A 138,760-nucleotide genomic window follows, 5' to 3' on the forward strand; every position below is an offset into this window, starting at 1 on the left:
CTTCTCCCCAAAGGAGAGCACGTTTGGGGTTGGTTTCCAGCTCTAGCGATGACCTGCAATGCACTGGTGCACAGGGAGGAAGTGGCAGCACAGACCCTCTTTGTCCCTAGGGGAAGCAGAGACGTAGGGGAGAAACCGGAAAGCGCTGCTTTCCTGAGCAAACACGTATTGGGGCTGAGCTTGGATTCCCCAGGAGAGTTTCGCTTTCGCAAATGCAGCTGCCAGAAGCGAGTTTTGTGCCTTTTCTGAGATGGGCCCTAGCTGGCTCCCTCCCTACCTGTAGAAAGGTGAGGTGGTGGGGCCATCGCACACAAGGCCTTTTCAGGCACCATCCGCCTTCTTCCTGAAGTAGAGCACGTTTGGAGTTGGTTTCCACCTCTAGCAATGACCTTCAAAGCACCAGTGCACACGGAGCAGGAGGAAGCACAGACCCTCCTTGACCTATGGTGAGGAATGGGCCAGGGGAGAAAACACAAAGCGCTGCTTTCCTGAGCAAACACGCATTGGGGCTGAGCTTGGTTTCCCGAGGAGAGTTTCCTTTCGCAAATGCAGCTGCCAGAAGCTAGTTTTGTGCCTTTTCTGAGATGAGCCCTTGGTGGGTCCCCCCCCTACCTGGCGGAATGTGGGGTTCTGGGAACAGTGCACACAAGGCCCTTTCAGGCCCAAACCGCTATTTCCCCAAAGGAGAGAACGTTTGAAGTTGGTTTCCAGCTACAGCGCCCACCAGCACAGCACCAGTGCTCGGGGAGCAAAAGGCAGCCCAGTCCCTCCTTGGCCCTAGGGCAATCACAGACCTAGGGAACAAAACTGAAAGCGCTGCTTTCCTTAGCAAAGACGCATTGGGGCTGAACTTGGTTTTCCGAGGAGAGTTTCACTTTCGCGAATGCAGCTAACAGAAGCTAGTTTTCTCCCTTGTTGAGATAGGTCTTAGTTGGGTCCCTCCCTAGCTGGCAAAAGGTGGGGTGATGGGGCCAGTGCACACAGGCCTTTTCAGGCCCCATCCGCCTTCTCCCCTAAGGAGAGCACGTTTGGAGTTGGTTTCCAGCTCCAGCGACCACCAGGAAAGCACCAGTGCACAGGGAGCAGGAGGCAGCCCAGACCCTCCTTGTTCCTATGGCAAGCAATGGGCTAGGGGAGAAACCAGAAAGCTCTGCTTTCCTGAGCAAACACGCATTGGGGCTGAGCTTGGTTTCCCGAGGAGAGTTTCACTTTCATGAAAGCAGCTGCCAGAAGCTAGATTTGTGCCTTTTCTGAGATGTGCCCTAGCTGGGTCCCTCCCTAGCTGGCAAAGGGTGGGGTGGAAGGGCCAGTGCACACAAGACCTTTTCAGGCCCCATCCGCCTTCTCCCTGAAGTAGAGCATCTTTGGAGTTGGTTTCCAGCTCTAGCAATGACCTGCAAAGCAGTAGTGCACAGGGAGCAAGAGGAAGCCCAGACCCTCCTTGTTCCTATGGCAAGCACAGACCTAGGGGAGAAACCAGAAGCGATACTTTCCTGAGCAAACAAGCATTGGGGCTGAGCTTGGTTTCCCGAGGAGAGTTCCACTCTCGGGAATGCATCTGCCAGAAGCTAGTTTTGTGCCTTTTCTGAGATGGGCCCTAGCTGGGTCCCCCCATAGCTGGCAAATGGTTGGGTGTAGGGGCCAGTGCACACAAAGCCTTTTCAGGCCCCATCCGCCTTCTCCCCGACGTAGAGCACGTTTGGAGTTGGTTTCCACCTCCAACGACCACCAGGACAGCACCAGTGCACAGGGAGCATGAAGAAGCCCAGACCCTCCTTGTTCCTATGGCGAGCATTGGGCTAGGGGAGAAACCAGAAAGCGCTGCTTTCCTGAGCAAACACGCATTGTGCCTGAGCTTGGTTTCCCGAGGAGAGTTTCACTTTCATGAATGCAGCTCCCAGAAGGTAGTTTTGTGCCTTTTCTGAGATGGGCCGTAGCTGGGTCCCCCCAGAGCTGGCAAATGGTTGGGTGTTGGGGCCAGTGCACACAAGGAGTTTTCAGGCCCCATCCGCCTTCTCCCCGAAGTAGAGCACGTTTGGATTTGGTTTCCAGCTCCAGCGACCACCAGGACAGCACCACTGCACAGGGAGCAATAGGCAGCCCAGACCCTCCTTGTTGCTATGTCGACCAATGGGATAGGGAAGAAACCAGAAAGCGCTGCTGTTCTGAGCAAACACGCATTGGAGCTGAGCTTGGTTTCCCGAGGAGAGTTTCACTTTCGCGAATGCAGCTGCCAGAATCTAGTTTTGTGTCTTTTCTGAGTTGAGCCCTAGGTGGGTCCCCCCGTACCTGGCGGAATGTGGGGTTCTGGGTCCAGTGCACACAAGGCCTTTTCAGGCCCCATCCGCCTTCTCCACAAAGGAGAGCACGTTTGGAGTTGGTTTCCAGCTCCAGCAACCACCAGCACAGCATCAGTGCCCAGGGAGCAGGAGGCAGCCCAAACCCTCCTTGGCCCTAGGGCAAGCACAGACCTAGGGGAGAAACCGGAAAGCGCTGCTTTCCTGAGCAAACAAGCATTGGGGCTGAGCTTGGTTACCGGAGGCGTGTTTCGCTTTCACGAATGCAGCTGCTAGAAGCAAGTTTTGTGCCTTTTCTGAAATGGGCCCTACCTGGGTCCCTCCCTAACTTGCAAAGGGTTGGGTGCTGGGGCCAGTGCACACAAGGCCTTTTCAGGCCCCATCCGCCATCTCCCCAAAGGAGAGCACTTTTGGGGTTGGTTTCCAGCTCTAGCGATGACCTGCAATGCACTGGTGCACAGGGAGCAAGAGGCAGCACAGACCCTCTTTGGCCCTAGGGGAAGCAGAGACCTAGGGGAGAAACCAGAATGCGCTGCTTTCCCGAGCAAACACGTATTGGGGCTGAGCTTGGTTTCCCCAGGAGAGTTTCACTTTCGCAAATGCAGCTGCCAGAAGCGAGTTTTGTGCCTTTTCTGAGATGGGCCCTATCTGGCTCCCTCCCTACCTGTAGAAAGGTGAGGTGGTGGGGCCATCGCACACAAGGCCTTTTCAGGCCCCATCCGCCTTCTCCCTGAAGTAGAGCACGTTTGGAGTTGGTTTCCAGCTCCAGCTACCACCAGCAAAGCACCAGTGCACAGGGAGCTGTAGGCAGCCCAGACACTCCTTGTTCCTATGTAGAGCAAAGGCATAGGGGAGAAACAAGAAAGCGCTGCTTTCCTGAGAAAACACGCATTGGGGCTGAGCTTGGATTCCCGAGGAGAGTTTCACTCTCGTGAAAGCAGCTACCAGAACCTAGTTTTCTGCCTTTTTTGAAATGGGCCCTTGGTGTGTCCCTCCCAAGCTGGCAAAAGGTGGGGAGGAGGGGCCACTGCACAGAAGGCCTTTTCAGGCCCCATCCGCCTTCTCCCCGAAGTAGAGCACGGTTGGAGTTCGTTTCCAACTCCAGCGACCACCAGCAAAGCACCAGTGCACAGGGAGCAGGAGGCAGCCCATACCCTCCTTGTTCCTATGGCGAGCAATGGGCTAGTGGAGAAACCAGAAAGCGCTGCTTTCCTGCACAAACAAGCATTGGGGCTGAGCTTGGTTTCCCGAGGAGAGTTTCACTCTCGTGAATGCAGCTCCCAGGAGCTAGTTGATTGCCGTTTCTGAGATGGGCCCTAGCTGGGTCCCTCCCTAGCTGGCGAAAGGTGGGGTGGTGGGGCCAGTGCACACAAGGCCTTTTCAGGCACCATCCGCCTTCTCCCTGAAGTAGAGCACGTTTGGAGTTGTTTTCCAGCTCCAGCTACCACCAGCAAAGCACCACTGCACAGGGAGCAGGAGGCAGCCCAGACCCTCCTTGTTCCTACTGCAAGCAATGTCCTGGGGAGAAACCAGAAAGCGCTGTTTTCCTGAGAAAACACGCATTGGGACTGAGCTTGCTTTCCCAAGGAGAGTTTCACTCTCGCGAATGCAGCTGCCAGAAGCTAGATTTGTGCCTTTTCTGAGATGTGCCCTAGCTGGGTCCCTCCATATCTGGCAAAGGGTGGGGTGGTGGGGTAGTGCACACAAGGCCTTTTCAGGCCCCATCCGCCTTCTCCCTGATATAGAGCACGTTTGGAATTGGTTTCCAGCTCCAGCGACCACCAGAAAAGCACCAGTGCACAGGGAGCAGGAGGCAGCCCAGACCCTCCTTGTTCCTATGGCGAGCAGTGGGCTAGGGGAGAAACCACAAAGCGCTGCTTTCCTGAGCAAACACGCATTGGGGCTGAACTTGGTTTCCAGAGGAGAGTTTCACTTTCACGAATGCAGCTGCCAGAATCTAGTTTTGTGCCATTTCTGAGATGAGGCCTGGCTGGGACCCTCCATAGCTGGAGAAAATTGGGGTGGTGGTGCCAGTGCACACAATGACTTTTCAGGCCCCATCCGCATTCTCCCCAAAGGAGAGCACGTTTGGAGTAGGTTTCCAGATCCAGCGACCACCAGCAAAGCACCAGTGCACAGGGAGCAGGAGGCAGCCCAGACCCTCCTTGTTCCTGTGGCAAACAGAGACATAGGGTAGAAACCGGAAAACGCTGCTTTCCTGAGCAAACACGCATTGGGGCTGAGCTTAGTTTCCCAAGGAGAGTTTCACTTTTTCGAATGCAGCTCCCAGAAACTAGTTTTTTGCCTTTGCTGAGATGGGCCCTAGCTGGGTCCCTCCCTAGCTGGCGGAATGTCTTGTGCTGGGACCAGTGCACACAAGGCCTTTTCAGGCCCCATCTGCCTTCTCCGTGAAGTGGAGCACATTTGGAGTTGGTTTCCAGGTCTAGGAATGACCTGCAAAGCACTGGTACACAGGGAGCAGGAGGAAGCCGAGACCCTCCTTGTTCCTATGGCAAGCAGAGACCTAGGGGAGAAAGCAGAAAGTGCTCCTTTCCTGAGCAAACACGCATTGGGTCTGAGCTTGGTTTCCCGAAGGGGTGTTTCACTTTCGTGAATGCAGCTGCCAGATCCTAGTTTTGTGCCTTTTCTGAGATGGGCCCTAGGTGGGTCCCTCCCTAGCTGTCAAAGTGTGGAGTCGTGGGGCCATTGCACACATGACTTTTAAGGCTCCATCTGCCTTCTCCCTGAAGAAGAGCACGTTTGTAGCTGGTTTCCAGCTCTAGCGTTGACCTGCAAAGCACCAGGGCACAAGAAGCAGGAGGCAGCCCAGACCCTCCTTGTTCCTATGGCGAGCAATGGGCTAAGGGAGAAATCAGAAAGCGCTGCATTCCTCAGCAAGCACGCATTGGGGATGAGCTTGGTTTCCCTAGGAGAGTTTCCCTTTCACAAATACAGCTTCCAGAAGCTAGTTTTGTGCCTTTTCTGAGATGGGCCCTAGCTGGGTCCCTCCCTAGATATCAAAGAGTGGGGTGCTGAGGCCAGTGCACTCATGGCCTTTTAAGGCTCCATCCACCTTCTCCCTGAAGTAGAGCATGTTTGGAGTTGGTTTCCAGCTTTAGCGATGACCTGCAAAGCACCAGTGCACACGGACAGGAGGCAGCCCAGACCCTCCTTTGCCCAATGCAAGCAGAGACCTAGGGGAGTAACAGGAATGCGCTGCTTTACTGAGCAAACCCGCATTGGGGCTGAGCTTGGTTTCTGGAGGAGAGTTTCGCTTTCACGAAGGCAAATGCTTGAAGCTAGTTTATTGCCTTTTCTGAGATCGGCACTGACTGGGTCCCTCCCTAGCTGGCAAAGTGTGGGGTGCTTGGGCCACTGCACACAAGGCCTTTTCAGGCCCCATCGGGCTTCTTCTTGAAGTAGAGCACGTTTGGATTTGGTTTCCAGCTCTAGCGATGACCTGCAAACCACCAGTGTACACGGAGCAGGAGGCAGCCAGACCCTCCTTGGCCCAAGGGCAAGCAGAGACCTAAGGGAGAAACACGAAAGCGTTGCTTTCCTGAGCAAACACGCATTGGGGCTGAGTTGGTTTCCCGAGGAGAGTTTCACTCTCGTGAATGCAGGTCCCAGAATTTAGATTTCGTCCTTTTCTGAGATGGGCCCTAGCTGGTTCCCTCCATAGCTGGCAAAGGTTGGGGTTATGGGGCCAGTACACACAAGGCCTTTTCAGGCCCCATCCGCATTCTCCCTGATGTAGAGCACGTTTGGAGTTGGTTCCAGCTCCAGCGACCACCAGAAAAGCACCAGTGCACAGGGAGCAGGAGGCAGCCCAGACCCTCCTTATTCCTATGGCAAGCAATGGGCTATGGGAGTACCAGAAAGAGCTGCTTTCCTGAGCAAACACGCATTGGAGCTAAGCTTGGTTTCCCGAGGAGAGTTTCACTTTCATGAATGCAGCTGCCAGAAACTAGATTTGTGCCTTTTCAGAGATGGGCCCTAGGTGGGTTCCCCTAGCTAGCGAAAAGTGGGCTGGTGGGGCCAGTGCACACAAGGCCTTTTCAGGCCCATCAGCCTTCTTCCCAAAGGACAGCACGTTTGGAGTTGGTATCCAGCTCTAGCGATGACCTGCAAAGCACTAGTGCACAGGGAGCAGGAGGCAACTCAGACCTTCCTTGTTCCTATGGCAAGCAATGGGCTAGTGGAGAAACCAGAAAGCGCTGCTTTCCTGAGCAAACACGCATTGGGGCTGAGCTTGGTTTGCCGAGGAGGGTTTCACATTTGCAAATGCAGCTCCCAGAAGCTAGTTTTGTGCCTTTTCTGAGATGGGCCCTAGGTGGTTCCCTCCCTAGCTGGCGGAATGTGGGGTTCTTTGGCAAGTGCACACAAGGCCTTTTCAGGCCCCATCCGCCTTCTCCCCAAAGCAGAGCACGTTTGAAGTTGGTTTCCATGTCCAGCGACCTCCAGCAAAGCACCAGTGCCCAGGGAGCAGGAGGCAGCCCAGACACTCTTGTTCCAATGGCAAGCACAGACCTAGGGGAGAAACCAGAAAGCGCTGCTTTCCTGAGCAGACACGCATTGGGGCTGAGCTTGGTTTCCCAAGGAGAGTTTCACTTTTGCGAATGCAGCTCCCAGAAGCTAGCTTTCTGCCTTTTCTGAGATGGGCCCTAGCTGCGTCCCTCATAGCTGGCAAAGGGTGGGGTGCTGGTGCCAGTGCACACAAGGCTTTTCAGACCCCATCCACCTTCTCCCTGAAGTAGAGCACATTTGGAGTTGGTTTCCAGCTCTAGCGATGACCTGAACGCACCAGTGCACACGGAGCAGGAGGAAGCCCAGACCATCCTTGGCCCTTGGGCAAGCAGAGACCAGGGGAGAAACCGGAAAGCGCTGCTTTCCTGAGCAAACACGCATTGGGGCTGAGATTGGCTTCCCAAGGAGAGTTTACTCTCGCGAATGCATCTCCCAGAAGCTAGTTTTGTGCCTTTTCTGACATGGGCCCTAGCTGGGTCCCTCCCTAGCTGGCAAAGTGTGGGGTGCTGGGGCCACTGCACACAAGGCCTTTTCAGGCACCATCGGCCTTCTCCTTGATGTAGAGTACCTTTGGATTTGGTTTCCAGCTCTAGCGATGACCTGCAAAGCACCAGTGCACACCGAGCAGGAGGCAGCCCAGACCCTCTTTGTTCCTATGGCAAGCAATGTGCTAGGCCACCAACCTGAAAGCGCTGGTGTCCTGAGCAAACACCCATTGGGGCTGAGCTTGGTTTCCCGAGGAGAGTTTCACTTTCACGAATGCAGCTGACAGAAACTAGTTTTGTGCCTTTTCTGAGATGGTCCCTAGGTGGGTCCCTCCCAGTCTGGCAAAAGGAGGGCTGGTGGGGCCAGTGCACACAAGGCTTTTTGAGGCCCCATCCGCCTTCTCCCCAAAGGAGAGCATGTTTGGAGTTGGTTTCCAGCTTGAGCGATGACCTGCAAAGCACCAGTGCCCAGGGAGCAAGAGGCAGCCAAGACCCTCCTTGGCCCAAGGGCAAGCAGAGACCTAAGGGAGAAACACGAAAGCGTTGCTTTCCTGAGCAAACACGCATGGGGCTGAGATTGGTTTCCCGAGGAGAGTTTCACTCTCACGAATGCAGCTGCCAGAATTTAGATTTGTGCATTTTCTGTGATGGGCCCTAGCTGGGTCCTTCCCCAGCTGGCAAAGGGTGGGTTGGTCGGGACAGTGCACACAAGGCCTCTTCAGGCCCCATCCGCCTTCTTCCTGAAGTAGAGCACTTTTGGAGTTGGTTTTCAGCTCTAGCGACCACCAGCAATGCACCAGTGCACAGGGAGCAGGAGGCAGCCCAGACCCTCCTTGTTCCTATGGCGAGCAATGGGCTAGGGGAGAAACCAGAAAGCGCTGCTTTCCTGAGCAAACACGCATTGGGGCTGAGCTTGGTTTCCCGAGGCGAGTTTCACTTTCACGAATGCAGCTGCCAGAATCTAGTTTTGTGCTTTTTTTGAGATGGGCCCAAGGTTGTTTCTTCCCTAGCTGGCGAATATTGGGGTGGTGGGGCCAGTGCACACAAGCCTTTTCAGGCCCCATCCGCCTTCTCCCCAAAGGAGAGCTCGTTTGGTTGTGGTTTCCAGCTCCAGAGACCACCAGCACAGCACCATTGCCCAGGGAGCAGTAGGCAGCCCAGTACATCTTTGGCCCGATGGCAAGCATAGACCTGGGGAGAAACCAGGAAGCGCTGCTTTACTGAGCAAACACGCATTGGGGCTGAGCTTGGGTTCCCGAGGAGAGTTTCACTTTCGCGAATGCAGCTCCCAGAAGCTAGTTTTATGCCTTTTCTGAGATGGGCCCTAGGTGGGATCCTCCCTAGCTGGCGAAAGAGGGGTTGTAGGGCCAGTGCACAGAAGGCCTTTTCAGTCCCCATCCGACTTCTCCCTGAAGTAGAGCATGTTTGGAGTTGGTTTCCAGCTCTAGCGATGACCTGCAGAGCACCAATGCACACTGAGCAGGAGGCAGCCCAGACCTTCCTTGTTCCTATGGCGAGCAATTGGCTAGGGGAGAAACCAGAATGGGCTGCTTTCCTGAGCAAACAAGAATTGGGGCTGAGCTTGGTTTCCCGAGGAGTTTTTCACTTTCATGAATGCAGGTGACAGAATCTAGTTTTGTGCCTTTTCTGAGATGGGCCCTAGGTGGGTACCTAACTACCTGGCTGAAGATGGGCTGGTGGGGTCAATGCACACAAGGCCTTTTCAGGGTCCCTCCGCATCCTCCCTAAACGAGAGCATGTTTGGAGTTGGTTTCCAGCTCCAGCTACCACCAGCAATGCACCAGTTCACAGGGAGCAGGAGGCAACCCAGACCCTCCTTGTTCCTATGGCAAGCAATGGGCTAGGGGAGAAACCAGAAAGCGCTGCTTTCCTGAGCAAACACGCATTGGGGCTGAGCTTGGTTTCCCGAGGAGAGTTTCACTTTCGCGAATGAAGCTCCCAGAAACTAGTTTTGTGTCTTTTCTGAGTTGGGCCATATCTGGGTCCCTCCCTAGCTGGCGGAATGTAGGGTGAAGGCGCCAGTGCACACCAGGCCTTTTCAGGCCCCATCCGCCTTCTCCACAAAACAGAGGAATGTTGGAGTTGGTCTCCAGCTCCAGCGACCACCAGCAAACACCAGGTCCCAGGGAGCAGGAGGCTACCCAGACCTTCCTTGTTCCTATGGCAAGCAATGGGCTAGGGGAGAAACCAGAAAGCGCTGCTTTCCTGAGCAAACACGCATTGGGGCTGAGCTTGGTTTCCAGAGGAGAGTTTCACTTTCGCGAATGCAGCTGCCAGAAGCTAGTTTTGTGCCTTTTCTGAGATGGGCCCTGGCTGGGTCCCTTCCTAGCTGGAGAAAGTTGGGTTGGTGGGGCCAGTGCACACAAGGCTTTTTCAGGCCCCATCCGCCTTCTTCCCAAAGGAGAGCCCGTTTGGAGTTGGTTTCCAGCTCTAGCAATGACCCGCAAAGCACCAGTGCACAGGGAGCAGGTGGCAGCCCAGACCCTCCTTGTTCCTATGGCAAGCAGAGACCTAGGTGAGAAACCAGAAATCGCTACTTTCCTGAACAAACACGCGTTAGTGCTGAGCTTGGTTTCCTCAGGAGAGTTTCACTTTCGCAAATGCAGCTGCCAGAAGGTACTTCTGTGCCTTTTTTGAGATGGGCCCTAGGTGGGTCTCTCCCTAGCTGGCGACAGGTGGGTTCCTGGGGCCAGTGCACACAAGGCCTTTTCAGGCCCCATCCGCCTTCTCCACAATGGGGAGAACGTTTGGAGTTGGTTTCCACCTCCAGCAACCACCAGCACAGCACCAGTGCCCAGGGAGAAGTAGGCAGCCCAGACCCTCCTTGGCCCTAGGGCAAGCAGAGACCTAGGGGAGAAACCGGAAAGCGATGCTTTCCTGAGCAAACAGGCATTGGGGCTTAGCTTGGTTTCTGGAGGAGAGTTTCACTTTCACAAAGGCAGCTGCTAGAAGCTGGTTTTGTGCCTTTTCTGAGATGGGCCCTAACTGGGTCCCTCCCCAACTTGCAAAGTGTTGCGTGGTGGGGCCAGTGCACACAAGGCCTTTTCAGGCCCCATCCGCCTTCTCCCCAAAGGAGAGCACGTTTGGAGTTGGTTTCCAGCTCTAGCGATGACCTGCAAACAACCAGTGCACACAGAGCAGGAGGAGGCCCAGGCCCTCCTTGCTCTTATGGCAATCAATGGGCTAGGGGGGAAACCAGAAAGCGCTGCTTTCCTGAGCAAACAAGCATTGGGGCTGAGCTTGGTTTCCCGAGGAGAGTTTCACTTTCGCAAATGCAGCTTCCAGAAGCTAGTTTTGTGCCTTTTCTGAGATGAGCCCTAGCTGGGTCCCTCCCTACTTGTAGAAAGGTGAGGTGGTGGGGCCATTGCAAACAAGGCCTTTTCAGGCCCCATCCGCCTCCTCCCTGACGTAGAGCACGTTTGGAGTAGGTTTACAGCTCCAACGACCACCAGCAAAGCACCAGTGCCCAGGGAGCAGGAGGAAGCCCAGAACCTCCTTGGCCCAAGGCATGCAGAGATCTAGGGTAGAAACCGGAAAGCGCTGCTTTCCTGAGCAAACACGCATTGGGCCTGAGCTTGGTTTCCCGAGGAGAGTTTCACTTCGTGAATGCAGCTGCCAGAAGCTAGTTTTGTGCATTTTCTGAGATGGCCTTAAGTGGGTCCCTCCCTAGCTGGCGAAAGGTGGGGTGGTGGGGCCACTGCACACAAGGCCTTTTCAGGCCCCATCAGCCTTCTTCCTGAAGTAGAGCACTTTTGGAGTTGGTTTTCAGCTCCAGCGACCACCAGCAATGCACCAGTGCACAGGGAGCGGGAGGAAGCCCAGACCCTCCTTGTTCCTATGGCAAGCAATGGGCTAGGGTAGGAACCAGAATGCGCTGCTTTCCTGAGCAAACACGCATTGGGGCTGAGCTTGGTTTCCCGAGGAGAGTTTCACTTTCACGAATGCAGCTCCCAGAAACTAGTTTTATGACTTTTCTGAGATGGGCCCTAGGTGGGATCCTCCCTAGCTGGCGAAAGAGGGGTTGTAGGGCCAGTGCACAGAAAGCCTTTTCAGTCCCCATCCGACTTCTCCCTGAAGTAGAGCATGTTTGGAGTTGGTTTCCAGCTCTAGCGATGACCTGCAGAGCACCAATGCACACTGAGCAGGAGGCAGCCCAGACCTTCCTTGTTCCTATGGCGAGCAATTGGCTAGGGGAGAAACCAGAATGGGCTGCTTTCCTGAGCAAACAAGAATTGGGGCTGAGCTTGGTTTCCCGAGGAGTTTTTCACTTTCATGAATGCAGGTGACAGAATCTAGTTTTGTGCCTTTTCTGAGATGGGCCCTAGGTGGGTACCTAACTACCTGGCTGAAGATGGGCTGGTGGGGTCAATGCACACAAGGCCTTTTCAGGGTCCCTCTGCATCCTCCCTAAACGAGAGCATGTTTGGAGTTGGTTTCCAGCTCCAGCTACCACCAGCAATGCACCAGTTCACAGGGAGCAGGAGGCAACCCAGACCCTCCTTGTTCCTATGGCAAGCAATGGGCTAGGGGAGAAACCAGAAAGCGCTGCTTTCCTGAGCAAACACGCATTGGGGCTGAGCTTGGTTTCCCGAGGAGAGTTTCACTTTCGCGAATGAAGCTCCCAGAAACTAGTTTTGTGTATTTTCTGAGTTGGGCCCTATCTGGGTCCCTCCCTAGCTGGCGGAATGTAGGGTGTAGGCGCCAGTGCACACCAGGCCTTTTCAGGCCCCATCCGCCTTCTCCACAAAACAGAGGAATGTTGGAGTTGGTTTTCAGCTCCAGCGACCACCAGCAATGCACCAGTGCACAGGGAGCAGGAGGAAGCCCAGACCCTCCTTGTTCCTATGGCAAGCAATGGGCTAGGGTAGGAACCAGAATGCGCTGCTTTCCTGAGCAAACACGCATTGGGGCTGTGCTTAGTTTCCCGAGGACAGTTTCACTTTCATGAATGCAGCTCCCAGAAGCTAGTTTTGTGCCTTTTCTGAGATGGGCCCTAGGTGGGTCTCTCCTTAGCTGGTGAAAGTTGGGGTGGTGGGGCCAGTGCACACAAGGCCTGTTCAGGCCCCATCAGCTTTCTCCCGAAAGGAGAGCACGTTTGGAGTAAGTTTCCAGCTCTAGCAATGACCTGCAAAGCACTAGTGCACAGGGAGCAAGAGGCAGCCCAGACCCTCCTTGTTCCTATGGCGAGCAATGGGCTAGGGGAGAAACCAGAATGCGCTGCTTTCCTGAGCAAACACGCATTGGGGCTGAGCTTGGTTTCCCGAGGAGAGTTTCACTTTCATGAATGCAGCTGCCAGAAGCTAGTTTTGTGCCTTTTCTGAGATGGGACCTAGCTGGGGCCCTCCCTAGATGGCAAAGGGTGGGGTGATGGGGCTAGTGCACACAAGGCCTTTTCAGGCCCCATTCGCCTTCTCCCTCAAGTAGAGCACGTTTGAAGTTGGTATACAGCTCTAGCGATGACCTGCAAACCACTAGTGCACACGGAGCAGGAGGAGGCCCAGACCTTCCTTGTCTTATGGCAAGCAATGGGATAGAGGGGAAACCAGAAAGCGCTGCTTTCCTGAGCAAACACGCATTGGGGCTGAGCTTGGTTTCCCGAGGTGAGTTTCACTCTCACGAATGCAGCTCCCGGAAGCTAGTTTTGTGCCTTTTCTGAGATGGGCCCTAGCTGGGTCCCTCCCTACTTTAGAAAGGTGAGGTGGTGGGGCCATTGCACACAAGGCCTTTTCAGGCCCCATCCACCTGCTCCCTGAAGTATCGCACGTTTGCTGTAGGTTTACAGCTCCATTGACCACCAGCAAAGCACCAGTGCCAGGGAGCAGGAAGCAGCCAAGACCCTCCTTGTTCCTTTGGCGAGCAATGGGCTAGGGGAGAAACCGGAAAGCGCTGCTTTCCTGAGCAAACACGCATTGGGGCTGAGTTGGTTTTCCCGAGGAGAGTTTCACTTTCGCGAATGCAGCTCCAAGAACTAGATTTGTGCCTTTTCTGAGATGGGCCCTTGCTGGGTTGCTCCCTAGCTGGCAAAGGGTGGGTTGGAGGGGCCAGTGCACACAAGGCCTTTTCAGGCGCCATTCGCCTTCTCCGCAAAGGAGAGCACGTTTGGAGTTGGTTTCCAGCTCTAGCGATGCCCTGCAAAGCACCAGTGCACAGGGAGCAGGAGTCAGCCCAGACCCTCCTTGTTCCTATGGGCAGCAATGGACTAGGGGAGAAACCAGAAAGCGCTGCTTTCCTGAGCAAACACGCATTGGGGCTGAGCTTGGTTTCCCGAGGAGAGTTTCACTTTCGCCAATACAGCTGCCAGAACCTAGATCTGTACCTTTTCTGAGATGGGCCCTAGGTGGGTCCCTCCCTAGCTGGCGGAATGTGGGGTGATGGGGTCAGTGCACACAAGGCCTTTTCTGTGCCCATACACCTTCTCCGCAAAGGAGAGCACGTTTGGAGTAGGTTTGCCGCTCCAGGGACCAACAGTAAAGCACCAGTGCACAGGTAGGAGGAGGCAGCCTAGACCATCCTTCTTCCAATGGCAACCAATGGGCTAGGGGATAAACCAGAAAGCGCTGCTTTCCTGAGCAAACACGCATTGGGGCTGAGCTTGGTTTCCCGCGAGAGGTCCACTTTCATGAATGCAGCTGCTATAAACTAATTTTGTGCCTTTTCTGAGATGGGCCCTAGCTGGGTCCCTCCTTAGCTGACGTTAGGTCGGGTGGTGGGGCCAGTGCACACAAGGCCTTTTCAGGCCCCATCCACCTTCTTACTGAAGTAGAGCACGTTTGGAGTTGGTTTCCACCTCCAGCGACCACCAGCAAAGCACCAGTGCACAGGGAGCAGGAGGCAGCCCAGACCCACCTTGTAACTATGGCAAGCAATGGCCTGGGGAGAAACGAGAAAGCGCTGCTTTCCTGAGCAAACACGCATTGGGGTTGAGCTTGGTTTCCGGAGGAGAGTTTCACTTTCGGGAATGCAGCTGCCAGAGCTAGTTTTGTCCCTTTTCTGAGATGGGACTTAGGTGGGTCCCTCCCTAGCTGGCGAAAGTTGGGGTGGTGGGGCCAGTGCACACAAGGCCTTTTCAGGCCCCATCCGCCTTCTTCCTGAAGTAGAGCACTTTTGGAGTTTTTTTTCAGCTCCATCGACCACCAGCATGCACCAGTGCACAGGGAGCAAGAGGCAGCCCAGACCCTCCTTGTTCCTATGGCAAGCACAGACCTAGGGGAGAAACCAGAAAGCGCTGCTTTCCTGAGCATCCGCCTTCTCCGCAAAAGAGAGCACGTTTGGAGTTGTTTTCCAGCTCTAGCGATGCCCTGCAAAGCACCAGTGCACAGGGAGCAGGAGGCAGCCCAGACCCTCCTTGTTCCTATGGCAAGAAATGGCCTGGGGTGAAACCAGAAAGCGCTGCTTTCCTGAGCAAACACGCATTGGGGCTGAGCTTGGTTTCACGAGGAGAGTTTCACTTTCCTGAACGCAGCTGCCAGAAGCTAGTTTTGTGCCTTTTCTGAGATGGGCCCTAGCTGGGGCCCTCCCTAGCTGGCAAAGGGTGGGGTGATAGGGCCAGTGCACACAAGGCCTTTTCAGGCGCCATCGGCCTTCTCCCTCAAGTAGAGCACGTTTGAATTTGGTTTCTAGCTCTAGCGATACCTGCAAACCACCAGTGCACACGGAGCAGGAGGAGGCCCAGACCCTCCTTACTCTTATGGCAAGCAATGGGCTAGGGGGGAAACGAGAAAGCGCTGCTTTCCTGATCAAACACGCATTGGGGCTGAGCTTGGTTTCGCGAGGATAGTTTCACTCTCGCGAATGCAGCACCCAGAATCTAGTTTTGTGCCTTTTCTGAGATGGGCGCTAGCTGCGTCCCTCCCTACTTGTAGAAAGGTGAGGTGGTGGGCCCATTGCACACAAGGCCTTTTCGGGCCCCATCCGCCTCCTCCCTGAAGTATCGCACGTTTGGAGTAGGTTTACAGCTCCATCGACCACCAGAAAAGCACCAGTGCCAGGGAGCAGGAGGCAGCCCAGATCCTCCTTGTTCCTTTGGCAAGCACAGACCTAGGGGAGAAACCGGAAAGCGCTGCTTTCCTGAGCAAACACGCATTGGGGCTGAGTTGGTTTTCCCGAGGAGAGTTTCACGTTCGCGAATGCAGCTCCAAGAACTAGATTTGTGCCTTTTCTGAGATGGGCCCTAGCTGGGTTGCTCCCTAGCTGGCAAAGGGTGGGTTGGAGGGGCCAGTGCACACAAGGCCTTTTCAGACCCCATCCGCCTTCTTCGCAAAAGAGAGCACCTTTGGAGTTGGTTTCCAGCTCTAGCGATGCCCTGCAAAGCACCAGTGCACAGGGAGCAGGAGTCAGCCCAGACCCTCCTTGTTCCTATGGGCAGCAATGGGCTAGGGGAGAAACTAGAAAGCGCTGCTTTCCTGAGCAAAGACGCATTGGGGCTGAGCTTGGTTTCCCGAGGAGAGTTTCACTTTCGCCAATACAGCTGCCAGAACCTAGCTTTGTACCTTTTCTGAGATGGGCCCTAGGTGGGTCACTCCCTAGCTGGCGGAATGTGGGGTGATGGGGTCAGTGCACACAAGGTATTTTCTGTCCCCATAGGCCTTCTCCGCAAAGGAAAGCACGTTTGGAATAGGTTTACAGCTCCATCGACCACCAGCAAAGCACCAGTGCACAGGGAGCAGGAGGCAGCCCAGACCCTCCTTGTTCCTTCGGCGAGCAATGGGCTAGGGGAGAAACCGGAAAGCGCTGCTTTCCTGAGCAAACACGCATTGGGGCTGAGTTGGTTTTCCCGAGGAGAGTTTCACTTTCGCGAATGCAGCTCCAAGAACTAGATTTGTGCCTTTTCTGAGATGGGCCCTAGCTGGGTCCCTCCTTAGCTGACGTTAGGTGGGGTGGTGGGGCCAGTGCACACAAGGCCTTTTCAGGCCCCATCCGCCTTCTTACTGAAGTAGAGCACGTTTGGAGTTGGTTTCCACCTCCAGCGACCACCAGCAAAGCACCAGTGCACAGGGAGCAGGAGGCAGCCCAGACCCACCTTGTACCTATGGCAAGCAATGGCCTGGGGAGAAACGAGAAAGCGCTGCTTTCCTGAGCAAACACGCATTGGGGTTGAGCTTGGTTTCCGGAAGAGAGTTTCACTTTCACGAATGCAGCTGCCAGAGCTAGTTTTGTCCCTTTTCTGAGATGGGACTTAAGTGGGTCCCACCCTAGCTGGCGAAAGTTGGGGTGGTGGGGCCAGTGCACACAAGGCCTTTTCAGGCCCCATCCGCCTTCTTCCTGAAGTAGAGCACTTTTGGAGTTTTTTTTCAGCTCCATCGACCACCAGCATGCACCAGTGCACAGGGAGCAGGAGGCAGCCCAGACCCTCCTTGTTCCTATGGCAAGCAATGGGCTAGGGAAGAACCAGAAAGCGCTGCTTTCCTGAGCAAACACGCATTGGGGCTGAGCTTAGTTTCCCGAGGAGAGTTTCACTTTCATGAATGCAGCTGCCAGAAGCTAGTTTTGTGCCTTTTCTGAGATGGGCCCTAGGTGGCTCCCTCCCTAGCTGGTGAAAGGTGGGGTGGTGGGGTCAGTGCACACAAGGCCTTTTCAGGCCCCATCACCTTTCTCCCGAAAGGAGAGCACGTTTGGAGTTGGTTTCCAGCTCCAGCGACCACCAACAAAGCACCAGTGCACAGGCAGCAGGAGGCAGCCCATACCCTACTTGTCCTATGGCAAGCACAGACCTAGGGGAGAAACCAGAAAGCGCTGCTTTCCTGAGCAAACACGCATTGGGGCTGAGCTTGGTTTCCCGAAGAGAGTTTCACTTTCGCGAATGCAGCTGCCAGAAGCTAGTTTTTTGCATTTTCTGAGATGGGCCCTAGCTGGATCCCTCCCTAACTGGCAGAATGTGGGGTGCAGGGCCCCCTGCACACAAGGCCTTTTCAGGCCCCATCCACCTTCTCCCTGAAGTAGAGCACGTTTGGAGTTGGTTTCCAGCTGTACCGATGACCTGCAAACCACCAGTGCACACAGAGCAGGAGGAGGCCCAGACCCTCCTTGCTCTTATGGGAAGCAATGGGCTAGGGGGGAAACCAGAAAGCGCTGCTTTCCTGAGCAAACACGCATTGGGGCTGAGCTTGGTTTCCCCAGGATAGATTCACTTTCCTGAATGCAGCTCCCAGAAGCTAGTTTTGTGCCTTTTCTGAGATGGGCCCTAGCTGGGTCCCTCCCTAACAGGCAAAGGTTGGGGTGCTTGGGCCAGTTCACACAAGGCGTTTTCAGGCCCCATCCGACTTCTCCCCGAAATAGAGCATGTTTGGAGTTGGTTTACGGCTCCAGCGACAACCAGCAAAGCACCAGTGCACAGGGAGCAGGAGGCAGCCCAGACCCTCCTTGTTCCTATTGCAAGCAATGGGCTAGGGGAGAAACCAGAAAGCGCTGCTTTCCTGAACAAACACGCATTAGTGCTGAGCTTGGTTTCCCGAGGAGAGTATCACTTTTGCGAATGCAGCTCCCAGAAGCTAGTTTTGTGCCTTTTCTGAGATGGGCCTTGGTGGGTCCCTCCATTGCTTGCGGAATGTGGTTTGCTGGGGCCAGTGCACACAAGGCCTTTTCAGGCCCCATCCACCTCCTCCCTGAAGTATAGCACGTTTGGAATAGGTTTACAGCTCCATCGACCACCAGCAAAGCACCAGTGCCAGGGAGCAGGAGGCAGCCCAGATCCTCCTTGTTCCTTTGGCGAGCAATGGGCTAGGGGAGAAACCAGAAAGCGCTGCTTTCCTGAGCAAACACGCATTGGGGCTGAGTTGATTTTCCCGAGGAGAGTTTCACTTTCGCGCATGCAGCTCCAAGAACTAGATTTGTGCCTTTTCTGAGATGGGCCCTAGCTGGGTTGCTCCCTAGCTGGCAAAGGGTGGGTTGGAGGGGCCAGTGCACACAAGGCCTTTTCATGCCCCATCCACCTTCTCCGCAAAGGAGAGCACGTTTGGAGTTGTTTTCCAGCTCTAGCGATGCCCTGCAAAGCACCAGTGTACAGGGAGCAGGAGGCAGCCCAGACCCTCCTTGTTCCTATGGCAAGAAATCGCCTGGGGTGAAACCAGAAAGCGCTGCTTTCCTGAGCAAACACGCATTGGGGCTGAGCTTGGTTTCACGAGGAGAGTTTCACTTTCCCGAACGCAGCTGCCAGAAGCTAGTTTTGTGCCTTTTCTGAGATGGGCCCTAGCTGGGTCCCTCCCTACCTGGATTAGGTTGGGGTGGTGGGGCCAGTGCACACAAGGCCTTTCCAGGCCCCATCCGCCTTCTCCCTGAAGTAGAGCACGTTTGAATTTGGTTTCTAGCTCTAGCGATGACCTGCAAACCACCAGTGCACACGGAGCAGGAGGAGGCCCAGACCCTCCTTGCTCTTATGGCAAGCAATGGGCTAGGGGGGAAACCAGAAAGCGCTGCTTTCCTGATCAAACACGCATTAGTGCTGAGCTTGGTTTCCCGAGGATAGTTTCACTCTCGCGAATGCAGCTCCCAGAATCTAGTTTTGTGCCTTTTCTGAGATGGGCCCTAGCTGCGTCCCTCCCTACTTGTAGAAATTGAGGTGGTGGGCCCATTGCACACAAGGCCTTTTCGGGCAACATCCGCCTCCTCCCTGAAGTATCGCACGTTTGGAGTAGGTTTACAGCTCCATCGACCACCAGAAAAGCACCAGTGCCAGGGAGCAGGAGGCAGCCCAGATCCTCCTTGTTCCTTTGGCGAGCAATGGGCTAGGGGAGAAACGGGAAAGCGCTGCTTTCCTGAGCAAACACGCATTGGGGCTGAGTTGGTTTTCCCGAGGAGAGTTTCACTTTCGCGAATGCAGCTCCAAGAACTAGATTTGTGCCTTTTCTGAGATGGGCCCTAGCTGGGTTGCTCCCTAGCTGGCAAAGGGTGGGTTGGAGGGGCCAGTGCACACAAGGCCTTTTCAGACCCCATCCGCCTTCTCCGCAAAAGAGAGCACGTTTGGAGTTGGTTTCCAGCTCTAGCGATGCCCTTCAAAGCACCAGTGCACAGGGAGCAGGAGTCAGCCCAGACCCTCATTGTTCCAATGGGCAGCAATGGGCTAGGGGAGAAACTAGAAAGCGCTGCTTTCCTGAGCAAACACGCATTGGGGCTGAGCTTGGTTTCCAGAGGAGAGTTTCACTTTCGCCAATACAGCTGCCAGAACCTAGATTTGTACCTTTTCTGAGATGGGCCCTAGGTGGGTCCCTCCCTAGCTGGCGGAATGTGGGGTTCTGGGGCCAGTGCACACAAGGCCTTTTCTGTCCCCATATGCCTTCTCCGCAAAGGAGAGCACGTTTGGAATAGGTTTACAGCTCCATCGACCACCAGCAAAGCACCAGTGCACAGGGAGCAGGAGGCAGCCCAGACCCTCCTTGTTCTTATGGCAAGCACAGACCTAGGGGAGAAACCAGAAAGTGCTGCTGTCATTAGCAAACACGCATTGGGGCTGAGCTTGGTTTCCCGAGGAGAGTTTCACTTTTGCGAATGCAGCTCCCAGAAGCTAGTTTTGTGCCTTTTCTGAGATGGGCCTTGGTGGGTCCCTCCATTGCTGGCGGAATGTGGTATGCTGGGGCCAGTGCACACAAGGCCTTTCATGCCCCATCCGCCTTCTTCCCAAAAGAGAGCACGTTTAGAGTTGGTTTCTAGCTCCAGCGACCACCAGCAGAGCACCAGTGCCCAGGGAGCAGGAGGAAGCCCAGAACATCCTTGGCCCAAGGCAAGCAGAGACCTAGGGGAGAAACCGGAAAGCGCTGCTTTCCTGAGCAAACACGCATTGGGGTTGAGCTTGGTTTCCCGAGGAGAGTTTCACTTTCGCGAATGCAGCTCCCAGAGCTAGTTTTGTGCCTTTTCTGAGATGGGCCCTAGGTGGGTCCCTCCCTAGCTGGCGAAAGGTGGGGTGGTGGGGCCAGTCCACACAAGTCCTTTTCAGGCCCCATCAGCTTTCTCCCGAAAGGAGAGCACGTTTGGAGTTGGTTTCCAGCTCTAGCAATGACCTGCAAAGAACTAGTACACAGGGAGCAGGAGGCAGCTAGACCTTCCTTGTTCCTATGGCAAGCACAGACCTAGGGGGGAAACCAGAAAGCGCTGCTTTCCTGATCAAACACGCATTGGGGCTGAGCTTGGTTTCGCGAGGATAGATTCACTCTCGCGAATGCAGCTCCCAGAATCTAGTTTTGTGCCTTTTCTGAGATGGGCCCTAGCTGCGTCCCTCCCTACTTGTAGAAAGGTGAGGTGGTGGGGCCATTGCACACAAGGCCTTTTCAGGCCCCATCCGCCTCCTCCCTGAAGTATCGCACGTTTGGAGTAGGTTTACAGCTCCATCGACCACCAGCAAAGCACCAGTGCCAGGGAGCATGAGGCAGCCCAGATCCTCCTTGTTCCTTTGGCGAGCAATGGGCTAGGGGAGAAACCGGAAAGCGCTGCTTTCCTGAGCAAAGACGCATTGGGGCTGAGTTGGTTTTCCCGAGGAGAGTTTCACTTTCGCGAATGCAGCTCCAAGAACTAGATTTGTGCCTTTTCTGAGATGGGCCCTAGCTGGGTTGCTCCCTAGCTGGCAAAGGGTGGGTTGGAGGGGCCAGTGCACACAAGGCCTTTTCAGACCCCATCCGCCTTCTCCGCAAAAGAGAGCACGTTTGGAGTTGGTTTCCAGCTCTAGTGATGCCCTTCAAAGCACCAGTGCACAGGGAGCAGGAGACAGCCCAGACCCTCCTTGTTCCTATGGGCAGCAATGGGCTAGGGGAGAAACTAGAAAGCGCTGCTTTCCTGAGCAAACACGCATTGGGGCTGAGCTTGGTTTCCCGAGGAGAGTTTCACTTTCGCCAATACAGCTGCCAGAACCTAGATTTGTACCTTTTCTGAGATGGGCCCTAGGTGGGTCCCTCCCTAGCTGGCGGAATGTGGGGTTCTGGGGCCAGTGCACAAAAGGCTTTTTCAGTCCCCATACGCCTTCTCCGCAAAGGAGAGCACGTTTGGAGTAGGTTTACAGCTCCATCCACCACCAGCACAGCCCCAGTGCACAGGGAGCAGGAGGAAGCCCAGACCCTCCTTGTCCTTATGGCAAGCACAGACCTAGGGGAGAAACCAGAAAGCGCTGCTTTCCTGAGCAAACTCGCATTGGGGCTGAGCTTGGTTTCCCGAGGAGAGTTTCACTTTCGCGAATGCAGCTCCCAGAAGCTAGTTTTGTGCCTTTTCTGAGATGGGGCTTGGTGGGTCCCTCCATTGCTGGCGGAATGTGGTATGCTGGGGCCAGTGCACACAAGGCCTTTCATGCCCATCCGCATTCTTCCCAAAAGAGAGCACGTTTAGAGTTGGTTTCTAGCTCCAGCGACCACCAGCACAGCACCAGTGCACAGGGAGCAGGAGGAAGCCCAGAACATCCTTGGCCTTAAGGCAAGCAGATACCAAGGGGCGTTTCACTTTCCTGAACGCAGCTGCCAGAAACTAGTTTTGTGCCTTTTCTGAGATGGGCCTTGGTGGGGCCCTCCCAAGCTGGCAAAGGGTGGGGTGTTGGGGCTAGCGCACCAAAGGCCTTTTCAGGCCCCATCAGCTTTCTCCCGAAAGGAGAGCACGTTTGGAGTTGGTTTCCAGCTCTAGCAATGACCTGCAAAGCACTAGTGCACAGGGAGCATGAGGCAGCCAGACCCTTCTTGTTACTATGGCAAGCAGAGACCTAGGGGAGAAACCAGAAAGCGATGTTTTCCTGAGCAAACAAGATTTGGGGCTGAGCTTGGTTTCCCGAGGAGAGTTTCACTTTCGCGAATGCAGCTCCCAGAGCTAGTTTTGTGCCTTTTCTGAGATGGGCCCTAGGTGGGTCCCTCCCTAGCTGGCGAAAGGTGGGGTGGTGGGGCCAGTGCACACTAGTCCTTTTCAGGCCTCATCAGCTTTCTCCCGAAAGGAGAGCACGTTTGGAGTTGGTTTCCAGCTCTAGCAATGACCTGCAAAGAACTAGTGCACAGGGAGCAGGAGGAAGCTAGACCCTCCTTGTTCCTATGGCAAGCACAGACCTAGGGGAGAAAACAGAAAGCGCTGCTTTCCTGAGCAAACAAGCATTGGGGCTGAGCTTGGTTTCCCGAGGAGAGTTCCACTTTCATGAATTCAGCTGCCAGAAGCTAGTTTTGTGCCTTTTCTGAGATGGGCCCTAGCTGGGTCCCTCCCTAACTGGCAAAGGTTGGGGTGCTTGGGGCAGTGCACATAAGGCCTTTTCAGGCCCCATCCGACTTCTCCCTGAAATAGAGCATATTTGGAGTTGCTTTCCAGCTCCAGCCACCACCAGGAAAGCACCAGTGCACAGGGAGCAGGAGGCAGCCCAGACCCTCCTTGTTCGTATGGCAAAAAATGGGCTAGGGGAGAAACCAGAAAGCACTGCTTTCCTGAGCAAACACGCATTGGGGCTGAGCTTGGTTTCCCGAGGAGTGTTTCACTTTCGCAAATGCAGCTGCCAGAAAGTAGTTTTGTGCCTTTTCTGAGATGGACACTAGGTGGGTCCCCCCCTAGCGGGTGAAAGGTGGGGTGGTGTAGCCAGTGCTCACAGGGCTTTTCAGGCCCCATCCGCATTCTTCCTGAAGTAGAGCATTTTTGGAGTTGGTTTTCAGCTCTAGCGACCACCAGCAATGCACCAGTGCACAGGGAGCAGGAGGCAGCCCAGACCCTCCTTGTTCCTATGGCAAGCAATGGGATAGGGGATAAACCAGAAAGAGCTGCTTTCCTGAGCAAACACGCATTGGGGCTGAGCTTGGTTTCCCAAGGAGAGTTTCACTTTCGCGAATGCAGCTGCCAGAAACTAGTTTTGTGCCTTTTCTTAGATGGGCCCTAGGTGGGACACTCCCTAGCTGGCGTTAGGTGGGGTGCTGGGGCCAGTGCACACAAGGCCATTTCAGGCCCCATCAGCTTTCTCCCGAAAGGAGAGAACGTTTGGAGTTGGTTTAGAGCTCTAGCAATGACCTGCAAAGCACTAGTGCACAGGGAGCAGGAGGCAGCAAGACCCTCCTTGTTCCTATGGCAAGCACAGACCTAGGGGAGAAACCAGAAAGCGATGCTTTCCTGAGCAAACAAGCATTGGGGCTGAGCTTGGTTTCCCGAGGAGAGTTTCACTTTCATGAATGCAGCTGCCAGAAGCTAGTTTTGTGCCTTTTCTGAGATGGATCCTAGCTGGATCCCTCCCTAGCTGGCGAAAGGTTGGGGTGCTTGGGGCAGTGCACACAAGGCCTTTTCAGGCCCCATCCGACTTCTCCCTGAAATAGAGGATGTTTGGAGTTAGTTTCCAGCTCCAGCGACCACCAGCAAAGCACCAGTGCACAGGCAGCAGGAAGCAGCCCAGACCCTCCTTGTTCCTATGGCAAGCAATGGTGTAGGGGAGAAACCAGAAAGCGCTGCTTTCCTGAGCAAACACGCATTGGGGCTGAGCTTGGTTTCCCGAAGAGAGTTTCACTTTCGCGAATGCAGCTCCCAGAAGCTAGTTTTGTGCCTTTTCTGAGATGGGCCCTAGCTGGGGCCCTCCCTAGCTGGCAAAGGTTGGGGTGCTGTGGCTAGTGCACACAAGGCATTTTCAGGCGCCATCCGCCTTCTCCATGTAGTAAAGCACGTTTTGAGTTGGTTTCCAGCTCTAGCGATGACCTGCAAACCACCAGTGCACACGGAGCAGGAGGAGGCCCAGACCCTCCTTGCTCTTATGGCAAGCAATGGGCTAGGGGAGAAAGCAGAAAGCGCTGCTTTCCTGAGCAAACACGCATTGGGGCTGAGCTTGGTTTCCCGAGGAGAGTTTCACTTTCGCCAATACAGCTGCCAGAACCTAGATTTGTACCTTTTCTGAGATGGGCCCTAGGTGGGTCCCTCCCTAGCTGGCGGAATGTGGGGTGATGGGGTCAGTGCACACAAGGCCTTTTCTGTCCCCATCCGCCTTCTCCGCAAAGGAGAGCACGTTTGGAGTAGGTTTGCCGCTCCAGCGACCAACAGCAAAGCACCAGTGCACAGGTAGGAGGAGGCAGCCTAGACCATCCTTCTTCCAATGGCAACAAATGGGCTAGGGGATAAACCAGAAAGCGCTGCTTTCCTGAGCAAACACGCATTGGGGCTGAGCTTGGTTTCCCGAAGAGAGGTCCACTTTCATGAATGCAGCTGCTAGAAACTAGTTCTGTGCCTTTTCTGAGATGGGCCCTAGATGGGTCCCTCCCTAGCTGACGTTAGGTGGGGTGGTGGGGCGAGTGCACACAAGGCCTTTTCAGGCCCCATCCGCCTTCTTACTGAAGTAGAGCACGTTTGGAGTTGGTTTCCACCTCCAGCGACCACCAGCAAAGCACCAGTGCACAGGGAGCAGGAGGCAGCCCAGACCCACCTTGTACCTATGGCAAGCAATGGCCTGGGGAGAAACGAGAAAGCGCTGCTTTCCTGAGCAAACACGCATTGGGGATGAGCTTGGTTTCCCGAGGAGAGTTTCACTTTCGCCAATACACCTGCCCAGAACCTAGATTTGTACCTTTTCTGAGATGGGCCCTAGGTGGGTCCCTCCCTAGCTGGCGGAATGTGGGGTTCTGGGGCCAGTGCACACAAGGCCTTTTCTGTCCCCATCCGCCTTCTCCGCAAAGGAGAGCACGTTTGGAGTAGGTTTGCATCTCCAGCGACCAACAGCAAAGCACCAGTGCACAGGTAGCAGGAGGCAGCCGAGACACTCCTTCTTCCAATGGCAAGCAATGGGCTAGTGGAGAAACCAGAAAGCGCTGCTTTCCTGAGCAAACACACATTGGGGCTGAGCTTGGATTCCCGAGGAGAGTTTCACTTTCGCAAATGCAGCTGCCAGAACTAGTTTTGTGCCTTTTCTGAGATGGGCCCTAGGTGGGTCCCTCCCTAGCTGGCGAAAGGTGGGGTGGTGTGGCCAGTGCTCACAAGGCCTTTTCAGGCCCCATCCGCCTTCTTCCTGTAGTAGAGCACTTTTGGAGTTGGTTTCCAGCTCTAGCGACCACCAGCAATGCACCAGTGCACAGGGAGCAGGAGGCAGCCGAGACCCTCCTTCTTCCAATGGCAAGCAATGGGATAGGGGATAATCCAGAAAGCGCTGCTTTCCTGAGCAAACACGCATTGGGGCTGAGCTTGGTTTCCCGAGGAGAGTTTCACTTTCATGAATGCAGCTGCCAGAAGCTAGTTTTGTGCCTTTTCTGAGATGGGCCCTAGGTGGGACCCTCCCTAGCTGGTGAAAGGTGGGGTGCTGGGGCCATTGCACACAAGGCCATTTCAGGCCCCATCAGCTTTCTCCCGAAAGGAGAGCACGTTTGGAGTTGGTTTCCAGCTCTAGCAATGACCTGCAAAGAACTAGTGCACAGGGAGCAGGAGGCAGCTTGACCCTCCTCGTTCCTATGGCAAGCACAGACCTAGGGGAGAAACCAGAAAGCGATGCTTTCCTGAGCAAACAAGCATTGGGGCTGAGCTTGGTTTCCCGAGGAGAGTTTCACTTTCATGAATGCAGCTGCCAGAAGCTAGTTTTGTGCCATTTCTGAGATGGGCCCTAGCTGGGTCCCTCCCTAGCTGGCAAAGGTTGGGGTGCTTGGGGCAGTGCACACAAGGCCTTTTCACGCCGCATCCGACTTCTCCCTGAAATAGAGCATGTTTGGAGTTAGTTTCCAGCTCCAGCGACCACCAGCAAAGCACCAGTGCACAGGGAGCAGGAGTCAGCCCAGACCCTCCTTGTTCCTATGGGCAGCAATGGGCTAGTGGAGAAACCAGAAAGCGCTGCTTTCCTGAGCAAACACGCATTGGGGCTGAGCTTGGTTTCCCGAAGAGAGTTTCACTTTCGCGAATGCAGCTCCCAGAAGCTAGTTTTGTGCCTTTTCTGAGATGGGCCCTAGCTGGGGCCCTCCCAAGCTGGCAAAGATTGGGGTGCTGGGGCTAGTGCACACAAGGCCTTTTCAGGCGCCATCCACCTTCTCCATGTAGTAAAGCACGTTTGGGGTTGGTTTCCAGCTCTAGCGATGACCTGCAAACCACCAGTGCACACGGAGCGGGAGGAGGCCCAGACCCTCCTTGCTCTTATGGCAAGCAATGGGCTATGGGGGAAACCAGAAACCGCTGCTTTTCTGATCAAACACGCATTGGGGCTGAGCTTGGTTTCCCGAGGAGAGTTTCACTTTCGCGAATGCAGCTCCCAGAAGCTAGATTTGTGCCTTTTCTGAGATGGGCCCTAGCTGGGTCCCTCCCTACTTGTAGAAAGGTGAGGTGGTGGGGCCATTGCACACAAGGCCTTTACTGGCCCCATCCGCCTCCTCCCTGAAGTATCGCACGTTTGGTGTAGGTTTACAGCTCCATCGACCACCAGCAAAGCACCAGTGCACAGGGAGCAGGAGGCAGCCCAGATCCTCCTTGTTCTTATGGCAAGCACAGACCTACGGGAGAAACCGGAAAGCGCTGCTTTCCTGAGCAAACACGCATTGGGGTTGAGCTTGGTTTCCCGAGGAGAGTTTCACTTTCACGAATGCAGCTCCCAGAGCTAGTTTTGTGCCTTTTCTGAGATGGGCCCTAGGTGGGTCCCTCCCTAGCTGGCGAAAGGTGGGTTGTGGGGCCAGTGCACACAAGGCCTTTTCAGGCCCCATCCGCCTTCTTCCTGAAGTAGAGCACTTTTGGACTTGGTTTTAAGCTCTAGCGACCACCAGCAATGCACCAGTGCACAGGCAGCAGGAGGCAGCCCAGACCCTCCTTGTTCCTATGGCAAGCAATGGGCTAGGGAAAAACCAGAAAGCGCTGCTTTCCTGAGCAAACGCGCATTGGGGCTGAGCTTAGTTTCCCGAGGAGAGTTTCACTTTCATGAACGCAGCTGCCAGAAGCTATTTTTGTGCCTTTTCTGAGATGGGCCCTAGGTGGATCCTTCCCTAGCTGGAGAAAGGTGGGGTGGTGGGGCCAGTGCACACAAGGCCTTTTCAGGCCCCATCAGCTTTCTCCCGAAAGGAGAGCACGTTTGGGGTTGGTTTCGAGCTCTAGCAATGACTTGCAAAGCACTAGTGCACAGGGAGCAGGAGGTAGCCCAGACCCTCCTTGTTCCTATGGCAAGCACAGACCTAGGGGAGAAACCAGAGAGCGATGCTTTCCTGAGCAAACACGCATTGGGGCTGAGCTTGGTATCCCGAAGATAGTTTCACTCTCGTGAATGCAGCTGCCAGAAGCTAGTTTTGTGACTTTTCTGAGATGGGCCCTAGCTGGGTCCCTCCCTAGCTGGCAAAGTTTGGGGTGCTTCGGGCAGTGCACACAAGGCCTTTTCAGGCCCCATCCGACTTCTCCCCGAAATAGAGCATGTTTGGAGTTGGTTTCCAGCTCCAGCAACCACCAGCAAAGCACCAGTGCAAAGGGAGCAGGAGGCAGCCCAGACCCACCTTGTACCTATGGCAAGCAATGGGCTAGGGGAGAAACCAGATAGCGCTGTTTTCCTGAGCAAACACGCATTGGGGCTGAGCTTGGTTTCCCGAAGAGAGTTTCACTTTCGCGAATTCAGCTCCCAGAAGCTAGTTTTGTGCCTTTTCTGAGATGGGCCCTAGCTGGGTCCCTCCCTAGCTGGCGGTATGTGGGTTGTTGTGGCCAGTGCACACAAGGCCTTTTCAGGCCCCATCTGCCTTCTTCCTGAAGTAGAGCACGTTTGGGGTTGGTTTCCAGCTCCAGCAACCACCAGCAATGCACCAGTGCATAGGGAGCAGGAGGCAGCCCAGACCCACCTTGTACCTATGGCAAGCAATGGCCTGGGGAGAAACGAGAAAGCGCGGCTTTCCTGAGCAAACACGCATTGGGGCTGAGCTTGGTTTCCCGAGGAGAGTTTCATTTTCACCAACGCAGCTGCCAGAGCTAGTTTTGTGCCTTTTCTGATGGGCCTTGGTGGGTCCCTCCATTGCTGGCGGAATGTGGTGTGCTGGGGCCAGTGCACACAAGGCCTTTTCAGGCGCCATCCGCCTTCTCCATGTAGTAGAGCACGTTGGGAGTTTCTTTCCAGCTCTAGCGATGACCTGCAAAGCACCAGTGCACAGGGAGCAGTAGGAAGCCCAGACCCATCTTCTTCATATGGCGAGCAATGGGCTAGTGGAGAAACCAGAAAGCGCTGCTTTCCTGAGCAAACACGCATGGGGCTGAGCTTGGTTTCCCGAGGAGAGTTTCACTTTTGCGAATGCAGCTCCCAAAATCTAGTTTTGTGCCTTTTCTGAGATGGGCCTTGGTGGGTCACTCCATTGCTGGCGGAATGTGCTCTCTTGGGTCTAGTGTACACAAGGCCTTTTTAGGCCCCATCAGCTTTCTCCCGAAAGGAGAGCACGTTTGGAGTTGGTTTCCAGCTCTAGCGATGACCTGCAAACCACCAGTGCACACGGAGCAGGAGGAGGCCCAGACCCTCCTTGCTCTTATGGCAAGCAATGGGCTAGGGGGGAAACCAGAAACCGCTGCTTTCCTGATCAAACACGCATTGGGGCTGAGCTTGGTTTCCCGAGGATAGTTTCACTCTCGCGAATGCAGCTCCCAGAAGCTAGATTTGTGCCTTTTCTGGGATGGGCCCTAGCTGGGTCCCTCCCTACTTGTAGAAGATGAGGTGGTGGGGCTATTGCACACAAGGCCTTTTCAGGCCCCATCCGCCTCCTCCCTGAAGTATCGCACGTTTGGAGTTGGTTTTCAGCTCTAGCGTCCACCAGCAATGCACCAGTGCACAGGCAGCAGGAGGCAGCCCAGACCCTCCTTGTTCCTATGGCAAGCAATGGGCTAGGGAAAAACCAGAAAGCGCTGCTTTCCTGAGCAAACACGCATTGGGGCTGAGCTTGGTTTCCCGAAGAGAGTTTCACTTTCGCGAATGCAGCTGCCAGAAGCTAGTTTTGTGCCTTTTCTGAGATTGGCCCTAGCTGGGTCCCTCCCTAGCTGGCGGAATGTGAGGTGTTGGGGCCAGTGCACACAAGGCCTTTTCAGGCCCCTTCTGCCTTCTTCCTGAAGTAGAGCACGTTTGGAGTTGGTTTACAGCTCCAGCGACCACCATGAAAGCACCAGTGCATAGGGAGCAGGAGGCAGCCCAGACCCAACTTGTACCTATGGCAAGCAATGGCCTGGGGAGAAACGAGAAAGCGCTGCTTTCCTGAGCAAACACGCATTGGGGCTGAGCTTGGATTCCCGAGGAGAGTTTCACTTTCATGAATGCAGCTGCCAGAAGCTTGTTTTGTGCCTTTTATGAGATGGGCCCTAGCTGGGTCCCTCCCTAACTGGCAAAGGTTGGGGTGCTTCGGGCAGTGCACACAAGGCCTTTTCAGGCCCCATCCGACTTCTCCCTGAAATAGAGCATGTTTTGAGTTAGTTTCCAGCTCCAGCGACCACCAGCAAAGCACCAGTGCACAGGGAGCAGGAGTCAGCCCAGACCCTCATTGTTCCTATGGGCAACAATGGGCTAGGGGAGAAACCAGAAAGCGCTGCTTTCCTGAGCAAACACGCATTGGGGCTGAGCTTGGTTTCCCGAAGAGAGTTTCACTTTCGTGAATGCAGCTCCCAGAAGCTAGTTTTGTGCCTTTTCTGAGATGGGCCCTAGGTGGGACCCTCCCTAGCTGGTGAAAGGTGGGGTGCTGTGGCCAGTGCACACAAGGCCTTTTCAGGCCCCGTCTGCCTTCTTCCTGAAGTAGAGCACGTTTGGAGTTGGTTTCCAGCTCCAGCGACCACCAGCAAAGTACCAGTGCATAGGGAGCAGGAGGCAGCCCAGACCCAACTTGTAGCTATGGCAAGCAATGGCCTGGGGAGAAACGAGAAAGCACTGCTTTCCTGAGCAAACACGCATTGGGGCTGAGCTTGGTTTCCCGAGGAGAGTTTCTTTTTCACCTACGCAGCTGCCAGAAGGTAGTTTTGTGCCTTTTCTGAGATGGGTCTTGGTGTGCTGGGGCCAGTGCACACAAGGCCTTTTCAGGCGCCATCCGCCTTCTCCATGTAGTAGATCACGTTTGGAGTTGGTTTCCAGCTCTAGCGATGACCTGCAAACCACCAGTGCACACGGAGCAGGAGGAGCCCCAGACCCTCCTTGCTCTTATGGCAAGCAATGGGCTAGGGGGGAAACCAGAAAGCGCTGCTTTCCTGATCAAACACGCATTGGGGCTGAGCTTGGTTTCCCGAGGAGAGTTTCACTTTCGCGAATGCAGCTCCCAGAAGCTAGATTTGTGCCTTTTCTGAGATGGGCCCTAGCTGGGTCCCTCCCTACTTGTAGAAAGGTGAGGTGGTGGGGCCTTTGCACACAAGGCCTTTTCAGGCCCCATCCGCCTTCTTCCTGAAGTATCGCACGTTTGGAGTAGGTTTACAGCTCCATCGACCACCAGCAAAGCACCAGTGCACAGGGAGCAGGAGGCAGCCCAGACCCTCCTTGTTCCTATGGCAAGCAATGGGCTAGGGAAGAACCAGAAAGCGCTGCTTTCCTAAGCAAACACGCATGGGGCTGATCTTGGTTTCCCGAGGAGAGTTTCACTTTCATGAATGCAGCTGCCAGAAGCTAGTTTTGTGCCTTTTCTGAGATGTGCCCTAGGTGGGTCCTTCCCTAGCTGGAGAAAGGTGGGGTGGTGGGGCCAGTGCACCAAAGGCATTTTCAGGCCCCATCAGCTTTCTCCCGTAAGGAGAGCACGTTTGGGGTTGGTTTCCAGCTCTAGCAATGACTTGCAAAGCACTAGTGCACAGGGAGCAGGAGGCAGCCAGACCCTCCTTGTTCCTATGGCAAGCACAGACCTAGGGGAGAAACCAGAAAGCGCTGCTTTCCTGAGCAAACACGCATTGGGGCTGAGCTTGGTTTCCCGAGGAGAGTTTCACTTTCATGAATGCAGCTGCCAGAAGCTAGTTTTGTGCCTTTTCTGAGATGGGCCCTAGCTGGGTCCCTCCCTAGCTGGCAAAGGTTGGGGTGCTTGGGGCAGTGCACACAAGGCCTTTTCAGGCCCCATCCAACTTCTCCCCGAAATAGAGCATGTTTGGAGTTGGTTTCCACCTCCAGTGACCACCAGCAAAGCACCAGTGCACAGGCAGCAGGAGGCAGCCCAGACCCTCCTTGTTCCTATGGCAAGCAATGGGCTAGGGGAGAAACCAGAAAGCGCTGCTTTCCTGAGCAAACACGCATTGGGGCTGAGCTTGGTTTCCCGAGGAGACTTTCACTTTCAAGAACGCAGCTCCCAGAAGCTAGTTTTGTGCCTTTTCTGAGATGGGCCCTAGCTGGGGCCCTCCCTAGCTGGCGTTAGGTGGGGTGGTGGGGCCAGTGCACCAAAGGCCTTTTCAGGCCCCATCAGCTTTCTCCCGAAAGGAGAGCATGTTTGGGGTTGGTTTCCAGCTCTAGCAATGACCTGCAAAGCACTAGTGCACAGGGAGCAGGAGGCAGCCCAGACCCTCCTTGTTCCTATGGCAAGCACAGACCTAGGGGAGAAACCAGAAAGCGATGCTTTCCTGAGCAAACACGCATTGGGGCTGAGCTTGGTTTCCCGAGGAGAGTTTCATTTTCACCAACGCAGCTGCCAGAAGCTAGTTTTGTGCCTTTTCTGAGATGGGCGTGGGTGGGTCCCTCCATTGCTGGCGGATTGTTGTGTGCTGGGGCCTGTGCATCAACGCCTTGTCAGGCGCCATCCGCCTTCTCCATGTAATAGAGCACGTTTGGAGTTGCTTTCCAGCTCTAGCGATGACCTGCAAAGCACCAGTGCACAGGGAGCAGTAGGAAGCCCAGACCCATCTTCTTCATATGGCGAGCAATGGGCTAGTGGAGAAACCAGAAAGCGCTGCTTTCCTGAGCAAACACGCATGGGGCTGAGCTTGGTTTCCCGAGGAGAGTTTCACTTTTGCGAATGCAGCTCCCAAAAGCTAGTTTTGTGCCTTTTCTGAGATGGGCCTTGGTGGGTCCCTCCATTGCTGGCGGAATGTGGTGTCTTGGGTCTAGTGCACACAAGGCCTTTTCAGGCCCCATCAGCTTTCTCCCGAAAGGAGAACACGTTTGGAGTTGGTTTCCAGCTCTAGCAATGACCTGCAAAGCACTAGTGCACAGGGAGCAGGAGGCAGCCAGACCCTTCTTGTTCCTATGGCAAGCAGAGACCTAGGGGAGAAACCAGAAAGCAATGCTTTCCTGAGCAAACAAGCATTGGGGCAGAGCTTGGTTTCCCGAGGAGAGTTTCACTTTCATGAATGCAGCTGCCAGAAGCTAGTTTTGTGCCTTTTCTGAGATGGGTCCTAGCTGGGTCCCTCCCTACCTCTAGAAAAGTGACGTGGTGGGGCCAGTGCACACAAGGCCTTTTCAGGCCTCATCCGCCTTCCTCCTGAAGTAGAGCACGTTTGGATTTGGTTTCCAGCTCCAGCGATCACCAGCAAAGCACCAGTGCACAGCGAGCAGGAGGCAGCCCAGACCCTCCTTGTTCCTATGGCAAGAAATCGCCTGGGGTGAAACCAGAAATCGCTGCTTTCCTGAGCAAGCACGCATTGGGGCTGAGCTTGGATTCCCGAGGAGAGTTTCACTTTCCCGAACGCAGCTGCCAGAAGCTAGTTTTCTGCCTTTTCTGAGATGGGCCCTAGCTGAGGCCCTCCCTAGCTGGCAAAGGGTGGGGTGCTGGGGCTCGTGCACCAAAGGCCTTTTCAGGCCCCATCAGCTTTCTCCCGAAAGGAGAGCACGTTTGGAGTTGGTTTCCAGCTCTAGCGATGGCCTGCAAACCACCAGTGCACTCGGAGCAGGAGGAGCCCCAGACCCTCCTTGCTCTTATGGCAAGCAATGGGCTAGGGGGGAAACCAGAAAGCGCTGCTTTCCTGATCAAACACGCATTGGGGCTGAGCTTGGTTTCCCGAGGAGAGTTTCACTTTCGCGAATGCAGCTCCCAGAAGCTAGATTTGTGCCTTTACTGAGATGGGCCGATGCTGGTACCCTCCCTACTTGTAGAAAGGTGAGGTGGTGGGGCCATTGCACACAAGGCCTTTTCAGGCCCCATCCACCTCCTCCCTGAATTATCGCACGTTTGGAGTAGGTTTACAGCTCCATCGACCACCAGCACAGCACCAGTGCACAGGGAGCAGGAGGCAGCCCAGACCCTCCTTGTTCTTATGGCAAGTACAGACCTAGGGGAGAAACCAGAAAGCGCTGCTTTCCTGAGCAAACACGGATTGGGGCTGAGCTTGGTTGCCCGAGGAGAGTTTCACTTTTGCGAATGCAGCTCCCAGAAGCTAGTTTTGTGCCTTTTCTGAGATGGGCCTTGGTGGGTCCCTCCATTGCTGGCGGAATGTGGTTTGCTGGGGCCAGTGCACACAAGGCCTTTCCTACCCCATCCGCCTTCTTCCCAAAAGAGAGCATGTTTATAGTTGGTTTCTTGCTCCAGCGACCACCAGCACAGCACCAGTGCCCAGGGAGCAGGAGGAAGCCCAGAACATCCTTGGCCCAAGGTAAGCAGAGACCTAGGGGAGAAACCGGAAAGCGCTGCTTTCCTGAGCAAACACGCATTGCGGTTGAGCTTGGTTTCCCGAGGAGAGTTTCACTTTCGCGAATGCAGCTCCCAGAGCTAGTTTTGTGCCTTTTCTGAGATGGGCCGTAGGTGGGTCCCTCCCTAGCTGGCGAAAGGTGGGGTGGTGGGGCCAGTGCACACAAGGCCTTTTCAGGCCCAATCCGCCTTCTTCCTGAAGTACAGCACTTTCGGAGTTGGTTTTCAGCTCTAGCGACCACCAGCAATGCACCAGTGCACAGGGAGCAGGAGGCACCCCAGACCCTCCTTGTTCCTATGGCAAGCAATGGGCTAGGGGAAGAACAAGAAAGCGCTGCTTACCTGAGCAAACACGCATTGGGGCTGAGCTTAGGTCCCGAGGAGAGTTTCACTTTCATGAATGCAGCTGCCAGAAGCTAGTTTTGTGCCTTTTCTGAGATGGGCCCTAGGTGGGTCCCTCCCTAGCTGGAGAAAGGTGGGGTGGTCGGGCCAGTGCACACAAGGCCTTTTCAGGCCCCATCAGCTTTGTCCCGAAAGGAGAGCACGTTTGGGGTTGGTTTCGAGCTCTAGCAATGACTTGCAAAGCACTAGTGCACAGGGAGCAGGAGGTAGCTCAGACCCTCCTTGTTCCTATGGCAAGCACAGACCTAGGGGAGAAACCAGAAAGCGCTGCTTTCCTGAGCAAACACGCATTGGGGCTGAGCTTGGTATCCCGAAGATAGTTTCACTCTCGTGAATGCAGCTGCCAGAAGCTAGTTTTGTGCCTTTTCTGAGATGGGCCCTAGCTGGGTCCCTCCCTAGCTGGCAAAGTTTGGGGTGCTTGGGGCAGTGCACACAAGGCCTTTTCAGGCCCCATCCGACTTCTCCCCGAAATAGAGCATGTTTGGAGTTGGTTTCCAGCTCCAGCGACCACCAGCAAGGCAGCAGTGCACAGGCAGCAGGAGGCAGCCCAGGCCCTACTTGTTCCTAAGGGCAGCAATGGGCTAGGGGAGAATCCAGAAAGCGCTGCTTTCCTGAGCAAACACGCATTGGGGCTGAGCTTGGTTTCCCGAAGAGAGTTTCGCTTTCGCGAATGCAGCTCCCAGAAGCTAGTTTTGTGCCTTTTCTGAGATGGGCCCTAGCTGGGTCCCTCCCTAGCTGGCGTTAGGTGGGGTGATGGGGCCAGTGCACACAAGCCCTTTTCAGGCCCCATCCGCCTTCTTCCTGAAGTAGAGCACGTTTGGAGTTGGTTTCCAGCTCCAGCGACCACCGGCAAAGCACCTGTGCACAGGGAGCAGGAGGCAGCCCAGACCCACCTTGTACCTATGGCAAGAAATGGCCTGGAGAGAAACGAGAAAGCACTGCTTTCCTGAGCAAACACGCATTGGGGTTGAGCTTGGTTTCCCGAGGAGAGTTTCATTTTCACCAACGCAGCTGCCAGAAGCTAGTTTTGTGCCTTTTCTGAGATGGGCCTTGGTGGGTCCCTCCATTGCTGGCAGAATGTGGTGTGCTTGGGCCAGTGCACACAAGGACTTTTCAGGCGCCATCCACCTTCTCCGTGTAGTAGAGCACGTTTGGAGTTGCTTTCCAGCTCTAGCGATGCCTTGCAAAGCACCAGTGCACAGGGAGCAGTAGGAAGCCCAGACCCATCTTCTTCATATGGCGAGCAATGGGCTAGTGGAGAAACCAGAAAGCGCTGCTTTCCTGAGCAAACACGCATTGGGGCTGAGCTTGGTTTCCCGAGGAGTGTTTCACTTTTGCGAATGCAGCTGCCAGAAGCTAGTTTTGTGCCTTTTCTGAGATGGGCCCTAGCTGAGGCCCTCCCTAGCTGGCAAAGGGTGGGGTGCAGGGGCTAGTGCACACAAGGCCTTCTCAGGCCCCATCAGCTTTCTCCCGAAAGGAGAGCACGTTTGGAGTTGGTTTCCAGCTCTAGCGATGACCTGCAAACCACCAGTGCACACGGAGCAGGAGGAGGCCCAGACACTCCTTGCTCTTATGGCAAGCAATGCGCTAGGGGGAAAACCAGAAAGCGCTGCTTTCCTGATCAAACACGCATTGGGGCTGAGCTTGGTTTCCGGAGGAGTGTTTCACTTTCGTGAATGCAGCTCCCAGAAGCTAGTTTTGTGCCTTTTCTGAGATGGGCCCTATCTGGGTCCCTCTCTACTTGTAGAAAGATGAGGTGGTGGGGCCATTGCACACAAGGCCTTTTCAGGCCCCATCCGCCTCCTCCCTGAAGTATCGCACGTTTGGAGTAGGTTTAGAGCTCCATCGACCACCAGAAAAGCACCAGTGCACAGGGAGCAGGAGGCAGCCCAGACCCTCCTTGTTCTTATGGCAAGTACAGACCTAGGGGAGAAACCAGAAAGCGCTGCTTTCCTGAGCAAAGACGCATTGGGGCTGAGCTTGGTTTCCCGAGGAGAGTTTCACTTTTGCGAATGCAGCTCCCAGAATCTAGTTTTGTGCCTTTTCTGAGATGGGCCTTGGTGGGTCCCTCCATTGCTGGCGGAATGTGGTTTGCTGGGGCCAGTGCACACAAAGCCTTTCATGCCCCATCCGCCTTCTTCCCAAAAGAGAGCATGTTTAGAGTTGGTTTCTAGCTCCAGCGACCACCATCACAGCACCAGTGCCCAGGGAGCAGGAGGAAGCCCAGAACATCCTTGGCCCAAGGCAAGCAGAGACCTAGGGGAGAAACCGGAAAGCGCTGCTTTCCTGAGTAAACACGCATTGGGGTTGAGCTTGGTTTCCCGAGGAGAGTTTCACTTTCGCGAATGCAGCTCCCAGAGCTAGTTTTGTGCCTTTTCTGAGATGGGCCGTAGGTGGGTCCCTCCCTAGCTGGCGAAAGGTGGGGTGGTGGGGCCAGTGCACACAAGGCCTTTTCAGGCCCCATCCGCCTTCTTCCTGAAGTAGAGCACGTTTGGAGTTGGTTGTCAGCTATAGCGACCACCAGCAATGCACCAGTGCACGGGGAGCAGGAGGCAGCCCAGACCCTCCTTCTTCCTGTGGCAAGCAAAGGGCTAGGGAAGAACCAGAAAGAGCTGCTTTCCTGAGCTAACACGCATTGGGGCTGAGCTTAGGTCCCGAGGAGAGTTTCACTTTCATGAATGCAGCTGCCAGAAGCTAGATTTGTGCCTTTTCTGAGATGGGCCCTAGGTGGGTCCCTCCCTAGCTGGAGAAAGGTGGGGTGGTGGGGCCAATGCACACAAGGCCTTTTCAGGCCCCATCAGCTTTCTCCCGAAAGGAGAGCACGTTTGGGATTGGTTTCCAGCTCTAGCAATTACCTGCATTGCACTAGTGCACAGGGAGCAGGAGGTAGCCCAGACCCTCCTTGTTCCTATGGTAAGCAGAGACCTAGGGGAGAAACCAGAAAGTGCTGCTTTCCTGAGCAAACACGCATTGGGGCTGAGCTTGGTTTCCCGAGGAGAGTTTCACTCTCGTGAATGCAGCTGCCAGAAGCTAGTTTTGTGCCTTTTCTGAGATGGGCCCTAGCTGGGTCCCTCCCTAGCTGGCAAAGGTTGGGGTGCTTGGGGCAGTGCACACAAGGCCTTTTCAGGCCCCATCCGACTTCTCCCCGAAATAGAGCATGTTTGGAGTTAGTTTCCAGCTCCAGCGACCACCAGCAAAGCACCAGTGCACAGGGAGCAGGAGGCAGCCCAGGCCCTCCTTGTTCCTATGGCAAGCAATGGGCTAGGGGAGAAACCAGAAAGCGCTGCTTTCCTGAGAAAACACGCATTGGGGCTGAGCTTGGTTTCCTGAAGAGAGTTTCACTTTCGCGAATGCAGCTCCCAGAAGCTAGTTTTGTGCCTTTTCTGAGATGGGCCTTGGTGGGTCCCTCCATTGCTGGCGGAATGTGGTGTGCTGGGGCCAGTGCACACAAGGACTTTTCAGGCGCCATCCACCTTCTCCATGTAGTAGAGCACGTTTAGAGTTGCTTTCCAGCTCTAGCGATGACCTGCAAAGCACCAGTGCACAGGGAGCAGTAGGAAGCCCAGACCCATCTTCTTCATATGGCGAGCAATGGGCTAGTGGAGAAACAAGAAAGCGCTGCTTTCCTGAGCAAACACGCATTGGGGCTGAGCTTGGTTTCCCGAAGAGAGTTTCACTTTCGCGAATGCAGCTCCCAGAAGCTAGTTTTGTGCCTTTTCTGAGATGGGCCCTAGCTGGGTCCCTCCCTTGCTGGCGTTAGTTGGGGTGGTGGGGCCAGTGCACACAAGGCCTTTTCAGGCCCCATCCGCCTTCTTCCTGAAGCAGAGCACGTTTGGAGTTGGTTTCCAGCTCCAGCGACCACCGGCAAAGCACCAGTGCACAGGGAGCAGAAGGCAGCATAGACCCTACTTGTTCCTATGGCAAGCAATGGGCTAGGGGAGAAACGAGAAAGCGCTGCTTTCCTGAGCAAACACGCATTGGGGATGAGCTTGGTTTCCCGAGGAGAGTTTCATTTTCACCAACGCAGCTGCCAGAAGCTAGTTTTGTGCCGTTTCTGAGATGGGCCTTTTTGGGTCCCTCCATTGCTGGCAGAATGTGGTGTGCTGGGGCCAGTACACACAAGGACTTTTCAGGCGCCATCTACCTTCTCCATGTAATAGAGCACGTTTGGAGTTGCTTTCCAGCTCTAGCGATGACCTGCAAAGCACCAGTGCACAGGGAGCAGTAGGAAGCCCAGACCCTTCTTGTTCATATGGCGAGCAATGGGCTAGTGGAGAAACCAGAAAGCGCTGCTTTCCTGAGCAAACACGAATTGGGGCTGAGCTTGGTTTCCCGAGGAGAGTTTCACTTTTGCGAATGCAGCTGCCAGAAGCTAGTTTTGTGCCTTTTCTGAGATGGGCCCTAGCTGAGGCCCTCCCTAGCTGGCCAAGTGTGGGGTGCTGGGGCTAGTGCACACAAGGCCTTTTCAGGCCCCATCAGCTTTCTCCCGAAAGGAGAGCACGTTTGGAGTTGGTTTCCAGCTCTAGCGATGACCTGCAAACCACCAGTGCACAAGGAGCAGGAGGAGGCCCAGACCCTCCTTGATCTTATGGCAAGCAATGGGCTAGGGGGGAAACCAGAAAGCGCTGCTTTCCTGATCAAACACGCATTGGGGCTGAGCTTGGTTTCCCGAGGAGAGTTTCACTTTCGCGAATGCAGCTCCCAGAAGCTAGATTTGTGCCTTTTCTGAGATGGGCCCTAGCTGGGTCCCTCCCTACTTGTAGAAAGGTGAGGTGGTGGGGCCATTGCACACAAGGCCTTTTCAGGCCCCATCCGCCTCCTCCCTGAAGTATCGCACGTTTGGAGTAGGTTTACAGCTCCATCGACCACCAGCACAGCACTAGTGCACAGGGAGCAGGAGGCAGCCCAGACCCTCCTGTTCTTATGGCAAGCACAGACCTAGTGGAGAAACCAGAAAGCGCAGCTTATCTGAGCAAACACGCATGGGGCTGAGCTTGGTTTCCCGAGGAGAGTTTCACTTTCGCGAATGCAGCTCCCAGAAGCTAGTTTTGTGCCTTTTCTGAGTTGGGCCTTGGTGGGTCCCTCCATTGCTGGCGGAATGTGGTTTGCTGGGGCCAGTGCACACAAGGCCTTTCATGCCCCATCCGCCTTCTTCCCAAAAGAGAGCATGTTTAGAGTTGGATTCTAGCTCCATCGACCACCAGCAAAGCACCAGTGCCGAGGGAGCAGGAGGAAGCCCAGAACATCCTTGGCCCAAGGCAAGCAGATACCTAGGGGAGAAACCGGAAAGCGCTGCTTTCCTGAGCAAACACGCATTGGGGTTGAGCTTGGTTTCCCGAGGAGAGTTTCACTTTCGCGAATGCAGCTCCCAGAGCTAGTTTTGTGCCTTTTCTGAGATGGGCCGTAGGTGGGTCCCTCCCTAGCTGGCGAAAGGTGGGGTGGTTGGGCCAGTGCACACAAGGCCTTTTCAGGCCCCATCCGCCTTCTTCCTGAAGTACAGCACTTTTGGAGTTGGTTTTCAGCTCTAGCGACCACCAGCAATGCACCAGTGCACGGGGAGCAGGAGGCAGCCCAGACCCTCCTTGTTCCTATGGCAAGCAATGGGCTAGGGAAGAACCAGAAAGCGCTGCTTTCCTGAGCAAACACGCACTGGGGCTGAGCTTAGGTCCCGAGGAGAGTTTCACTTTCATGAATGCAGCTGCCAGAAGCTAGTTTTGTGCCTTTTCTGAGATGGGCCCTAGGTGGGTCCCTCCCTAGCTGGAGAAAGGTTGGGTGGTGGGGCCAATGCACACAAGGCCTTTCAGGCCCCATCAACTTTCTCCCGAAATTAGAGCACGTTTGGGGTTGGTTTCCAGCTCTAGCAATGACCTGCAAAGCACTAGTGCACAGGGAGCAGGGGGTAGCCCAGACCCTCCTTGTTCCTATGGCAAGCACAGACCTAGGGGAGAAACCAGAAAGCCCTGCTTTCCTGAGCAAACACGCATTGGGGCTGAGCTTGGTTTCCCGAGGAGAGTTTCACTCTCTTGAATGCAGCTGCCAGAAGCTAGTTTTTTGACTTTTCTCAGATGGGCCCTAGCTGGGTCCATCCCTAGCTGGCAAAGGTTGGGGTCCTTGGGGCAGTGCACACAAGGCCTTTTCAGGCCCCATCCGACTTCACCCCGAAATAGAGCATGTTTGGAGTTGGTTTCAGCTCCAGCGACCACCAGCAAGGCACCAGTGTACAGGCAGCAGGAGGCAGCCCAGACCCTACTTGTTCTTATTGCAAGCAATGGGCTAGGGGAGAAACCAGAAAGCGCTGCTTTCCTCAGCAAAGACGCATTGGGGTTGAGCTTAGTTTCCCGAGGAGAGTTTCACTTTCATGAATGCAGCTGCCAGAAGCTAGTTTTGTGCCTTTTCTGAGATGGGCCCTAGGTGTTTCCCTCCCTAGCTGGTGAAAGGTGGGGTGGTGGGGCCAGTGCACACAAGGCCTTTTCAAGCCCCATCAGATTTCTCCCGAAAAGAGAGCACGTTTGGTGTTGGTTTCCAGCTCTAGCAATGACCTGCAAAGCACTAGTGCACAGGGAGCAGGAGGCAGCCAGACCCTCCTTGTTCCTATGGCAAGCAGAGACCTAGGGGAGAAACCAGAAAGTGATGCTTTCCTGAGCAAACAAGCATTGGGGCTGAGCTTGGTTTCCCAAGCAGAGTTTCACTTTCATGAATGCAGCTGCCAGAAGCTTGTTTTGTGCCTTTTCTGAGATGGGCCCTAACTGGGTCCCTCCCTACCTCTAGAAAAGTGAGGTTGTGGGGCCAGTGCACACAAGGCCTTTTCAGGCCGCATCCGCTTTCCTCCTGAAGTAGAGCACGTTTGGAATTGGTTTCCAGCTCCAGCGACCACCAGCAAAGCAGCATTACACAGGGAGCAGGAGGCAGCCCAGACCCTCCTTGTTCCTATGGCAAAAAATGGCCTGGGGTGAAACCAGAAAGCGATGCTTTCCTGAGCAAACAGGCATTGGGGCTGAGCTTGGTTTCCCGAGGAGAGTTTCACTTTCCCGAACGCAGCTGCCAGAAGCTAGTTTTGTGCCTTTTCTGAGATGGGCCCTAGTTGGGTCCCTCCCTACTTGTAGAAAGGTGAGGTGGTGGGGCCAGTGCACACAAGGCCTTTTCAGGACCCATCTGCCTCCTCCCTGAAGTATCGCACGTTTGGAGTAGGTTTACAGCTCCATCGACCGCCAGCAAAGCACCAGTGCACAGGGAGCAGGAGGGAGCCCAGACCCCCCTTGTTCTAATGGCAAGCAATGGGCTAGGGAGGAACCAGAAAGCGCTGCTTTCCTGAGCAAACACGAATTGGGGCTGAGCTTGGTTTCCCGAGGAAAGTTTCACTCTCGTGAATGCAGCTCCCAAAACTAGATTAGTGCCTTTTCTGAGATGGGCCCTAGGTGGGTCCCTCCCTAGCTGGCGAAAGGTGGGGTGGTGGGGCCATTGCACACAAGGCCTTTTCCGGCCCCATCCGTCTTCTTCCTGAAGTAGAGCACTTTTGGAGTTGGTTTTCAGCTCTAGCGACCACCAGCAATGCACCAGTGCACAGGGAGCAGGAGGCAGCCCAGACCCTCCTTGTTCCTATGGCAAGCAGAGACCTAGGGGAGAAACCGGAAAGCGCTGCTTTCCTGAGCAAACACGCATTGGGGTTGAGCTTAGTTTCCCGAGGAGAGTTTCACTTTCATGAATGCAGCTGCCAGAAGCTAGTTTTGTGCCTTTTCTGAGATGGGCCCTAGGTGTTTCCCTCCCTAGCTGGTGAAAGGTGGGGTGGTGGGGCCAGTGCACAAAAGGCCTTTTCAAGGCCCATCAGATTTCTCCCGAAAAGAGAGCACGTTTGGGGTTGGTTTCCAGCTCTAGCAATGACCTGCAAAGCACTAGTGGACAGGGAGCAGGACGCAGCCAGACCCTCCTTGTTCCTATGGCAAGCACAGACTTGGGGAGAAACTGAACGTGATGTTTTCCTGAGCAAACACGCATTGGGGCTGAGCTTGGTTTCCCGAGGAGAGTTTCACTTTCATGAATGCAGCTGCCAGAACCTAGTTTTGTGCCTTTTCTGAGATGGGCCCTAGCTGGGTCCCTCCCTAGCTGGCAAAGGTTGGGGTGCTTGGGGCAGTGCACACAAGGCCTTTTCAGGCCCCATCCGACTTCTCCCCGAAATAGAGCATGTTTGGAGTTGGTTTCCAGCTCCAGCGACCACCTGAAAAGCACCAGTGCACAGGCAGCAGGAGGCAGCCCAGACCCTACTTGTTCCTATGGCAAGCAATGGGCTAGGGGAGAAACCAGAAAGCGCTGCTTTCCTGATCAAACACGCATTGGGGCTGAGCTTGGTTTCCCGAAGAGAGCTTCACTTTCGCGAATGCACCTCCCAGAAGCTAGTTTTGTGCCTTTTCTGAGATGGGCCCTAGCTGGATCCCTCCCTAGCTGTCGTTAGGTGGGGTGGTCGGGCCAGTGCACACAAGGCCTTTTCAGGCCCCATCCGCCTTCTCCAAAAAGGAGAGCACGTTTGGAGTTGGTTTCCAGCTCCTGCGACCATCACCATAGCACCAGTGCAAAGGGAGCAGGAGGCAGCCCAGACCCAACTTGTAACTATGGCAAGCAATGGCCTGGGGAGAAACGAGAAAGCGCTGTTTTCCTGAGCAAACACGCATTGGGGCTCAGCTTGGTTTCCCGAGAAGAGTTTCATTTTCACCAACGCAGCTGCCACAAGCTAGTTTTGTGCCCTTTCTGATATGAGCCTTGGAGGGTGCCTCCATTGCTGGCGGAATGTGGGGTTTTGGGACTAGTGCACACAAGGCCTTTTCAGGCACCATCAGCTTTCTCCCGAAAGTAGAGCACGTTTGGATTTGGTTTCCAGCTCTAGCAATGACCTGCAAAGCACTAGTGCACAGGGAGCAGGAGGCAGCCAGACCCTCCTTGTTCATACGGCAAGCACATACCTAGGGGTGAAAAGAGAAAGCGCTGCTTTCCTGAGCAAACAAGCATTGGGGCTGAGCTTGGTTTCCCGAGGAGTGTTTGACTTTTGCGAATGCAGCTCCAAGAAGCTAGTTTTGTGCCTTTTCTGAGATGGGCCTTGGTGGGTCCCTCCATTGCTGGCGGAATGTGGTGTGCTGGGGCCAGTGCACACAAGTCCTTTTCAGGCCCTATCCGCCTTCTTCCCAAAAGAGAGCACGTTTAGAGTTGGTTTCTAGCTCCAGCGACCACCAGCACAGCACCAGTGCCCAGGGAGCAGGAGGAAGCCCAGAACATCCTTGGCCCAAGGCAAGCAGAGACCTAGGGGAGAAACCGGAAAGCGCTGCTTTCCTGAGCAAACACGCATTGGGGTTGAGCTTGGTTTCCCGAGGAGAGTTTCACTTTCGCGAATGCAGCTCCCAGAGCTAGTTTTGTGCCTTTTCTGAGATGGGCCCTAGCTGGGTCGCTCCCTAGCTGGCGAAAGGTGGGGTGGTGGGGCCAGTGCACACAAGGCCTTTTCAGGCCCCATCCGCCTTCTTCCTGAAGTAGAGCCCTTTTGGAGTTGGTTTCAGCTCTAGCGACCACCAGCAATGCACCAGTGCACAGGGAGCAGGAGGCAGCCCAGACCCTCCTTGATCCTATGGCAAGCAATGGGCTAGGGAAGAACCAGAAAGCGCTGCTTTCCTGAGCAAACAAGCATTGGGGCTGAGCTTAGTTTCCCGAGGAGAGTTTCACTTTCATGAATGGAGCTGCCAGAAGCTAGTTTTGTGCCATTTCTGAGATCGGCCCTAGGTGTTTCCCTCCCTAGCTGGTGAAAGGTGGGGTGGTGGGACCAGAGCACACAAGGCCTTTTCAAGCTCCATCAGATTTCTCCCGAAAAGAGAGCACGTTTGTGGATGGTTTCCAGCTCTAGCAATGACCTGCAAAGCACTATTGCACAGGGAGCAGGAGGCAGCCAGACCATCCTTGTTCCTATGACAAGCACAGACTTGGGGAGAAACTGAACGCGATGTTTTCCTGAGCAAACACGCATTGGGGCTGAGCTTGGTTTCCCGAGGAGAGTTTCACTTTCATGAATGCAGCTGCCAGAAGCTAGTTTTGTGCCTTTTCTGAGATGGGCCCTAGCTGGGTCCCTCCCTAGCTGGCAAAGGGTGGGGTGCTTGGGGCAGTGCACACAAGGCCTTTTCAGGCCCCATCCGACTTCTCCTCGAAATAGAGCATGTTTGGAGTTGGTTTCCAGCTCCAGCGACCACCAGCAAAGCACCAGTGCACAGGCAGCAGGAGGCAGCCCAGACCCTACTTGTTCCTATGGCAAGCAATGGGATAGGGGAGAAACCAGAAACCTCTGCTTTCCTGAGCAAACACGCATTGGGGCTGAGCTTGGTTTCCCGAAAAGAGCTTCACTTTCGCGAATGCAGCTCCCAGAAGCTAGTTTTGTGCCTTTTCTGATATGGGCCCTAGGTGTGTCCCTCCCTAGCTGGCGGAATGTGGGGTGTTGGGTCAGTGCACACAAGGCCTTTTCAGGCCCCATCCGCCTTCTCCACAAAGGAGAGCTCGTTTGGAGTTGGTTTCCAGCTCCAGCGACCACCACCAAAGCACCAGTGCACAGGGAGCAGGAGGCAGCCCAAACCCAACTTGTACCTATGGCAAGCAATGGCCTTGGGAGAAACGAGAAAGCGCTGCTTTCCTGAGCAAACACGCATTGGGGCTGAGCTTGGTTTCCCGAGGAGTGTTTGACTTTTGCGAATGCAGCACCCAGAAGCTAGTTTTGTGCCTTTTCTGAGATGGGCCTTGGTGGGTCCCTCCATTGCTGGCGGAATGTGGTTTGCTGGGGCCAGTGCACACAAGGCCTTTCATGCCCCATCCGCCTTCTTCCCAAAAGAGAGCACGTTTAGAGTTGGTTTCTAGCTCCAGCGACCACCAGCACAGCACCAGGGCCCAGGGAGCAGGAGGAAGCCCAGAACATCCTTGGCCCAAGGCAAGCAGAGACCTAGGGGAGAAACCGGAAAGCGATGCTTTCCTGAGCAAACACGCATTGCGGTTGAGCTTGGTTTCCCGAGGAGAGTTTCACTTTCGCAAATGCAGCACCCAGAAGCTAGTTTTGTGCCTTTTCTGAGATGGGCCCTAGCTGGGTCCCTCCCTAGCTGGCGTTAGGTGGGGTGGTGGGGCCAGTGCACACAAGGCCTTTTCAGGCCCCATCCGCCTCCTCCCTGAAGTATCGCACGTTTGAAGTAGGTTTACAGCTCCATCCACCACCAGCAAAGCACCAGTGCACAGCGAGCAGGAGGCAGCCCAAACCCTCCTTGTTCTATGGCAAGCAGACACCTAGGGGATAAACCAGAAAGCGCTGCTTTCCTGAGCAAAGACGCATTGGGTCTGAGCTTGGTTTCCCGAGGAAAGTTTCACTCTCGTGAATGCAGCTCCCAAAACTAGATTAGTGCCTTTTCTGAGATGGGCCCTAGGTGGGTCCCTCCCTAGCTGGCGAAAGGTGGGGTGGTGGGGCCATTGCACACAAGGCCTTTTCCGGCCCCATCCGTCTTCTTCCTGAAGTAGAGCACTTTTGGAGTTGGTTTTCAGCTCTAGCGACCACCAGCAATGCACCAGTGCACAGGGAGCAGGAGGCAGCCCAGACCCTCCTTGTTCCTATGGCAAGCAGAGACCTAGGGGAGAAACCGGAAAGCGCTGCTTTCCTGAGCAAACACGCATTGGGGTTGAGCTTAGTTTCCCGAGGAGAGTTTCACTTTCATGAATGCAGCTGCCAGAAGCTAGTTTTGTGCCTTTTCTGAGATGGGCCCTAGGTGTTTCCCTCCCTAGCTGGTGAAAGGTGGGGTGGTGGGGCCAATGCACAAAAGGCCTTTTCAAGGCCCATCAGATTTCTCCCGAAAAGAGAGCACGTTTGGGGTTGGTTTCCAGCTCTAGCAATGACCTGCAAAGCACTAGTGGACAGGGAGCAGGACGCAGCCAGACCCTCCTTGTTCCTATGGCAAGCACAGACTTGGGGAGAAACTGAACGTGATGTTTTCCTGAGCAAACACGCATTGGGGCTGAGCTTGGTTTCCCGAGGAGAGTTTCACTTTCATGAATGCAGCTGCCAGAAGCTAGTTTTGTGCCTTTTCTGAGATGGGCCCTAGCTGGGTCCCTCCCTAGCTGGCAAAGGTTGGGGTGCTTGGGGCAGTGCACACAAGGCCTTTTCAGGCCCCATCCGACTTCTCCCCGAAATAGAGCATGTTTGGAGTTGGTTTCCAGCTCCAGCGACCACCTGAAAAGCACCAGTGCACAGGCAGCAGGAGGCAGCCCAGACCCTACTTGTTCCTATGGCAAGCAATGGGCTAGGGGAGAAACCAGAAAGCGCTGCTTTCCTGATCAAACACGCATTGGGGCTGAGCTTGGTTTCCCGAAGAGAGCTTCACTTTCGCGAATGCACCTCCCAGAAGCTAGTTTTGTGCCTTTTCTGAGATGGGCCCTAGCTGGATCCCTCCCTAGCTGTCGTTAGGTGGGGTGGTCGGGCCAGTGCACACAAGGCCTTTTCAGGCCCCATCCGCCTTCTCCAAAAAGGAGAGCACGTTTGGAGTTGGTTTCCAGCTCCAGCGACCATCACCATAGCACCAGTGCAAAGGGAGCAGGAGGCAGCCCAGACCCAACTTGTAACTATGGCAAGCAATGGCCTGGGGAGAAACGAGAAAGCGCTGTTTTCCTGAGCAAACACGCATTGGGGCTCAGCTTGGTTTCCCGAGAAGAGTTTCATTTTCACCAACGCAGCTGCCAGAAGCTAGTTTTGTGCCCTTTCTGATATGAGCCTTGGAGGGTGCCTCCATTGCTGGCGGAATGTGGGGTTTTGGGGCTAGTGCACACAAGGCCTTTTCAGGCCCCATCAGCTTTCTCCCGAAAGGAGAGCACGTTTGGATTTGGTTTCCAGCTCTAGCAATGACCTGCAAAGCACTAGTGCACAGGGAGCAGGAGGCAGCCAGACCCTCCTTGTTCATACGGCAAGCACATACCTAGGGGTGAAAAGAGAAAGCGCTGCTTTCCTGAGCAAACAAGCATTGGGGCTGAGCTTGGTTTCCCGAGGAGTGTTTGACTTTTGCGAATGCAGCTCCAAGAAGCTAGTTTTGTGCCTTTTCTGAGATGGGCCTTGGTGGGTCCCTCCATTGCTGGCGGAATGTGGTTTGCTGGGGCCAGTGCACACAAGTCCTTTTCAGGCCCTATCCGCCTTCTTCCCAAAAGAGAGCACGTTTAGAGTTGGTTTCTAGCTCCAGCGACCACCAGCACAGCACCAGTGCCCAGGGAGCAGGAGGAAGCCCAGAACATCCTTGGCCCAAGGCAAGCAGAGACCTAGGGGAGAAACCGGAAAGCGCTGCTTTCCTGAGCAAACACGCATTGGGGTTGAGCTTGGTTTCCCGAGGAGAGTTTCACTTTCGCGAATGCAGCTCCCAGAGCTAGTTTTGTGCCTTTTCTGAGATGGGCCCTAGCTGGGTCGCTCCCTAGCTGGCGAAAGGTGGGGTGGTGGGGCCAGTGCACACAAGGCCTTTTCAGGCCCCATCCGCCTTCTTCCTGAAGTAGAGCCCTTTTGGAGTTGGTTTCAGCTCTAGCGACCACCAGCAATGCACCAGTGCACAGGGAGCAGGAGGCAGCCCAGACCCTCCTTGATCCTATGGCAAGCAATGGGCTAGGGAAGAACCAGAAAGCGCTGCTTTCCTGAGCAAACAAGCATTGGGGCTGAGCTTAGTTTCCCGAGGAGAGTTTCACTTTCATGAATGGAGCTGCCAGAAGCTAGTTTTGTGCCATTTCTGAGATCGGCCCTAGGTGTTTCCCTCCCTAGCTGGTGAAAGGTGGGGTGGTGGGACCAGAGCACACAAGGCCTTTTCAAGCTCCATCAGATTTCTCCCGAAAAGAGAGCACGTTTGTGGATGGTTTCCAGCTCTAGCAATGACCTGCAAAGCACTATTGCACAGGGAGCAGGAGGCAGCCAGACCATCCTTGTTCCTATGACAAGCACAGACTTGGGGAGAAACTGAACGTGATGTTTTCCTGAGCAAACACGCATTGGGGCTGAGCTTGGTTTCCCGAGGAGAGTTTCACTTTCATGAATGCAGCTGCCAGAAGCTAGTTTTGTGCCTTTTCTGAGATGGGCCCTAGCTGGGTCCCTCCCTAGCTGGCAAAGGGTGGGGTGCTTGGGGCAGTGCACACAAGGCCTTTTCAGGCCCCATCCGACTTCTCCTCGAAATAGAGCATGTTTGGAGTTGGTTTCCAGCTCCAGCGACCACCAGCAAAGCACCAGTGCACAGGCAGCAGGAGGCAGCCCAGACCCTACTTGTTCCTATGGCAAGCAATGGGATAGGGGAGAAACCAGAAACCTCTGCTTTCCTGAGCAAACACGCATTGGGGCTGAGCTTGGTTTCCCGAAAAGAGCTTCACTTTCGCGAATGCAGCTCCCAGAAGCTAGTTTTGTGCCTTTTCTGATATGGGCCCTAGGTGTGTCCCTCCCTAGCTGGCGGAATGTGGGGTGTTGGGTCAGTGCACACAAGGCCTTTTCAGGCCCCATCCGCCTTCTCCACAAAGGAGAGCTCGTTTGGAGTTGGTTTCCAGCTCCAGCGACCACCACCAAAGCACCAGTGCACAGGGAGCAGGAGGCAGCCCAAACCCAACTTGTACCTATGGCAAGCAATGGCCTTGGGAGAAACGAGAAAGCGCTGCTTTCCTGAGCAAACACGCATTGGGGCTGAGCTTGGTTTCCCGAGGAGAGTTTCATTTTCAACAACGCAGCTGCCAGAAGCTAGTTTTGTGCCTTTTCTGAGATGGGTCTTGGTGGGTCCCTCCATTGCTGGCGGAATGTGGTGTGCTGGGGCCAGTGCACACAAGGCCTTTCATGCCCCATCCGCCTTCTTCCCAAAAGAGAGCACGTTTAGAGTTGGTTTCTAGCTCCAGCGACCACCAGCACAGCACCAGGGCCCAGGGAGCAGGAGGAAGCCCAGAACATCCTTGGCCCAAGGCCAGCAGAGACCTAGGGGAGAAACCGGAAAGCGCTGCTTTCCTGAGCAAACACGCATTGCGGTTGAGCTTGGTTTCCCGAGGAGAGTTTCACTTTCGCAAATGCAGCACCCAGAAGCTAGTTTTGTGCCTTTTCTGAGATGGGCCCTAGCTGGGTCCCTCCCTAGCTGGCGTTAGGTGGGGTGGTGGGGCCAGTGCACACAAGGCCTTTTCAGGCCCCATCCGCCTCCTCCCTGAAGTATCGCACGTTTGAAGTAGGTTTACAGCTCCATCCACCACCAGCAAAGCACCAGTGCACAGCGAGCAGGAGGCAGCCCAAACCCTCCTTGTTCTATGGCAAGCAGACACCTAGGGGAGAAACCAGAAAGCGCTGCTTTCCTGAGCAAAGACGCATTGGGTCTGAGCTTGGTTTCCCGAGGAGTGTTTCACTTTTGCGAATGCAGCACCCAGAAGCTAGTTTTGTGCCTTTTCTGAGAGGGGCCTTAGCTGGGTCCCTCCCTAGCTGGCGTTAGGTGGGGTGGTGGGGCCAGTGCACACAAGGCCTTTTCAGGCCCCATCCGCCTTCTCCACAAAGGAGAGCATGTTTGGAGTTGGTTTCCAGCTCCAGCGAAGACCAGCAAAGCACCAGTGCACAGGGAGCAGGAGGCAGCCCAGACCCACCTTGTACCTATGGCAAGCAATGGCCTGGGGAAAACGAGAAAGTACTGCTTTCCTGAGCAAACACGCATTGGGGTGAGCTTGGTTTCCCGAGGAGAGTTTCATTTTCACCAACGCAGCTGCCAGAAGCTAGTTTTGTGCCTTTTCTGAGATGGGCCCTGATGGGTGCCTCCATTGCTGGCGGAAAGTGGTGTCTTGGGGCTAGTGCACACAAGGCCTTTTCAGGCCCCATCAGCTTTCTCCCGAAAGGAGAGCATGTTTGGAGTTGGTGTCCAGCTCTAGCAATGGCCTGCAAAGCACTAGTGCACAGGGAGCAGGAGGCAGCCAGACCCTCCTTGTTCCTATGGCAAGCACAGACCTAGGGGAGAAAACAGAAAGCGCTGCTTTCCTGAGCAAACACGCATTGGGGCTGAGCTTGGTTTCCCGAGGAGTGTTTCACTTTTGCGAATGCAGCACCCAGAAGCTAGTTTTGTGCCTTTTCTGAGATGGGCCTTGGTGGGTCCCTCCATTGCTGGCGGAATGTGGTTTGCTGGGACCAGTGCACACAAGGCCTTTCATGCCCCATCCGCCTTCTCCCCAAAAGAGAGTACGTTTAGAGTTGGTTTCTAGCTCCAGCGACAACCAGCACACCACCTGTGCCCAGGGAGCAGGAGGTAGCCCAGAACATCCTTGGCCCAAGGCAAGCAGAGACCTAGGGGAGAAACCGGAAAGCGCTGCTTTCCTGAGCAAACACGCATTGGGGCTGAGCTTGGTTTCCCGAGGAGAGTTTCACTTTCGCGAATGCAGCTCCCAGAGCTAGTTTTGTGCCTTTTCTGAGATGGGTCCTAGCTGGGTCCCTCCCTAGCTGGCGTTAGGTGGGGTGGTGTGGCCAGTGCACACAAGGCCTTTTCAGGCTCCATCCGCCTCATCCCTGAAGTATCGCACGATTGGAGTAGGATTACAGCTCCATCCACCACAAGCAAAGCACAAGTGCACAGGGAGCAGGAGGCAGCCCAAACCCTCCTTGTTCTTATGGCAAGCAGACACCTAAGGGAGAAACCAGAAAGCGCTGCTTTCCTGAGCTAACACCCATTGGGTTGAGCTTGGTTTCCCGAGGAGTGTTTCTCTTTTGCGAATGCAGCACCCAGAAGGTAGTTTTGTGCCTTTTCTGAGATGGGCCTTGGTGGGTCCCTCCATTGCTGGCGGAATGTGGTTTGCTGGGACCAGTGCACACAAGGCCTTTTATGCCCCATCCGCCTTCTCCCCAAAAGAGAGCACGTTTAGAGTTGGTTTCTAGCTCCAGCGACCACCAGCACAGCACCAGTGCCCAGGGAGCAGGAGGAAGCCCAGAACATCCTTGGCCCAAGGCAAGCAGAGACCTAGGGGAGAAACCGGAAAGCGCTGCTTTCCTGAGCAAACACGCATTGGGGCTGAGCTTGGTTTCCCGAGGAGAGTTTCACTTTCGCGAATGCAGCTCCCAGAGCTAGTTTTGTGCCTTTTCTGAGATGGGTCCTAGCTGGGTCCCTCCCTAGCTGGCGTTAGGTGGGGTGGTGTGGCCAGTGCACACAAGGCCTTTTCAGGCTCCATCCGCCTCATCCCTGAAGTATCGCACGATTGGAGTAGGATTACAGCTCCATCCACCACAAGCAAAGCACAAATGCACAGGGAGCAGGAGGCAGCCCAAACCCTCCTTGTTCTTATGGCAAGCAGACACCTAAGGGAGAAACCAGAAAGCGCTGCTTTCCTGAGCTAACACCCATTGGGGCTGAGCTTGGTTTCCCGAGGAGTGTTTCACTTTTGCGAATGCAGCACCCAGAAGGTCGTTTTGTGCCTTTTCTGAGATGGGCCTTGGTGGGTCCCTCCATTGCTGGCGGAATGTGGTTTGCTGGGACCAGTGCACACAAGGCCTTTTATGCCCCATCCGCCTTCTCCCCAAAAGAGAGCACGTTTAGAGTTGGTTTCTAGCTCCAGCGACCACCAGCACAGCACCAGTGCCCAGGGAGCAGGAGGAAGCCCAGAACATCCTTGGCCCAAGGCAAGCAGAGACCTAGGGGAGAAACCGGAAAGCGCGGCTTTCCTGAGCTAACACGCATTGCGGTTGAGCTTGGTTTCCCGAGGAGAGTTTCACTTTCGCGAATGCAGCTCCCAGAGCTAATTTTGTGCCTTTTCTGAGAGGGGCCTTAGCTGGGTCCCTCCCTAGCTGGCGTTAGGTGGGGTGGTTGGGCCAGTGCACACAAGGCCTTTTCAGGCCCCATCCGCCTTCTCCACAAAGGAGAGCACGTTTGGCGTTGGTTTCCAGCTCCAGCGAAGACCAGCAAAGCACCAGTGCACAGGGAGCAGGAGGCAGCCCAGACCCACCTTGTACCTATGGCAAGCAATGGCCTGGGGAAAACGAGAAAGCACTGCTTTCCTGAGCAAACACGCATTGGGGCTGAGCTTGGTTTCCCGAGGAGAGTTTCATTTTCACCAACGCAGCTGCCAGAAGCTAGTTTTGTTCCTTTTCTGAGATGGGCCCTGGTGGGTGCCTCCATTGCTGACGGAAAGTGGTATCTTGGGGCTAGTGCACACAAGGCCTTTTCAGGCCCCATCAGCTTTCTCCCGAAAGGAGAGCACGTTTGGAGTTGGTTTCCAGCTCTAGCAATGGCCTGCAAAGCACTAGTGCACAGGGAGCAGGGGGCAGCCAGACCCTCCTTGTTCCTATGGCAAGCACAGACCTAGGGGAGAAAACAGAAAGCGCTGCTTTCCTGAGCAAACAAGCATTGGGGCTGAGCTTGGTTTCCCGAGGAGTGTTTCACTTTTGCGAATGCAGCACCCAGAAGCTAGTTTTGTGCCTTTTCTGAGATGGGCCTTGGTGGGTCCCTCCATTGCTGGCGGAATGTGGTTTGCTTGGGCCAGTGCACACAAGGCCTTTCATGCCCCAGCCGCCTTCTTCCCAAAAGAGAGTACGTTTAGAGTTGGTTTCTAGCTCCAGCGACAACCAGCACAGCACCAGTGCCCAGGGAGCATGAGGAAGCCCAGACCCATCTTGTTCATATGGCGAGATATGGGCAAGTGGAGAAGCCAGAAAGCACTGCTTTCCTGAGCAAACACGCATTGGGGCTGAGGTTGGTTTCCCGAGGAGAGTTTCACTTTTGCGAATGCAGCTCCCAGAAGCTCATTTTGTGCCTTTTCTGAGATGGGCCGTAGCAGGGTCCCTCCCTGGCTGGCAAAAAAGTGGGGTGTTGGGCCAGTGCACACACGGCCTTTTCAGGCCCCATCCGCCTTATTCCCGAAATACAGCATGTTTGGAGTTCGTTTCCAGCTCCAGCGACCACCAGCAAAGCACCAGTGCCCAGGCAGCAGGAGGCAGCCAAGACCCTACTTGTTCCTATGGCAAGAAATGGGCTATGGGAGAAAACAGAATGCGCTGCTTTCCTGAGCAAACACGCATTGCGGCTGAGCTAGGTTATCCGAACAGAGTTACACTTTCAAGAATGCAGCTCCCAGAAGCTAGTTTTGTGCCTTTTCTGAGATGGGCCCTAGATGGGTTGCTCCCTAGCTGGCGAAAGGTGGGGTGGTGGGGCCAGTGCACACAAGGCCTTTTCAGGCCGCATCCGCCTTCTTCCTGAAGTAGAGCACGTTTGGAGATGGTATCCAGCTCCAGTGACCACCAGCAAAGCACCAGTACACAGGGAGCAGGAGGCAGCCCAGATCCTCCTTGTACCTCTGGCAACCAATGGCCTGTGGAGAAACGAGAAACGCTGCTTTCCTGAGCAAACACGCATTGGGGATGAGCTTGGATTCCCGAGGAGAGTTTCATTTTCATGAATGCTGCTGCCAGAAGCTAGTTTTGTGCCTTTTCTGAGATGGGCCCTAGCTGTATCCCTCCCTAGCTGGCAAAGGGTGGGGTGCTTGGGGAAGTGCACACAAGGCCTTTTCAGGCCCCATCCGCCTTCTCCACAAAGGAGAGCACGTTTTGAGTTGGTTTCCAGCTCCAGCGACCACCAGCAAAGCACCAGTGCACAGGGAGAAGGAGGCAGCCCAGACCCTCCTTGTTCCTATGGCGAGCAATGGGCTAGGGGAGAAACCGGAAAGCGCTGCTTTCCTGAGCAAACACGCATTGGGGCTTAGCTTGGTTTCCAGAGGAGAGTTTCGCTTTCGCGAATGCAGCTGCTAGAAGCTAGTTTTGTGCCTTTTGTGACATGGGCCCTAACTGGGCCTGTAACTAGATGTCAAAGGGTAGGGTGTTGGGGGCACTGTACACAGGGCCTTTTCAGGCCCCATTCGCCTTGTCCCCAACGGAGAGCACGTTTGGGGTTGGTTTCCAGCTCTAGCGATGACCTGCAAAGCACTAGTGCACAGGGAGCAAGAGGCAGCCCAGACCCTCCATGACTTTAGGGAAAGCAGAGAACTAGGGGAGAAAACGGAAATCACTGTTTTCCTGAGCAAACACGCATTGGGGCTGAGCTTGGTTGCCCTAGGAGAGTTTCACTGTCGTGAATGCAGCTCCCAGAAGCTAGTTTTGTGCCTTTTCTGAGATAGGCCCTAGCTGTGTCCCTCCCTAGCTGGCAAAATGTGGGGTGGTTTGGGCAGTGCACACAAGGCCTTTTCAGGCCCCATCCGCCTTCTCCCCAAAGAAGAGCACGTTTGGAGTAGGTTTCCAGCTCCAGCGACCACCACCAAAGCACCAGTGCACAGGGAGCAGGAGGCAGCCCAAACCCTCCTTCTTCCTGTGGCAAGCAGAGACATAGGGGAGAAACCAGAAAGCGCTGCTTTCCTGAGCAAACACGCATTGGGGCTGAGCTTTGTTTCCCGAGGAGAGTTTCACTTTCGCGAATGCAGCTCCCAGAAGCTAGTTTTGTGCCTTTTCTGAGATGGGCCCTAGCTGGTTCCCTCCGTAGCTGGCAAAGTGCGGCGTGCTGGGGCCATTGCACACAAGGCTTTTCAGGCCCCATCTGCCTTCTCCCTGAAGTAGAGCACTTTTGGAGTTGGTTTCCACCTCTAGAGAAAACCTGCAAAGAACCAGTGCACAGGTTGCAGGAGGAATCCCAGACCCTCCTTGTTCCTATGGCGACCAAATGGCTAGGGGAGAAACCGGAAAGTGCTGCTTTCCTGAGCAAACACGCATTAGGGCTTAGCTTGGTTCCGGAGGAGAGTTTCACTTTCACGAATGCAGCTGCGAGAATCTAGTTTTGTGCCTTTTCTGAGATGGTCCCTTGCTGGCTCCCTTCCTACTTGGCAAATGTTTGAGTGCTGGGGCCAGTGCACACAAGGCCTTTTCAGGCCCCATCCGCCTTCTCCCCAAAGGAGAGCACGTTTGGAGTTGGTTTCCAGCTCCAGCGCACACTAGCACAGCACGAGTGCCCAGGGAGCAGGAGGCAGCCCAGAACATCCTTGGACCTACGGCAAGCACAGACCTAGGGGACAAAGCTGAAAGCGCTGCTTTCCTGAGCAAAAACCCATTGGGGCTGAGCTTGGTTTCCCGTGGAGAGTATCACTTTCGTGAATGCAGCTCCCAGAAGCTAGTTTTGTGCCTTTTCTGAGATGGGCCCTAGTTGGGTTCCTCCCTAGCTGGGCAAGAGTGGGGTGGTGGGGCCAGTGCACACAAGGCCTTTTCAGGCGCCATCCGCCTTCTCCCTGAAGTAGAGCACGTTTCGAGTTGGTTTCCAGCTCTAGCGATGACCTGCAAAGCACCAGTGCACACGGAGCAGGAGGAAGCCCAGACCCTCCTTGTTCATATGGCGAGCAATGGGCTAGGTGAGAAACCAGAAAGCGCTGCTTTCCTGAGCAAACACGCATTGGGGCTTAGCTTGGTTTCCCGAGGAGTGTTTCACTTTTGCGAATGCAGCTCCCAGAAGCTAGTTTTGTGCCTTTTCTGAGATGGGCTTTAGCTGGGTCCCTCCCTAGCTGGCCGAATGTGGGGTGCTGGGGCCAGTGCACACAAGGCCTTTTCAGGCCCCATCCGCTATCTCCCCAAAGGAGAGCACGTTTGGAGTTGTTTTCCAGCTCCAGAGACCACCAGCACAGCACCGGTGCCCAGGGAACAGTAGGCAGCCCAGAACCTCCTTGGCCCTAAGGCATGCATATACCTAGGGGAGAAACCGGAAAGCGCTGCTTTCCTGAGCAAACATGCATTGGGGCTGAGTTTGGTTTCCCGAGGAGAGTTGCACTTTCGCGAATGCAGCTGCCAGAACCCAGTTTTCTGCCTTTTCTGAGATGGGCCCTAAGTGTTTCCCTCCCTGTCTGGCGAAAGTTGGGGTTGTGGGGCCAGTGCACACAAGGCCTGTTCAAGCCCCATCCGCCTTCTCCCCAAAGGAGAGAACGTTTGGAGTTGGTTTCCAGGTCTAGCAATGACCTGCAAAGCACTATTGCACAGGGAGCAGGAGGAAGCCCAGACCCTCCTTGTTCTTATGGCAAGCACAGACCTAGGGGAGAAACCAGAAAGCGCTGCTTTCCTGAGCAAAGACGCATTGGGGCTGAGCTTGGTTTCCCGAGGAGAGTTTCACTTTCATGAATGCAGCTGCCAGAACCCAGTTTTGTGCCTTTTCTGAGATGGGCCCTAGCTGGGTCCCTCCCTAGCTCGAAAAGGGTGGGGTTCTGGGGCCAGTGCACACAAGGCTTTTCAGGCCCCATCTGCCTTCTCCCTGAAGTAGAGCACGTTTGGAGTTGGTTTCCACCTCTAGAGATGACCTGCAAAGCACCAGTTCACACGGAGCAGGAGGAAGCCCAGATCATCCTTATTCCTATGGCGAGCAATATTCTAGGGGAGAAACCAGAATGCGCTGCTTTCCTGAGCAAACACGCATTGGGGCTGAGCTTGGTTTCCTGAGGAGAGTTTCACTTTCGCGAATGCAGCTCCCAGAAGTTAGTTTTGTGCCTTTTCTGAGATGGGCCTTAGCTGTGTCCCTCCCTACCTGGCGGAATGTGGGGTGCTTGGGCCAGTGCACACAAGGTCTTTTCAGGCCACATCCCCCTTCTCCACAAAGGAGAGCATGTTTGGAGTTGGTTTCCAGCTCCAGCGATCACCAGCACAGCACCAGTGCACAGGGAGCAGGAAGCAGGCCAGATCCTCCTTGGCCCTAGAGCAAGCAAAGACCTAGGGGAGAAACTGGAAAGCGCAGCTTTCCTGAGCAAACACGCACTGGGGCTTAGCTTGGTTTCCGGAGGAGAGTTTTGCTTTCACGAATGGAGCTGCTAGAAGCTGGTTTTGTGCCTTTTCTGAGATGGGCCATAGCTGGGTCCCTCCCTATATGTCAAAGGGTGGGGTTTTGGGGCCAGTGCACACAAGGCCTTTTCAGGCCCCATCCGCCTTTTCCCCAAAGGAGAGCACGTTTGGGGTTGGTTACCACCTCTAGCGATGACCTGCAAAGCACTAGTGCACAGGGAGCAAGAGGCAGCCCAGACCCTCCTTGGCCTTAGGGCAAGCAGAGACCTAGGGGAGAAACCGGAAAGCCCTGCTTTCCTGAGCAAACACGCATTGGGGCTGAGCTTGGTTGCCCTAGGAGAGTTTCAGTCTCACGAATGCAGCTCCCAGAAGCTAGATTTGTGCCTTTTCTGAGATGGGCCCTCGTTGGGTCCCTCCGTAGCTGTCAAAGGGTGGGGTGGTTTGGGCAGTGCACACAAGGCCTTTTCAGGCCCCATCCGCCTTCATCATGTAGTAGAGCACGTTTGGAGTTGATTTCCAGCTCTAGCGATGACCTGCAATGCACCAGTGCACAGGGAGCAGGAGAAAGCCCAGACCCATCTTGTTCATATGGCGAGCAGTGGGCTAGTGGAGAAACCCGAAAGGGCTGCTTTTCTGAGCAAACACACATTGGGGCTGAGCTTGGTTTCACGAGGAGAGTTTCACTTTTGCGAATGCAGCTCCCAGAAGCTAGTTTTGTGCCTTTTCTGAGATGGGCCTTGGAGGGTCCCTCCATTGCTGGCGGAATGTGGTGTGCTGGGGCCAGTGCACACAAGGTCTTTTCAGGCTCCATCCGCCTTCTCCCTGAAGTAGAGCACGTTTGGAGTTGGTTTCCAGCTTTAGCGATGACCTGCAAAGCACCAGTGCACACGGAACAGGATGAAGCCCAGACCCTCCTTATTCCTATGGCGAGCAATAGGCTAGGGGAGAAATCAGAAAGTGCTGCTTTCTTGAGCAGACACGCATTGGGGCTGAGCTTGGTTTCCCGAGGAGAGTTTCACTTCCACGAATGCAGCTGCTAGAAACTAGTTTTGTGCTTGTTCTGAGATGGGCCCTAGGTGGGTTCCTCCCTAGCTGTCAAAGGGTGGGGTGCTGGGGCCAGTGCACACAAGGACTTTTAAGGCTCCATCCCTCTTCTTCCCAAACGAGAGCACGTTTGGAGTTGGTTTCCAGCTCCAGCGACCACCAGCAAAGCACCAGTGCACAGGGAGCAGGAGGCAGCCCAGACCCTCCTTCTTCCTGTGGCAAGCAGAGACCTAGGGGAGAAACCAGAAAGCGCTGCTTTCCTGAGCAAACACGCATTGGGGTTGAGCTTGGTTTCCCGAGGAGTGTTTCACTCTCACGAATGCAGCCCCCAGAACCTAGTTCTGTGCCTATTCTGAGATGGGCCCTAGCTGGGTCCCTCCCTAGCTGTCAAAGGGTGGGGTGCTGTGGCCAGTGCACACAAGGCCTTTTCAGGCTCCATTCGCCTTCTCCCTGAAGTAGAGCACGATTGGAGTTGGTTTCCAGCTTTAGCGACGACCTGCAAAGCACCAGTGCACACGGAGCAGGAGGAAGCCCAGACCCTCCTTATTCCTATGGCGAGCAATAGGCTAGGGGAGAAACCAGAAAGCGCTGCTTTCCTGAGCAAACACGCATTGGGGCTGAGCTTGGTTTCCCGAGGAGAGTGTCACTTTCGTGAATGCAGCCGCTAGAAGCTAGTTTTGTGCCATTTCTGAGATGGGCCCTAGGTGGGTCCCTCCCCAGCTGGCGAAAGTTGGGCTGGTGGGCCCACTGTACACAAGGCCTTTTCAGGCCCCATCCGCCTTCTCCCCAAAGAAGAGCACGTTTGGAGTAGGTTTCCAGCTCCAGCGACCACCACCAAAGCACCAGCGCACAGGGAGCAGGAGGGAGCCCAGACCGTTCTTCTTCCTGTGGCAAGCAGAGACATAGGGGAGAAACCAGAAAGCGATGTTTTACTGAGCAAACACGCACTGGGACTGAGCCTGGTTTCCCGAGGAGAGTTTTACTCTGGCGAATGCAGTTTTCAGAAGCTTGTTTTGTGCCTATTCTGAGATGGGCCCCAGCAGTGTCCCTCCCTAGCTGTCAAAGGGTGGGGTGCTGTGGCCAGTGCACACAAGGTCTTTTCAGGCTCCATCCACCTTCTCCCTGAAGTAGAGCACGATTGGAGTTGGTTTCCAGCTTTAGCGATGACCTGCAAAGCACCAGTGCACACGGATCAGGAGGAAGCCCAGACCCTCCTTATTCCTATGGCGAGCAATAGGCTAGGGGAGAAACCAGAAAGCGCTGCTTTCCTGAGCAGACACGCATTGGGGCTGAGCTTGGTTTCCCGAGGAGAGTTTTACTTTCACGAATACAGCTGCTAGAAACTAGTTTTGTGCTTGTTCTGAGATGGGCCCTAGGTGGGTCCCTCCCTAGCTGTGAAAGGGTAGGGTGCTGGGGCCAGTGCACACAAGGCCTCTTCAGGCCCCATCCGCCTTCTTCCCAAACGAGAGCACGTTTGGAGTTGGTTTCCAGCTCCAGCGACCACCAGCAAAGCACCAGTGCACAGGGAGCAGGAGGCAGCCCAGACCCTCCTTGTTCTTCTGGCAAGCAATGGGCTAGGGCAGAAACCAGAAAGCGCTGCTTTCCTGAGCAGACACGCATTGGAGCTGAGCTTGGTTTCCCGAGGAGAGTTTCACTTCCACGAATGCAGCTGCTAGAAACTAGTTTTGTGCCTTTTCTTAGATGGGCCCTAGCTGGGACACTCCCTAGCAGTCAAAGGGTGGGGTGCTGGGGTCAGTGCACACAAGGACTTATAGGCTCCATCTGTCTTCTTCCCAAAGGAGAGCACCTTTGGAGTTGGTTTCCAACTCCAGCGACCACCAGCAAAGCACCAGTGCACAGGGAGCAGGAGGCAGCCCAGACCCTCCTTGTTCCTACGGCAAGCAATTGGCTAGGGGAGAAACCAGAAAGCGATGCTTTCCTGAGCAAACACGCACTGGGGCTTAGATTGGTTTCCGGAGGAGAGTTTCGCTTTCGCGAATGCAGCTGCTAGAACCTAGTTTTGTGCCTTTTGTGACATGGGCCCTAACTGGGTCCGTCCCTAGATGTCAAAGGGTAGGGTGTTGGGGCCACTGCACACAAGGCCTTCTCAGGCCCCATCCGCCTTGTCCCCAAAGGAGAGCACGTTTGGGGTTGGTTTCCATCTCTAGCGATGACCTGCAAAGCACTAGTGTACAGGGAGCAAGAGGCAGCCCAGACCCTCCATGACCTTAGGGCAAGCAGAGAACTAGGGGAGAAAATGGAAAGCGCTGCTTTCCTGGCCAAACACGCATTGGGGATGAGCTTGGTTCCCCGAGGAGAGTTTCACTCTCGCGAATGCAGCTCCCAGAAGCTAGTTTTGTGCCTTTTCTGAGATGGGCCCTAGGTGTTTCCCTCCCTAGCTGGTGAAAGGTGGGGTGGTGGGGCCAGTGCACACAAGGCCTTTTCAAGCCCCATCAGATTTCTCCAGAAAAGAGAGCACGTTTGGGTTTGGTTTCCAGCACTAGCAATGAACTGCAAAGCACTAGTGCATAGGGAGCAGGAGGCAGCCAGACCCTCCTTGTTCCTATGGCGAGCACAGACTTGGGGAGAAACTCAACGCGATGTTTTCCTGAGCAAACACGCATTGGGGCTGAGCTTGGTTTCCCGAGGAGAGTTTCACTTTCATGAATGCAGCTGCCAGAAGCTAGTTTTGTGCCTTTTCTGAGATGGGCCCTAGCTGGGTCCCTCCCTAGCTGGCAAAGGTTGGGGTGCTTGGGGCAGTGCACACAAGGCCTTTTCAGGCCCCATCCGACTTCTCCCCGAAATAGAGCATGTTTGGAGTTGGTTTCCAGCTCCAGCGACCACCAGCAAAGCACCAGTGCACAGGCAGCAGGAGGCAGCCCAGACCCTACTTGTTCCTATGGCAAGCAATGGGCTAGGGGAGAAACCAGAAACCGCTGCTTTCCTGAGCAAACACGCATTGGGGCTGAGCTTGGTTTCACGAAAAGAGCTTCACTTTCGCGAATGCAGCTCCCAGAAGCTAGTTTTGTGCCTTTTCTGAATGGGCCCTAGGTGTGTCCCTCCCTAGCTGGCGGAATGTGGGGTGTTGGGGCCAGTGCACACAAGGCCTTTTCAGGCCCCATCCGCCTTCTCCATAAATGAGAGCACGTTTGCAGTTGGTTTCCAGCTCCAGACAACCACCACCAAAGCACCAGTGCACAGGGAGCAGGAGGCAGCCCAGACCCAACTTGTACCTATGGCAAGCAATGGCCTGGGGAGAAACGAGAAAGCGCTGCTTTCCTGAGCAAACCCGCATTGGGGCTGAGCTTGGTTTCCCGAGGAGTGTTTCACTTTTGCGAATGCAGCTCCCAGAAGCTAGTTTTGTGCCTTTTCTGAGATGGGCCTTGGTGGGTCCCTCAATTGCTGGCGGAATGTGGTGTGCTGGGGCCAGTGCACACAAGGCCTTTCATGCCCCATCCGCCTTCTTCCCAAAAGAGAGCATGTTTAGAGTTGGTTTCTAGCTCCAGCGACCACCAGCACAGCACCAGTGCCCAGGGAGCAGGAGGAAGCCCAGAACATCCTTGGCCCAAGGCAAGCAGAGACCTAGGGGAGAAACCGGAAAGCGCTGCTTTCCTGAGCAAACACGCATTGCGGTTGAGCTTGGTTTCCCGAGGAGAGTTTCACTTTGGCGAATGCAGCTCCCAGAGCTAATTTTGTGCCTTTTCTGAGATGGGCCCTAGCTGGGTCCCTCCCTAGCTGGCGTTAGGTGGGGTGGTGGGGCCAGTGCACACAAGGCCTTTTCAGGCCCCTTCCACCTTCTCCACAAAGGAGAGCACTTTTGGAGTTGGTTTCCAGCTCCAGCGAAGACCAGCAAAGCACCAGTGCACAGGGAGCAGGAGGCAGCCCAGACCCACCTTGTACCTATGGCAAGCAATGGCCTGGGGGAAACGAGAAATCACTGCTTTCCTGAGCAAACACGCATTGGGGCTGAGCTTGGTTTCCCGACGAGAGTTTCATTTTCACCAACGCAGCTGCCAGAAGCTAGTTTTGTGCCTTTTCTGAGATGGGCCCTGGTGGGTGCCTCCATTGCTGACGGAAAGTGGTGTCTTGGGGCTAGTGCACACAAGGCCTTTTCAGGCCCCATCAGCTTTCTCCCGAAAGGAGAGCATGTTTGGAGTTGGTTTCCAGCTCTAGCAATGGCCTGCAAAGCACTAGTGCACAGGGAGCAGGAGGCAGCCAGACCCTCCTTGTTCCTATGGCAAGCACAGCCCTAGGGGAGAAAACAGAAAGCGCTGCTTTCCTGAGCAAACAAGCATTGGGGCTGAGCTTGGTTTCCCGAGGAGTGTTTCACTTTTGCGAATGCAGCACCCAGAAGCTAGTTTTGTGCCTTTTCTGAGATGGGCCTTGGTGGGTCCCTCCATTGCTGGCGGAATGTGGTTTGCTTGGGCCAGTGCACACAAGGCCTTTCATGCCCCAGCCGCCTTCTTCCCAAAAGAGAGTACGTTTAGAGTTGGTTTCTAGCTCCAGCGACAACCAGCACAGCACCAGTGCCCAGGGAGCATGAGGAAGCCCAGACCCATCTTGTTCATATGGCGAGAAATGGGCAAGTGGAGATGCCAGAAAGCACTGCTTTCCTGAGCAGACACGCATGGGGCTGAGGTTGGTTTCCCGAGGAGAGTTTCACTTTTGCGAATGCAGCTCCCAGAAGCTCATTTTGTGCCTTTTCTGAGATGGGCCGTAGCAGGGTCCCTCCCTGGCTGGCAAAAAAGTGGGGTGTTGGGCCAGTGCACACACGGCCTTTTCAGGCCCCATCCGCCTTATTCCCGAAATACAGCATGTTTGGAGTTCGTTTCCAGCTCCAGCGACCACCAGCAAAGCACCAGTGCCCAGGCAGCAGGAGGCAGCCAAGACCCTACTTGTTCCTATGGCAAGAAATGGGCTATGGGAGAAAACAGAATGCGCTGCTTTCCTGAGCAAACACGCATTGCGGCTGAGCTAGGTTATCCGAACAGAGTTACACTTTCAAGAATGCAGCTCGCAGAAGCTAGTTTTGTGCCTTTTCTGAGATGGGCCCTAGATGGGTTGCTCCCTAGCTGGCGAAAGGTGGGGTGGTGGGGCCAGTGCACACAAGGCCTTTTCAGGCCGCATCCGCCTTCTTCCTGAAGTAGAGCACGTTTGGAGATGGTATCCAGCTCCAGTGACCACCAGCAAAGCACCAGTACACAGGGAGCAGGAGGCAGCCCAGATCCTCCTTGTACCTCTGGCAACCAATGGCCTGTGGAGAAACGAGAAACGCTGCTTTCCTGAGCAAACACGCATTGGGGATGAGCTTGGATTCCCGAGGAGAGTTTCATTTTCATGAATGCTGCTGCCAGAAGCTAGTTTTGTGCCTTTTCTGAGATGGGCCCTAGCTGTATCCCTCCCTAGCTGGCAAAGGGTGGGGTGCTTGGGGCAGTGCACACAAGGCCTTTTCAGGCCCCATCCGCCTTCTCCACAAAGGAGAGCACGTTTTGAGTTGGTTTCCAGCTCCAGCGACCACCAGCAAAGCACCAGTGCACAGGGAGCAGGAGGCAGCCCAGACCCTCCTTGTTCCTATGGCGAGCAATGGACTAGGGGAGAAACCAGAAAGAACTGCTTTCCTGAACAAACACCCATTGGGGCTGAGCTTGGTTTCCCGAGGAGAGTTTCACTCTCGCAAATGAAGCTGCCAGAACCTAGTTTTGTGCCTTTTCTGAGATGGACCCTAGCTGCGACCCTCCCTAGCTGTCAAAGTGTGGGATGTTGGGGCCAGTGCACAAAAGGACTTTTAAGGCTCCATCGGTCTTCTTCCCAAACGAGAGCACGTTTGGATTTGGTTTCCAGCTCCAGCGACCACCAGCAAAGCAACAGTGCAGAGGGAGCAGGAGGCAGCCCAGACCCTCCTTGTTCCTATGGCAAGCAATAGGCTAGGGAGAAACCAGAAACCGGTGCTTTCCTGAGCAAACACGCATTGGGGCTGAGCTTGGTTTCCCGAAGAGAGTTTCACTTTCACGAATGCAGCTCCCAGAAGCTAGTTTTCTGCTTTTTCTGAGATGGGCCCTAGCTGGGTCCCTCCCTATCAGGCAAAGGTTGGGGTGCTGGGGCCAGTGCACACAAGGCCTTTTCAGGCGCCATTCGCCTTCTCCCTGAAGTAGAGCACGTTTGGAGTTGCTTTCCAGCTCTAGGGATGACCTGCAAAGCACCAGTGCACAGGAAGCAGTAGGAATCCCAGACCCATCTTGTTCATATGGCGAGCAATGGGCTAGTGGAGAAACCAGAAAGCGCTGCTTTCCGGAGCAAACACGCATGGGGCTGAGCTTGGGTTCCCGAGGAGAGTTTCACTTTCGTGAATGCAGCTGACAGAAGCTAGTTTTGTGCCTTTTCTGAGATGGGCCTTGGTGGGTCCCTCCATTGCTGGCGGAATGTGGTGTCTTGGGGACAGAACACACAAGGCCTTTTCAGGCCCCATCCGCCATCTCCCCAAAGGAGAGCAGGTTTTCGGTTGGTTTCCAGCTCTAGCGATGACCTGCAAAGCACTGGTGCACAAGGAGCAAGAGGCACCCTGGCCTTCCTTGGCCCTAGGGCAAAGAGACCTAGGGGAGAAACCGGAAAGCGCTGCTTTCCTGAGCAAACACGCATTGGGGCTGATCTTGGTTTCCCGAGGAGAGTATCACTTTCGCAAATGCAGGTGCCAGAAGCTAGTTTTGTGCCATTTCTGAGATGGGCCCTCGGTGGGTCCCTCCCTAGCTGGCAAAGGGTGGGGTGCTGGGGACAGTGCACACAAGGCCTTTTAAGGCTCCATCCGCCTTCTCCCTGAAGTAGAGCACGATTGGAGATGATGTCCAGCTTTAGAGATGACCTGCAAAGCACCAGTGCACACGGATCAGGAGGAAGCCCAGACCCTTCTTATTCCTATGGCGATCAAAGGGTAGGGGAGAAACCAGAATGTGCTGCTTTCCTGAGCAAACACGCATTGCGGCTGAGCTTGGTTTCCTGAGGAGAGTTTCACTTTCGTGAATGCAGCTCCCAGAAGCTAGTTTTGTGCCTTTTCTGAGATGGGCCCTAGCTGTGTCCCTCCCTAGCTGGCGGAATGTGGGGTGCTGGGGCCCTTGCACACAAGGCCTTTTCAGGCCCCATCCGCCTTCTCCCTGAAGTAGAGCACGTTTGGAGTTGGTTTCCAGCTCCAGCGACCACCAGCACAGCACCAGTGCAAAGGGAGCAGGAAGCAAGCCAGATCCTCCTTGGCCCTAGGGCAAGCATAGACTTAGGGGAGATTCAGGAAAGCGCAGCTTTCCTGAGTAAACACGCACTGGGGCTTAGCTTGGTTTCCGGAGGAGAGTTTTGCTTTCGCGAATGGAGCTGATAGAAGCTGGTTTTGTGCCTTTTCTGAGATGGGCCCTAGCTGGGTCCCTCCCTAGATGTCAAAGGTTGGGGTGTTGGGTCCAGTGCACACAAGGCCATTTCAGGCCCCATCCGCCTTTTCCCCAAAGGAGAGCACGTTTGGGGTTGGTTTCCACCTCTAGCGATGACCTGCAAATCACTAGTACACAGGGAGCAAGAGGCAGCCCAGACCCTCCTTGGCCTTAGGGCAAGCAGAGACCTAGGGGAGAAACCAGAAAGCGCTGCTTTCCTGAGCAAACACGCATTGGGGCTGAGCTTGGTTGCCCGAGGAGAGTTTCACTCTCGCGAATGCAGCTCCCAGAAGCTAGTTTTGTGCCTTTTGTGAGATGGGCCCTAGCTGGGTCCCTGCCTAGCTGGCAAAGGGTGGGGTGCATTGGGCAGTGCCCACAAGGCCTTTTCAGGCCCCATCCGCCTTCTCCCTGAAGTAGGGCACGTTTGGAGTTGGTTTCCAGCTCCAGCGACCACCAGCAAAGCACCAGTGCACAGGGAGCAGGAGGCAGCCCAGACTGTTCTTGTTCCTGTGGCAAGCAGAGATTTAGGGGAGAAACCAGAAATCGATGCTTTCCTGAGCAAACACGCATTGGGGCTGAGCTTGGTTTCCCGAGGAGAGTTTTACTCTGGCGAATGCAGTTTTCAGAAGCTTGTTTTGTGCCTATTCTGAGATGGGCCCCAGCTGGGTCCCTCCCTAGCTGTCAAAGGGTGGGTTGCTGTGGCCAGTGCACACAAGGCTTTTTCATGCTCCATCCGCCTTCTCCCTGAAGTAGAGCACGGTTGGAGTTGGTTTCCAGCTTTAGCGATGACCTGCAAAGCACCAGTGCACACGGATCAGGAGGAAGCCCAGACCCTCCTTATTCCTATGGCGAGCAATAGGCTAGGGGAGAAACCAGAAACCGCTGCTTTCCTGAGCAGACACGCATTGGGGCTGAGCTTTGTTTCCCGAGGAGAGTTTCACTTTCACGAATGCAGCTGCTAGAAACTAGTTTTGTGCTTGTTCTGAGATGGGCCCTAGGTGCGTTCCTCCCTAGCTGTCAAAGGGTGGGGTGCTGGGGCCAGTGGACACAAGGACTTTTAAGGCTCCATCCGTCTTCTTCCCAAACGAGAGCACGTTTGGAGTTGGTTTCCAGCTCCAGCGACCACCAGCAAAGCACCAGTGCACAGGGAGCAGGAGGCAGCCCAGACCCTCCTTGTTCCTATGGCAAGCAATGGGCTAGGGGTGGAACCAGAAAGCGCTGCTTTCCTGAGCATACACGCATTGGGCTGAGCTTGGTTTCCCGAGGAGAGTTTCACTTTCACGAATGCAGCTGCTAGAAACTGGTTCTGTGCCTTTACTGAGATGGGCCCTAGCTGGGACCCTCCCTAGCTGTCAAAGGGTGGGCTGCTGGGGTCAGTGCACACAAGGACTTTTAAGGCTCCATCCGTCTTCTTCCCAAACGAGAGCACGTTTGGAGTTGGTTTCCAGCTCCAGCAACCACCAGCACAGCGCCAGTGCCCAGGGAGCAGGAGGCAGCCCAGACACTACTAGGCCCTACTGTAAGCACAGACCTAGGGGACAAAGCTGAAAGCGCTGCTTTCCTGATCAAAGACGCATTGGGGCTGAGCTTGGTTTCCCGAGGAGAGTTTCACTTTCGTGAATGCAGCTGACAGAAGCTAGTTTTGTGCCTTTTCTGTGATGGGCCCTAGCTGGGTCCCTCCCTAGCTGGCGGGATGTGGGGTGCTGGGGCCAGTGCACACAAGGCCTTTTCAGGCCCCATCCGCCTTCTCCACAAAGGAGAGCACGTTTGGAGTTGGTTTCCAGCTCCAGCGACCACCAGCACAGCACCAGTGCACAGGGAGCAGGAGGCAGCACAGACCCTCCTTGGCCCAAGGGCAAGCATAGACCTAGGGGAGAAACCGGAAAGCGCAGCTTTCCTGAGCAAACACGCATTGGGGCTTAGCTTGGTTTCCAGAGGAGAGTTTCGCTTTCGCGAATGCAGCTGCTAGAAGCTAGTTTTGTGCCTTTTGTGACATGGGCCCTAACTGGGCCTGTAACTAGATGTCAAAGGGTAGGGTGTTGGGGGCACTGTACACAGGGCCTTTTCAGGCCCCATTCGCCTTGTCCCCAACGGAGAGCACGTTTGGGGTTGGTTTCCAGCTCTAGCGATGACCTGCAAAGCACTAGTGCACAGGGAGCAAGAGGCAGCCCAGACCCTCCATGACTTTAGGGAAAGCAGAGAACTAGGGGAGAAAACGGAAATCACTGTTTTCCTGAGCAAACACGCATTGGGGCTGAGCTTGGTTGCCCTAGGAGAGTTTCACTGTCATGAATGCAGCTCCCAGAAGCTAGTTTTGTGCCTTTTGTGAGATGGGCCCTAGCTGGGTCCCTCCCTAGCTGGCAAAGGTTGGGGTGCTTGGGGCAGTGCACACACGGCCTTTTCAGGCCCCATCCGCCTTCTCCCCAAAGAAGAGCACGTTTGGAGTAGGTTTCCAGCTCCAGCGACCACCACAAAAGCACCAGTGCACAGGGAGCAGGAGGCAGCCCAAACCCTCCTTCTTCCTATGGCAAGCAGAGACATAGGGGAGAAACCAGAAAGCGCTGCTTTCCTGAGCAAACACGCATTGGGGCTGAGCTTTGTTTCCCGAGGAGAGTTTCACTTTCGTGAATGCAGCTCCCAGAAGCTAGTTTTGTGCCTTTTCTGAGATGGGCCCTAGTTGGGTTCCTCCCTAGCTGGGCAAGAGTGGGGTGGTGGGGCCAGTGCACACAAGGCCTTTTCAGGCCCCATCCGCCTTCTCCCTGAAGTAGAGCACGTTTCCAGTTGGTTTCCAGCTCTAGCGATGACCTGCAATGCACCAGTGCACACGGAGCAGGAGGAAGCCCAACCCTCCTTGTTCCTATGGCGAGCAATGGGCTAGGTGAGAAACCAGAAAGCGCTGCTTTCCTGAGCAAACACGCATTGGGGCTGAGCTTGGTTTCCCGAGGAGTGTTTCACTTTTGCGAATGCAGCTCCCAGAAGCTAGTTTTGTGCCTTTTCTGAGATGGGCTTTAGCTGGGTCCCTCCCTAGCTGGCCGAATGTGGGGTGCTGGGGCCAGTGCACACAAGGCCTTTTCAGGCCCCATCCGCTATCTCCCCAAAGGAGAGCACGTTTGGAGTTGTTTTCCAGCTCCAGAGACCACCAGCACAGCATCAGTGCCCAGGGAACAGTAGGCAGCCCAGAACCTCCTTGGCCCTAAGGCATGCATATACCTAGGGGAGAAACCGGAAAGCGCTGCTTTCCTGAGCAAACATGCATTGGGGCTGAGTTTGGTTTCCCGAGGAGAGTTGCACTTTCGCGAATGCAGCTGCCAGAAACTAGTTTTCTGCCTTTTCTGAGATGGGCCCTAAGTGTTTCCCTCCCTGTCTGGCGAAAGTTGGGGTTGTGGGGCCAGTGCACACAAGGCCTGTTCAAGCCCCATCCGCCTTCTCCCCAAAGGAGAGAACGTTTGGAGTTGGTTTCCAGGTCTAGCAATGACCTGCAAAGCACTATTGCACAGGGAGCTGAGGAAGCCCAGACCCTCCTTGTTCTTATGGCAAGCACAGACCTAGGGGAGAAACCAGAAAGCGCTGCTTTCCTGAGCAAAGACGCATTGGGGCTGAGCTTGGTTTCCCGAGGAGAGTTTCACTTTCATGAATGCAGCTGCCAGAACCCAGTTTTGTGCCTTTTCTGAGATGGGCCCTAGCTGGGTCCCTCCCTAGCTGGAAAAGGGTGGGGTTCTGGGGCCAGTGCACACAAGGCTTTTCAGGCCCCATCTGCCTTCCCCCTGAAGTAGAGCACGTTTGGAGTTGGTTTCCACCTCTAGAGATGACCTGCAAAGCACCAGTTCACACGGAGCAGGAGGAAGCCCAGATCATCCTTATTCCTATGGCGAGCAATATTCTAGGGGAGAAACCAGAATGCGCTGCTTTCCTGAGCAAACACGCATTGGGGCTGAGCTTGGTTTCCTGAGGAGAGTTTCACTTTCGCGAATGCAGCTCCCAGAAGTTAGTTTTGTGCCTTTTCTGAGATGGGCCTTAGCTGTGTCCCTCCCTACCTGGCGGAATGTGGGGTGCTTGGGCCAGTGCACACAAGGTCTTTTCAGGCCACATCCCCCTTCTCCACAAAGGAGAGCATGTTTGGAGTTGGTTTCCAGCTCCAGCGATCACCAGCACAGCACCAGTGCACAGGGAGCAGGAAGCAGGCCAGATCCTCCTTGGCCCTAGAGCAAGCAAAGACCTAGGGGAGAAACTGGAAAGCGCAGCTTTCCTGAGCAAACACGCACTGGGGCTTAGCTTGGTTTCCGGAGGAGAGTTTTGCTTTCACGAATGGAGCTGCTAGAAGCTGGTTTTGTGCCTTTTCTGAGATGGGCCATAGCTGGGTCCCTCCCTATATGTCAAAGGGTGGGGTTTTGGGGCCAGTGCACACAAGGCCTTTTCAGGCCCCATCCGCCTTTTCCCCAAAGGAGAGCACGTTTGGGGTTGGTTACCACCTCTAGCGATGACCTGCAAAGCACTAGTGCACAGGGAGCAAGAGGCAGCCCAGACCCTCCTTGGCCTTAGGGCAAGCAGAGACCTAGGGGAGAAACCGGAAAGCCCTGCTTTCCTGAGCAAACACGCATTGGGGCTGAGCTTGGTTGCCCTAGGAGAGTTTCAGTCTCGCGAATGCAGCTCCCAGAAGCTAGTTTTGTGCCTTTTGTGAGATGGGCCCTCGTTGGGTCCCTCCCTAGCTGTCAAAGGGTTGGGTGGTTTGGGCAGTGCACACAAGGCCTTTTCAGGCCCCATCCGCCTTCTCCCTGAAGTAGGGCACGTTTGGAGTTGGTTTCCAGCTCTAGCGATGACCTGCAAAGCACCAGTGCACACGGAGCAGGAGGAAGCCCAGACCCTCCTTATTCCTATGGCGAGCAAAGGGTAGGGGAGAAACCAGAATACGCTGCTTTCCTGGGCAAATACGCATTGGGGCTGAGCTTGGTTTCCCGAGGAGAGTTTCACTTTCATGAATGCAGCTGCCAGAAGCTAGTTTTGTGCCATTTCTGAGATGGGACCTAGGTGGGTCCCTCCCTAGCTGGCGAAAGTTGGGCTGGTGGGCCCACTGTACACAAGGCCTTTTCAGGCCCCATGCGCCTTCTCCTCAACGAAGAGTACGTTTGGAGTAGGTTTCCAGCTCCAGCCATCACCACCATAGCACCAGTGCACAGGGAGCAGGAGGCAGCCCAGACCGTTCTAGTTCCTGTGGCAAGCAGAGACATAGAGGAGAAACCAGAAAGCGATGCTTTCCTGAGCAAACACGCACTGGGACTGAGCTTGGTTTCCCGAGGAGAGTTTTACTCTGGCGAATGCAGTTTTCAGAAGCTTGTTTTGTGCCTATTCTGAGATGGGCCCCAGCAGGGTCCCTCCCTAGCTGTCAAAGTGTGGGGTTCTGGAGCCAGTGGGCAAGCAATGGGCTAGGGGAGAAACCAGAAAGCGATGCTTTCCTGAGCAAACACGCACTGGGGCTTAGATTGGTTTCCGAAGGAGAGTTTCGCTTTCGCGAATGCAGCTGCTAGAACCTAGTTTTCTGCCTTTTGTGACTTGGGCCCTAACTGGGTCCGTCCCTAGATGTCAAAGGGTAGGGTGTTGGGGCCACTGCACACAAGGCCTTTTCAGGCCCCATCCGCCTTGTCCCCAAAGGAGAGCACGTTTGGGGTTGGTTTCCATCTCTAGCGATGACCTGCAAAGCACTAGTGTACAGGGAGCAAGAGGCAGCCCAGACCCTCCATGACCTTAGGGCAAGCAGAGAACTAGGGGAGAAAACGGAAAGCGCTGCTTTCCTGAGCAAACACGCATTGGGGCTGAGCTTGGTTCCCCGAGGAGAGTTTCACTCTCGCGAATGCAGCTCCCAGAAGCTAGTTTTGTGCCTTTTCTGAGATGGGCCCTAGCTCTGTCCCTCCCTAGCTGGCAAAATGTGGGGTGCTTGGGGCAGTGCACACAAGGCCTTTTCAGGCCCCATCCGCCTTCTCCACAAAGGAGAACAAGTTTTGAGTTGGTTTCCAGCTCCAGCGACCACCAGCAAAGCACCAGTGCACAGGGAGCAGGAGGCAGCCCAGACCCTTCTTGTTCCTATGGCAAGCAATGGGCTAGGGGCGAAACCAGAAAGCGCTGCTTTCCTGAGCAAACACGCATTGGGGCTGAGCTTGGTTTCCCGAGGAGAGCTTCACTTTCGCAAATGCAGCTGCCAGAAGCTAGTTTTGTGCCATTTCTGAGATGGGCCCTAGGTGGGTCCCTCCCTATCTGGCGAAAGTTGGGCTGGTCTGGCCACTGCAAATAAGGCCTTTTCAGGCCCCATCCGCCTTCTCCCCAAAGAGGAGCACGTTTGGAGTAGGTTTCCAGCTCCAGCGGCCACCAGCAAAGCACCAGTGCACCGGGAGCAGGAGGCAGCCCAGACCCTCCTTATTCCTATGGCGAGCAATAGGCTAGGGGAGAAACCAGAAAGCGCTGCTTTCCTGAGCAAACACGCATTGGGGCTGAGCTAGGTTTCCCGAGGAGAGAGTCACTTTCGTGAATGCAGCCGCTAGAAACTAGTTTCGTGCTTTTTCTGAGATGGGCCCTAGTTGGGTCCCTCCCTAGCTGTGAAAGGGTGGGGTGCTGGGGCCAGTGCACACAAGGCCTTTTCAGGCCCCATCCGCCTTCATCATGTAGTAGAGCACGTTTGGAGTTGATTACCAGCTCTAGCGATGACCTGCAATGCACCAGTGCACAGGGAGCAGGAGAAAGCCCAGACCCATCTTGTTCATATGGCGAGCAGTGGGCTAGTGGAGAAACCCGAAAGGGCTGCTTTTCTGAGCAAACACACATTGGGGCTGAGCTTGGTTTCACGAGGAGAGTTTCACTTTTGCGAATGCAGCTCCCAGAAGCTAGTTTTGTGCCTTTTCTGAGATGGGCCTTGGAGGGTCCCTCCATTGCTGGCGGAATGTGGTGTGCTGGGGCCAGTGCACACAAGGTCTTTTCAGGCTCCATCCGCCTTCTCCCTGAAGTAGAGCACGTTTGGAGTTGGTTTCCAGCTTTAGCGATGACCTGCAAAGCACCAGTGCACACGGATCAGGATGAAGCCCAGACCCTCCTTATTCCTATGGCGAGCAATAGGCTAGGGGAGAAATCAGAAAGTGCTGCTTTCTTGAGCAGACACGCATTGGGGCTGAGCTTGGTTTCCCGAGGAGAGTTTCACTTCCACGAATGCAGCTGCTAGAAACTAGTTTTGTGCTTGTTCTGAGATGGGCCCTAGGTGGGTTCCTCCCTAGCTGTCAAAGGGTGGGGTGCTGGGGCCAGTGCACACAAGGACTTTTAAGGCTCCATCCCTCTTCTTCCCAAACGAGAGCACGTTTGGAGTTGGTTTCCAGCTCCAGCGACCACCAGCAAAGCACCAGTGCACAGGGAGCAGGAGGCAGCCCAGACCCTCCTTCTTCCTGTGGCAAGCAGAGACCTAGGGGAGAAACCAGAAAGCGCTGCTTTCCTGAGCAAACACGCATTGGGGTTGAGCTTGGTTTCCCGAGGAGTGTTTCACTCTCACGAATGCAGCCCCCAGAACCTAGTTCTGTGCCTATTCTGAGATGGGCCCTAGCTGGGTCCCTCCCTAGCTGTCAAAGGGTGGGGTGCTGGGGCCAGTGCACACAAGGCCTTTTCAGGCTCCATCCGCCTTCTCCCTGAAGTAGAGCACGATTGGAGTTGGTTTCCAGCTTTAGCGACGACCTGCAAAGCACCAGTGCACACGGAGCAGGAGGAAGCCCAGACCCTCCTTATTCCTATGGCGAGCAATAGGCTAGGGGAGAAACCAGAAAGCGCTGCTTTCCTGAGCAGACACGCATTGGGGCTGAGCTTGGTTTCCCGAGGAGAGTGTCACTTTCGTGAATGCAGCCGCTAGAAGCTAGTTTTGTGCCATTTCTGAGATGGGCGCTAGGTGGGTCCCTCCCCAGCTGGCGAAAGTTGGGCTGGTGGGCCCACTGTACACAAGGCCTTTTCAGGCCCCATCCGCCTTCTCCCCAAAGAAGAGCACGTTTGGAGTAGGTTTCCAGCTCCAGCGACCACCACCAAAGCACCAGCGCACAGGGAGCAGGAGGGAGCCCAGACCGTTCTTCTTCCTGTGGCAAGCAGAGACATAGGGGAGAAACCAGAAAGCGATGTTTTACTGAGCAAACACGCACTGGGACTGAGCTTGGTTTCCCGAGGAGAGTTTTACTCTGGCGAATGCAGTTTTCAGAAGCTTGTTTTGTGCCTATTCTGAGATGGGCCCCAGCAGTGTCCCTCCCTAGCTGTCAAAGGGTGGGGTGCTGTGGCCAGTGCACACAAGGTCTTTTCAGGCTCCATCCGCCTTCTCCCTGAAGTAGAGCACGATTGGAGTTGGTTTCCAGCTTTAGCGATGACCTGCAAAGCACCAGTGCACACGGATCAGGAGGAAGCCCAGACCCTCCTTATTCCTATGGCGAGCAATAGGCTAGGGGAGAAACCAGAAAGCGCTGCTTTCCTGAGCAGACACGCATTGGGGCTGAGCTTGGTTTCCCGAGGAGAGTTTTACTTTCACGAATACAGCTGCTAGAAACTAGTTTTGTGCTTGTTCTGAGATGGGCCCTAGGTGGGTCCCTCCCTAGCTGTGAAAGGGTAGGGTGCTGGGGCCAGTGCACACAAGGCCTCTTCAGGCCCCATCCGCCTTCTTCCCAAACGAGAGCACGTTTGGAGTTGGTTTCCAGCTCCAGCGACCACCAGCAAAGCACCAGTGCACAGGGAGCAGGAGGCAGCCCAGACCCTCCTTGTTCCTACGGCAAGCAATGGGCTAGGGCAGAAACCAGAAAGCGCTGCTTTCCTGAGCAGACACGCATTGGGGCTGAGCTTGGTTTCCCGAGGAGAGTTTCACTTCCACGAATGCAGCTGCTAGAAACTAGTTTTCTGCCTTTTCTTAGATGGGCCCTAGCTGGGACACTCCCTAGCAGTCAAAGGGTGGGGTGCTGGGGTCAGTGCACACAAGGACTTATAGGCTCCATCTGTCTTCTTCCCAAAGGAGAGCACCTTTGGAGTTGGTTTCCAACTCCAGCGACCACCAGCAAAGCACCAGTGCACAGGGAGCAGGAGGCAGCCCAGACCCTCCTTGTTCCTACGGCAAGCAATTGGCTAGGGGAGAAACCAGAAAGCGATGCTTTCCTGAGCAAACACGCACTGGGGCTTAGATTGGTTTCCGGAGGAGAGTTTCGCTTTCGCGAATGCAGCTGCTAGAACCTAGTTTTGTGCCTTTTGTGACATGGGCCCTAACTGGGTCCGTCCCTAGATGTCAAAGGGTAGGGTGTTGGGGCCACTGCACACAAGGCCTTTTCAGGCCCCATCCGCCTTGTCCCCAAAGGAGAGCACGTTTGGGGTTGGTTTCCATCTCTAGCGATGACCTGCAAAGCACTAGTGTACAGGGAGCAAGAGGCAGCCCAGACCCTCCATGACCTTAGGGCAAGCAGAGAACTAGGGGAGAAAATGGAAAGCGCTGCTTTCCTGGCAAAACACGCATTGGGGCTGAGCTTGGTTCCCCGAGGAGAGTTTCACTCTCGCGAATGCAGCTCCCAGAAGCTAGTTTTGAGCCTTTTCTGAGATGGGCCCTAGGTGTTTCCCTCCCTAGCTGGTGAAAGGTGGGGTGGTGGGGCCAGTGCACACAAGGCCTTTTCAAGCCCCATCAGATTTCTCCAGAAAAGAGAGCACGTTTGGGTTTGGTTTCCAGCTCTAGCAATGACCTGCAAAGCACTAGTGCATAGGGAGCAGGAGGCAGCCAGACCCTCCTTGTTCCTATGGCGAGCACAGACTTGGGGAGAAACTCAACGCGATGTTTTCCTGAGCAAACACGCATTGGGGCTGAGCTTGGTTTCCCGAGGAGAGTTTCACTTTCATGAATGCAGCTGCCAGAAGCTAGTTTTGTGCCTTTTCTGAGATGGGCCCTAGCTGGGTCCCTCCCTAGCTGGCAAAGGTTGGGGCGCTTGGGGCAGTGCACACAAGGCCTTTTCAGGCCCCATCCGACTTCTCCCCGAAATAGAGCATGTTTGGAGTTGGTTTCCAGCTCCAGCGACCACCAGCAAAGCACCAGTGCACAGGCAGCAGGAGGCAGCCCAGACCCTACTTGTTCCTATGGCAAGCAATGGGCTAGGGGAGAAACCAGAAACCGCTGCTTTCCTGAGCAAACACGCATTGGGGCTGAGCTTGGTTTCACGAAAAGAGCTTCACTTTCGCGAATGCAGCTCCCAGAAGCTAGTTTTGTGCCTTTTCTGAATGGGCCCTAGGTGTGTCCCTCCCTAGCTGGCGGAATGTGGGGTGTTGGGGCCAGTGCACACAAGGCCTTTTCAGGCCCCATCCGCCTTCTCCATAAATGAGAGCACGTTTGCAGTTGGTTTCCAGCTCCAGCGACCACCACCAAAGCACCAGTGCACAGGGAGCAGGAGGCAGCCCAGACCCAACTTGTACCTATGGCAAGCAATGGCCTGGGGAGAAACGAGAAAGCGCTGCTTTCCTGAGCAAACCCGCATTGGGGCTGAGCTTGGTTTCCCGAGGAGTGTTTCACTTTTGCGAATGCAGCTCCCAGAAGCTAGTTTTGTGCCTTTTCTGAGATGGGCCTTGGTGGGTCCCTCAATTGCTGGCGGAATGTGGTGTGCTGGGGCCAGTGCACACAAGGCCTTTCATGCCCCATCCGCCTTCTTCCCAAAAGAGAGCATGTTTAGAGTTGGTTTCTAGCTCCAGCGACCACCAGCACAGCACCAGTGCCCAGGGAGCAGGAGGAAGCCCAGAACATCCTTGGCCCAAGGCAAGCAGAGACCTAGGGGAGAAACCGGAAAGCGCTGCTTTCCTGAGCAAACACGCATTGCGGTTGAGCTTGGTTTCCCGAGGAGAGTTTCACTTTGGCGAATGCAGCTCCCAGAGCTAATTTTGTGCCTTTTCTGAGATGGGCCCTAGCTGGGTCCCTCCCTAGCTGGCGTTAGGTGGGGTGGTGGGTCCAGTGCACACAAGGCCTTTTCAGGCCCCTTCCACCTTCTCCACAAAGGAGAGCACTTTTGGAGTTGGTTTCCAGCTCCAGCGAAGACCAGCAAAGCACCAGTGCACAGGGAGCAGGAGGCAGCCCAGACCCACCTTGTACCTATGGCAAGCAATGGCCTGGGGGAAACGAGAAATCACTGCTTTCCTGAGCAAACACGCATTGGGGCTGAGCTTGGTTTCCCGAGGAGAGTTTCATTTTCACCAACGCAGCTGCCAGAAGCTAGTTTTGTGCCTTTTCTGAGATGGGCCCTGGTGGGTGCCTCCATTGCTGACGGAAAGTGGTGTCTTGGGGCTAGTGCACACAAGGCCTTTTCAGGCCCCATCAGCTTTCTCCCGAAAGGAGAGCATGTTTGGAGTTGGTTTCCAGCTCTAGCAATGGCCTGCAAAGCACTAGTGCACAGGGAGCAGGAGGCAGCCAGACCCTCCTTGTTCCTATGGCAAGCACAGCCCTAGGGGAGAAAACAGAAAGCGCTGCTTTCCTGAGCAAACAAGCATTGGGGCTGAGCTTGGTTTCCCGAGGAGTGTTTCACTTTTGCGAATGCAGCACCCAGAAGCTAGTTTTGTGCCTTTTCTGAGATGGGCCTTGGTGGGTCCCTCCATTGCTGGCGGAATGTGGTTTGCTTGGGCCAGTGCACACAAGGCCTTTCATGCCCCAGCCGCCTTCTTCCCAAAAGAGAGTACGTTTAGAGTTGGTTTCTAGCTCCAGCGACAACCAGCACAGCACCAGTGCCCAGGGAGCATGAGGAAGCCCAGACCCATCTTGTTCATATGGCGAGAAATGGGCAAGTGGAGAAGCCAGAAAGCACTGCTTTCCTGAGCAGACACGCATGGGGCTGAGGTTGGTTTCCCGAGGAGAGTTTCACTTTTGCGAATGCAGCTCCCAGAAGCTCATTTTGTGCCTTTTCTGAGATGGGCCGTAGCAGGGTCCCTCCCTGGCTGGCAAAAAAGTGGGGTGTTGGGCCAGTGCACACAAGGCCTTTTCAGGCCCCATCCGCCTTATTCCCGAAATACAGCATGTTTGGAGTTCGTTTCCAGCTCCAGCGACCACCAGCAAAGCACCAGTGCCCAGGCAGCAGGAGGCAGCCAACACCCTACTTGTTCCTATGGCAAGAAATGGGCTATGGGAGAAAACAGAATGCGCTGCTTTCCTGAGCAAACACGCATTGCGGCTGAGCTAGGTTATCCGAAGAGAGTTACACTTTCAAGAATGCAGCTCGCAGAAGCTAGTTTTGTGCCTTTTCTGAGATGGGCCCTAGATGGGTTGCTCCCTAGCTGGCGAAAGGTGGGGTGGTGGGGCCAGTGCACACAAGGCCTTTTCAGGCCGCATCCGCCTTCTTCCTGAAGTAGAGCACGTTTGGAGATGGTATCCAGCTCCAGTGACCACCAGCAAAGCACCAGTACACAGGGAGCAGGAGGCAGCCCAGATCCTCCTTGTACCTCTGGCAACCAATGGCCTGTGGAGAAACGAGAAACGCTGCTTTCCTGAGCAAACACGCATTGGGGATGAGCTTGGATTCCCGAGGAGAGTTTCATTTTCATGAATGCTGCTGCCAGAAGCTAGTTTTGTGCCTTTTCTGAGATGGGCCCTAGCTGTATCCCTCCCTAGCTGGCAAAGGGTGGGGTGCTTGGGGCAGTGCACACAAGGCCTTTTCAGGCCCCATCCGCCTTCTCCACAAAGGAGAGCACGTTTTGAGTTGGTTTCCAGCTCCAGCGACCACCAGCAAAGCACCAGTGCACAGGGAGCAGGAGGCAGCCCAGACCCTCCTTGTTCCTATGGCGAGCAATGGACTAGGGGAGAAACCAGAAAGAACTGCTTTCCTGAACAAACACCCATTGGGGCTGAGCTTGGTTTCCCGAGGAGAGTTTCACTCTCGCAAATGAAGCTGCCAGAACCTAGTTTTGTGCCTTTTCTGAGATGGACCCTAGCTGCGACCCTCCCTAGCTGTCAAAGTGTGGGATGTTGGGGCCAGTGCACAAAAGGACTTTTAAGGCTCCATCGGTCTTCTTCCCAAACGAGAGCACGTTTGGATTTGGTTTCCAGCTCCAGCGACCACCAGCAAAGCAACAGTGCAGAGGGAGCAGGAGGCAGCCCAGACCCTCCTTGTTCCTATGGCAAGCAATAGGCTAGGGAGAAACCAGAAACCGGTGCTTTCCTGAGCAAACACGCATTGGGGCTGAGATTGGTTTCCCGAAGAGAGTTTCACTTTCACGAATGCAGCTCCCAGAAGCTAGTTTTCTGCTTTTTCTGAGATGGGCCCTAGCTGGGTCCCTCCCTATCAGGCAAAGGTTGGGGTGCTGGGGCCAGTGCACACAAGGCCTTTTCAGGTGCCATTCGCCTTCTCCCTGAAGTAGAGCACGTTTGGAGTTGCTTTCCAGCTCTAGGGATGACCTGCAAAGCACCAGTGCACAGGAAGCAGTAGGAATCCCAGACCCATCTTGTTCATATGGCGAGCAATGGGCTAGTGGAGAAACCAGAAAGCGCTGCTTTCCGGAGCAAACACGCATGGGGCTGAGCTTGGGTTCCCGAGGAGAGTTTCACTTTCGTGAATGCAGCTGACAGAAGCTAGTTTTGTGCCTTTTCTGAGATGGGCCTTGGTGGGACCCTCCATTGCTGGCGGAATGTGGTGTCTTGGGGACAGAACACACAAGGCCTTTTCAGGCCCCATCCGCCATCTCCCCAAAGGAGAGCAGGTTTTCGGTTGGTTTCCAGCTCTAGCGATGACCTGCAAAGCACTGGTGCACAAGGAGCAAGAGGCACCCTGGCCTTCCTTGGCCCTAGGGCAAAGAGACCTAGGGGAGAAACCGGAAAGCGCTGCTTTCCTGAGCAAACACGCATTGGGGCTGATCTTGGTTTCCCGAGGAGAGTATCACTTTCGCAAATGCAGGTGCCAGAAGCTAGTTTTGTGCCATTTCTGAGATGGGCCCTCGGTGGGTCCCTCCCTAGCTGGCAAAGGGTGGGGTGCTGGGGACAGTGCACACAAGGCCTTTTAAGGCTCCATCCGCCTTCTCCCTGAAGTAGAGCACGATTGGAGATGATGTCCAGCTTTAGAGATGACCTGCAAAGCACCAGTGCACACGGATCAGGAGGAAGCCCAGACCCTTCTTATTCCTATGGCGATCAAAGGGTAGGGGAGAAACCAGAATGTGCTGCTTTCCTGAGCAAACACGCATTGCGGCTGAGCTTGGTTTCCTGAGGAGAGTTTCACTTTCGTGAATGCAGCTCCCAGAAGCTAGTTTTGTGCCTTTTCTGAGATGGGCCCTAGCTGCGTCCCTCCCTAGCTGGCGGAATGTGGGGTGCTGGGGCCCTTGCACACAAGGCCTTTTCAGGCCCCATCCGCCTTTTCCCCAAAGGAGAGCACGTTTGGGGTTGGTTTCCACCTCTAGCGATGACCTGCAAATCACTAGTACACAGGGAGCAAGAGGCAGCCCAGACCCTCCTTGGCCTTAGGGCAAGCAGAGACCTAGGGGAGAAACCAGAAAGCGCTGCTTTCCTGAGCAAACACGCATTGGGGCTGAGCTTGGTTTCCCGAGGAGAGTTTCACTCTCGCTAATGCAGCTCCCAGAAGCTAGTTTTGTGCCTTTTGTGAGATGGGCCCTAGCTGGGTCCCTGCCTAGCTGGCAAAGGGTGGGGTGCTTTGGGCAGTGCCCACAAGGCCTTTTCAGGCCCCATCCGCCTCCTCCCTGAAGTAGGGCACGTTTGGAGTTGGTTTCCAGCTCTAGCGATGACCTGCAAAGCACCAGTGCACACGGAGCAGGAGGAAGCCCAGATCCTCCTTATTCTTATGGCGAGCAAAGGGTAGGGGAGAAACGAGAACACGCTGCTTTCCTGGGCAAACACGCATTGGGGCTGAGCTTGGTTTCCCGAGGGGAGTTTCACTTTCATGAATGCAGCTGCCAGAAGCTAGTTTTGTGCCATTTCTGAGATGGGACCTAGGTGGGTCCCTCCCTAGCTGGCGAAATTTGGGCTGGTGGGCCCACTGCACACAAGGCCTTTTCAGGCCCCATCCGCCTTCTTCCTGAAGTAGAGCACGTTTGGAGTAGGTTTCCAGCTCCAGCGACCACCACCAAAGCACCAGTGCACAGGGAGCAGGAGGCAGCCCAGACTGTTCTTGTTCCTGTGGCAAGCAGAGATTTAGGGGAGAAACCAGAAATCGATGCTTTCCTGAGCAAACACGCATTGGGGCTGAGCTTGGTTTCCCGAGGAGAGTTTTACTCTGGCGAATGCAGTTTTCAGAAGCTTGTTTTGTGCCTATTCTGAGATGGGCCCCAGCTGGGTCCCTCCCTAGCTGTCAAAGGGTGGGTTGCTGTGGCCAGTGCACACAAGGCTTTTTCATGCTCCATCCGCCTTCTCCCTGAAGTAGAGCACGGTTGGAGTTGGTTTCCAGCTTTAGCGATGACCTGCAAAGCACCAGTGCACAGGGAGCAGGAGGCAGCCCAGACCCTCCTTGTTCCTATGGCAAGCAATGGGCTAGGGGTGGAACCAGAAAGCGCTGCTTTCCTGAGCATACACGCATTGGGCTGAGCTTGGTTTCCCGAGGAGAGTTTCACTTTCACGAATGCAGCTGCTAGAAACTGGTTCTGTGCCTTTTCTGAGATGGGCCCTAGCTGGGACCCTCCCTAGCTGTCAAAGGGTGGGCTGCTGGGGTCAGTGCACACAAGGACTTTTAAGGCTCCATCCGTCTTCTTCCCAAACGAGAGCACGTTTGGAGTTGGTTTCCAGCTCCAGCAACCACCAGCACAGCGCCAGTGCCCAGGGAGCAGGAGGCAGCCCAGACACTACTAGGCCCTACTGTAAGCACAGACCTAGGGGACAAAGCTGAAAGTGCTGCTTTCCTGATCAAAGACGCATTGGGGCTGAGCTTGGTTTCCCGAGGAGAGTTTCACTTTCGTGAATGCAGCTGACAGAAGCTAGTTTTGTGCCTTTTCTGTGATGGGCCCTAGCTGGGTCCCTCCCTAGCTGGCGGGATGTGGGGTGCTGGGGCCAGTGCACACAAGGCCTTTTCAGGCCCCATCCGCCTTCTCCACAAAGGAGAGCACGTTTGGAGTTGGTTTCCAGCTCCAGCGACCACCAGCACAGCACCAGTGCACAGGGAGCAGGAGGCAGCACAGACCCTCCTTGGCCCAAGGGCAAGCATAGACCTAGGGGAGAAACCGGAAAGCGCAGCTTTCCTGAGCAAACACGCATTGGGGCTTAGCTTGGTTTCCAGAGGAGAGTTTCGCTTTCGCGAATGCAGCTGCTAGAAGCTAGTTTTGTGCCTTTTGTGACATGGGCACTAACTGGGCCTGTAACTAGATGTCAAAGGGTAGGGTGTTGGGGGCACTGTACACAGGGCCTTTTCAGGCCCCATTCGCCTTGTCCCCAACGGAGAGCACGTTTGGGGTTGGTTTCCAGCTCTAGCGATGACCTGCAAAGCACTAGTGCACAGGGAGCAAGAGGCAGCCCAGACCCTCCATGACTTTAGGGAAAGCAGAGAACTAGGGGAGAAAACGGAAATCACTGTTTTCCTGAGCAAACACGCATTGGGGCTGAGCTTGGTTGCCCTAGGAGAGTTTCACTGTCATGAATGCAGCTCCCAGAAGCTAGTTTTGTGCCTTTTCTGAGATAGGCCCTAGCTGTGTCCCTCCCTAGCTGGCAAAATGTGGGGTGGTTTGGGCAGTGCACACAAGGCCTTTTCAGGCCCCATCCGCCTTCTCCCCAAAGAAGAGCACGTTTGGAGTAGGTTTCCAGCTCCAGCGACCACCACCAAAGCACCAGTGCACAGGGAGCAGGAGACAGCCCAAACCCTCCTTCTTCCTGTGGCAAGCAGAGACATAGGGGAGAAACCAGAAAGCGCTGCTTTCCTGAGCAAACACGCATTGGGGCTGAGCTTTGTTTCCCGAGGAGAGTTTCACTTTCGCGAATGCAGCTCCCAGAAGCTAGTTTTGTGCCTTTTCTGAGATGGGCCCTAGCTGGTTCCCTCCGTAGCTGGCAAAGTGCGGCGTGCTGGGGCAATTGCACACAAGGCTTTTCAGGCCCCATCTGCCTTCTCCCTGAAGTAGAGCACTTTTGGAGTTGGTTTCCACCTCTAGAGAAAACCTGCAAAGAACCAGTGCACAGGTTGCAGAAGGAATCCCAGACCCTCCTTGTTCCTATGGCGACCAAATGGCTAGGGGAGAAACCGTAAAGTGCTGCTTTCCTGAGCAAACACGCATTGGGGCTTAGCTTGGTTTCTGGAGGAGAGTTTCACTTTCACGAATGCAGCTGCGAGAATCTAGTTTTGTGCCTTTTCTGAGATGGTCCCTTGCTGGCTCCCTTCCTACTTGGCAAATGTTTGAGTGCTGGGGCCAGTGCACACAAGGCCTTTTCAGGCCCCATCCGCCTTCTCCCCAAAGGAGAGCACGTTTGGAGTTGGTTTCCAGCTCCAGCGCCCACTAGCACAGCACGAGTGCCCAGGGAGCAGGAGGCAGCCCAGACCATCCTTGGACCTACGGCAAGCACAGACCTAGGGGACAAAGCTGAAAGCGCTGCTTTCCTGAGCAAAAACCCATTGGGGCTGAGCTTGGTTTCCCGTGGAGAGTTTCACTTTCGTGAATGCAGCTCCCAGAAGCTAGTTTTGTGCCTTTTCTGAGATGGGCCCTAGTTGGGTTCCTCCCTAGCTGGGCAAGAGTGGGGTGGTGGGGCCAGTGCACACAAGGCCTTTTCAGGCCCCATCCGCCTTCTCCCTGAAGTAGAGCACGTTTCGAGTTGGTTTCCAGCTCTAGCGATGACCTGCAAAGCACCAGTGCACACGGAGCAGGAGGAAGCCCAGACCCTCCTTGTTCATATGGCGAGCAATGGGCTAGGTGAGAAACCAGAAAGCGCTGCTTTCCTGAGCAAACACGCATTGGGGCTGAGCTTGGTTTCCCGAGGAGTGTTTCACTTTTGCGAATGCAGCTCCCAGAAGCTAGTTTTGTGCCTTTTCTGAGATGGGCTTTAGCTGGGTCCCTCCCTAGCTGGCCGAATGTGGGGTGCTGGGGCCAGTGCACACAAGGCCTTTTCAGGCCCCATCCGCTATCTCCCCAAAGGAGAGCACGTTTGGAGTTGTTTTCCAGCTCCAGAGACCACCAGCACAGCATCAGTGCCCAGGGAACAGTAGGCAGCCCAGAACCTCCTTGGCCCTAAGGCATGCATATACCTAGGGGAGAAACCGGAAAGCGCTGCTTTCCTGAGCAAACATGCATTGGGGCTGAGTTTGGTTTCCCAGGAGAGTTGCACTTTCGCGAATGCAGCTGCCAGAAACTAGTTTTCTGCCTTTTCTGAGATGGGCCCTAAGTGTTTCCCTCCCTGTGTGGCGAAAGTTGGGGTTGTGGGGCCAGTGCACACAAGGCCTGTTCAAGCCCCATCCGCCTTCTCCCCAAAGGAGAGAACGTTTGGAGTTGGTTTCCAGGTCTAGCAATGACCTGCAAAGCACTATTGCACAGGGAGCAGGAGGAAGCCCAGACCCTCCTTGTTCTTATGGCAAGCACAGACCTAGGGGAGAAACCAGAAAGCGCTGCTTTCCTGAGCAAAGACGCATTGGGGCTGAGCTTGGTTTCCCGAGGAGAGTTTCACTTTCATGAATGCAGCTGCCAGAACCCAGTTTTGTGCCTTTTCTGAGATGGGCCCTAGCTGGGTTCCCCCTAGCTGGGCAAGAGTGGGGTGGTGGGGCCAGTGCACACAAGGCCTTTTCAGGCCCCATCCGCCTTCTCCCTGAAGTAGAGCACGTTTCGAGTTGGTTTCCAGCTCTAGCGATGACCTGCAAAGCACCAGTGCACACGGAGCAGGAGGAAGCCCAGACCCTCCTTGTTCATATGGCGAGCAATGGGCTAGGTGAGAAACCAGAAAGCGCTGCTTTCCTGAGCAAACACGCATTGGGGCTGAGCTTGGTTTCCCGAGGAGTGTTTCACTTTTGCGAATGCAGCTCCCAGAAGCTAGTTTTGTGCCTTTTCTGAGATGGGCTTTAGCTGGGTCCCTCCCTAGCTGGCCGAATGTGGGGTGCTGGGGCCAGTGCACACAAGGCCTTTTCAGGCCCCATCCGCTATCTCCCCAAAGGAGAGCACGTTTGGAGTTGTTTTCCAGCTCCAGAGACCACCAGCACAGCATCAGTGCCCAGGGAACAGTAGGCAGCCCAGAACCTCCTTGGCCCTAAGGCATGCATATACCTAGGGGAGAAACCGGAAAGCGCTGCTTTCCTGAGCAAACATGCATTGGGGCTGAGTTTGGTTTCCCAGGAGAGTTGCACTTTCGCGAATGCAGCTGCCAGAAACTAGTTTTCTGCCTTTTCTGAGATGGGCCCTAAGTGTTTCCCTCCCTGTGTGGCGAAAGTTGGGGTTGTGGGGCCAGTGCACACAAGGCCTGTTCAAGCCCCATCCGCCTTCTCCCCAAAGGAGAGAACGTTTGGAGTTGGTTTCCAGGTCTAGCAATGACCTGCAAAGCACTATTGCACAGGGAGCAGGAGGAAGCCCAGACCCTCCTTGTTCTTATGGCAAGCACAGACCTAGGGGAGAAACCAGAAAGCGCTGCTTTCCTGAGCAAAGACGCATTGGGGCTGAGCTTGGTTTCCCGAGGAGAGTTTCACTTTCATGAATGCAGCTGCCAGAACCCAGTTTTGTGCCTTTTCTGAGATGGGCCCTAGCTGGGTCCCTCCCTAGCTGGAAAAGGGTGGGGTTCTGGGGCCAGTGCACACAAGGCTTTTCAGGCCCCATCTGCCTTCCCCCTGAAGTAGAGCACGTTTGGAGTTGGTTTCCACCTCTAGAGATGACCTGCAAAGCACCAGTTCACACGGAGCAGGAGGAAGCCCAGATCATCCTTATTCCTATGGCGAGCAATATTCTAGGGGAGAAACCAGAATGCGCTGCTTTCCTGAGCAAACACGCATTGGGGCTGAGCTTGGTTTCCTGAGGAGAGTTTCACTTTCGCGAATGCAGCTGCCAGAAGCTAGTTTTGTGCCTTTTCTGAGATGGGCCTTAGCTGCGTCCCTCCCTACCTGGCGGAATGTGGGGTGCTTGGGCCAGTGCACACAAGGTCTTTTCAGGCCACATCCCCCTTCTCCACAAAGGAGAGCATGTTTGGAGTTGGTTTCCAGCTCCAGCGATCACCAGCACAGCACCAGTCCACAGGGAGCATGAAGCAGGCCAGATCCTCCTTGGCCCTAGAGCAAGCAAAGCCCTAGGGGAGAAACCGGAAAGCGCAGCTTTCCTGAGCAAACACGCACTGGGGCTTAGCTTGGTTTCCGGAGGAGAGTTTTGCTTTCACGAATGGAGCTGCTAGAAGCTGGTTTTGTGCCTTTTCTGAGATGGGCCATAGCTGGGTCCCTCCCTATATGTCAAAGGGTGGGGTTTTGGGGCCAGTGCACACAAGGCATATTCTGGCCCCATCCGCCTTTTCCCCAAAGGAGAGCACGTTTGGGGTTGGTTACCACCTCTAGCGATGACCTGCAAAGCGCTAGTGCACAGGGAGCAAGAGACAGCCCAGACCCTCCTTGGCCTTAGGGCAAGCAGAGACCTAGAGGAGAAACCGGAAAGCCCTGCTTTCCTGAGCAAACACGCATTGGGGCTGAGCTTGGTTGCCCTAGGAGAGTTTCAGTCTCGCGAATGCAGCTCCCAGAAGCTAGATTTGTGCCTTTTCTGAGATGGGCCCTCGTTGGGTCCCTCCCTAGCTGGCAAAGGGTGGGGTGGTTTGGGCAGTGCACACAAGGCCTTTTCAGGCCCCATCCGCCTTCTCCCTGAAGTAGGGCACGTTTGGAGTTGGTTTCCAGCTCTAGCGATGACCTGCAAAGCACCAGTGCACACGGAGCAGGAGGAAGCCCAGACCCTCCTTATTCCTATGGCGAGCAAAGGGTAGGGGAGAAACCAGAATACGCTGCTTTCCTGGGCAAACACGCATTGGGGCTGAGCTTGGTTTCCCGAGGAGAATTTCACTTTCATGAATGCAGCTGCCAGAAGCTAGTTTTGTGCCATTTCTGAGATGGGACCTAGGTGGGTCCCTCCCTAGCTGGCGAAAGTTGGGCTGGTGGGCCCACTGTACACAAGGCCTTTTCAGGCCCCATCCGCCTTCTCCCCAACGAAGAGTACGTTTGGAGTAGGTTTCCAGCTCCAGCCATCACCACCATAGCACCAGTGCCCAGGGAGCAGGAGGCAGCCCAGACCGTTCTTGTTCCTGTGGCAAGCAGAGACATAGAGGAGAAACCAGAAAGCGATGCTTTCCTGAGCAAACACGCACTGGGACTGAGCTTGGTTTCCCGAGGAGAGTTTTACTCTGGTGAATGCAGTTTTCAGAAGCTTGTTTTGTGACTATTCTGAGATGGGCCCCAGCAGGGTCCCTCCCTAGCTGTCAAAGGGTGGGGTTCTGGAGCCAGTGGGAGAGCAATGGGCTAGGGGAGAAACCAGAAAGCGATGCTTTCCTGAGCAAACACGCACTGGGGCTTAGATTGGTTTCCGAAGGAGAGTTTCGCTTTCGCGAATGCAGCTGCTAGAACCTAGTTTTCTGCCTTTTGTGACTTGGGCCCTAACTGGGTCCGTCCCTAGATGTCAAAGGGTAGGGTGTTGGGGCCACTGCACACAAGGCCTTCTCAGGCCCCATCCACCTTGTCCCCAAAGGAGAGCACGTTTGGGGTTGGTTTCCATCTCTAGCGATGACCTGCAAAGCACTAGTGTACAGGGAGCAAGAGGCAGCCCAGACCCTCCATGACCTTAGGGCAAGCAGAGAACTAGGGGAGAAAACGGAAAGCGCTGCTTTCCTGAGCAAACACGCATTGGGGCTGAGCTTGGTTCCCCGAGGAGAGTTTCACTCTCGCGAATGCAGCTCCCAGAAGCTAGTTTTGTGCCTTTTCTGAGATGGGACCTAGCTCTGTCCCTCCCTAGCTGGCAAAATGTGGGGTGCTTGGGGCAGTGCACACAAGGCCTTTTCAGGCCCCATCCGCCTTCTCCACAAAGGAGAACAAGTTTTGAGTTGGTTTCCAGCTCCAGCGACCACCAGAAAAGCACCAGTGCACAGGGAGCAGGAGGCAGCCCAGACCCTTCTTGTTCCTATGGCAAGCAATGGGCTAGGGGAGAAACCAGAAAGCGCTGCTTTCCTGAGCAAACACGCATTGGGGCTGAGCTTGGTTTCCCGAGGAGAGTTTCACTTTCGCAAATGCAGCTGCCAGAAGCTAGTTTTGTGCCATTTCTGAGATGGGCCCTAGGTGGGTCCCTCCCTATCTGGCGAAAGTTGGGCTGGTCTGGCCACTGCAAATAAGGCCTTTTCAGGCCCCATCCGCCTTCTCCCCAAAGAGGAGCACGTTTGGAGTAGGTTTCCAGCTCCAGCGGCCACCAGCAAAGCACCAGTGCACCGGGAGCAGGAGGAAGCCCAGACCCTCCTTATTCCTATGGCGAGCAATAGGCTAGGGGAGAAACCAGAAAGCGCTGCTTTCCTGAGCAAACACGCATTGGGGCTGAGCTAGGTTTCCCGAGGAGAGAGTCACTTTCGTGAATGCAGCCGCTAGAAACTAGTTTCGTGCTTTTTCTGAGATGGGCCCAGGTTGGGTCCCACCCTAGCTGTGAAAGGGTGGGGTGCTGGGGCCAGTGCACACAAGGCCTTTTCAGGCCCCATCCGCCTTCATCATGTAGTAGAGCACGTTTGGAGTTGATTTCCAGCTCTAGCGATGACCTGCAATGCACCAGTGCACAGGGAGCAGGAAAAGCCCAGACCCATCTTGTTCATATGGCGAGCAGTGGGCTAGTGGAGAAACCCGAAAGGGCTGCTTTTCTGAGCAAACACACATTGGGGCTGAGCTTGGTTTCACGAGGAGAGTTTCACTTTTGCGAATGCAGCTCCCAGAAGCTAGTTTTGTGCCTTTTCTGAGATGGGCCTTGGAGGGTCCCTCCATTGCTGGCGGAATGTGGTGTGCTGGGGCCAGTGCACACAAGGTCTTTTCAGGCTCCATCCGCCTTCTCCCTGAAGTAGAGCACGTTTGGAGTTGGTTTCCAGCTTTAGCGATGACCTGCAAAGCACCAGTGCACACGGATCAGGATGAAGCCCAGACCCTCCTTATTCCTATGGCGAGCAATAGGCTAGGGGAGAAATCAGAAAGTGCTGCTTTCCTGAGCAGGCACGCATTGGGGCTGAGCTTGGTTTCCCGAGGAGAGTTTCACTTCCACGAATGCAGCTGCTAGAAACTAGTTTTGTGCTTGTTCTGAGATGGGCCCTAGGTGGGTTCCTCCCTAGCTGTCAAAGGGTGGGGTGCTGGGGCCAGTGCACACAAGGACTTTTAAGGCTCCATCCCTCTTCTTCCCAAACGAGAGCACGTTTGGAGTTGTTTTCCAGCTCCAGCGACCACCAGCAAAGCACCAGTGCACAGGGAGCAGGAGGCAGCCCAGACCCACCTTGTACCTATGGCAAGCAATGGCCTCGGGGAAACGAGAAATCACTGCTTTCCTGAGCAAACACGCATTGGGGCTGAGCTTGGTTTCCCGAGGAGAGTTTCATTTTCACCAACGCAGCTGCCAGAAGCTAGTTTTGTGCCTTTTCTGAGATGGGCCCTGGTGGGTGCCTCCATTGCTGACGGAAAGTGGTGTCTTGGGGCTAGTGCACACAAGGCCTTTTCAGGCCCCATCAGCTTTCTCCCGAAAGGAGAGCATGTTTGGAGTTGGTTTCCAGCTCTAGCAATGGCCTGCAAAGCACTAGTGCACAGGGAGCAGGAGGCAGCCAGACCCTCCTTGTTCCTATGGCAAGCACAGCCCTAGGGGAGAAAACAGAAAGCGCTGCTTTCCTGAGCAAACAAGCATTGGGGCTGAGCTTGGTTTCCCGAGGAGTGTTTCACTTTTGCGAATGCAGCACCCAGAAGCTAGTTTTGTGCCTTTTCTGAGATGGGCCTTGGTGGGTCCCTCCATTGCTGGCGGAATGTGGTTTGCTTGGGCCAGTGCACACAAGGCCTTTCATGCCCCAGCCGCCTTCTTCCCAAAAGAGAGTACGTTTAGAGTTGGTTTCCAGCTCTAGCGACAACCAGCACAGCACCAGTGCCCAGGGAGCATGAGGAAGCCCAGACCCATCTTGTTCATATGGCGAGAAATGGGCAAGTGGAGAAGCCAGAAAGCACTGCTTTCCTGAGCAGACACGCATGGGGCTGAGGTTGGTTTCCCGAGGAGAGTTTCACTTTTGCGAATGCAGCTCCCAGAAGCTCATTTTGTGCCTTTTCTGAGATGGGCCGTAGCAGGGTCCCTCCCTGGCTGGCAAAAAAGTGGGGTGTTGGGCCAGTGCACACAAGGCCTTTTCAGGCCCCATCCGCCTTATTCCCGAAATACAGCATGTTTGGAGTTCGTTTCCAGCTCCAGCGACCACCAGCAAAGCACCAGTGCCCAGGCAGCAGGAGGCAGCCAACACCCTACTTGTTCCTATGGCAAGAAATGGGCTATGGGAGAAAACAGAATGCGCTGCTTTCCTGAGCAAACACGCATTGCGGCTGAGCTAGGTTATCCGAAGAGAGTTACACTTTCAAGAATGCAGCTCGCAGAAGCTAGTTTTGTGCCTTTTCTGAGATGGGCCCTAGATGGGTTGCTCCCTAGCTGGCGAAAGGTGGGGTGGTGGGGCCAGTGCACACAAGGCCTTTTCAGGCCGCATCCGCCTTCTTCCTGAAGTAGAGCACGTTTGGAGATGGTATCCAGCTCCAGTGACCACCAGCAAAGCACCAGTACACAGGGAGCAGGAGGCAGCCCAGATCCTCCTTGTACCTCTGGCAACCAATGGCCTGTGGAGAAACGAGAAACGCTGCTTTCCTGAGCAAACACGCATTGGGGATGAGCTTGGATTCCCGAGGAGAGTTTCATTTTCATGAATGCTGCTGCCAGAAGCTAGTTTTGTGCCTTTTCTGAGATGGGCCCTAGCTGTATCCCTCCCTAGCTGGCAAAGGGTGGGGTGCTTGGGGCAGTGCACACAAGGCCTTTTCAGGCCCCCTCCGCCTTCTCCACAAAGGAGAGCACGTTTTGAGTTGGTTTCCAGCTCCAGCGACCACCAGCAAAGCACCAGTGCACAGGGAGCAGGAGGCAGCCCAGACCCTCCTTGTTCCTATGGCGAGCAATGGGCTAGGGGAGAAACCAGAAAGAACTGCTTTCCTGAACAAACACACATTGGGGCTGAGCTTGGTTTCCCGAGGAGAGTTTCACTCTCGCAAATGAAGCTGCCAGAACCTAGTTTTGTGCCTTTTCTGAGATGGACCCTAGCTGCGACCCTCCCTAGCTGTCAAAGTGTGGGATGTTGGGGCCAGTGCACAAAAGGACTTTTAAGGCTCCATCGGTCTTCTTCCCAAACGAGAGCACGTTTGGATTTGGTTTCCAGCTCCAGCGACCACCAGCAAAGCAACAGTGCAGAGGGAGCAGGAGGCAGCCCAGACCCTCCTTGTTCCTATGGCAAGCAATAGGCTAGGGAGAAACCAGAAACCGGTGCTTTCCTGAGCAAACACGCATTGGGGCTGAGCTTGGTTTCCCGAAGAGAGTTTCACTTTCACGAATGCAGCTCCCAGAAGCTAGTTTTCTGCTTTTTCTGAGATGGGCCCTAGCTGGGTCCCTCCCTATCAGGCAAAGGTTGGGGTGCTGGGGCCAGTGCACACAAGGCCTTTTCAGGCGCCATTCGCCTTCTCCCTGAAGTAGAGCACGTTTGGAGTTGCTTTCCAGCTCTAGGGATGACCTGCAAAGCACCAGTGCACAGGAAGCAGTAGGAATCCCAGACCCATCTTGTTCATATGGCGAGCAATGGGCTAGTGGAGAAACCAGAAAGCGCTGCTTTCCGGAGCAAACACGCATGGGGCTGAGCTTGGGTTCCCGAGGAGAGTTTCACTTTCGTGAATGCAGCTGACAGAAGCTAGTTTTGTGCTTTTTCTGAGATGGGCCTTGGTGTGTCCCTCCATTGCTGGCGGAATGTGGTGTCTTGGGGACAGAACACACAAGGCCTTTTCAGGCCCCATCCGCCATCTCCCCAAAGGAGAGGAGGTTTTCGGTTGGTTTCCAGCTCTAGCGATGACCTGCAAAGCACTGGTGCACAAGGAGCAAGAGGCACCCTGGCCTTCCTTGGCCCTAGGGCAAAGAGACCTAGGGGAGAAACCGGAAAGCGCTGCTTTCCTGAGCAAACACGCATTGGGGCTGATCTTGGTTTCCCGAGGAGAGTATCACTTTCGCAAATGCAGGTGCCAGAAGCTAGTTTTGTGCCATTTCTGAGATGGGCCCTCGGTGGGTCCCTCCCTAGCTGGCAAAGGGTGGGGTGCTGGGGACAGTGCACACAAGGCCTTTTAAGGCTCCATCCGCCTTCTCCCTGAAGTAGAGCACGATTGGAGATGATGTCCAGCTTTAGAGATGACCTGCAAAGCACCAGTGCACACGGATCAGGAGGAAGCCCAGACCCTTCTTATTCCTATGGCGATCAAAGGGTAGGGGAGAAACCAGAATGTGCTGCTTTCCTGAGCAAACACGCATTGCGGCTGAGCTTGGTTTCCTGAGGAGAGTTTCACTTTCGTAAATGCAGCTCCCAGAATCTAGTTTTGTGCCTTTTCTGAGATGGGCCCTAGCTGCGTCCCTCCCTAGCTGGCGGAATGTGGGGTGCTGGGGCCCTTGCACACAAGGCCTTTTCAGGCCCCATCCGCCTTCTCCCTGAAGTAGAGCACGTTTGGAGTTGGTTTCCAGCTCCAGCGACCACCAGCACAGCATCAGTGCACAGGGAGCAGGAGGCAGCCCAAACCCTCCTTCTTCCTGTGGCAAGCAGAGACATAGGGGAGAAACCAGAAAGCGCTGCTTTCCTGAGCAAACACGCATTGGGGCTGAGCTTTGTTTCCCGAGGAGAGTTTCACTTTCGCGAATGCAGCTCCCAGAAGCTAGTTTTGTGCCTTTTCTGAGATGGGCCCTAAGTGTTTCCCTCCCTGTCTGGCGAAAGTTGGGGTTGTGGGGCCAGTGCACACAAGGCCTGTTCAAGCCCCATCCGCCTTCTCCCCAAAGGAGAGAACGTTTGGAGTTGGTTTCCAGGTCTAGCAATGACCTGCAAAGCACTATTGCACAGGGAGCAGGAGGAAGCCCAGACCCTCCTTGTTCTTATGGCAAGCACAGACCTAGGGGAGAAACCAGAAAGCGCTGCTTTCCTGAGCAAACACGCATTGGGGCTGAGCTTGGTTTCCCGAGGAGAGTTTCACTTTCATGAATGCAGGTGCCAGAACCCAGTTTTGTGCCTTTTCTGAGATGGGCCCTAGCTGGGTTCTTCCCTAGCTGGGCAAGAGTGGGGTGGTGGGGCCAGTGCACACAAGGCCTTTTCAGGCCCCATCCGCCTTCTCCCTGAAGTAGAGCACGTTTCGAGTTGGTTTCCAGCTCTAGCGATGACCTGCAAAGCACCAGTGCACACGGAGCAGGAGGAAGCCCAGACCCTCCTTGTTCATATGGCGAGCAATGGGCTAGGTGAGAAACCAGAAAGCGCTGCTTTCCTGAGCAAACACGCATTGGGGCTGAGCTTGGTTTCCCGAGGAGTGTTTCACTTTTGCGAATGCAGCTCCCAGAAGCTAGTTTTGTGCCTTTTCTGAGATGGGCTTTAGCTGGGTCCCTCCCTAGCTGGCCGAATGTGGGGTGCTGGGGCCAGTGCACACAAGGCCTTTTCAGGCCCCATCCGCTATCTCCCCAAAGGAGAGCACGTTTGGAGTTGTTTTCCAGCTCCAGAGACCACCAGCACAGCATCAGTGCCCAGGGAACAGTAGGCAGCCCAGAACCTCCTTGGCCCTAAGGCATGCATATACCTAGGGGAGAAACCAGAAAGCGCTGCTTTCCTGAGCAAACATGCATTGGGGCTGAGTTTGGTTTCCCAGGAGAGTTGCACTTTCGCGAATGCAGCTGCCAGAAACTAGTTTTCTGCCTTTTCTGAGATGGGCCCTAAGTGTTTCCCTCCCTGTGTGGCGAAAGTTGGGGTTGTGGGGCCAGTGCACACAAGGCCTGTTCAAGCCCCATCCGCCTTCTCCCCAAAGGAGAGAACGTTTGGAGTTGGTTTCCAGGTCTAGCAATGACCTGCAAAGCACTATTGCACAGGGAGCAGGAGGAAGCCCAGACCCTCCTTGTTCTTATGGCAAGCACAGACCTAGGGGAGAAACCAGAAAGCGCTGCTTTCCTGAGCAAAGACGCATTGGGGCTGAGCTTGGTTTCCCGAGGAGAGTTTCACTTTCATGAATGCAGCTGCCAGAACCCAGTTTTGTGCCTTTTCTGAGATGGGCCCTAGCTGGGTCCCTCCCTAGCTGGAAAAGGGTGGGGTTCTGGGGCCAGTGCACACAAGGCTTTTCAGGCCCCATCTGCCTTCTCCCTGAAGTAGAGCACGTTTGGAGTTGGTTTCCACCTCTAGAGATGACCTGCAAAGCACCAGTTCACACGGAGCAGGAGGAAGCCCAGATCATCCTTATTCCTATGGCGAGCAATATTCTAGGGGAGAAACCAGAATGCGCTGCTTTCCTGAGCAAACACGCATTGGGGCTGAGCTTGGTTTCCTGAGGAGAGTTTCACTTTCGCGAATGCAGCTGCCAGAAGCTAGTTTTGTGCCTTTTCTGAGATGGGCCTTAGCTGCGTCCCTCCCTACCTGGCGGAATGTGGGGTGCTTGGGCCAGTGCACACAAGGTCTTTTCAGGCCACATCCCCCTTCTCCACAAAGGAGAGCATGTTTGGAGTTGGTTTCCAGCTCCAGCGATCACCAGCACAGCACCAGTCCACAGGGAGCATGAAGCAGGCCAGATCCTCCTTGGCCCTAGAGCAAGCAAAGCCCTAGGGGAGAAACCGGAAAGCGCAGCTTTCCTGAGCAAACACGCACTGGGGCTTAGCTTGGTTTCCGGAGGAGAGTTTTGCTTTCACGAATGGAGCTGCTAGAAGCTGGTTTTGTGCCTTTTCTGAGATGGGCCATAGCTGGGTCCCTCCCTATATGTCAAAGGGTGGGGTTTTGGGGCCAGTGCACACAAGGCATATTCTGGCCCCATCCGCCTTTTCCCCAAAGGAGAGCACGTTTGGGGTTGGTTACCACCTCTAGCGATGACCTGCAAAGCGCTAGTGCACAGGGAGCAAGAGACAGCCCAGACCCTCCTTGGCCTTAGGGCAAGCAGAGACCTAGAGGAGAAACCGGAAAGCCCTGCTTTCCTGAGCAAACACGCATTGGGGCTGAGCTTGGTTGCCCTAGGAGAGTTTCAGTCTCGCGAATGCAGCTCCCAGAAGCTAGATTTGTGCCTTTTCTGAGATGGGCCCTCGTTGGGTCCCTCCCTAGCTGGCAAAGGGTGGGGTGGTTTGGGCAGTGCACACAAGGCCTTTTCAGGCCCCATCCGCCTTCTCCCTGAAGTAGGGCACGTTTGGAGTTGGTTTCCAGCTCTAGCGATGACCTGCAAAGCACCAGTGCACACGGAGCAGGAGGAAGCCCAGACCCTCCTTATTCCTATGGCGAGCAAAGGGTAGGGGAGAAACCAGAATACGCTGCTTTCCTGGGCAAACACGCATTGGGGCTGAGCTTGGTTTCCCGAGGAGAGTTTCACTTTCATGAATGCAGCTGCCAGAAGCTAGTTTTGTGCCATTTCTGAGATGGGACCTAGGTGGGTCCCTCCCTAGCTGGCGAAAGTTGGGCTGGTGGGCCCACTGTACACAAGGCCTTTTCAGGCCCCATCCGCCTTCTCCCCAACGAAGAGTACGTTTGGAGTAGGTTTCCAGCTCCAGCCATCACCACCATAGCACCAGTGCCCAGGGAGCAGGAGGCAGCCCAGACCGTTCTTGTTCCTGTGGCAAGCAGAGACATAGAGGAGAAACCAGAAAGCGATGCTTTCCTGAGCAAACACGCACTGGGACTGAGCTTGGTTTCCCGAGGAGAGTTTTACTCTGGTGAATGCAGTTTTCAGAAGCTTGTTTTGTGCCTATTCTGAGATGGGCCCCAGCAGGGTCCCTCCCTAGCTGTCAAAGGGTGGGGTTCTGGAGCCAGTGGGCAAGCAATGGGCTAGGGGAGAAACCAGAAAGCGATGCTTTCCTGAGCAAACACGCACTGGGGCTTAGATTGGTTTCCGAAGGAGAGTTTCGCTTTCGCGAATGCAGCTGCTAGAACCTAGTTTTCTGCCTTTTGTGACTTGGGCCCTAACTGGGTCCGTCCCTAGATGTCAAAGGGTAGGGTGTTGGGGCCACTGCACACAAGGCCTTCTCAGGCCCCATCCACCTTGTCCCCAAAGGAGAGCACGTTTGGGGTTGGTTTCCATCTCTAGCGATGACCTGCAAAGCACTAGTGTACAGGGAGCAAGAGGCAGCCCAGACCCTCCATGACCTTAGGGCAAGCAGAGAACTAGGGGAGAAAACGGAAAGCGCTGCTTTCCTGAGCAAACACGCATTGGGGCTGAGCTTGGTTCCCCGAGGAGAGTTTCACTCTCGCGAATGCAGCTCCCAGAAGCTAGTTTTGTGCCTTTTCTGAGATGGGCCCTAGCTCTGTCCCTCCCTAGCTGGCAAAATGTGGGGTGCTTGGGGCAGTGCACACAAGGCCTTTTCAGGCCCCATCCGCCTTCTCCACAAAGGAGAACAAGTTTTGAGTTGGTTTCCAGCTCCAGCGACCACCAGAAAAGCACCAGTGCACAGGGAGCAGGAGGCAGCCCAGACCCTTCTTGTTCCTATGGCAAGCAATGGGCTAGGGGAGAAACCAGAAAGCGCTGCTTTCCTCAGCAAACACGCATTGGGGCTGAGCTTGGTTTCCCGAGGAGAGTTTCACTTTCGCAAATGCAGCTGCCAGAAGCTAGTTTTGTGCCATTTCTGAGATGGGCCCTAGGTGGGTCCCTCCCTATCTGGCGAAAGTTGGGCTGGTCTGGCCACTGCAAATAAGGCCTTTTCAGGCCCCATCCGCTTTCTCCCCAAAGAGGAGCACGTTTGGAGTAGGTTTCCAGCTCCAGCGGCCACCAGCAAAGCACCAGTGCACCGGGAGCAGGAGGCAGCCCAGACCCTCCTTATTCCTATGGCGAGCAATAGGCTAGGGGAGAAACCAGAAAGCGCTGCTTTCCTGAGCAAACACGCATTGGGGCTGAGCTAGGTTTCCCGAGGAGAGAGTCACTTTCGTGAATGCAGCCGCTAGAAACTAGTTTCGTGCTTTTTCTGAGATGGGCCCAGGTTGGGTCCCACCCTAGCTGTGAAAGGGTGGGGTGCTGGGGCCAGTGCACACAAGGCCTTTTCAGGCCCCATCCGCCTTCATCATGTAGTAGAGCACGTTTGGAGTTGATTTCCAGCTCTAGCAATGACCTGCAATGCACCAGTGCACAGGGAGCAGGAGAAAGCCCAGACCCATCTTGTTCATATGGCGAGCAGTGGGCTAGTGGAGAAACCCGAAAGGGCTGCTTTTCTGAGCAAACACACATTGGGGCTGAGCTTGGTTTCACGAGGAGAGTTTCACTTTTGCGAATGCAGCTCCCAGAAGCTAGTTTTGTGCCTTTTCTGAGATGGGCCTTGGAGGGTCCCTCCATTGCTGGCGGAATGTGGTGTGCTGGGGCCAGTGCACACAAGGTCTTTTCAGGCTCCATCCGCCTTCTCCCTGAAGTAGAGCACGTTTGGAGTTGGTTTCCAGCTTTAGCGATGACCTGCAAAGCACCAGTGCACACGGATCAGGATGAAGCCCAGACCCTCCTTATTCCTATGGCGAGCAATAGGCTAGGGGAGAAATCAGAAAGTGCTGCTTTCCTGAGCAGGCACGCATTGGGGCTGAGCTTGGTTTCCCGAGGAGAGTTTCACTTCCACGAATGCAGCTGCTAGAAACTAGTTTTGTGCTTGTTCTGAGATGGGCCCTAGGTGGGTTCCTCCCTAGCTGTCAAAGGGTGGGGTGCTGGGGCCAGTGCACACAAGGACTTTTAAGGCTCCATCCCTCTTCTTCCCAAACGAGAGCACGTTTGGAGTTGGTTTCCAGCTCCAGCGACCACCAGCAAAGCACCAGTGCACAGGGAGCAGGAGGCAGCCCAGACCCACCTTGTACCTATGGCAAGCAATGGCCTCGGGGAAACGAGAAATCACTGCTTTCCTGAGCAAACACGCATTGGGGCTGAGCTTGGTTTCCCGAGGAGAGTTTCATTTTCACCAACGCAGCTGCCAGAAGCTAGTTTTGTGCCTTTTCTGAGATGGGCCCTGGTGGGTGCCTCCATTGCTGACGGAAAGTGGTGTCTTGGGGCTAGTGCACACAAGGCCTTTTCAGGCCCCATCAGCTTTCTCCCGAAAGGAGAGCATGTTTGGAGTTGGTTTCCAGCTCTAGCAATGGCCTGCAAAGCACTAGTGCACAGGGAGCAGGAGGCAGCCAGACCCTCCTTGTTCCTATGGCAAGCACAGCCCTAGGGGAGAAAACAGAAAGCGCTGCTTTCCTGAGCAAACAAGCATTGGGGCTGAGCTTGGTTTCCCGAGGAGTGTTTCACTTTTGCGAATGCAGCACCCAGAAGCTAGTTTTGTGCCTTTTCTGAGATGGGCCTTGGTGGGTCCCTCCATTGCTGGCGGAATGTGGTTTGCTTGGGCCAGTGCACACAAGGCCTTTCATGCCCCAGCCGCCTTCTTCCCAAAAGAGAGTACGTTTAGAGTTGGTTTCTAGCTCCAGCGACAACCAGCACAGCACCAGTGCCCAGGGAGCATGAGGAAGCCCAGACCCATCTTGTTCATATGGCGAGAAATGGGCAAGTGGAGAAGCCAGAAAGCACTGCTTTCCTGAGCAGACACGCATGGGGCTGAGGTTGGTTTCCCGAGGAGAGTTTCACTTTTGCGAATGCAGCTCCCAGAAGCTCATTTTGTGCCTTTTCTGAGATGGGCCGTAGCAGGGTCCCTCCCTGGCTGGCAAAAAAGTGGGGTGTTGGGCCAGTGCACACAAGGCCTTTTCAGGCCCCATCCGCCTTATTCCCGAAATACAGCATGTTTGGAGTTCGTTTCCAGCTCCAGCGACCACCAGCAAAGCACCAGTGCCCAGGCAGCAGGAGGCAGCCAACACCCTACTTGTTCCTATGGCAAGAAATGGGCTATGGGAGAAAACAGAATGCGCTGCTTTCCTGAGCAAACACGCATTGCGGCTGAGCTAGGTTATCCGAAGAGAGTTACACTTTCAAGAATGCAGCTCGCAGAAGCTAGTTTTGTGCCTTTTCTGAGATGGGCCCTAGATGGGTTGCTCCCTAGCTGGCGAAAGGTGGGGTGGTGGGGCCAGTGCACACAAGGCCTTTTCAGGCCGCATCCGCCTTCTTCCTGAAGTAGAGCACGTTTGGAGATGGTATCCAGCTCCAGTGACCACCAGCAAAGCACCAGTACACAGGGAGCAGGAGGCAGCCCAGATCCTCCTTGTACCTCTGGCAACCAATGGCCTGTGGAGAAACGAGAAACGCTGCTTTCCTGAGCAAACACGCATTGGGGATGAGCTTGGATTCCCGAGGAGAGTTTCATTTTCATGAATGCTGCTGCCAGAAGCTAGTTTTGTGCCTTTTCTGAGATGGGCCCTAGCTGTATCCCTCCCTAGCTGGCAAAGGGTGGGGTGCTTGGGGCAGTGCACACAAGGCCTTTTCAGGCCCCCTCCGCCTTCTCCACAAAGGAGAGCACGTTTTGAGTTGGTTTCCAGCTCCAGCGACCACCAGCAAAGCACCAGTGCACAGGGAGCAGGAGGCAGCCCAGACCCTCCTTGTTCCTATGGCGAGCAATGGGCTAGGGGAGAAACCAGAAAGAACTGCTTTCCTGAACAAACACCCATTGGGGCTGAGCTTGGTTTCCCGAGGAGAGTTTCACTCTCGCAAATGAAGCTGCCAGAACCTAGTTTTGTGCCTTTTCTGAGATGGACCCTAGCTGCGACCCTCCCTAGCTGTCAAAGTGTGGGATGTTGGGGCCAGTGCACAAAAGGACTTTTAAGGCTCCATCGGTCTTCTTCCCAAACGAGAGCACGTTTGGATTTGGTTTCCAGCTCCAGCGACCACCAGCAAAGCAACAGTGCAGAGGGAGCAGGAGGCAGCCCAGACCCTCCTTGTTCCTATGGCAAGCAATAGGCTAGGGAGAAACCAGAAACCGGTGCTTTCCTGAGCAAACACGCATTGGGGCTGAGCTTGGTTTCCCGAAGAGAGTTTCACTTTCACGAATGCAGCTCCCAGAAGCTAGTTTTCTGCTTTTTCTGAGATGGGCCCTAGCTGGGTCCCTCCCTATCAGGCAAAGGTTGGGGTGCTGGGGCCAGTGCACACAAGGCCTTTTCAGGCGCCATTCGCCTTCTCCCTGAAGTAGAGCACGTTTGGAGTTGCTTTCCAGCTCTAGGGATGACCTGCAAAGCACCAGTGCACAGGAAGCAGTAGGAATCCCAGACCCATCTTGTTCATATGGCGAGCAATGGGCTAGTGGAGAAACCAGAAAGCGCTGCTTTCCGGAGCAAACACGCATGGGGCTGAGCTTGGGTTCCCGAGGAGAGTTTCACTTTCGTGAATGCAGCTGACAGAAGCTAGTTTTGTGCTTTTTCTGAGATGGGCCTTGGTGTGTCCCTCCATTGCTGGCGGAATGTGGTGTCTTGGGGACAGAACACACAAGGCCTTTTCAGGCCCCATCCGCCATCTCCCCAAAGGAGAGGAGGTTTTCGGTTGGTTTCCAGCTCTAGCGATGACCTGCAAAGCACTGGTGCACAAGGAGCAAGAGGCACCCTGGCCTTCCTTGGCCCTAGGGCAAAGAGACCTAGGGGAGAAACCGGAAAGCGCTGCTTTCCTGAGCAAACACGCATTGGGGCTGATCTTGGTTTCCCGAGGAGAGTATCACTTTCGCAAATGCAGGTGCCAGAAGCTAGTTTTGTGCCATTTCTGAGATGGGCCCTCGGTGGGTCCCTCCCTAGCTGGCAAAGGGTGGGGTGCTGGGGACAGTGCACACAAGGCCTTTTAAGGCTCCATCCGCCTTCTCCCTGAAGTAGAGCACGATTGGAGATGATGTCCAGCTTTAGAGATGACCTGCAAAGCACCAGTGCACACGGATCAGGAGGAAGCCCAGACCCTTCTTATTCCTATGGCGATCAAAGGGTAGGGGAGAAACCAGAATGTGCTGCTTTCCTGAGCAAACACGCATTGCGGCTGAGCTTGGTTTCCTGAGGAGAGTTTCACTTTCGTGAATGCAGCTCCCAGAAGCTAGTTTTGTGCCTTTTCTGAGATGGGCCCTAGCTGCGTCCCTCCCTAGCTGGCGGAATGTGGGGTGCTGGGGCCCTTGCACACAAGGCCTTTTCAGGCCCCATCCGCCTTCTCCCTGAAGTAGAGCACGTTTGGAGTTGGTTTCCAGCTCCAGCGACCACCAGCACAGCACCAGTGCAAAGGGAGCAGGAAGCAAGCCAGATCCTCCTTGGCCCTAGGGCAAGCATAGACTTAGGGGAGATTCAGGAAAGCGCAGCTTTCCTGAGTAAACACGCACTGGGGCTTAGCTTGGTTTCCGGAGCAGAGTTTTGCTTTCGCGAATGGAGCTGCTAGAAGCTGGTTTTGTGCCTTTTCTGAGATGGGCCCTAGCTGGGTCCCTCCCTAGATGTCAAAGGTTGGGGTGTTGGGGCCAGTGCACACAAGGCCATTTCAGGCCCCATCCGCCTTTTCCCCAAAGGAGAGCACGTTTGGGGTTGGTTTCCACCTCTAGCGATGACCTGCAAATCACTAGTACACAGGGAGCAAGAGGCAGCCCAGACCCTCCTTGGCCTTAGGGCAAGCAGAGACCTAGGGGAGAAACCAGAAAGCGCTGCTTTCCTGAGCAAACACGCATTGGGGCTGAGCTTGCTTGCCCGAGGAGAGTTTCACTCTCGCTAATGCAGCTCCCAGAAGCTAGTTTTGTGCCTTTTGTGAGATGGGCCCTAGCTGGGTCCCTGCCTAGCTGGCAAAGGGTGGGGTGCTTTGGGCAGTGCCCACAAGGCCTTTTCAGGCCCCATCCGCCTTCTCCCTGAAGTAGGGCACGTTTGGAGTTGGTTTCCAGCTCTAGCGATGACCTGCAAAGCACCAGTGCACACGGAGCAGGAGGAAGCCCAGATCCTCCTTATTCTTATGGCGAGCAAAGGGTAGGGGAGAAACGAGAACACGCTGCTTTCCTGGGCAAACACGCATTGGGGCTGAGCTTGGTTTCCCGAGGAGAGTTTCACTTTCATGAATGCAGCTGCCAGAAGCTAGTTTTGTGCCATTTCTGAGATGGGACCTAGGTGGGTCCCTCCCTAGCTGGCGAAAGTTGGGCTGGTGGGGCCACTGCACACAAGGCCTTTTCAGGCCCCATCCGCCTTCTTCCTGAAGTAGAGCACGTTTGGAGTAGGTTTCCAGCTCCAGCGACCACCAGCAAAGCACCAGTGCACAGGGAGCAGGAGGCAGCCCAGACTGTTCTTGTTCCTGTGGCAAGCAGAGATTTAGGGGAGAAACCAGAAATCGATGCTTTCCTGAGCAAACACGCATTGGGGCTGAGCTTGGTTTCCCGAGGAGAGTTTTACTCTGGCGAATGCAGTTTTCAGAAGCTTGTTTTGTGCCTATTCTGAGATGGGCCCCAGCTGGGTCCCTCCCTAGCTGTCAAAGGGTGGGTTGCTGTGGCCAGTGCACACAAGGCTTTTTCATGCTCCATCCGCCTTCTCCCTGAAGTAGAGCACGGTTGGAGTTGGTTTCCAGCTTTAGCGATGACCTGCAAAGCACCAGTGCACACGGATCAGGAGGAAGCCCAGACCCTCCTTATTCCTATGGCGAGCAATAGGCTAGGGGAGAAACCAGAAACCGCTGCTTTCCTGAGCAGACACGCATTGGGGCTGAGCTTTGTTTCCCGAGGAGAGTTTCACTTTCACGAATGCAGCTGCTAGAAACTAGTTTTGTGCTTGTTCTGAGATGGGCCCTAGGTGCGTTCCTCCCTAGCTGTCAAAGGGTGGGGTGCTGGGGCCAGTGGACACAAGGACTTTTAAGGCTCCATCCGTCTTCTTCCCAAACGAGAGCACGTTTGGAGTTGGTTTCCAGCTCCAGCGACCACCAGCAAAGCACCAGTGCACAGGGAGCAGGAGGCAGCCCAGACCCTCCTTGTTCCTATGGCAAGCAATGGGCTAGGGGTGGAACCAGAAAGCGCTGCTTTCCTGAGCATACACGCATTGGGCTGAGCTTGGTTTCCCGAGGAGAGTTTCACTTTCACGAATGCAGCTGCTAGAAACTGGTTCTGTGCCTTTTCTGAGATGGGCCCTAGCTGGGACCCTCCCTAGCTGTCAAAGGGTGGGCTGCTGGGGTCAGTGCACACAAGGACTTTTAAGGCTCCATCCGTCTTCTTCCCAAACGAGAGCACGTTTGGAGTTGGTTTCCAGCTCCAGCAACCACCAGCACAGCGCCAGTGCCCAGGGAGCAGGAGGCAGCCCAGACACTACTAGGCCCTACTGTAAGCACAGACCTAGGGGACAAAGCTGAAAGCGCTGCTTTCCTGATCAAAGACGCATTGGGGCTGAGCTTGGTTTCCCGAGGAGAGTTTCACTTTCGTGAATGCAGCTGACAGAAGCTAGTTTTGTGCCTTTTCTGTGATGGGCCTGTCCCTAGATGTCAAAGGGTAGGGTGTTGGGGGCACTGTACACAGGGCCTTTTCAGGCCCCATTCGCCTTGTCCCCAACGGAGAGCACGTTTGGGGTTGGTTTCCAGCTCTAGCGATGACCTGCAAAGCACTAGTGCACAGGGAGCAAGAGGCAGCCCAGACCCTGACTGGCAGCCCAGCCCAGCCCAGCCCATGACTTTAGGGAAAGCAGAGAACTAGGGGAGAAAACGGAAATCACTGTTTTCCTGAGCAAACACGCATTGGGGCTGAGCTTGGTTGCCCTAGGAGAGTTTCACTGTCGTGAATGCAGCTCCCAGAAGCTAGTTTTGTGCCTTTTCTGAGATAGGCCCTAGCTGTGTCCCTCCCTAGCTGGCAAAATGTGGGGTGGTTTGGGCAGTGCACACAAGGCCTTTTCAGGCCCCATCCGCCTTCTCCCCAAAGAAGAGCACGTTTGGAGTAGGTTTCCAGCTCCAGCGACCACCACCAAAGCACCAGTGCACAGGGAGCAGGAGGCAGCCCAAACCCTCCTTCTTCCTGTGGCAAGCAGAGACATAGGGGAGAAACCAGAAAGCGCTGCTTTCCTGAGCAAACACGCATTGGGGCTGAGCTTTGTTTCCTGAGGAGAGTTTCACTTTCGCGAATGCAGCTCCCAGAAGCTAGTTTTGTGCCTTTTCTGAGATGGGCCCTAGCTGGTTCCCTCCGTAGCTGGCAAAGTGCGGCGTGCTGGGGCCATTGCACACAAGGCTTTTCAGGCCCCATCTGCCTTCTCCCTGAAGTAGAGCACTTTTGGAGTTGGTTTCCTCCTCTAGAGAAAACCTGCAAAGAACCAGTGCACAGGTTGCAGGAGGAATCCCAGACCCTCCTTGTTCCTATGGCGACCAAATGGCTAGGGGAGAAACCGGAAAGTGATGCTTTCCTGAGCAAACACGCATTGGGGCTTAGCTTGGTTTCCGGAGGAGAGTTTCACTTTCACGAATGCAGCTGCGAGAATCTAGTTTTGTGCCTTTTCTGAGATGGTCCCTTGCTGGCTCCCTTCCTACTTGGCAAATGTTTGAGTGCTGGGGCCAGTGCACACAAGGCCTTTTCAGGCCCCATCCGCCTTCTCCCCAAAGGAGAGCACGTTTGGAGTTGGTTTCCAGCTCCAGCGCCCACTAGCACAGCACGAGTGCCCAGGGAGCAGGAGGCAGCCCAGACCATCCTTGGACCTACGGGAAGCACAGACCTAGGGGACAAAGCTGAAAGTGCTGCTTTCCTGAGCAAAAACCCATTGGGGCTGAGCTTGGTTTCCCGTGGAGAGTTTCACTTTCGTGAATGCAGCTCCCAGAAGCTAGTTTTGTGCCTTTTCTGAGATGGGCCCTAGTTGGGTTCCTCCCTAGCTGGGCAAGAGTGGGGTGGAGGGGCCAGTGCACACAAGGCCTTTTCAGGCCCCATCCGCCTTCTCCCTGAAGTAGAGCACGTTTCGAGTTGGTTTCCAGCTCTAGCGATGACCTGCAAAGCACCAGTGCACACGGAGCAGGAGGAAGCCCTGACCCTCCTTGTTCATATGGCGAGCAATGGGCTAGGTGAGAAACCAGAAAGCGCTGCTTTCCTGAGCAAACACGCATTGGGGCTGAGCTTGGTTTCCCGAGGAGTGTTTCACTTTTGCGAATGCAGCTCCCAGAAGCTAGTTTTGTGCCTTTTCTGAGATGGGCTTTAGCTGGGTCCCTCCCTAGCTGGCCGAATGTGGGGTGCTGGGGCCAGTGCACACAAGGCCTTTTCAGGCCCCATCCGCTATCTCCCCAAAGGAGAGCACGTTTGGAGTTGTTTTCCAGCTCCAGAGACCACCAGCACAGCATCAGTGCCCAGGGAACAGTAGGCAGCCCAGAACCTCCTTGGCCCTAAGGCATGTATATACCTAGGGGAGAAACCGGAAAGCGCTGCTTTCCTGAGCAAACATGCATTGGGGCTGAGTTTGGTTTCCCAGGAGAGTTGCACTTTCGCGAATGCAGCTGCCAGAAACTAGTTTTCTGCCTTTTCTGAGATGGGCCCTAAGTGTTTCCCTCCCTGTCTGGCGAAAGTTGGGGTTGTGGGGCCAGTGCACACAAGGCCTGTTCAAGCCCCATCCGCCTTCTCCCCAAAGGAGAGAACGTTTGGAGTTGGTTTCCAGGTCTAGCAATGACCTGCAAAGCACTATTGCACAGGGAGCAGGAGGAAGCCCAGACCCTCCTTGTTCTTATGGCAAGCACAGACCTAGGGGAGAAACCAGAAAGCGCTGCTTTCCTGAGCAAAGACGCATTGGGGCTGAGCTTGGTTTCCCGAGGAGAGTTTCACTTTCATGAATGCAGCTGCCAGAACCCAGTTTTGTGCCTTTTCTGAGATGGGCCCTAGCTGGGTCCCTCCCTAGCTGGAAAAGGGTGGGGTTCTGGGGCCAGTGCACACAAGGCTTTTCAGGCCCCATCTGCCTTCTCCCTGAAGTAGAGCACGTTTGGAGTTGGTTTCCACCTCTAGAGATGACCTGCAAAGCACCAGTTCACACGGAGCAGGAGGAAGCCCAGATCATCCTTATTCCTATGGCGAGCAATATTCTAGGGGAGAAACCAGAATGCGCTGCTTTCCTGAGCAAACACGCATTGGGGCTGAGCTTGGTTTCCTGAGGAGAGTTTCACTTTCGCGAATGCAGCTGCCAGAAGCTAGTTTTGTGCCTTTTCTGAGATGGGCCTTAGCTGCGTCCCTCCCTACCTGGCGGAATGTGGGGTGCTTGGGCCAGTGCACACAAGGTCTTTTCAGGCCACATCCCCCTTCTCCACAAAGGAGAGCATGTTTGGAGTTGGTTTCCAGCTCCAGCGATCACCAGCACAGCACCAGTGCACAGGGAGCATGAAGCAGGCCAGATCCTCCTTGGCCCTAGAGCAAGCAAAGACCTAGGGGAGAAACCGGAAAGCGCAGCTTTCCTGAGCAAACACGCACTGGGGCTTAGCTTGGTTTCCGGAGGAGAGTTTTGCTTTCACGAATGGAGCTGCTAGAAGCTGGTTTTGTGCCTTTTCTGAGATGGGCCATAGCTGGGTCCCTCCCTATATGTCAAAGGGTGGGGTTTTGGGGCCAGTGCACACAAGGCCTTTTCAGGCCCCATCCGCCTTTTCCCCAAAGGAGAGCACGTTTGGGGTTGGTTACCACCTCTAGCGATGACCTGCAAAGCACTAGTGCACAGGGAGCAAGAGGCAGCCCAGACCCTCCTTGGCCTTAGGGCAAGCAGAGACCTAGGGGAGAAACCGGAAAGCCCTGCTTTCCTGAGCAAACACGCATTGGGGCTGAGCTTGGTTGCCCTAGGAGAGTTTCAGTCTCGCGAATGCAGCTCCCAGAAGCTAGATTTGTGCCTTTTCTGAGATGGGCCCTCGTTGGGTCCCTCCCTAGCTGGCAAAGGGTGGGGTGGTTTGGGCAGTGCACACAAGGCCTTTTCAGGCCCCATCCGCCTTCTCCCTGAAGTAGGGCACGTTTGGAGTTGGTTTCCAGCTCTAGCGATGACCTGCAAAGCACCAGTGCACACGGAGCAGGAGGAAGCCCAGACCCTCCTTATTCCTATGGCGAGCAAAGGGTAGGGGAGAAACCAGAATACGCTGCTTTCCTGGGCAAACACGCATTGGGGCTGAGCTTGGTTTCCCGAGGAGAGTTTCACTTTCATGAATGCAGCTGCCAGAAGCTAGTTTTGTGCCATTTCTGAGATGGGACCTATGTGGGTCCCTCCCTAGCTGGCGAAAGTTGGGCTGGTGGGCCCACTGTACACAAGGCCTTTTCAGGCCCCATCCGCTTTCTCCCCAACGAAGAGTACGTTTGGAGTAGGTTTCCAGCTCCAGCCATCACCACCATAGCACCAGTGCCCAGGGAGCAGGAGGCAGCCCAGACCGTTCTTGTTCCTGTGGCAAGCAGAGACATAGAGGAGAAACCAGAAAGCGATGCTTTCCTGAGCCAACACGCACTGGGACTGAGCTTGGTTTCCCGAGGAGAGTTTTACTCTGGTGAATGCAGTTTTCAGAAGCTTGTTTTGTGCCTATTCTGAGATGGGCCCCAGCAGGGTCCCTCCCTAGCTGTCAAAGGGTGGGGTTCTGGAGCCAGTGGGCAAGCAATGGGCTAGGGGAGAAACCAGAAAGCGATGCTTTCCTGAGCAAACACGCACTGGGGCTTAGATTGGTTTCCGAAGGAGAATTTCGCTTTCACGAATGCAGCTGCTAGAACCTAGTTTTCTGCCTTTTGTGACTTGGGCCCTAACTGGGTCCGTCCCTAGATGTCAAAGGGTAGGGTGTTGGGGCCACTGCACACAAGGCCTTCTCAGGCCCCATCCGCCTTGTCCCCAAAGGAGAGCACGTTTGGGGTTGGTTTCCATCTCTAGCGATGACCTGCAAAGCACTAGTGTACAGGGAGCAAGAGGCAGCCCAGACCCTCCATGACCTTAGGGCAAGCAGAGAACTAGGGGAGAAAACGGAAAGCGCTGCTTTCCTGAGCAAACACGCATTGGGGCTGAGCTTGGTTCCCCGAGGAGAGTTTCACTCTCGCGAATGCAGCTCCCAGAAGCTAGTTTTGTGCCTTTTCTGAGATGGGCCCTAGCTCTGTCCCTCCCTAGCTGGCAAAATGTGGGGTGCTTGGGGCAGTGCACACAAGGCCTTTTCAGGCCCCATCCGCCTTCTCCACAAAGGAGAACAAGTTTTGAGTTGGTTTCCAGCTCCAGCGACCACCAGAAAAGCACCAGTGCACAGGGAGCAGGAGGCAGCCCAGACCCTTCTTGTTCCTATGGCAAGCAATGGGCTAGGGGAGAAACCAGAAAGCGCTGCTTTCCTGAGCAAACACGCATTGGGGCTGAGCTTGGTTTCCCGAGGAGAGTTTCACTTTCGCAAATGCAGCTGCCAGAAGCTAGTTTTGTGCCATTTCTGAGATGGGCCCTAGGTGGGTCCCTCCCTAGATGTCAAAGGTTGGGGTGTTGGGGCCAGTGCACACAAGGCCATTTCAGGCCCCATCCGCCTTTTCCCCAAAGGAGAGCACGTTTGGGGTTGGTTCCCACCTCTAGCGATGACCTGCAAATCACTAGTACACAGGGAGCAAGAGGTAGCCCAGACCCTCCTTGGCCTTAGGGCAAGCAGAGACCTAGGGGAGAAACCAGAAAGCGCTGCTTTCCTGAGCAAACACGCATTGGGGCTGAGCTTGCTTGCCCGAGGAGAGTTTCACTCTCGCTAATGCAGCTCCCAGAAGCTAGTTTTGTGCCTTTTGTGAGATGGGCCCTAGCTGGGTCCCTGCCTAGCTGGCAAAGGGTGGGGTGCTTTGGGCAGTGCCCACAAGGCCTTTTCAGGCCCCATCCGCCTTCTCCCTGAAGTAGGGCACGTTTGGAGTTGGTTTCCAGCTCTAGCGATGACCTGCAAAGCACCAGTGCACACGGAGCAGGAGGAAGCCCAGATCCTCCTTATTCTTATGGCGAGCAAAGGGTAGGGGAGAAACGAGAACACGCTGCTTTCCTGGGCAAACACGCATTGGGGCTGAGCTTGGTTTCCCGAGGAGAGTTTCACTTTCATGAATGCAGCTGCCAGAAGCTAGTTTTGTGCCATTTCTGAGATGGGACCTAGGTGGGTCCCTCCCTAGCTGGCGAAAGTTGGGCTGGTGGGGCCACTGCACACAAGGCCTTTTCAGGCCCCATCCGCCTTCTTCCTGAAGTAGAGCACGTTTGGAGTAGGTTTCCAGCTCCAGCGACCACCACCAAAGCACCAGTGCACAGGGAGCAGGAGGCAGCCCAGACTGTTCTTGTTCCTGTGGCAAGCAGAGATTTAGGGGAGAAACCAGAAATCGATGCTTTCCTGAGCAAACACGCATTGGGGCTGAGCTTGGTTTCCCGAGGAGAGTTTTACTCTGGCGAATGCAGTTTTCAGAAGCTTGTTTTGTGCCTATTCTGAGATGGGCCCCAGCTGGGTCCCTCCCTAGCTGTCAAAGGGTGGGTTGCTGTGGCCAGTGCACACAAGGCTTTTTCATGCTCCATCCGCCTTCTCCCTGAAGTAGAGCACGGTTGGAGTTGGTTTCCAGCTTTAGCGATGACCTGCAAAGCACCAGTGCACACGGATCAGGAGGAAGCCCAGACCCTCCTTATTCCTATGGCGAGCAATAGGCTAGGGGAGAAACCAGAAACCGCTGCTTTCCTGAGCAGACACGCATTGGGGCTGAGCTTTGTTTCCCGAGGAGAGTTTCACTTTCACGAATGCAGCTGCTAGAAACTAGTTTTGTGCTTGTTCTGAGATGGGCCCTAGGTGCGTTCCTCCCTAGCTGTCAAAGGGTGGGGTGCTGGGGCCAGTGGACACAAGGACTTTTAAGGCTCCATCCGTCTTCTTCCCAAACGAGAGCACGTTTGGAGTTGGTTTCCAGCTCCAGCGACCACCAGCAAAGCACCAGTGCACAGGGAGCAGGAGGCAGCCCAGACCCTCCTTGTTCCTATGGCAAGCAATGGGCTAGGGGTGGAACCAGAAAGCGCTGCTTTCCTGAGCATACACGCATTGGGCTGAGCTTGGTTTCCCGAGGAGAGTTTCACTTTCACGAATGCAGCTGCTAGAAACTGGTTCTGTGCCTTTTCTGAGATGGGCCCTAGCTGGGACCCTCCCTAGCTGTCAAAGGGTGGGCTGCTGGGGTCAGTGCACACAAGGACTTTTAAGGCTCCATCCGTCTTCTTCCCAAACGAGAGCACGTTTGGAGTTGGTTTCCAGCTCCAGCAACCACCAGCACAGCGCCAGTGCCCAGGGAGCAGGAGGCAGCCCAGACACTACTAGGCCCTACTGTAAGCACAGACCTAGGGGACAAAGCTGAAAGCGCTGCTTTCCTGATCAAAGACGCATTGGGGCTGAGCTTGGTTTCCCGAGGAGAGTTTCACTTTCGTGAATGCAGCTGACAGAAGCTAGTTTTGTGCCTTTTCTGTGATGGGCCCTAGCTGGGTCCCTCCCTAGCTGGCGGGATGTGGGGTGCTGGGGCCAGTGCACACAAGGCCTTTTCAGGCCCCATCCGCCTTCTCCACAAAGGAGAGCACGTTTGGGGTTGGTTTCCAGCTCTAGCGATGACCTGCAAAGCACTAGTGCACAGGGAGCAAGAGGCAGCCCAGACCCTCCATGACTTTAGGGAAAGCAGAGAACTAGGGGAGAAAACGGAAATCACTGTTTTCCTGAGCAAACAGGCATTGGGGCTGAGCTTGGTTGCCCTAGGAGAGTTTCACTGTCGTGAATGCAGCTCCCAGAAGCTAGTTTTGTGCCTTTTCTGAGATAGGCCCTAGCTGTGTCCCTCCCTAGCTGGCAAAATGTGGGGTGGTTTGGGCAGTGCACACAAGGCCTTTTCAGGCCCCATCCGCCTTCTCCCCAAAGAAGAGCACGTTTGGAGTAGGTTTCCAGCTCCAGCGACCACCACCAAAGCACCAGTGCACAGGGAGCAGGAGGCAGCCCAAACCCTCCTTCTTCCTGTGGCAAGCAGAGACATAGGGGAGAAACCAGAAAGCGCTGCTTTCCTGAGCAAACACGCATTGGGGCTGAGCTTTGTTTCCCGAGGAGAGTTTCACTTTCACGAATGCAGCTCCCAGAAGCTAGTTTTGTGCCTTTTCTGAGATGGGCCCTAGCTGGTTCCCTCCGTAGCTGGCAAAGTGCGGCGTGCTGGGGCCATTGCACACAAGGCTTTTCAGGCCCCATCTGCCTTCTCCCTGAAGTAGAGCACTTTTGGAGTTGGTTTCCACCTCTAGAGAAAACCTGCAAAAACCAGTGCACAGGTTGCAGGAGGAATCCCAGACCCTCCTTGTTCCTATGGCGACCAAATGGCTAGGGGAGAAACCGGAAAGTGCTGCTTTCCTGAGCAAACACGCATTGGGGCTTAGCTTGGTTTCCGGAGGAGAGTTTCACTTTCACGAATGCAGCTGCGAGAATCTAGTTTTGTGCCTTTTCTGAGATGGTCCCTTGCTGGCTCCCTTCCTACTTGGCAAATGTTTGAGTGCTGGGGCCAGTGCACACAAGGCCTTTTCAGGCCCCATCCGCCTTCTCCCCAAAGGAGAGCACGTTTGGAGTTGGTTTCCAGCTCCAGCGCCCACTAGCACAGCACGAGTGCCCAGGGAGCAGGAGGCAGCCCAGACCATCCTTGGACCTACGGCAAGCACAGACCTAGGGGACAAAGCTGAAAGTGCTGCTTTCCTGAGCAAAAACCCATTGGGGCTGAGCTTGGTTTCCCGTGGAGAGTTTCACTTTCGTGAATGCAGCTCCCAGAAGCTAGTTTTGTGCCTTTTCTGAGATGGGCCCTAGTTGGGTTCCTCCCTAGCTGGGCAAGAGTGGGGTGGTGCGGCCAGTGCACACAAGGCCTTTTCAGGCCCCATCCGCCTTCTCCCTGAAGTAGAGCACGTTTCGAGTTGGTTTCCAGCTCTAGCGATGACCTGCAAAGCACCAGTGCACACGGAGCAGGAGGAAGCCCAGACCCTCCTTGTTCATATGGCGAGCAATGGGCTAGGTGAGAAACCAGAAAGCGCTGCTTTCCTGAGCAAACACGCATTGGGGCTGAGCTTGGTTTCCCGAGGAGTGTTTCACTTTTGCGAATGCAGCTCCCAGAAGCTAGTTTTGTGCCTTTTCTGAGATGGGCTTTAGCTGGGTCCCTCCCTAGCTGGCCGAATGTGGGGTGCTGGGGCCAGTGCACACAAGGCTTTTCAGGCCCCATCTGCCTTCTCCCTGAAGTAGAGCACGTTTGGAGTTGGTTTCCACCTCTAGAGATGACCTGCAAAGCACCAGTTCACACGGAGCAGGAGGAAGCCCAGATCATCCTTATTCCTATGGCGAGCAATATTCTAGGGGAGAAACCAGAATGCGCTGCTTTCCTGAGCAAACACGCATTGGGGCTGAGCTTGGTTTCCTGAGGAGAGTTTCACTTTCGCGAATGCAGCTGCCAGAAGCTAGTTTTGTGCCTTTTCTGAGATGGGCCTTAGCTGCGTCCCTCCCTACCTGGCGGAATGTGGGGTGCTTGGGCCAGTGCACACAAGGTCTTTTCAGGCCACATCCCCCTTCTCCACAAAGGAGAGCATGTTTGGAGTTGGTTTCCAGCTCCAGCGATCACCAGCACAGCACCAGTGCACAGGGAGCATGAAGCAGGCCAGATCCTCCTTGGCCCTAGAGCAAGCAAAGACCTAGGGGAGAAACCGGAAAGCGCAGCTTTCCTGAGCAAACACGCACTGGGGCTTAGCTTGGTTTCCGGAGGAGAGTTTTGCTTTCACGAATGGAGCTGCTAGAAGCTGGTTTTGTGCCTTTTCTGAGATGGGCCATAGCTGGGTCCCTCCCTATATGTCAAAGGGTGGGGTTTTGGGGCCAGTGCACACAAGGCCTTTTCAGGCCCCATCCGCCTTTTCCCCAAAGGAGAGCACGTTTGGGGTTGGTTACCACCTCTAGCGATGACCTGCAAAGCACTAGTGCACAGGGAGCAAGAGACAGCCCAGACCCTCCTTGGCCTTAGGGCAAGCAGAGACCTAGAGGAGAAACCGGAAAGCCCTGCTTTCCTGAGCAAACACGCATTGGGCCTGAGCTTGGTTGCCCTAGGAGAGTTTCAGTCTCGCGAATGCAGCTCCCAGAAGCTAGATTTGTGCCTTTTCTGAGATGGGCCCTCGTTGGGTCCCTCCCTAGCTGGCAAAGGGTGGGGTGGTTTGGGCAGTGCACACAAGGCCTTTTCAGGCCCCATCCGCCTTCTCCCTGAAGTAGGGCACGTTTGGAGTTGGTTTCCAGCTCTAGCGATGACCTGCAAAGCACCAGTGCACACGGAGCAGGAGGAAGCCCAGACCCTCCTTATTCCTATGGTGAGCAAAGGGTAGGGGAGAAACCAGAATACGCTGCTTTCCTGGGCAAACACGCATTGGGGCTGAGCTTGGTTTCCCGAGGAGAGTTTCACTTTCATGAATGCAGCTGCCAGAAGCTAGTTTTGTGCCATTTCTGAGATGGGACCTAGGTGGGTCCCTCCCTAGCTGGCGAAAGTTGGGCTGGTGGGCCCACTGTACACAAGGCCTTTTCAGGCCCCATCCGCCTTCTCCCCAACGAAGAGTACGTTTGGAGTAGGTTTCCAGCTCCAGCCATCACCACCATAGCACCAGTGCCCAGGGAGCAGGAGGCAGCCCAGACCGTTCTTGTTCCTGTGGCAAGCAGAGACATAGAGGAGAAACCAGAAAGCGATGCTTTCCTGAGCAAACACGCACTGGGACTGAGCTTGGTTTCCCGAGGAGAGTTTTACTCTGGTGAATGCAGTTTTCAGAAGCTTGTTTTGTGCCTATTCTGAGATGGGGCCCAGCAGGGTCCCTCCCTAGCTGTCAAAGGGTGGGGTTCTGGAGCCAGTGGGCAAGCAATGGGCTAGGGGAGAAACCAGAAAGCGATGCTTTCCTGAGCAAACACGCACTGGGGCTTAGATTGGTTTCCGAAGGAGAGTTTCGCTTTCGCGAATGCAGCTGCTAGAACCTAGTTTTCTGCCTTTTGTGACTTGGGCCCTAACTGGGTCCGTCCCTAGATGTCAAAGGGTAGGGTGTTGGGGCCACTGCACACAAGGCCTTCTCAGGCCCCATCCGCCTTGTCTCCAAAGGAGAGCACGTTTGGGGTTGGTTTCCATCTCTAGCGATGACCTGCAAAGCACTAGTGTACAGGGAGCAAGAGGCAGCCCAGACCCTCCATGACCTTAGGGCAAGCAGAGAACTAGGGGAGAAAACGGAAAGCGCTGCTTTCCTGAGCAAACACGCATTGGGGCTGAGCTTGGTTCCCCGAGGAGAGTTTCACTCTCGCGAATGCAGCTCCCAGAAGCTAGTTTTGTGCCTTTTCTGAGATGGGCCCTAGCTCTGTCCCTCCCTAGCTGGCAAAATGTGGGGTGCTTGGGGCAGTGCACACAAGGCCTTTTCAGGCCCCATCCGCCTTCTCCACAAAGGAGAACAAGTTTTGAGTTGGTTTCCAGCTCCAGCGACCACCAGAAAAGCACCAGTGCACAGGGAGCAGGAGGCAGCCCAGACCCTTCTTGTTCCTATGGCAAGCAATGGGCTAGGGGAGAAACCAGAAAGCGCTGCTTTCCTGAGCAAACACGCATTGGGGCTGAGCTTGGTTTCCCGAGGAGAGTTTCACTTTCGCAAATGCAGCTGCCAGAAGCTAGTTTTGTGCCATTTCTGAGATGGGCCCTAGGTGGGTCCCTCCCTATCTGGCGAAAGTTGGGCTGGTCTGGCCACTGCAAATAAGGCCTTTTCAGGCCCCATCCGCCTTCTCCCCAAAGAGGAGCACGTTTGGAGTAGGTTTCCAGCTCCAGCGGCCACCAGCAAAGCACCAGTGCACACGGAGCAGGAGGAAGCCCAGACCCTCCTTATTCCTATGGCGAGCAATAGGCTAGGGGAGAAACCAGAAAGCGCTGCTTTCCTGAGCAAACACGCATTGGGGCTGAGCTAGGTTTCCCGAGGAGAGAGTCACTTTCGTGAATGCAGCCGCTAGAAACTAGTTTCGTGCTTTTTCTGAGATGGGCCCTAATTGGGTCCCTCCCTAGCTGTGAAAGGGTGGGGTGCTGGGGCCAGTGCACACAAGGCCTTTTCAGGCCCCATCCGCCTTCTCCCTGAAGTAGGGCACGTTTGGAGTTGGTTTCCAGCTCTAGCGATGACCTGCAATGCACCAGTGCACAGGGAGCAGGAAAAGCCCAGACCCATCTTGTTCATATGGCGAGCAGTGGGCTAGTGGAGAAACCCGAAAGGGCTGCTTTTCTGAGCAAACACACATTGGGGCTGAGCTTGGTTTCACGAGGAGTGTTTCACTTTTGCGAATGCAGCTCCCAGAAGCTAGTTTTGTGCCTTTTCTGAGATGGGCCTTGGAGGGTCCCTCCATTGCTTGCGGAATGTGGTGTGCTGAGGCCAGTGCACACAAGGTCTTTTCAGGCTCCATCCGCCTTCTCCCTGAAGTAGAGCACGTTTGGAGTTGGTTTCCAGCTTTAGCGATGACCTGCAAAGCACCAGTGCACACGGATCAGGATGAAGCCCAGACCCTCCTTATTCCTATGGCGAGCAATAGGCTAGGGGAGAAATCAGAAAGTGCTGCTTTCCTGAGCAGGCACGCATTGGGGCTGAGCTTGGTTTCCCGAGGAGAGTTTCACTTCCACGAATGCAGCTGCTAGAAACTAGTTTTGTGCTTGTTCTGAGATGGGCCCTAGGTGGGTTCCTCCCTAGCTGTCAAAGGGTGGGGTGCTGGGGCCAGTGCACACAAGGACTTTTAAGGCTCCATCCCTCTTCTTCCCAAACGAGAGCACGTTTGGAGTTGGTTTCCAGCTCCAGCGACCACCACCAAAGCACCAGCGCACAGGGAGCAGGAGGGAGCCCAGACCGTTCTTGTTCCTGTGGCAAGCAGAGACATAGGGGAGAAACCAGAAAGCGATGTTTTACTGAGCAAACACGCCCTGGGACTGAGCTTGGTTTCCCGAGGAGAGTTTTACTCTGGCGAATGCAGTTTTCAGAAGCTTGTTTTGTGCCTATTCTGAGATGGGCCCCAGCAGTGTCCCTCCCTAGCTGTCAAGGGTGGGGTGCTGTGGCCAGTGCACACAAGGTTTTTTCAGGCTCCATCCGCCTTCTCCCTGAAGTAGAGCAAGATTGGAGTTGGTTTCCAGCTTTAGCGATGACCTGCAAAGCACCAGTGCACACGGATCAGGAGGAAGCCCAGACCCTCCTTATTCCTATGGCGAGCAATAGGCTAGGGGAGAAACCAGAAAGCGCTGCTTTCCTGAGCAGACACGCATTGGGGCTGAGCTTGGTTTCCCGAGGAGAGTTTTACTTTCACGAATACAGCTGCTAGAAACTAGTTTTGTGCCATTTCTGAGATGGGCCCTAGGTGGGTCCCTCCCTAGCTGTGAAAGGGTAGGGTGGTGGGGCCAGTGCACACAAGGCCTCTTCAGGCCCCATCCGCCTTCTTCCCAAACGAGAGCACGTTTGGAGTTGGTTTCCAGCTCCAGCGACCACCAGCAAAGCACCAGTGCACAGGGAGCAGGAGGCAGCCCAGACCCTCCTTGTTCCTACGGCAAGCAATTGGCTAGGGGAGAAACCAGAAAGCGATGCTTTCCTGAGCAAACACGCACTGGGGCTTAGATTGGTTTCCGGAGGAGAGTTTCGCTTTCGCGAATGCAGCTGCTAGAACCTAGTTTTCTGCCTTTTGTGACATGGGCCCTAACTGGGTCCGTCCCTAGATGTCAAAGGGTAGGGTGTTAGGGCCACTGCACACAAGGCCTTCTCAGGCCCCATCCGCCTTTTCCCCAAAGGAGAGCACGTTTGGGGTTGGTTTCCATCTCTAGCGATGACCTGGAAAGCACTAGTGTACAGGGAGCAAGAGGCAGCCCAGACCCTCCATGTCCTTAGGGCAAGCAGAGAACTAGGGGAGAAAATGGAAAGCGCTGCTTTCCTGGCCAAACACGCATTGCGGCTGAGCTTGGTTCCCCGAGGAGAGTTTCACTCTCGCGAATGCAGCTCCCAGAAGCTAGTTTTGTGCCTTTTCTGAGATGGGCCCTAGGTGTTTCCCTCCCTAGCTGGTGAAAGGTGGGGTGGTGGGGCCAGTGCACACAAGGCCTTTTCAAGCCCCATCAAATTTCTCCAGAAAAGAGAGCACGTTTGGGGTTGGTTTCCAGCTTTAGCGATGACCTGCAAAGCACCAGTGCACACGGATCAGGATGAAGCCCAGACCCTCCTTATTCCTATGGCGAGCAATAGGCTAGGGGAGAAATCAGAAAGTGCTGCTTTCCTGAGCAGGCACGCATTGGGGCTGAGCTTGGTTTCCCGAGGAGAGTTTCACTTCCACGAATGCAGCTGCTAGAAACTAGTTTTGTGCTTGTTCTGAGATGGGCCCTAGGTGGGTTCCTCCCTAGCTGTCAAAGGGTGGGGTGCTGGGGCCAGTGCACACAAGGACTTTTAAGGCTCCATCCCTCTTCTTCCCAAACGAGAGCACGTTTGGAGTTGGTTTCCAGCTCCAGCGACCACCACCAAAGCACCAGCGCACAGGGAGCAGGAGGGAGCCCAGACCGTTCTTGTTCCTGTGGCAAGCAGAGACATAGGGGAGAAACCAGAAAGCGATGTTTTACTGAGCAAACACGCCCTGGGACTGAGCTTGGTTTCCCGAGGAGAGTTTTACTCTGGCGAATGCAGTTTTCAGAAGCTTGTTTTGTGCCTATTCTGAGATGGGCCCCAGCAGTGTCCCTCCCTAGCTGTCAAGGGTGGGGTGCTGTGGCCAGTGCACACAAGGTTTTTTCAGGCTCCATCCGCCTTCTCCCTGAAGTAGAGCAAGATTGGAGTTGGTTTCCAGCTTTAGCGATGACCTGCAAAGCACCAGTGCACACGGATCAGGAGGAAGCCCAGACCCTCCTTATTCCTATGGCGAGCAATAGGCTAGGGGAGAAACCAGAAAGCGCTGCTTTCCTGAGCAGACACGCATTGGGGCTGAGCTTGGTTTCCCGAGGAGAGTTTTACTTTCACGAATACAGCTGCTAGAAACTAGTTTTGTGCCATTTCTGAGATGGGCCCTAGGTGGGTCCCTCCCTAGCTGTGAAAGGGTAGGGTGGTGGGGCCAGTGCACACAAGGCCTCTTCAGGCCCCATCCGCCTTCTTCCCAAACGAGAGCACGTTTGGAGTTGGTTTCCAGCTCCAGCGACCACCAGCAAAGCACCAGTGCACAGGGAGCAGGAGGCAGCCCAGACCCTCCTTGTTCCTACGGCAAGCAATTGGCTAGGGGAGAAACCAGAAAGCGATGCTTTCCTGAGCAAACACGCACTGGGGCTTAGATTGGTTTCCGGAGGAGAGTTTCGCTTTCGCGAATGCAGCTGCTAGAACCTAGTTTTCTGCCTTTTGTGACATGGGCCCTAACTGGGTCCGTCCCTAGATGTCAAAGGGTAGGGTGTTAGGGCCACTGCACACAAGGCCTTCTCAGGCCCCATCCGCCTTTTCCCCAAAGGAGAGCACGTTTGGGGTTGGTTTCCATCTCTAGCGATGACCTGGAAAGCACTAGTGTACAGGGAGCAAGAGGCAGCCCAGACCCTCCATGTCCTTAGGGCAAGCAGAGAACTAGGGGAGAAAATGGAAAGCGCTGCTTTCCTGGCCAAACACGCATTGCGGCTGAGCTTGGTTCCCCGAGGAGAGTTTCACTCTCGCGAATGCAGCTCCCAGAAGCTAGTTTTGTGCCTTTTCTGAGATGGGCCCTAGGTGTTTCCCTCCCTAGCTGGTGAAAGGTGGGGTGGTGGGGCCAGTGCACACAAGGCCTTTTCAAGCCCCATCAAATTTCTCCAGAAAAGAGAGCACGTTTGGGGTTGGTTTCCAGCTCTAGCAATGACCTGCAAAGCACTAGTGCATAGGGAGCAGGAGGCAGCCAGACCCTCCTTGTTCCTATGGCGAGCACAGACTTGGGGAGAAACTCAACGCGATGTTTTCCTGAGCAAACACGCATTGGGGCTGAGCTTGGTTTCCCGAGGAGAGTTTCTCTTTCATGAATGCAGCTGCCAGAAGCTAGTTTTGTGCCTTTTCTGAGATGGGCCCTAGCTTGGTCCCTCCCTAGCTGGCAAAGGTTGGGGTTCTTGGGGCAGTGCACACAAGGCCTTTTCAGGCCCCATCCGACTTCTCCCCGAAATAGAGCATGTTTGGAGTTGGTTTCCAGCTCCAGCGACCACCAGCAAAGCACCAGTGCACAGGCAGCAGGAGGCAGCCCAGACCCTACTTGTTCCTATGGCAAGCAAAGGGCTAGGGGAGAAACCAGAAACCGCTGCTTTCCTGAGCAAACACGCATTGGGGCTGAGCTTGGTTTCACGAAAAGAGCTTCACTTTCGCGAATGCAGCTCCCAGAAGCTAGTTTTGTGCCTTTTCTGAATGGGCCCTAGGTGTGTCCCTCCCTAGCTGGCGGAAGGTGGGGTGTTGGGGCCAGTGCACACAAGGCCTTTTCAGGCCCCATCCGCCTTCTCCATAAATGAGAGCACATTTGCAGTTGGTTTCCAGCTCCAGCGACCACCACCAAAGCACCAGTGCACAGGGAGCAGGAGGCAGCCCAGACCCAACTTGTACCTATGGCAAGCAATGGCCTGGGGAGAAACGAGAAAGCGCTGCTTTCCTGAGCAAACCCGCATTGGGGCTGAGCTTGGTTTCCCGAGGAGTGTTTGACTTTTGCGAATGTAGCTCCCAGAAGCTAGTTTTGTGCCTTTTCTGAGATGGGCCTTGGTGGGTCCCTCCATTGCTGGCGGAATGTGGTGTGCTGGGGCCAGTGCACACAAGGCCTTTCATGCCCCATCCGCCTTCTTCCCAAAAGAGAGCATGTTTAGAGTTGGTTTCTAGCTCCAGCGACCACCAGCACAGCACCAGTGCCCAGGGAGCAGGAGGAAGCCCAGAACATCCTTGGCCCAAGGCAAGCAGAGACCTAGGGGAGAAACCGGAAAGCGCTGCTTTCCTGAGCAAACACGCATTGCGGTTGAGCTTGGTTTCCCGAGGAGAGTTTCACCTTGGCGAATGCAGCTCCCAGAGCTAATTTTGTGCCTTTTCTGAGGTGGGCCCTAGCTGGGTCCCTCCCTAGCTGGCGTTAGGTGGGGTGGTGGGGCCAGTGCACACAAGGCCTTTTCAGGCCCCTTCCACCTTCTCCACAAAGGAGAGCACTTTTGGAGTTGGTTTCCAGCTCCAGCGAAGACCAGCAAAGCACCAGTGCACAGGGAGCAGGAGGCAGCCCAGACCCACCTTGTACCTATGGCAAGCAATGGCCTGGGGGAAACGAGAAATCACTGCTTTCCTGAACAAACACGCATTGGGGCTGAGCTTGGTTTCCCGAGGAGAGTTTCATTTTCACCAACGCAGCTGCCAGAAGCTAGTTTTGTGCCTTTTCTGAGATGGGCCCTGGTGGGTGCCTCCATTGCTGGCGGAAAGTGGTGTCTTGGGGCTAGTGCACACAAGGCCTTTTCAGGCCCCATCAGCTTTCTCCCGAAAGGAGAGCATGTTTGGAGTTGGTTTCCAGCTCTAGCAATGGCCTGCAAAGCACTAGTGCACATGGAGCAGGAGGCAGCCCAGACCCTCCTTGTTCCTATGGCAAGCACAGACCTAGGGGAGAAAACAGAAAGCGCTGCTTTCCTGAGCAAACAAGCATTGGGGCTGAGCTTGGTTTCCCGAGGAGAGTTTCACTTTTGCGAATGCAGCTCCCAGAAGCTAGTTTTGTGCCTTTTCTGAGATGGGCCTTGGAGGGTCCCTCCATTGCTGGCGGAATGTGGTGTGCTGGGGCCAGTGCACACAAGGCCTTTTCAGGCGCCATCCGCCTTCTCCCTGAAGTAGAGAACGTTTGGAGTTAGTTTCCACCTTTAGCGATGACCTGCAAAGCACCAGTGCACACGGATCAGGATGAAGCCCAGACCCTCCTTATTCCTATGGCGAGCAATAGACTAGGGGAGAAACCAGAAAGTGCTGCTTTCCTGAGAAGACACGCATTGGGGCTGAGCTTGGTTTCCCGAGGAGAGTTTCACTTCCACGAATGCAGCTGCTAGAAACTAGTTTTGTGCTTGTTCTGAGATGGGCCCTAGGTGGGTTCCTCCCTAGCTGTCAAAGGGTGGGGTGCTGGGGCCAGTGCACACAAGGACTTTTAAGGCTCCATCCGTCTTCTTCCCAAACAAGAGCACGTTTGGAGTTGGTTTCCAGCTCCAGCGACCACCAGGAAAGCACCAGGCACAGGGAGCAGGAGGCAGCCCAGACCCTCCTTCTTCCTGTGGCAAGCAGAGACCTAGGGGAGAAACCAGAAAGCGCTGCTTTCCTGAGCAAACACGCATTGGGGCTGAGCTTGGTTTCCCGAGGAGAGTGTCCCTTTCGTGAATGCAGCCGCTAGAAGCTAGTTTTGTGCCATTTCTGAGATGGGCCCTAGGTGGGTCCCTCCCTAGCTGGCGAAAGTTGGGCTGGTGGGCCCACTGTACACAAGGCCTTTTCAGGCCCCATCCGCCTTCTCCCCAAAGAAGAGCACGTTTGGAGTAGGTTTCCAGCTCCAGCGACCACCACCAAAGCACCAGCGCACAGGGAGCAGGAGGGAGCCCAGACCGTTCTTGTTCCTGTGGCAAGCAGAGACATAGGGGAGAACCAGAAAGCGATGTTTTACTGAGCAAACACGCATTGGGGCTGAGCTTGGTTTCCCGAGGAGAGTTTCATTTTCACCAACGCAGCTGCCAGAGGCTAGTTTTGTGCCTTTTCTGAGATGGGCCCTGGTGGGTGCCTCCATTGCTGGCGGAAAGTGGTGTCTTGGGGCTAGTGCACACAAGGCCTTTTCAGGCCCCATCAGCTTTCTCCCGAAAGGAGAGCATGTTTGGAGTTGGTTTCCAGCTCTAGCAATGGCCTGCAAAGCACTAGTGCACAGGGAGCAGGAGGCAGCCAGACCCTCCTTGTTCCTATGGCAAGCACAGACCTAGGGGAGAAAATAGAAAGCGCTGCTTTCCTGAGCAAACACGCATTGGGGCTGAGCTTGGTTTCCCGAGGAGTGTTTCACTTTTGCGAATGCAGCACCCAGAAGCTAGTTTTGTGCCTTTTCTGAGATGGGCCTTGGTGGGTCCCTCCATTGCTGGCGGAATGTGGTTTGCTGGGACCAGTGCACACAAGGCCTTTCATGCCCCATCCGCCTTCTCCCCAAAAGAGAGTACGTTTAAAGTTGGTTTCTAGCTCCAGCGACAACCAACACAGAACCTGTGCCCAGGGAGCAGGAGGAAGCCCAGAACATCCTTGGCCCAAGGCAAGCAGAGACCTAGGGGAGAAACGGGAATGCACTGCTTTCCTGAGCAAACACGCATTGGGGTTGAGCTTGGTTTCCCGAGGAGAGTTTCACTTTCGCGAATGCAGCTCACAGAGCTAGTTTTGTGCCTTTTCTGAGAAGGGTCCTAGCAGGGTCCCTCCCTAGCTGGCGTTAGGTGGGGTGGTGGGGCCAGTGAACACAAGGCCTTTTCAGGCCCCATCCGCCTCCTCCCTGAAGTATCGCAGGTTTGAAGTAGGTTTACAGCTCCATCCACCACCAGCAAAGCACCAGTGCACAGGGAGCAGGAGGCAGCCCAAACCCTCCTTGTTCTTATGGCAAGCAGACACCTACGGGAGAAACCAGAAAGCGATGCTTTCCTGAGCAAACACGCATTGGGGCTGAGCTTGGTTTCCCGAGGAGTGTTTCACTTTTGCGAATGCAGCACCCAGAAGCTAGTTTTGTGCCTTTTCTGAGATGGGCCTTGGTGGGTCCCTCCATTGCTGGCGGAATGTGGTTTGCTGGGGCCAGTGCACACAAGGACTTTTAAGGCTCCATCCGCCTTCTCCCCAAAAGAGAGCACTTTTAGAGTTGGTTTCTAGCTCCAGCGACCACCAGCACAGCACCAGTGCCCAGGGAGCAGGAGGAAGCCCAGAACATCCTTGGCCCAAGGCAACAGAGACCTAGGGGAGAAACCGGAAAGCGCTGCTTTCCTGAGCAAACACGCATTGGGGATGAGCTTGGTTTCCCGAGGAGAGTTTCACTTTCACGAATGCATCTCCCAGAGCTAGTTTTGTGCCTTTTCTGAAATGGGCCCTAGCTGGGTCCCTCCCTAGCTGGCGTTAGGTGGGGTGGTGGGGCCAGTGCACACAAGGCCTTTTCAGGCCCCATCCGCCTTCTTCCTGAAGTAGAGCACTTTTGGAGTTGGTTTTCAGCTCTAGCGACCACCAGCAATGCACCAGTGCACAGGGAGCAGGAGGCAGCCCAGACCCTCCTTGATCCTATGGCAAGCAATGGGCTAGGGAAGAACCAGAAAGCGCTGCTTTCCTGAGTAAACACGCATTGGGGCTGAGCTTAGTTTCCCGAGGAGAGTTTCACTTTCATGAATGCAGCTGCCAGAAGCTACTTTTATGCCTTTTCTGAGATGGGCCCTAGGTGATTCTCTCCCTAGCTGGTGAAAGGTGGGGTGGTGGGGCCAGTGCACACAAGGCCTTTTCAAGCCCCATCACATTTCTCCCGAAAAGAGAGCACGTTTGGGGTTGGTTTCCAGCTCTAGCAATGACCTGCAAAGCACTAGGGCACAGGGAGCAGGAGGCAGCCAGATCCTCCTTGTTCCTATGGCAAGCACAGACTTGGGGAGAAACTGAACGCGATGTTTTACCTGAGCAAACAAGCATTGGGGCTGAGCTTGGTTTCCCGAGGAGAGTTTCACTTTCATGAATGCAGCTGCCAGAAGCTAGTTTTGTGCCTTTTCTGAGATGGGCCCTAGCTGGGTCCCTCCCTAGCTGGCAAAGTTTGGGGTGCTTGGGGCAGTGCACACAAGGCCTTTTCAGGCCCCATCCGCCTTCTCCACAAAGGAGAGCACGTTTTGAGTTGGTTTCTAGCTCCAGCGACCACCAGCACAGCACCAGTGCCCAGGGAGCAGGAGGAAGCCCAGAACATCCTTGGCCCAAGGCAAGCAGAGACCTAGGGGAGAAACCGGAATGCGCTGCTTTCCTGAGCAAACACGCATTGCGGTTGAGCTTGGTTTCCCGAGGAGAGTTTCACTTTCGCGAATGCAGCTCCCAGAGCTAATTTTGTGCCTTTTCTGAGATGGGCCCTAGCTGGGTCCCTCCATAGCTGGCGTTAGGTGGGGTGGTGTGCCCAGTGCACACAAGGCCTTTTCAGGCCCCATCCGCCTTCTCCACAAAGGAGAGCACGTTTGGCGTTGGTTTCCAGCTACAGCGAAGACCAGCAAAGCACCAGTGCACAGGGAGCAGGAGGCAGCCCAGACCCACCTTATACCTATGACAAGCAATGGCCTGGGGGAAACGAGAAATCACTGCTTTCCTGAGCAAACACGCATTGGGGTTGAGCTTGGTTTCCCGAGGAGAGTTTCATTTTCACCAACGCAGCTGCCAGAAGCTAGCTTTGTGCCTTTTCTGAGATGGGCCCTGGTGGGTGCCTCCATTGCTGGCGGAAAGTGGTGTCTTGGGGCTAGTGCACACAAGGCCTTTTCAGGCCCCATCAGCTTTCTCCCGAAAGGAGAGCATGTTTGGAGTTGGTTTCCAGCTCTAGCAATGGCCTGCAAAGCACTAGTGCACAGGGAGCAGGAGGCAGCCAGACCCTCCTTGTTCCTATGGCAAGCACAGACCTAGGGGAGAAAACAGAAAGCGCTGCTTTCCTGAGCAAACAAGCATTGGGGCTGAGCTTGGTTTCCTGAGGAGTGTTTCACTTTTGCGAATGCAGCACCCAGAAGCTAGTTTTGTGCCTTTTCTGAGATGGGCCTTGGTGGGTCCCTCCATTGCTGGCGGAATGTGGTTTGCTTGGGCCAGTGCACACAAGGCCTTTCATGCCCCAGCCGCCTTCTTCCCAAAAGAGAGTACGTTTAGAGTTGGTTTCTAGCTCCAGCGACAACCAGCACAGCACCAGTGCCCAGGGAGCATGAGGAAGCCCAGACCCATCTTGTTCATAAGGCGAGAAATGGGCAAGTGGAGAAGCCAGAAAGCACTGCTTTCCTGAGCAAACACGCATGGGGCTGAGGTTGGTTTCCCGAGGAGAGTTTCACTTTTGCGAATGCAGCTCCCAGAAGCTCATTTTGTGCCTTTTCTGAGATGGGCCGTAGCAGGGTACCTCCCTAGCTGGCAAAAAAGTGGGGTGTTGGGCCAGTGCACACAAGGCCTTTTCAGGCCCCATCCGCCTTATTCCCGAAATACAGCATGTTTGGAGTTCGTTTCCAGCTCCAGCGACCACCAGCAAAGCACCAGTGCCCAGGCAGCAGGAGGCAGCCAAGACCCTACTTGTTCCTATGGCAAGAAATGGGCTATGGGAGAAAACAGAATGCGCTGCTTTCCTGAGCAAACACGCATTGCGGCTGAGCTAGGTTATCCGAAGAGAGTTACACTTTCAAGAATTCAGCTCCCAGAAGCTAGTTTTGTGCCTTTTCTGAGATGGGCCCTACTGGGTTGCTCCCTAGCTGGCGAAAGGTGGGGTGGTGGGGCCAGTGCACACAAGGCCTTTTCAGGCCGCATCCGCCTTCTTCCTGAAGTAGAGCACGTTTGGAGATGGTTTCCAGCTCCAGTGACCACCAGCAAAGCACCAGTACACAGGGAGCAGGAGGCAGCCCAGATCCTCCTTGTACCTCTGGCAACCAATGGCCTGTGGAGAAACGAGAAACGCTGCTTTCCTGAGCAAACACGCATTGGGGATGAGCTTGGATTCTTGAGGAGAGTTTCACTTTCATGAATGCAGCTCCCAGAAGCTAGTTTTGTGCCTTTTCTGAGATGCGCCCTAGCTGTATCCCTCCCTAGCTGGCAAAGGGTGGGGTGCTTGGGGCAGTGCACACAAGGCCTTTTCAGGCCCCCTCCGCCTTCTCCACAAAGGAGAGCACGTTTTGAGTTGGTTTCCAGCTCCAGCGACCACCAGCAAAACACCAGTGCACAGGGAGCAGGAGGCAGCCCAGACCCTCCTTGTTCCTATGGCGAGCAATGGACTAGGGGAGAAACCAGAAAGCACTGCTTTCCTGAACAAAAACCCATTGGGGCTGAGCTTGGTTTCCCGAGGAGAGTTTCACTTTCACGAATGCAGCTGGTTGAAGCTAGTTTTGTGCCTTTTCTGAGATGGACCCTAGCTGCGACCCTCCCTAGCTGTCAAAGTGTGGGATGTTGGGGCCAGTGCACAAAAGGACTTTTAAGGCTCCATCGGTCTTCTTCCCAAACGAGAGCACGTTTGGATTTGGTTTCCAGCTCCAGCGACCACCAGCAAAGCAACAGTGCACAGGGAGCAGGAGGCAGCCCAGACCCTCTTTGTTCCTATGGCAAGCAATAGGCTAGGGAGAAACCAGAAACCGGTGCTTTCCTGAGCAAACACGCATTGGGGCTGAGCTTGGTTTCCCGAAGAGAGTTTCACTTTCGCGAATGCAGCTCCCAGAAGCTAGTTTTCTGCTTTTTCTGAGATGGGCCCTAGCTGGGTCCCTCCCTAGCAGGCAAAGGTTGGGGTGCTGGGGACAGTGCACACAAGGCCTTTTCAGGCGCCATTCGCCTTCTCCCTGAAGTAGAGCACGTTTGGAGTTGCTTTCCAGCTCTAGGGATGACCTGCAAAGCACCAGTGCACACGGAGCAGTAGAAATCCCAGACCCATCTTGTTCATATGGCTAGCAATGGGCTAGTGGAGAAACCAGAAAGCGCTGCTTTCCGGAGCAAACACGCATGGGGCTGAGCTTGGGTTCCCGAGGAGAGGTTCACTTTCGTGAATGCAGCTCCCAGAAGCTAGTTTTGTGCCTTTTCTGAGATGGGCCTTGGTGGGTCCCTCCATTGCTGGCGGAATGTGGTGTCTTGGGGACAGAACACACAAGGCCTTTTCAGGCCCCATCCGCCATCTCCCCAAAGGAGAGCAGGTTTTCGGTTGGTTTCCAGCTCTAGCGATGACCTGCAAAGCACTGGTGCACAAGGAGCAAGAGGCACCCTGGCCTTCCTTGGCCCTAGGGCAAAGAGACCTAGGGGAGAAACCGGAAAGCGCTGCTTTCCTGAGCAAACACGCATTGGGGCTGATCTTGGTTTCCCGAGGAGAGTATCACTTTCGCAAATGCAGGTGCCAGAAGCTAGTTTTGTGCCATTTCTGAGATGGGCCCTCGGTGGGTCCCTCCCTAGCTGGCAAAGGGTGGGGTTCTGGGGAGAGTGCACACAAGGCCTTTTAAGGCTCCACCCGCCTTCTCCCTGAAGTAGAGCACGATTGGGGATGGTGTCCAGCTTTAGCGATGACCTGCAAAGCACCAATGCACACGGATCAGGAGGAAGCCCAGACCCTTCTTATTCCTATGGTGATCAAAGGGTAGGGGAGAAACCAGAAAGCGCTGCTTTCCTGAGCAAACACGCATTGGGGCTGAGCTGGGTTTCCCGAGGAGAGTTTCACTTTCACGAATGCAGCTGCTAGAAACTAGTTTTGTGCCTTTTCTGAGATGGGCCCTCGCTGGGTCCCTTCCTAGCTGGCAAAGGGTGGGGTGCTTTGGGCACTACACACAAGGCCTTTTCAGGCCCCATCCGCCTTCTTCCCAAACGAGAGCACGTTTGGAGTTGGTTTCCAGCTCCAGCGACCACCAGCAAAGCACCAGTGCACAGGGAGCAGGAGGCAGCCCAGACCCTCCTTGTTCTTATGGCAAGCAATGGGCTAGGGCAGAAACCAGAAAGCGCTGCTTTCCTGAGCAGACACGCATTGGGGCTGAGCTTGGTTTCCCGAGGAGAGTTTCACTTCCACGAATGCAGCTGCTAGAAACTAGTTTTGTGCCTTTTCTTAGATGGGCCCTAGCTGGGACACTCCCTAGCTGTCAAAGGGTGGGGTGCTGGGGTCAGTGCACACAAGAACTTATAGGCTCCATCTGTCTTCTTCCCAAAGTAGAGCACCTTTGGAGTTGGTTTCCAACTCCAGCGACCACCAGCAAAGCACCAGTGCACAGGGAACAGGAGGCAGCCCAGACCCTCCTTGTTCCTACGGCAAGCAATTGGCTAGGGGAGAAACCAGAAAGCGATGCTTTCCTGAGCAAACACGCACTGGGGCTTAGATTGGTTTCCGGAGGAGAGTTTCGCTTTCGCGAATGCAACTGCTAGAACCTAGTTTTGTGCCTTTTGTGACATGGGCCCTAACTGGGTCCGTCCCTAGATGTCAAAGGGTAGGGTGTTAGGGCCACTGCACACAAGGCCTTCTCAGGCCCCATCCGCCTTGTCCCCAAACGAGAGCACGTTTGGGGTTGGTTTCCATCTCTAGCGATGACCTGCAAAGCACTAGTGTACAGGGAGCAAGAGGCAGCCCAGACCCTCCATGACCTTAGGGCAAGCAGAGAACTAGGGGAGAAAACGGAAAGCGCTGCTTTCCTGAGCAAACACGCATTGGGGCTGAGCTTGGTTCCCCAAGGAGAGTTTCACTCTCGCGAATGCAGCTCCCAGAAGCTAGTTTTGTGCCTTTTCTGAGATGGGCCCTAGCTCTGTCCCTCCCTAGCTGGCAAAATGTGGGGTGCTTGGGGCAGTGCACACAAGGCCTTTTCAGGCCCCATCCGCCTTCTCCACAAAGGAGAACAAGTTTTGAGTTGGTTTCCAGCTCCAGCGACCACCAGAAAAGCACCAGTGCACAGGGAGCAGGAGGCAGCCCAGACCCTTCTTGTTCCTATGGCAAGCAATGGGCTAGGGGAGAAACCAGAAAGCGCTGCTTTCCTGAGCAAACACGCATTGGGGCTGAGCTTGGTTTCCCGAGGAGAGCTTCACTTTCGCAAATGCAGCTGCCAGAAGCTAGTTTTGTGCCATTTCTGAGATGGGCCCTTGGTGGGTCCCTCCCTATCTGGCGAAAGTTGGGCTGGTCTGGCCACTGCAAATAAGGCCTTTTCAGGCCCCATCCGCCTTCTCCCCAAAGAGGAGCACGTTTGGAGTAGGTTTCCAGCTCCAGCGACCACCAGCAAAGCACCAGTGCACACGGAGCAGGAGGAAGCCCAGACCCTCCTTATTCCTATGGCGAGCAATAGGCTAGGGGAGAAACCAGAAAGCGCTGCTTTCCTGAACAAACACGCATTGGGGCTGAGCTAGGTTTCCCGAGGAGAGAGTCACTTTCGTGAATGCAGCCGCTAGAAACTAGTTTCGTGCTTTTTCTGAGATGGGCCCTAGTTGGGTCCCTCCCTAGCTGTGAAAGGGTGGGGTGCTGGGGCCAGTGCACACAAGGCCTTTTCAGGCCCCATCCGCCTTCATCATGTAGTACAGCACGTTTGGAGGTGATTTCCAGCACTAGCGATGACCTGCAATGCACCAGTGCACAGGGAGCAGGAGAAAGCCCAGACCCATCTTGTACATATGGCGAGCAGTGGGCTAGTGGAGAAACCCGAAAGGGCTGCTTTTCTGAGCAAACACTCATTGGGGCTGAGCTTGGTTTCCCGAGGAGAGTTTCACTCTCAGGAATGCAGCTCCCAGAAGCTAGTTTTGTGCCTTTTGTGAGATGGGCCTTGGTGGGTCCCTCCATAGCTGGCGGAATATTGTGTGCTGGGGCCAGTGCACACAAGGCCTTTTCAGGCTCCATCCGCCTTCTCCCTGAAGTAGAGCACATTTGGAGTTGGTTTCCAGCTTTAGCGATGACCTGCAAAGCACCAGTGCACACGGATCTGGAGGAAGCCCAGACCCTCCTTATTCCTATGGCGAGCAATAGGCTAGGGGAGAAACCAGAAAGCGCTGCTTTCCTGAGCAGACACGCATTGGGGCTGAGCTTGGTTTCCCGAGGAGAGTTACACTTCCACGAATGCAGCTGCTAGAAACTAGTTTTGTGCTTGTTCTGAGATGGGCCCTAGGTGGGTTCCTCCCTAGCTGTGAAAGGGTGGGGTGATGGGGCCAGTGCACACAAGGACTTTTAAGGCTCCATCCGTCTTCTTCCCAAACGAGAGCACGTTTGGAGTTGGTTTCCAGCTCCAGCGACCACCAGCAAAGCACCAGTGCTCAGCGAGCAGGAGGCAGCCCTAACCCTCCTTCTTCCTGTGGCAAGCAGAGACCTAGGGGAGAAACTAGAAAATGCTGCTTTCCTGAGCAAACACGCATTGGGGCTGAGCTTGGTTTCCCGAGGAGAGTTTCACTCTCACGAATGCAACTCCCAGAATCTAGTTCTGTGCCTATTCTGAGATGGGCCCTAGCTGGGTCCCTCCCTAGCTGTCAAAGTGTGGGGTGCTGGGGCCAGTGCACACAAGACCTTTTCAGGCTCCATCCGCCTTCTCCCTGAAGTAGAGCACGTTTGGAGTTGGTTTCCAGCTTTAGCGATGACCTGCAAAGCACCAGTGCACACGGAGCAGGAGGAAGCCCAGACCCTCCTTATTCCTATGGCGAGCAATAGGCTAGGGGAGAAACCAGAAAGCGCTGCTTTCCTCAGCAAACACGCATTGGGGCTGAGCTTGGTTTCCCGAGGAGAGTGTCACTTTCGTGAATGCAGCCGCTAGAAGCTAGTTTTGTGCCATTTCTGAGATGGGCCCTAGGTGGGTCCATCCCCAGCTGGCGAAAGTTGGGCTGGTGGGCCCACTGTACACAAGGTCTTTTCAGGCCCCATCCGCCTTCTCCCCAAAGAAGAGCACGTTTGGAGTAGGTTTCCTGCTCCAGCGACCAGCAGCAAGCACCAGTGCACAGGGAGCAGGAGGCAGCCCAGACCGTTCTTGTTCCTGTGGCAAGCAGAGACATAGGGGAGAAACCAGAAAGCGATGTTTTCCTGTGCAAACACGCACTGGGACTGAGCTTGGTTTCCCAAGGAGAGTTTTACTCTGGCGAATGCAGTTTTCAGAAGCTTGTTTTGTGCCTATTCTGAGATGGGCCCCAGCAGGGTCCCTCCCTAGCTGTCAAAGGGTGGGGTGCTGTCGCCAGTGCACACAAGGCCTTTTCAGGCTCCATCCACCTTCTCCCTGAAGTAGAGCACGATGGGAGTTGGTTTCCAGCTTTAGCGATGACCTGCAAAGCACCAGTGCACACGGAGCAGGAGGAAGCCCAAACCCTCCTTATTCCTATGGCGAGCAATAGGCTAGGGGAGAAACCAGAAAGCGCTTCTTTCCTGAGCAGACACGCATTGGGGCTGAGCTTGGTTTCCCGAGGAGAGTTTTACTTTCACGAATACAGCTGCTAGAAACTAGTTTTGTGCTTGTTCTGAGATGGGCCCTAGGTGGGTCCCTCCCTAGCTGTGAAAGGGTGGGGTGCTGGGGCCAGTGCATACAAGGCCTTTTCAGGCCCCATCCGCCTTCTTCCCAAACGAGAGCACGTTTGGAGCTGGTTTCCAGCTCCAGCGACCACCAGCAAAGCACCAGTGCACAGGGAGCAGGAGGCAGCCCAGACCCTCCTTGTTCTTATGGCAAGCAATGGGCTAGGGCAGAAACCAGAAAGCGCTGCTTTCCTGAGCAGACTCGCATTGGGGCTGAGCTTGGTTTCCCGAGGAGAGTTTCACTTCCACGAATGCAGTTGCTTGAAACTAGTTTTGTGCCTTTTCTGGAATGGGCCCTAGCTGGGACCCTCCCTACCGGTCAAAGGGTGGGGTGTTGGGGTCAGTGCACACAAGGACTTATAGGCTCAATCTGTCTTCTTCCCAAAGGAGAGCACCTTTGGAGTTGGTTTCCAACTCCAGCGACCACCAGCAAAGCACCAGTGCACAGGGAACAGGAGGCAGCCCAGACCCTCCTTGTTCCTACGGCAAGCAATTGGCTAGGGGAGAAACCAGAAAGCGATGCTTTCCTGAGCAAACACGCACTGGGGCTTAGATTGGTTTCCGGAGGAGAGTTTCACTTTCGCGAACGCAGCTCCCAGAAGCTAGTTTTGTGCCTTTTGTGACATGGGCCCTAACTGGGTCCGTCCCTAGATGTCAAAGGGTAGGGTGTTGGGGCCACTGCACACAAGGCCTTTTCAGGCCCCATCCGCCTTCTCCACAATGGAGAGCACGTTTGGAGTTGTTTTACAGCTCCAGCGACCACCAGCACAGCACCAGTGCACAGGGAGCAGGAGGCAGCCCAGAACCTCCTTGGCCCTAAGGCAAGCATATACCTAGTGGAGAACCGGGAAAGCGCTGCTTTCCTGAGCAAACACGCATTGGGGATGAGCTTGGTTTCCCCAGGATAGTTTCACTTTCGTGAATGCAGCTCCCAGAAGCTAGTTTTGTGCCTCTTCTGAGATGGGCCCTTGCTGCGTCCCTCCATAGCAGGCAAAGGTTGGTGTGGTGGGGCCATTGCACACAAGGCCTTTTCAGGCTCCTCCGCCTTCTCCCCAAAGGAGAGCTCGTTTGGAGTTGGTTTCCACCTCCGGCGCCCACCAGCACAGCACCAGTGCACAGGGAGGAGGAGGCAGCCCAGACCCTCCTTGGCCCTAGGGCAAGAAATTGCTGGGGTAGAAACCAGAATGCTCTGTTTTCCTGAGCAAACACGCATTGGGGCTGAGCTTCTTTTCCTGAGGAGAGTTTCACATTCACGAATGCAGCTGCAAGAAGCTAGTTTTGTGCCTTTTCTGAGATGGGGCCTAGCTGGGTCCCTCCCTAGATAGCGAAATTTGGGGTGGTGGGGCCAGTGCACACAAGGACTTTTCAGGCCCCATCCGCCTTCTCCCTGAAGGAGAGCACGTTTGGAATTGGTTTCCAGCTCTAGCAATGATCTCCAAAGCACTAGTGCACAGGGAGCAGGAGGAAGCCGAGAACATCCTTGTTCGTATGGCAAGCACTGACCTAGGGGTGAAACCAGAAAGCGCTGCATTCCTGAGCAAACATTCATTGGGGCTGAGCTTGGTTTCCGGGGAGAGTTTCACTCTCGCGAATACAGCTCCCAGAAGCTAGTTTTGTGCCTTTTGTGAGAATAGCCCTAACTGGGTCCCTCCCTACATGGAGAAAGGTGGGGTGGTGGGGCCAGTGCCCACAAGGACTTTTCAGGCCCCATCCGCCTTCTCCCTGAAGTAGAGAACTTTTGGACTTGGTTTCCAGCTCTAGAAATGACCTGCAAAGCACCAGTGCACATGGAGCAGGAGGAGGCCCAGACCCTCCTTTTTCATATGGTGAGCAATGGGTTAGGGGAGAAACCAGAAAGCGCTGCTTTCCTGAGCAAACACGCATTGGGGCTGAGCTTGGTTTCCCGAGGAGAATTACTCTCGCGAATGCAGCTCCCAGAAGCTAATTTTGTGCCTTTTCTGAGATGGGCCCTAGGTGGGTCCCTCCCTAGCTTGCAAAGTGTGGGGTGTAAGGGACATTGCACACAAGGACTTTTCAGGTCCTATCGGTTTTCTCCCTGAAGTAGAGCACGGTTGGTGTTGGTTTCAGCTCCAGGGACCACCTGCAAAGCACCAGTGCACAGGGAGCAGGAGGCAACCCAGTCCCTCCTTGTTCCTATGGCGAGCAATGGGCTAGGGGAGAAACCAGAAAGCGCTGCTTTCCTGAGCAAACACATTGGGGCTGAGATTGGTTTTCCGAGGAGAGTTTCACTTTCACGAATGCAGCTACCAGTAACTAGTTTTGTGCCATTTCTGAGATGGGCCCTAGGTGGGTCCCTCCTTAGCTGGCGAAAGTTAGGCTGGTGGGGCCGGTGCACACAAGGCGTTTTCATGCCCCTTCCGCCTTCTCCCCAAAGGAGAGCACGTTTGGAGTTGCTTTCCAGCTCCAGCGACCACCAGCAAGCACCAGTGCACAGGAAGGAGGAGGCAGCCCAGATCCTCCTTGTTCCTATGGCGAGCAATTGGCTAGGGGAGAAACCAGAAAGTGCTGCTTTCCTGAGCAAACACGCATTGGGGCTGAGCTTGGTTCCCCGAGGAGAGTTTCACTTCCACGAATGCAGCTACAAGAAACTAGTTTTGTGCCTTTTCTGAGATGGGCCCTAGGTGGGTTTCTCCCTAGCTGGCGAAAATTGGGGTGGTGGGGCCAGTGCACACAAGGCCTTTTCTGGCCCCATCTGCCTTCTTCCTAAAGTAGAGAACGTTTGGTCTGGGTTTCCAGCTCCAGGAACCACCAGCAAAGCGCCAGTGCACTGGGAGCAGGAGGCAGCCTAGACACTCCTTGTTTCTGTGGCAAGCAAAGGGCTACGGGAGAAACCAGAAAGTGCTGCTTTCCTGAGCAAACAGGCATGGGGGCTGAGCTTGGTTTCCCGAGGAGAGTTTCACTTTCGTGAATGCAGCTCCCAGAAGCTAGTTGTTTCCCTTTTCTGAGATGGGTCCTAGGTGGTTCCCTCCATAGCTGGCGTTAGGAGGGGTGGTGGGGCCAGTGTACACAAAGCCTTTTCAGGCCCAATCCGCCTTCTTCCTGAAGTAGAGCACGTTTGGAATTGGTTTCCAGCTCTAGCAATGACCTCAAATCACTAGTGCACAGGGAGCAGGTGGAAGCCGAGAACATCCTTGTTCGTATGGCAAGCACAGACCTAGGGGTGAAACCAAATGGGGCTGCATTCCTGAGCAAACATTCATTGAGGCTGAGCTTGGTTTCCCGAGGAGAGTTTCACTCTCGCGAATGCAGCTGCCAGAAACTAGTTTTGTGCCTTTTGTGAGATGAGCCCTAGGTGGGTCCCTCCCTACCTGGAGAAAGGTGGGGTGGTGGGGCCAGTGCCCACAAGGCCTTTTAAGGCCCCATCCGCCTTCTCCCTGATGTAGAGCACATTTGGAGTTGGTTTCCAGCTCTAGCAATGACCTGCAAAGCACCAGTGCACACGGAGCAGGAGGAGGCCCAGACCCTCCTTTTTCATATGGCGAGCAATGGGCTAGGGGAGAAACCAGAAAGCGCTGCTTTCCTGAGCAAACACGCATTGGGGCTGAGCTTGGTTTCCCGAGGAGAATTGCTCTCGGGAATGCAGCTCCCAGAAGCTAGTTTTGTGCCTTTTCTGAGATGGGCCGTAGATGGGTGCCTCCATAGCTGACAAAGTGTGGGTTGTATGGGCCACTGCACAGAAGGACTTTTCAGGCCCCATCGGCTTTCTCCCTGAAGTAGAGCACTTTTGGAGTTGGTTTCCAGATCTAGTGATGACCTGCAAAGCACCAGTGCACACGGAGCAGGAGGCAGCCCAGACCATCTTGTTAATATAGCGAGCAATGGGCTAGGGGAGAAAGGAGAAAGCGCTGCTTTCCTGAGCAAACCTGCGTTGGGGCTGAGCTTGGTTTCCCCAGGAAAGTTTCACTTTCGCGAATGAAGCTCCTAAAAGCTAGTTTTGTCCCTTCTCTGAGATGGGTCCCTCCCTTGCTGGAAAAGGGTGGGGTGGTGGGGCCAGTGCACACAAGTCCTTTTCAGGCCCCATCCGCCTTCTCCCTGATGTAGAGCACATTTGGAGTTGGTTTCCAGCTCCAGCGACCACCAGCAAAGCACCTGTGCACAGGGAGCAGGAGGCAGACCAGACCCTCCTTGTTCCTATGGCGAGCAATGGGCTAGGGGAGAAACCGGAATGCGCTGCCCTCCTGAGCCAAAAAACATTGGGGCTGAGCTTGGTTTCCCGAGGTGAGTTTCACTTTCACGAATGCAGCTGCCAGAAACTAGTTTTGTGCCTGTTGTGACATGGACCTAGCTGGGTCCCTACCTAGCTGGAGAAATTTACGGTGGTGGCGCCATTGCACACAAGGACTTTTTAGGCCACATCCGCCTTCTCCCCATAGGAGAGCACGTTTGGAGTAGGTTTCAAGCTCCAGCGACCACCAGCATAGCACCAGTGCACAGGGAGCAGGAGGCAGCACAGACCCTCCTTGATCCTTTGGCGAGCACAGACATAGGGGAGAAACCAGAAAGCGCAGCTTTCCAGAGCCAACAGGCATTGGGGCTGACATTGCTTTCCCGAGGAGAGTTTCACTTTCACGAATGCAGCTGCCAGAAACTAGTTTTGTGCCTTTTCTGAGATGGGCCCTAGGTGGGTCCCTCCCTAGCTGGCGAAAATTGGGGTGGTAGGGCCAGTGCACACAAGGCCTTTTCAGGCCCCATCCGCCTTCTTCCTGAAGTAGAGCACGTTTGGAGTTGGTCTCCAGCTTCGGCGACCACCAGCAAACACCAGTGCACAGGGAGCAGGAAGCAGCCCAGACCCTCCTTGTTCTTATGGCGAGCAATGGACCATGAATTAACCAGAAAGCGCTGCTTTCCTGAGCAAACACGCATTGGGGCTGAGCTTGGTTTCCCGAGGCGAGTTTCACTTTCACGAAAGCAGCTGCCAGAAGCTAGTTTTGTGCCTTTTCTGAGATGGGACCTAGCTGGATCCCTCCCTAGCTAGCGAAATTTGGGGTGGTGTTTCCAGTGCACACAAGTCCTTCTCAGGGCCCATCGGCCTTCTCCCTGAAGTAGAGCACGTTTGGAGTTGGTTTCCAGCTCTAGCAAGGACCAGCAAAGCACTAGTGCACAGGGAGCAGGAGGAAGCCGAGACCCTCCTTGTTCCTACGGCAAGCCCAGACCTAGGGGAGAAAACAGAAAGCGTGTTTTCCTGAGGAAACATGCATTGGGTCTGTTTGGTTTCCCGAGGAGAGTTTCACTCTCGTGAATGCAGCTCAGAGAAGCTAGTTTTGTGCCTTTTCTGAGATGGGCCGTAGCTGGGTCCCCCCCTAGCTGGCAAAGGGTGTGGTGGTGGGGCCAGTGCCCACAAGGCCTTTTCAGGCCGCATCCGCCTTCTCCCTGAAGTAGAGCACATTTGGAGTTCGTTTCCAGCTTTACCAATGACCTGCAAAGCACCAGTGCACACGGAGCAGGAGGCAGCCCAGACCCTCCTTGTTCTTATGGCGAGCAAAGGGCTAGGGGAGAAACCAGAAAGCGCTGCTTTCCTGAGCAAACACGCATTGGGGCTGAGATTGGTTTCCAGAGGAGAGTTTCACTCTTGCGAAAGCATCTCCCAGAAGCTTGATTTGTGCCTTTTCTTAGATGGGCACTAGCTGTGTCCCTCAGGAGCTGGCAAAGGATGGGGTCCTGGGGCCTGTGCACACAAGGCCTTTCCAGGCCCCATCCGCATTCTCCTTGAATTAGAGCACGTTTGGAGTTGGTTTCCAGCTCTAGCAATGACCTGCAAAACACTAGTGCAGAGGGAGCAAGAGGCAGCCCAGACCCTCCTTGGTCCTAGGGCAGGCAGAGACAGGGGAGAAACCTGAAAGCGCTGCTTTCCTGAGCAAACACGCATTTGGGACTGAGCTTGGTTTCCAGAGGAGAGTTTCACGTTCGCGAATGCAGCTCCCAGAAGCTAGATTTGTGCCTTTTCTGAGATGGGCCCTAGCTGTGTCCCTCCCAAGCTGGCAAAGGCTGTGGTCCTGGGGCCCGTGCACACAAGTACTTTTCAGGCCCCATCCGCCTTCTCCCTGATGTAGAGCAGGTTTGGAGTTGGTTTCCATCTCCAACGACCACCAGCAAAGCACCAGTGCACAGGGAGCAGGAGTCAGCCCAGACCCTACTTGGTCCTAGGGCAAGCACAAACCTAGGGGAGAAACCAGAAAGCGCTGCTTTCCTGAGCAAACACGCATTGGGGCTGAGCTTGGTTTCCTGAGGAGAGTTTCACTTTCACGAATGCAGCTGCCAGAGAATAGTTTTGTGCCTTTTCTGAGATGGGACCTAGGTGTGTTCCTCCTTCGCTGGTGAAAGGTGGGGTGCTGGGGCCAGTGCACACAAGGCCTTTTCAGGCCCATCCGCCTTCTACCTGATGTAGAGCACGTTTGGAGTTGGTTTCCAGCTCCAGCGAGCACCCGCATTGCACCAGTGCCCAGGGAGCAGGAGTCAGCCCAGATTGTCCTTGGCCCTATGGCAAGCACAGACCTAGGGGAGAAACCAGAAAGCGCCGCTTTCCTGAGCAAACACGCATTGGGGCTTAGCTTGGATTCCAGAGGAGAGTTTCAATTTCGCAAATGCAGCTCGCAGAAGCTATATTTCTGCCTTTTCTGAGATGGGATGTAGCTGGGTCCCTCCCTAGCTGGCGAAAGGAAAGGTGCTGGCGCCAGTGCACACAAGGCCTTTTCAGGTCCATCCACCTTCTCCCCAAAGGAGAGCACTTTTGGATTTCTTTTCCAGCTCTACTGATGTCCGCAAAGCACCAGTGCCCAAGGAGCAAGAGGCAGCCCAGACACTCCTTGGCCCTAGGGCAAGCAGAGACGTAAGGGAGAAACACGAAAGCGCAGCTTTCCTGAGCAAACACGCATTGGGGCTGAGCTTGCTTTCCCAAGCAGAGTTTCACTTTTGCGAATGCAGCACCCAGAAGCTAGTTTTGTGCCTTTTCTGAGATGGGCCCTAGCTGGGTCCCTCCCTAGCAGGTGAAAGGTGGGTTGGTGTGGCCAGAGCATACAAGGCCTTTTCAGACCCATCCGCCTTCTTCCTGAAGTAGAGCACGTTTGCAGTTGCTTTCCAGCTCCAGCGACACCCAGCAAAGCACCAGTGCACAGGGAGCAGGAGGCAACCCAGACCTTCCTTGTTCCTATGGCGAGCAATTGGCTAGGGGAGAAAGCTGAAAGCGCTGCTTTCCTGAGCAAACACGCACTGGGGCAGAGCTTGGTTTCCCGAGGAGAGTTTCACTCTCGCGAATGCAGCTGCCAGAAGCTAGTTTTGTTCCTTTTCTGAGATGGGCCCTAGCTGGGTCCCTCCCTAGTTTGCAAACCGTGGGGTGGTGGGGCCAGTGGACACAAGGCCTTTTCAGGCCCCATCCGCCTTCTCCCTGTAGTAGAGCACGTTTGGAGTTGGTTTCCACCTCTAGCGATGACCGGCAAATCACCAGTGCACACGGAGCAGGAGGCAGCCCAGACCGTCCTTCTTCCTATGGCAAGCAGAGACCTAGGGGAGAAACCAGAAGGCGCTGCTTTCCTGAGCAATCAAGCATAGGGGCTGAGCTTGGTTTCCCGAGGAGAGTTTCACTTTCAGGAATGCAGCTCCCAGAAGGTAATTTTGTGCCTTTTCTGAGATGGGCCCTAGCTGGGTCCCTCCCTAGTTGGCAAAGTGTGGGGTGGTGGGGCCAGTGCACACAAGGCCTTTTCAGGCCCCATCCGCCTTCTCCCTGTAGTAGAGCACGTTTGGAGTTGGTTTCCAGCTCTAGCGATGACCTGCAAAGCACCAGTGCACAGGGAGCAGGAGGAAGCCCAGACCCTCCTTGTTCCTATGGCGAGCAATGGGTAGGGGAGAAACCAGAAGGCGCTGCTTTCCTGAGCAAACACGCATTGGGGCTGAGCTTGGTTTCCCGAGGAGAGTTTCACTTTCGCGAATGCAGCTGCCAGAAGCTAGTTTTGTGCCTTTTCTGTGATGGGCCCTAGCTGGGTCCTTCCCTAGCTGGCGGAATGTGGGGTTCTGGGGCCAGTGCACACAAGGCCTTTTCAGGACCCATCCGCCTTCTCCCCAAAGGAGAGCACATTTGGAGGTGGTTTGCACCTTCAGCGACCACCAGCAAAGCACCAGTACACAGGGTGCAGGAGAAGCCCAGACCGTCTTTCTTCCTATGGCAATGACAGACTTAGGGTAGAAACCAGAAAGCGCTTCTTTCCTGAGCAAACACGCATTGGCCTGAGCTTGGTTTCCCGAGGAGAGTTTCACTTTCATGAATGCAGCTGACAGAAGCTAGTTTTGTAACTTTTCTGAGGTGGGCCCTAGGTGGCTCCCTCCCTACCTGGCGAAAGTTGGGCTGCTGGGGCCAGGGCACACAAGGCCTTTTCAGGCCCCTTCCG

Source organism: Sus scrofa, chromosome 1 (assembly GCF_054392235.1).
Source record: "Sus scrofa isolate SSC_HxYL_T2T_F1_AM1 chromosome 1, Sscrofa_HxYL_maternal_Yorkshire_Landrace_v2.0, whole genome shotgun sequence".
In the NCBI taxonomy this organism is placed as follows: Eukaryota; Metazoa; Chordata; class Mammalia; order Artiodactyla; family Suidae; genus Sus; species Sus scrofa.